This window comes from Anoplopoma fimbria, chromosome 11 (genome assembly GCF_027596085.1).
Source record: "Anoplopoma fimbria isolate UVic2021 breed Golden Eagle Sablefish chromosome 11, Afim_UVic_2022, whole genome shotgun sequence".
Classification (NCBI taxonomy): domain Eukaryota; kingdom Metazoa; phylum Chordata; class Actinopteri; order Perciformes; family Anoplopomatidae; genus Anoplopoma; species Anoplopoma fimbria.
This window is the reverse complement of record NC_072459.1, coordinates 23,201,258-23,339,124: the sequence shown is the minus strand read 5'-3', so window position 1 is coordinate 23,339,124 and position 137,867 is coordinate 23,201,258. Positions and strand designations below refer to the sequence as shown.

Here is a 137,867-nt window from a genome sequence, read left to right as displayed (position 1 = left end):
AGTGGGCTTGTATAGAAAACCTTCATGGGCCAAATAACCTAGAAATGTGTTAAGCTATCATTTGGTCTTTGTAAAAACAGCACAAAACTGATTTTCTGTGACAAAGTAGAAACTCAACAACTTTTCCCCAGGAAGACATTGAGTCTTAAAAAACATGACCACAGCTTTAGTGTTTTTTTCTTATTACAAAAACTGCCTCTCGCATAACCTTCATTTCTTAGTACCTGTGCTGTAAATCAATGGTAAATCCAAGCTGAAGCCTGCAGTGGTAGCTGTTTGTTTTTTACTTTATGTATTAAATGCATTTAAGGGAATGAATAAACTCAATGTAAAATTACTGAACATCATGAGGAGAGGAGGATCTGTATCTTTATATTTATACAATGACACATCCATATCTGTAATTATACTTGAATATGAGGATTAGATTTTCATGTTTTGTTTGTGGTCTGTCTCCATACAGATGTACCCAGCTACGCAGCTGTGGAATAACACCCCTCACCTCCAAGCTGTATCTATTAAAGGAAGATGCAACCAGCTCACCATCCATCCTCAGTGGGGTCTCCCTCTTTTTGCAAAGATTTAATAACCAGTAATGAGGTCGGTAGAGGCAGAGCGTAGGTGGAGGAGACAATACAAACCAGTTTATGGTCACCATGCAGGTAAAACTGGGACTTTCAGTGTAGTTGGTTTCCATAGAAACACAAGTCTCCTGTGGCATTTAGGGGACGGAGAGCAGTGGAGAGAGTCACCAGAGACATTGTGGTGAAAGAGGGGCGAGTATACAGTATTAAGTGCTCTTATAACATGAGTCAGAGAGGGAGGGAGAGAGGGGATGAGTGAAAGGACAGCAATGCAACATCTACATTTGACTTTAGGTAGACTCTAAATAATGGGTCAAGAGGTGACTCTTAGTGGAGACTTTTCTGATTCATATTACGGTGTAAATGTGTAGATGAGGATGAGAGACATCTGCAGTCAAAGACTTGGGTCAAAAAAAGCATTTTCGTAAAGCTTTTATGTTTTGCTCTATCCAATTTATCTACCTAATGCTTTGACCAGGGACACTGAGGGCAAGGGTTAATTAATTACAGAAAGAACTAAAATAATTCTTCGCCTAAGAATTTTTTCACATTTTATGTAATTGTTAGTTGCAGCCCTGTATCTGTGTCTCAGTATGAACTGTACTTGCTTATGTCCTTCCTTTGCAACCATACTGTACATTCATGAGTGCGTACATTTGTGGAAGTATTTCACCGTGTCTCTGCGTCACTAACTCCTCCCTAATCTCATAAATTCACAGATTAATAGTCATAATCTGTATCCCTGAAATAAGAAAGGTGGAGTCACTTCCTTGAGATTTCGTGACTGTTAATCCCAAAAGAGATGAAGACAAAGACACAAAGGTGGGGGGGTGTTAAGATGCAGTGTTCCCCTAAAGCCTCTGATAATCGCCCCTCATGAGACGCACTGTTACATCTGCCACAAAAGTAATTGTACATCCAGTGTGAACACCTGAACGTTATGGTCTGGCAGATATGGCAGCTATAGTGGAGTAGCTGTGCAAAGTGGTCTGAGTCATTTTTCATGATATGCTGGTCATAACTGGTCACTGAAAAGAGCAAATTAGCCCTACTGTCTATGAAAGGTTTGCATGAAATTACCTGATGCAGTCAAAGGCAAATTATGTAACCTTAATATGTTTTTTATTTCTGAATCTGATTGTCAAGATGATTGTTTAAAACTACTTGCAGAATAATCTTGTTATATAAATCCAGTCTATCAATGGAAGCACATGTTTGCACAACATTAATGATGTAATTCACCTTAAGTGAAGGACCTGCTGAGTCCGTCTCTAAAGTGATTCAGGCCTTTGTGTTGGGATACTAGGACTGTGTGTGACTGTTTTGAGTCAGTCAGTCGTTCCACTGAGCAGGTTCACTTTACTCCCTCCTTTTATTCTTTTGTAGAACTAGTTTGTATGATGTGAGCACTAAGCAATACATAACCCTGTTTTTACCTCTGCTCGTCACGAGCCAACCCACAGAGAAGAATGATTCCCACGCTACCATTGCATCCCAGACAACCTCCGTGTTGGCCTCATTTCAGATTTTTCTTTTTTCCCATGTTGTCCAATTTTAATCTTTGCAAAACATATTGTATTTCCAAGTTCATGTGATAGATCAGGTACAATATGTCCAACTGTAAATGATCCACTGAAAGGGAACATCTATGACACTTAAGCAAAGTTAGTGAACATTAACATTTATTTGCATTTATTTAAAGGTGAAAGTCTTTCTTTCTCAAGAGTGTCTGTCTGTATTTGGATCTGAAGAGCTGAATAATCTGACCCTGAATGTTTGTTTACTGGACACACAGACAGAGAAAGGCCGCCACTTTTTCAGCTAATCAGCAGCAGCAGAATAAGTTGTCTGTCGACTGTCTACAGTTGGTCAACCAATATCCTACCTGTTACCTGTAGGTACACAGTGTAGCTGAAGTCTATTTCTGGGGTGAAATGTCTCAGTGTAACAATTTATTTATCTCAACAGTTCATGACGATGTGGTATTCATGAGGTTGGCAGGATAAAAGACAAGATTAGATCGATGGATCATAACGTTCTCCTCAACCATCTTCATTTTAAGTATAACTGATGACTTTATACCATCCCTTGTGATAGACTTATGTACGAGATGTTTTGCCTTTTTTTTGTAAATTTAAGGTTTTGTTTAATGTATTTATTCTTTTTGTATTGATCCAAGCCACTAACTGACTAACATTTGTACTATCTGTGTTCCCTCTCCCCCTTTACTAATTCTTGAGGCCTTTCCTTTCATTTCTCTAGGCTGCAGAAGCAAAGATATCTTTCCAATTTGACTGTAAGATGCAGAAAAACAAAACTGACCTACAAAATTGTCCAAAAGTTTAGGCATCTCTTGGCATGTTACATGTCCAAAATCATTTGTATGAGGTTGATCAACAGGTGTATGCAATTTCCCCAAGGTATGGAGACTTAATGATGGAGAAGAATGACTGTTCACTTGACCCCAGACACACACACACACACACACACACACACACACACACACACACACACACACACACACACACACACACACACACACACACACACACACACACACACACACACACACACGATACAGTAGTTTCCATGATTCTTGAGCGTCAGTCTGTCCAACACAGTGCTTATATGATAACTGTGACAGAGTGTACTGTCTGAAGGTAAAACTAGATATGCCCTTAATGTCTGTCATCTGGGGTGCAAAGTTGTGACAAATAAATACAAAAATAATCCAGAAAGGTATTATTGTGCACTTATTCTGATACTGAAATATGATTTGAACATGAATGACACTCACCCTGCAAGTTAGTTGTTGTGTTCTGTCACTTGGTTGTAATTTGAGTTCCTTGTAATTCACAAAATCCCACTTTCACTGTCCAAGGCAAAAAGCTCTCACATCCTTAGATTCATGTGGTCTGTGAGATTCTCTCTCCTTTCTTCTGTCTTCTTCTCTTTTAGTTTCCTTTTCATCACTTGTTCATTCTTTCATCCGAGTTGTGTCCCTCATTGAATCCGTTGTTGTCCTCCGCTGCCTCCTTCACTGACTATAATCCCGTCTGTGCAGCGCTCTCTGTGTACTCATACACCCTGGGCTGAAAATGCTGTGTCAATCTCCCCTCTGCAGAGCATGGATTTGGAAGGGAGGGAGGGAGGGATGAAGGAGGAGAGAGAAAAAAGAAGAGAAATAGATAAGAGAAAGGCAAAGAGAGCAGAGGAGAGAAGACTACAGGGGGGGCTCTCACTTTGTCTGTGCACTCTCAGGATGTGTAGGTGTTGAATAATGCCTGATGTGCCCATGTAAGCAAGCGGGAGCTCGTTTGAGTCATGATTTCTAGGCTGACTCTCCTCGAGGAACAACAGAGATGATACAGTAACAGGTGAGAGACAAAAGGAATACGGAGGCTTGTGAATAAAGCGGTTGAGTTGCCGTCATTGTTTAAAACTGTGAATCACCACGTACAACTGCATACAATGACTTAGGCCTATAACTGTAAACCAAATCCCTATTACATTTACTCCAACACAGTAAAACATCCACAGATCTGTCAACACACTTAGATGCCACATCAACACACAAGTAAACAAGAAAGAAAAGTGCTGGTTTGAATGGTTAAAGCAGCACAGCAGTTGAATTGCTCTTCAACTTGAAGAGCTGTGGTGTTGCAGTAGGCTATCTCTCACGTACTGTGGTCGGTCCATAATGGATGAAAAGTGGGTCATTCTTTGGTTACTCTATGACTTGCGCAGTGCCAATGTGGCCTGGGACTGAGAAGAATTTCTGGACGGAGAACAACGTTTGAGTATTATATTACGACTACGTGGTTGAAGCAACTTTGAGTCAACCTCATGGTTTCAGCCGTTAAATTGAATGAACTTATTCAACTTTGTGATGGAGAAGGACTGAGTCTGTAGACTATAACTGCATTTGCTGTTTGGCTGGTTGTTGAACATTTTATGCCTTTAGGGACAGCAGAGAGATGAGAGGAAGTGACAGAAAAGATGGGAGTGACATGAGAACAAGGTACTGGGCCATACGCATGCCGAGGGCATTAAGGTTAAGTGACAGCACCTTATCCCACATAGGCCACCTGGACATGCGGTCAACTGTAGATGATGCAAGTGAAATGGAAAATCCTTACCTCAGTACTGTGACAGTACAAGTGACACTATGGGAGTACAATTCCACTTCTTCATTTCAAAATAAAAAACATTCTCAAGTACTTTATCGTCACAGCAGCTCCAGGTTTGTAAAATTATTATTGTATTTGGCTCTGAAAATAAAACATATGAATGTTTTACTTTTCTATTACCAGAGGTTTTAGTGTCACCCCAAAACCCCCTCAACAATCTCAGACTAACTTCTGTTTTTTTCACAGACATACTGCTAAGTAATGTAGATTGACACAGTCTCACGATTCTCAATAGAGAGACCCCAAAATACATTTTCCTGTTCGATTTAGGATTCCTTCATCCAGAATCCACATGACTATTATGAAATATGAATTGAGCAAAGCAGTTTCTATGGAAACCACCCACAGCCCCCCTTTTTGCCCCCTCATTGCTCCCTCCCTCATCTACTCCTTCCTTCCCTATCTAAATTATAGAGTAGAGGGGGTACCTCTTTTCAAAATCTCTCTCTCTAAATAGGGATGTGGGTGTGCATCTGCCCATATGACAAATTCACAGAGGAGGAACGAGGGGGCAGATGGCCACACAGCACTGTAACAGAAAAACATACGGACGGAGGAGCTTCTGAGGGTAACATGTACACTATGGAGGAAATGATTCTTGTTAAAAAAGTCTGTTAGAGTTCTACTGTGGAGGATGACATGAAGAAAAACACAACAGGGACTGTGTGAGTGTGAAATACTGGAAGCTATTCCATTAGAGTTTTAGCATTTCACAAACATAATTGGAGAGAATAAAGCAATAGCAATACTCAAGGACTGCGACCACCAATAGACTCTTAAAAAATCTTGAATCTTAACATGAATGATGGGTTCAGCAGGTTAGGATACGTCAGCCAATATGAACAGTAGACCATGTTGCTGAGCATTTTTCTGAATTATTTATGGAATTTTTTAACACGTAAAGTTGGAAAAAAAAGCAAAAATGCTATGTTAGGATTTTTTATTATCCTGCTACCCATTTAATAAAGGCAATTTGTCATTGTTACATTTATAAAAAAGGTTTTTAATATAAATCAAACTATGTAAAAGTCAAACTGAAATGTTTTAAAGCCTTAAATACAACTTAGATTGTAGAGAATATAAAGGCTTAGAAACTTGTTATAATGCTCAAGCTTTTAAAGGAGACTCCAGGTGATTAAATTGAACTCTGCTTGACCTTAAAAATGATTATACCATATTAATTACCTTTAGCCTCCTTTTTGCAGATAATCACAGTAGTGTCAGCGCTCACAGCTGAGGGGAGCCTCCAGTGTTGATGGTTTTGAAAAGACACTAAATGAATGTGTAACATAACAGTAAAATGAGATGGGCTATGTATGATGGGAGAAAAGAAGGAGGTCGAGGATTGCAGACAGACTTATCATACAATCACTCAGATCAGCATCTGAGGAGGAGATGACCAGGAAGACCGGACTGTGTGGATGTATAAATAGCTACTAATCAGGCCTGGGTGTCAGATTAGTTCCAATAACCTTTTGCTCAGCATGCGCTCATTAAGGTAGCCTGTATGGGTCAGCTATGTCCAGAGGATGTCCTCTACTGTACATTTGTCTGGATTAAATCAACTATAGGAATCTAATAAAGCATCTTTTTATTATTTTGTATGAAATTGTCTGTTTCTTCTTCTTGCCTCCCTCTTAATTGCTCATTCATCGCTCTCAATATCTGATCTGTAGCTTTCACATAATATGAACAGGTCTGCTTGAGAATAATACTCAACTTGAACAACCTGTTGACAAAGAAAGGGACCAGGCTCCGTGCAGGATGCTTCAGGGGTGTATGCAAAAGCTGTGTACTCTCAGTTGGTGCACGGTGCCCCCTCACTTCTCTGCACCACCACGGATGCAGTCTATGTAGGATGGAAGCATTTTCTCTGGTGCCCTGTGCTGATTTTACTCCATCAAACATAAGAGTAGGATGTAGGGGAGCAAGATGTGTGTACGATGCCATAATCCAGCTGCAATTTGTGTATTAAGAGGGAGGACGAAGGAGGCGTTGAAGATGGTGGGATTTGATATGAAGGGAGACACCGAGTTGTTTTAGGTTTTGACTGTGACTCAGATAGCAGAATTAGGAGAAAATGGAGGCAGGTGGAGCGGACGTGCCAGAAGACAGGGAAGACAGAGAGGGTGAAGAGTATTTTAAAACATTGAAAAGCAAGACTACAATGTTACACCCCATCACTGGGTAAAAGAAAGATTTTGAGAGACATTATTCTATTGCATATGACAGGAACTATTATGTTCATTCCAAAGACTCAGCTCAATTTAAATAAGAATAACACAAATAGAAACAGCTCGTCACACAGCTGGAGAAGACTCAAAACACTCTTCCCTGTGTGGGAGGGGATATTCTGGAATTACAATCTGTCACGAATAATTATTCATCATCTACTGTGAAACAAGATTGCTAATCAAATCCACTAATGAATCAGTTTGAATCATTTCAATATGATCAGATTATGACATTTTTGTATGTTATTACACTTAAATACTTATTGTATTCGTATCAGTTCATTACACTTATTGTTTTCGTAGTAATTTGCCTCTGCACTGTACTTTTGCTCTGGTTTATGCTTTAAGATGCTTGTTTAAGAAAGGAGATGCACTGATGACTTCTGGTGACTAGTAGTTCTCTTGAATACCTATGTTGAATACACTTCCTGTAAGTCGCTTTGGATAAAAGCGTCTGCTAAATGACTGTAATGTAATGTAATGTAATGTAATTAAGCGTGTTAACGTCTCAATCTGAAGACAGTAAATATTGGTGTATGGTTCATGAAGACCATCTGCCAGAGTTAAATGAGGAAGCAGGTAAGATAAGGCCATTTATTTCTAAAGCACATTTCACACACCAAGGCAATTAAAAATGTTCCACATAATGTTTTTAAAAATTAAACAGGAAATACAAATAAAACATCGATACACTAATGAAAAGGATAGCAACAACTGAAAAATGAAAGATAAAAAACGCCAAATGGAATAGAAGACAGGTAAAGATATAAGTGCAGAATGGATAATAAGAATGTTTAATCAGAATCAGCTTTATTGGCCATGTATGCATATCCATACAAGGAATTTGACTCTTACTCTCACTGGTACACAGAAACAGACAAATAAACAAAAAACAAGGAGATCCAAGGCAAAAAAAAGGATAAACATTTAAGTATTTTGTACACATGAAAGATATAAAATGCTAAAGTATATATAACGGTTTCAGACATAGGCACAGGAGAAAAGATCTACAGTGTATGAGATAACACTCATTCGCTCTTGGGTTAAACTCATCATCTATACACTATTGCTATCTGATAAAGGCATACATACCTCAAATTCACAATAATATATTTGACTACTTTTAGAACAACTGAATGTTTTATGTTGGTGTTTTATTTTTGTTCTAATCCCGTACAGCCTGCAGCCTGTTGCCATCTGCTGTTGATTCAGGGCTCTACTTCTGGAGGATGGCTCATAAACCAGACAAACTATTTGTTTACATGTTTACAGTCAAGCAACACCGGAAAATGTAAAGTATTTTTTGTAAAGTAAAACGGTATCGTCTTTTCAAATAACGAATTGCCTTATAATTTTCATCATACTTGCTAACATACTCTTTAAAGAGGTAACTTGTATAGTATACAAGTTACCTCTTGAAATGCGTGTGATTGACAGCCTGTCACCCCTGAAAAATACTACTAATGTTTACTACTAATGTTTACTACTAATGTTTACTACTCATGTTTACTACTCATGTTTACTACTAGTGTTTACTACTCATGTTTACATGTTTACTACTAATGTTTACTACTCATGTTTACTACTAATGTTTACTACTCATGTTTACTACTAATGTTTACTACTCATGTTTACTACTAATGTTTACTAATGTTTACTACTACTCATGTTTACATGTTTACTCATGTTTACTACTAATGTTTACTACTCATGTTTACTAATGTTTACTACTAATGTTTACTACTCATGTTTACTACTCATGTTTACTACTAATGTTTACTACTAATGTTTACTACTCATGTTTACTACTAATGTTTACTACTAATGTTTACTACTAATGTTTACTACTCATGTTTCTTTATGAAGTCCAGGTGAACCTGTGTGTTTGGTGTGTGGGGAGCATGTCGCCGTGTTTAAAGAGGACAGTCTGAAATTACGAGACGAAACATAGAGAAATACAAAAACTTCTCACACTGAATGAAAAAAAAGAACTGAAGAACACTAAAATGTGGAAATATAACAAGTGAAATGGGACACTTGATTTTTTTTTTTTTTTTTTTTTTTTTGCACAGTTCTGAAAACATTAAATGTTTAATATAGGCATGTAAAGTCAAAAAGGCTACAAAACTGGGACACTTTTCTTTACACAGTTACACAGTTCAGTGACATGTCTTGTTTATTTTGGCTACAAAGATGATGTGATGTCTTTAGAAAGCTAAGAAAATCCTTGTTTCAATAGTATATGAAACTCAAAATGCCCTTTGTTATTAATGTGACTGAAAATGAGTCAAATGTTTCACATTTTGTTTATCATTTTGGAAATTCTATTTGAATAAATGACATTTTTGAAAGCTAACCTCACCTTTTAATTGCCAAATAATAACATACACTCTTACCAGCGGTCAAAACAATGCCATTTACTGCTTTTTATATAGAAATAAAATGTATATTATGCATAATTGAGTTCGGCATTTTGGCCCAGCCCTCCAAAACATTTTCAGTTGCTCATTTGGCCCCCTGGGGAACATAATTGCCCACCCCTGTTCTATAATATACAGTGTAGTGATTCCCTCATGGTCAGACTGTGTTGGCTATTGTGGGGTTTTACTTTGAAAAACCAGAACCGGAACCGGATGCGTGTGCTTGTTGCTGGCAGCTTGACGCTGGTTCCTGCAGACTGAACTGTCAGCCACGTCGACTCCTCTGAAGCAACTTTCGTCCGAGACTTTACGCGGACACAGCGGAGCTAATGAGTCTGTTTATCTGATATAAGATTAGATAACCAGCCGGACAGACTCAGAGCTTCTGTGCAGCTTTATTATCTCTTTATTATCTCTTTATTATCTCTTTATTATCTCGTCTTGTCTCTGAGCTCGCCGTTGGTTGTTGGGCTGAACATCTCTGCCCAGTCTCTGGAGGACGTGCAGGGCCTGTCAGGAGCTTAACTTAGTTGTTTGTCGGAATATTAAACAACATGAACGTGTTTCGTCTGGCCGGTGACGTGTCACATCTGCTGGCTATCATCATCCTGTTACTGAAGATATGGAAGTCCAAATCCTGTGCTGGTAGGCTGACACACGCACATCCCTGCACTGTCTAACCCAGGGCCTAACTTTAGCAATATGCATGCAGTTTGTACGCTATACGTACATCAGTGATGCACAATGCACGGTTTTCAAATGTTATTGTTGTGATGAGTTCATTGTGGAGGGGTGTGCTTAATGCTGAGTGGTTCTGCAGGAGTGGAAGCGACGTGGCATGTTGACAGAGCAACATGCTGCCTGCTCCACCCTGCATCTTTATAACAAACCAATTCTGCAGGATAAGAAGGATGACATCTTCTTCTCAATATCTGGGAGCTGTCCTGGACCAGGAAGTGAGACAGACCCATTGGACTTGGTTTTAAACAACTTCTCTTTCTCTCTTTCTCTCTGCAGGCATCTCCGGGAAGTCTCAGGTGCTGTTTGCACTTGTCTTCACCACCAGGTACCTTGACTTGTTCACCGTCTTCATCTCTGCTTACAACACGATCATGAAGGTAAGACAGACTGTTTTACACACACACACACACACACACACACACACACACACACACACACACACACACACACACACACACACACACACTGACCATTAAACTGGCTGTTTTACACACATAAATAAAAATACAATGTTTTTACAAAAGATCGTGTGTGGTAACTATGCAAATCCTGCAGCAGGCAGTCTGTCAGACTTAATAACAGTGTTTCACAGTGTTTACATTGACTTTTATGGCCCGATATAAAACCAATATCCGTCTCTGCTCTCAGATGGTGTTCCTGTCTCTGGCCTATGCTACTGTGTACCTGATCTACATGCGCTTCAGGAACACGTATGACTCTGAGAACGACACGTTCCGCGTGGAGTTCCTGTTGGTGCCGGTCATCGGGCTGTCCTTCCTAGAAAACTACGCCTTCACCCCACTGGAGGTATATAAGTCTGTAACTTCAATACATTTGAGTCCAGGTGTAGAAAAGCAGATTGAGAGATTTGTGGGGAGGTTAAATTAGTTTTTTTTATTAATGGGACAAGTCGCCTTGATGATACACTTCTTCTAATCTTTACTTTAAACACCTCAGTTTAAGAGTCAACTCATGTGTCTCCCTCCCACTGATTCCATCCAGATCCTGTGGACCTTCTCCATCTTCCTGGAGTCGGTGGCCATAATGCCGCAGCTCTTCCTGATCACCAAGACGGGCGAGGCCGAGTCCATCACCACCCACTACCTGTTCTTCCTCGGCCTCTACAGAGCCCTCTACATAGCCAACTGGGTGTGGCGTTACCACACCGAGGGCTTCATTGACCAGATCGCCGTGGTGTCCGGCGTCGTGCAGACCATTTTCTACTGCGATTTCTTCTACCTTTACTTCACAAGGGGTGAGAAGACACTATAGCAAAGGACATGATTTAGTATACAAACTACTGGCTGTGGAGACATGATTTCAGACCTGATCTCTTTAGATCAGCTGGATAGAGCTGCAACTAGTATTTTGACTTTTTTTTTACTGAACTCACTAATTTATGAAATATCAAAAATAATGACAAAAGCTCATTATTTCCCAGAGCCCACAATTTATTATCAAAGCCCAAAATACCAAAATAAAAATATTCCTTTGATATAAACATAGGAAAATTAAATAATAATTACATAAATAACAAATGGTATTTTTGGTTTGGTGTTTTTCCTTGATAGATGACAGAGAAAGTTAATTGACAATGAAATGTGCTGTACAACTTATTGATACAGAGTTCATGTGTTAGTCAGACAACTAGGCTCTGTGTTGTGATTACGAGAAGTTATTTGTGTGCTGTTTTTTTTACGTTGTTAATCCTGCTAGTCCAGTTGAGGAGGATAAGTATAATTCTTGGCAGCAGTTAAAGCAAAACATATGAAGTTGGTCAGGAGACTGGGAATAGTGTTCTTTTCATGTTAGCTCACCTGGTAAACAGAGGTGTGGGAAGAGTTTCATTTTGAGCTTTTAAAATCAAACTCCTTTTTTAAGCCTGCTTTGTTCTTCCTCTTTTGTCCTCCGCTGCAGTGCTTCGAGGGAGAGGAAAGATGAGCCTGCCGATGCCCATTTAAACCAGCGTCTGTGCCGTTCAGCCACCGATCCGTGCCCGATGCAGCTCCGCATCTGAGCACAGACCAGCTGTACGTGTTTTTAGCAATGGGACTAATGGTCTGATGTCATTCTGTAGACTCAAATTGTGCGGACTTGATTTTTGGCTGTCATTGATACTTTGTTTTACGAGTCTGTTTGCATACATGCACTGTTGTGGTCAGAAGTTTGGGTCTTATGTTTGTTTGTTTGTTTTTCTTCATAAGATGCAAATGTGACACTAGAAATTCTTCCCTGATGAGCATGTGGAACTTAAATTCAAGCGAGCGAGTAACACTATGGAAACTGTGTATTACTCTTTGGCTCTGGAGACTGTTGAACAATGTTCAATCCACAAAACTGTACTTCAGGTAGATTGTATGTAGCTTCTGTGTTTTCAGAGTTAAAGCTGTAAAAGCTCCCAGAGTTTCATGTCAAAGCTTTCTACACTTCCAGTCACCGCCACGTTTGGCAAACTTGGTCTTTCCTTGTGATTTACAGTAATGACAAATATGTTTGTTTTTTCTTTCAAATTTGTACTGTTCACTCATTAAGACTAGTTCATTTTATTTATATAGCCTATTCACTAATCACACATTTTCATGTAATGGTTCTGTAATGTTAGATACCCCCTGAATAGCTAACTGCATTATAAGCAATCAATTTATTTCCTTATTGCCAAGTATGTCCCTTTTTTGTATTTCCTCTTAATCACTGTCTTTCATATTTCAATGTTTTTCTTAGTGGGAGGAAAAAAAGGGCTAAACATTCTGTCTTAAATGAAACCAAAGATGAAACAGACAACTGCTGCAATGTTTTAGTCAAACAAATGCTGTTGTCTTTCCTGGGTTGGTCCTTTGACCAAACTGCCTTTTTGTGTCAGGGATAGAAAAAAAAAAAAAAAATATATATATATATATATATGGGGGAAATAGCAGTAGAGTGTGTTACACTTCTGTAAAAGAAAAAAAAGTTTTTTACACTTGCAAATGTTTTAGTACAGTAAGTTGAATTGCACACAATTTTTATGACATTATCTTTCATATAACATGTGAATTCTCTCAACTTAAAGGTGTGGCGATGTTCTTTGTTACCATCCACATGGACTGCAACACACCAGGATGTTTACCTTTCTGTAGGGCGCACACACACACACACACACACACACACACACACACACACACACCACACACACACACACACACACACACACACACACACCCTCACACACCCACACACACACACGCATTCTAATTTAACAGTATGGTTTGAAAGTGCTGGTGCATTGCGGTGATGTTAAACAGAGATTGATAACATTAGATGCCCAATGAAAATAAATACAGCTGAGGGACTTTCATACATCATTACCTCTTTATTGAAGACTTTACTGCAATGAGGGATACTTGACTTTGTTCAGTGAGGTGTTTTTAGGAAAGTCTTCCTGTGTTTATATAACACCTTGCTTCCTTCTCTCACAGCTCCTCCCACCGCTTTTGCAGCTGAAGTGATGGAGAGCGGTGACGCTGCAAGAGCCGCCGCCCTCTCCACCACCTTCACCTTCTTCACAACCTTCCCTTTCCCATCGTCGTCTTTCCCCATGATCCCTGCCCCCTCTGCGGCGCCTTTCCCCACTGCAGTCAGCAGCTCGCACCAGAAAAGCCTCTCCACCCTTCTCTTGGCCTCTTCTTCCTCCCTCCTCCTCTGCTCCTCCTCCCTCTGCTCCTCTTTGTTTTGAGCTGCCTTCTGAGGGGACTCCACCTTGTGTCCTCTTTCTCCCAGAATCCTCTCTTGGATCTCCCTGATGGCCCTCTCGGCCTCCTTGAACATCTCATTGCTATAGCAACCGCCTCCATTGTCCGCCACAGTCTTGTCTACCTTCTTCAGGAGTTGTGCGACCTGTTGCGAGCCCTCCGTTGTCTCGTCATCTAAACTGTTATCAAAGACGTGATACCCCCCATGGCAGCTGCTGACAAATTCCGACAGCTCATCGCTCTCCACCAGGAAGTCCTCGATGCGTTTGCCGTGCAGCTGCTCACCCCATGTAAACAGCACCATGGTAAACCTAATGGCTCCAGGTCCAAACGTAGCCTTGATCCACTCTAAGGCGTCCCTCTCCTCCTGGGTGAACCTGCCGGGCTGCAGGGTCACCAAGAAGGCGTGGGGTCCCGGAGAGGACAGGACAACACTATGTCCCACCTCTGTCATGACCTCCTCAGGGGTCAGTTGTGTGTGCAAGAAACCCGGAGTGTCAATCACAGAGATGCTCCGCCCCTGGACTGTCCCGCTCTGTCTCTTGCACTGTGTGGTGACAGAGCAGGGGGAGACACTGACCCAGAAGGCGGATCTGCCCAGGATGGTGTTACCTGAAGAGCTCCTGCCCGTTCCTGTCCTACCCAACAGAACCATCCTCAGGGGTTCAGCCTCTGATGCAGGGAGTGATGCGTCACAGACTGTGGCAAAGAATACAGTTATAGTACATTTATATTATTATCATTTTATTATAATAGAAACATCTGGCATATTTAAAGCAGATATTCTAAAAAAAATACATTATTCTTAGAGGATTTCATACCATATTTGGGCTATTAATTATGCATGTTTATTTTATTTATATAACATATATCATTTTCTAAATGATTGTTATTGTTTTTGTTTAATAGCCTGTGGTGCATAGGCACAGTGCTGCTCTAATCAGTCTCAAAAACAGTCATCGACATACCTTTATGTGACGCAGCATTTTCAGATGACATCCTGACAGCAAACGACAGTAAAGCCTTTGTCGTGGCGGCTTTTTGGTGACCGAAAATACAGGAGACGGATCCGTGTTTAAATCCACTGCGATTGAGAAGTGTCCTTGCTTTTAATTGTCATTTAATTAGCACCAAACCGCAGAGAGCACCGGTGTATCTGCAGTCCAGAGGAGCAGAGATAGACACATATACAGCCCTGATGTGATGAGACACCAGAAAGGAAAGAGACACCAGACAACTGCTATTCAAACGGATCCTTGCCAACACAGCGGCCAACTATACTGATTTCATTGTTGTCATTGTAGTAATCACACAACCAATGAGTTGCACATTGTTATTGATAATGACTTACATAGCAGTTCCTGACTTTGACCACTGGAGGGCAGTGAACACACGCATACTAATATTTTCAGTGAAAACAAAACAATTCATACAAAGTAATTAAAAGAGAAAATAAAATATAATCACACATAAGCCATAGAGGTTGTTCCATCAGAATATAGCTTTTACAGATAACTATTCAACCATTTAAACTATTGAAGCAAGCTCATCAGTGACGCAAGTAATAAGCATGACTTATAAGATAAGATAAGATAAGATAAGATAAGATAAGATAAGATAAGATAAGATAAGATAAGATAAGATAAGATAAGATAAGATAAGATAAGATAAGATAAGATAAGATAAGATAAGATAAGATAAGATAATCCTTTATTAGAGTAAAGTGCACACAAGAGACATAGTAGAAGAAGACAAGCTAAAAAATTAAAAATAAAATAAAACAAGTATTATAAATAAGCAATAAAAAACAGTAGAAAAAACAACAATAACTGAAATAATAATTAGTAATGGGAAAAGGGAACAGTGGCTGTTAATTTTAGAGAGAAAAAAATATAATGTTCTGCTACAATCTCCTAATCAGTGACTATTTGATGTTGGGGAGAGCTGGCACTAAGTTAATTAGAAATGTAATATGTCAAACTCCCTTATCACATACATGTGATTACAAAGTATATCTACTTGGTAAAAAACAACAGTACTCTCCAAAATAGATGTCCCTCCGCTTTTGCTTTATCATTAGGATGAGACGTGATTAATGAGACAATTACAATGAGTTATGATGGTTTTATATGTGGTCATCAAAGTACCAGTAAGAATGAGCTGTCTGGCATTAACAAGTACAACTGGAGAGTGAGAGGATGTCAATCAACACATTCTGGACACGGAAGAAGAGAGCTAATTAGGCAGAACAAGTGAATAAACAGCTGTTGAAGTGCCCACATGCCAGCAGGGCTTTGAAGTGTGGAACTGAAAAGATACAGGCTTTGCATTATTCCCTTTATTTACACAGGAAATAAGAGAAGTTTAGGAAATGAAACAGAAGGCCGAAGCAGCATTTGAATGCAGGAAGTATTTAATAGGATTTTTAACAACAATAGTTTGGGCTGTTTCAACCCACTTAACAGTTTAATACATAATGACCGTTTGTGGTGTATTTATCTTATTCCTACCAAAAATAAAAATAGCCATTTGTGGACTTTTGTTTAAAGGCACTGAGCTGTAAGGAAAAGCTATTCTGTTCTATTAAACTGTACTCTATTCTTGTATTTTCAGTGTGCCTGCTCTGCAGTAAAGACACAAAACATTACTTATTGCCACTCTTTCAAAAACATTTATCAAGACTGCATATTTACTTGGCTGTAGTTCAATAAATACAGATGCAACAGTAAGGCCAAATCTCCTCCAAAGCAAAAAAGAACTGACATGAATGTGTGAATTTGAATGTTGTGCATTTCCCTTAAAAAACTGTAATGTGTATGCTACATAGTAGACAAATAACGGACATTTCTGAGTACTTTTGAAAAACTGTGACTAGGCCTTTGTAGTGAAGGACCATTTGTGAAAAAATCTGAAGAAACAGAAGAAGAAATCATCTTCTACGTCCTTCTCACAACTGTAAGTTGACATCTTGACTTTGGTTTCCTTGCAGCACCTGCATTTTGTCTCTGACTTCTCTTTTTTTGTCTGAATTGCATGTTTTGTCTCATTAGATATCTAGGCTTCAGCTTGAAATGGAAAACTTGTAGGACAGACAGCAGTTAATGTATATTCAACTGGATTATATATCTTGCTACTTTTTTGTTATGCCAAAAGTGCACACCGGTAAACCAAAAAGAAGCGATTCAATTACACATTCAGTATAGCATTCATTTGTAGACTGCACCTCCATTTTAGTGAATTTTGTGCATCTAATGAGTCTGTTTACTCCATCAAGCAGCAATGTTGCTTTATGCTGTAGTGAGTGATGGAGTTTCAAGTCATTAAAACCATTACTGTAGCTTAGTTTTTCTACACAATAAGCTCTAATGGACTTTAGAAAAGACAACTACAGGGCCAAAAATGTGCAAATAACATTAATCGTGTTAGATGAAGTATCTAAATGTCACTGGAATCTTCCTCCACAGCAGTTATTGTTAACTCAGACACAAATTTCCAAGCCAAAAGAAAAACGCACTAGGATCTTCTGTCTGTAAATCAACTGAACTGCAGCCCACTGATTTCCTCTTGAATTGATACAAGGTCAAAGAAGGCTGGTGCTTGAGTTGATATCAGGATGAACTGTCAGCTGGTCTGTCCCACTCCACCTGGTTTCTCAATGGAAAGCTCGCTCCCTTGCTGGGAACCTGCTGAGCCTCTCTATCCCCTGTAGAGCAGCTCAAAGCAGGCGCGTCACCCCCTGTTGCGTCCACTGTGGCATGGGAGGCAGACATGTCTTTATTCTCACAGTGAGTCTCTTTCACACTACTGCTGTTCAGACAATCGGCTGAATTCTCAAAGTCAAAGAAGGTTTTGCTTTCTCCGATCCCTAGTCCAAAGCTCTCTAGCATGTCCAATACTGACGGTGTGGACGGCCCACTTGGAGTCTCCTCCTCAATGAGACTGAGCGTAGGCAAGATGTCCACCAACTCTGCCATCTCCATTGGTCGGATTACCTCAGTGATGCTGGAAGGAAAGTCCTCTTCCCCGCTGTAGGACTCCTGTGTTTCCAAAACTGTGTACCCGACTTCGAACTGTGCAACAGCACCAGGCTCTAGTCCGGACTCGATTAAAGCGCTGGCGCACCCTAATTCTGACTGGCCAAGGCTTGTCAAGTCTACAGTTGATTGGGCAGTGATGTCTACCGGGTATCCTCCCTTCGCCACACCCTCCATTAACAGTGTGGCCTCTTCAGGGACAACCATGATTCCTGATGGAGTGGCGATCTCAGCAGCTACAACGTTTGAAGGAGTCCCACCAACTAAAGACTCTGGAAGGGAAATGGGGAAGAATAAAATGTTAATCTTAATACTTAAGTTACAGCAGCATTCAATCTGAAGCAAGCTACAGAAATTCCTTTTGCAGCTAACACACTAAACTAAAATTGATTAATATTGCAGTTAAAACACGAAACTTAAATGAATCAATATTGTAGCACAACTAAAGACTCTAAACTAAGATGGTGAACATAGCAAACATTAAACAACCTAAACATCAAAATGTTAGTATTATCACTGCGAGCATGTTAGCATGCTGACATTAGCATTTAGCTCAAAGCGCCGCTGTTCCTTTTTGCATTGCTGCAAACTCTTATTGTTGTTATTAAAAGTTTTATCTCACTTGTACAGTCTCTCTTATGCATTATTTTATATTCAGTACACAGTCTCTCCCTGTGATGCAGCATGACATATTTATTAATATTTATATTTATTTATATTTACAAAAATAAGCCTACAATGGGGACCATGTCTTTGAATATGTTGAAACGTGGAAACTGAGTACACATTATGTATGTGTTATGTAACTACAATATTAACCTTGGACTTTATTTCCTTGACTGTCTCAATCCTGAAAGTGGTACTAGAATACAATTTAATACATGCTTATCTTCACACACATCATCATTGTACCTGCAATGGCTCTCTGTGCCTGTATGCGATGGGGCCACGTCAGTCTGGCGGTCAAACTCTCCTCCTCGTCCTCACCATCAGGACATGGCGGAGGGTCTCCTCCCATCACCAGGCCTAGAGGCACCGCCCCGACCCACTGCTTGGACCGAACGCACTGCAGACAGTCCATAATCCAGCGGGCATCCCTCCACACCACTTCCAGACGCTGAAGAAACGGGTAAATAATATGCAAATAAGAAACTGAAACAGTTGAATTAGCTAAAGTACAACTGAAATCAGATTAAGTCATCCCTTTTTATAGTCAGAAATTATGTCTACTAACATTTCCTCCTGGTGATTAAGTGAAATTCTTAAAATATAAGTTTTGGCTGCTAACTTAATCAAAACATTGATGGATCGAGTAAAAGCCTTAATTTACTATTCATTTCCCTCAGATTAATAACAGGAGAAGCGATGTAAAAAGAAAAAGCTTTGAGATAACAGTACTTTGTCCGATCCTGTACTGTATTCTTTCATAAGCCGTCTTTTGTCACTGCTTTCATGATCTTACTTGGGAAAGCTCCGTGATGTGGTTCAGGCGTTCCCGGGCCTCCTGCACCTCCTTGGTGTCCAGCGCCTCCCGCAGAGCCTGCTGGGCTAGATGTGAGTCCAGCTCCAGCCTCACCCAGGCCTGGCAGTACTGGGACAGGAAGTCGCGTTCATAGGTCCAGAAGTGAACTGGTGATGGGCCAGAGTTGAGAGGGAAAACAAATCACTACAGAGAGAAAAAAGCCTAAGAACTCATTAATGCGCTTTATCAAACCTTTAGCATAGGAATTTTCAAAAAAGGGTCAAAAGGAAAGATGGATTTAAATTAGAGATGAAACAAACCCTAAAGTATGGATGAAAAGAGGATCAAAGGACTAATTAGATACATTACATCTTCAAAAGACCAACATTAATTTGGCCCTTTCCATTCAAACTGGCAATGATTTAAGTGCATTTCATGGGTTGTTTTGGGGGGGTAATCTAAAATTCTTTACTTAAGATGAATAGAAGATGAGACAAACGTATTGATCTTGAAAAGATAAAGTGACTTCTGTTTTACAGATTTTGTTTTCATTGTTTAGCCTTACTCCCCTGCCTTGTTATGGGCCCTCTCTCTCTCTCAGCAATTCTTAAAAACACTGTGCTACCTACCCAGCTCAAAGATCTGCAGGGGCATGGTGAGTCCAGGCTCCTTTGTCCCCACCAGAGGCCAGTAGCTGGAGCTGAAGTCCTCACTGGGAGGCAGCAGAAGCAGCATGGACAGCTTGTCTCCAAAATGCAGCAGCTCCCGGGTGTACACGCCGTACTGATACGCCTGTCACAAACACACACAAAGAATGTCTGAATGTTGTAAAAATCTGTTCATGTTGAATTGTACTTCATTATGCTTGCATTTAACCAGAAAGCAATCCAGTGTAATGAGAAAATACTATAAACACAAGCAAACCAAAGTGGTTCATAATAATCTTCTCCTTCTCAACAAATAATACCATAATTCTTTAGAAAATAGAGCTTCAAGGTGGCTCTTTTTAAAGTCCTTTTTACCCTGTAGAGGGGGATGTTGAGCTTTGTCAGGAGGTGTGCGATGGCCGCTCTCAGAGACATGATGAACTCCACCAGCCCGCTGCTCTCCATGGTGCTCTCATCCTCGCCACTCAACAGGTTCGGAGTGCTGCCATTGGCTGTGGTGTAAACGTGACTCTGAAGCCATGCCCACTCCTCTCTGTCACACAATGAGGATGCAGTTCACAAGACATCACTGTAAAAGGCGTAATAAGTAAGTAGGATTGGATAGTTTTGCATGTTATTACTCATTTGCCATTAACTACTCATTGCATTTACTTTATGTTCAGGCAGAGCTTTTTCCAAAGCATTTTCCTACGTTTCTGGATTGATTTTAATACATTGTTGTAAAGTGATTCAGTCACAGATGCCTTGTTGGTGTAGACTTACTGGGAAAGTAAGTCTACACCAACATCCAAGAGATGAGAGTTTGCAGACAAACGGAATCCTTTTTATGCCAGGAACTACCACATTTCAAATTTCTTTCCACAGTAACTCACAGACTGCATTACCTGGAGACGTGGGAGTTATGTCGGACCCGTGTGTGGCAGAGCACATTGGGCAGCCTCTGGGGCACCAGGACCCGGATCTGTTCCACTGAGCTGCACAGTTTCAGGATGCCCACGTACAGACCCGGCTTGGCCCACTGAATGCTGTGCCTGTGGAGGGAAAGTTTCTCCTGGACAACAGAGAGAAGCCGATGTGGGTTTAGGGATTTAAAGAGATGTTAATAGGATGTATAGTTCAGATGCAATTTATTTGGCGTATCAAATTCAGTTTTGGGCTGCTAAATTAATTGCATTGCATTTTTCAGGCTTGAGTGGCACAAGAGCGAAAAACACGGCTCAATGATAAAATCAGGAGCGTCAATGCACTCAAACAGTACGCACTCAGTGCTCATTACATTCTGTTACAAGTAGCCACTGCTCCATGATGTTAGACTTTTTCTGTGTGTCTCTCTTTAACACAAACCCAGGCTCACCTTGAGCTGATCGTAGAGCATGTCCATGGCAGTGGGCTCAGGCAGCAGAGGGGTTCTGCTGCGGTTCTTCTCCAGGCGAGCCAGGGGGATCCAGTGGAGCGGAGGGTCTGGAGGGCTTGAGAATGATAACAAATGGTTAAAATGAAATGCAACAGATTAATTAATATTAGTATAAAAAAGCCATTATGATGCCAACAAGCAATAGAGAGGCTGGATATCCTGAAATGATACTTCTTTATTTGTGCTAAGCGATTCCCGCATGCTGCCTGATTTGGTTATCATCTCCCTTCGGCAAGGGAGATTCTGATTTGGCTGATTGATAGAGCCTATCACACTGATTGAAAATGCGATCAGAGAGATTTTTCATTGGAAATGTTTGGGCTTTATTCAAACAGAAGACAGACGTTAAAGCCTCTTTTGACACTGTGTGTCTGACAGGATTAACAGGATGAAACAAAGGACACTTTCTCACCTGGGAGGGTTTGGGAACTCCTTAAGAGTCACCAGTAAGACGTTGCCCTGTCGGTCTTTCAGAGGTTCGTAGTACACCTGGCCCAGCTGCATTGTTCCCAGAGAATCCTGACGGCAGATAGAGGTTGAGGTGTAAAACAGAAACATGCAGATGAATAAATGTGAGGATGTTGGGGATTAACGCAGTGAAACACACAAGTTCTGGGGGAACAGGTATGCAGCCTGAGATAGGGAACGAGGCACCAGCGAGAGTAGGACAAAGTAGAGGTATTAAGAGGTAATTTAAATAGCAATTAACACATTTTTATGCCTCTTATCGTGCTGTGAGTATGCGGCTTAACTTCCTACCTGCAGCTGGGAAACGGCTCTTAAAATGTTGTGCCTGTTCTGAAGGAGGGATGAGGAAGATGAATGAGCAGAGGAAAGGGCCTGCTGGAGCCAGGGCACTTGTTGCCATGCACAGGACAACTACAAGAAAAAGAATACACATTTTTCAACAGTTCCACAGCCTTCATTCTGAATAATTACATCAGTAGAATTGATCAATGACACAATGAAAAACAATTCCCTGACTACATGTCTATTAACTGTGTTCCAAATGGATTCGTTTACCTTGGCAAACCAAAGAAAGTCGTGTATGATGGAGGTGGAGCAGCACTGGATCTCCACCAGTGGGATTTGATCTTCAGCTGTCACCAGGATGTTTTCTTTGTGGTAGAAAACAGTAGCCAAGTACACGCCCCTAAAAAGAGATCAATGCAAGACAAGACAAATAAAGGTAGGAAACTTTTTTTATCTAAATACATTAATATTACGACGGTGCTGTTATCACTTTCAACCGTAAATGACACTTGACCGCATGGCAACTTATGCAGATGTTTGTGTCATCATTCAAAAAAATGTTTCCTTCAAAACACCACATTTCAAACGATCCTTTGAAAGTTAAACCGCTTTTAAAAAGCCATTCTGGGGTTCCTATTCTTGTAGTTACATCCTTCCCTACTTGCCCTGTTTATTCTCTTGCATCTAATGTAGTGAATCTGTAGTCTACTTAAGACTTGTGCCAGCTGAAGCCTTGATCGGTCACATGCCACTTCCCACTGATGAGTGTTTCGAACATCGCCTCAATTAAGAAGAAAAAAAAAGTTTCACTAATCTTGAGGTTACAGCAGCTTTAATGTAACTACTGTTCTTCTTAATGACCGTAACAGGTAAAAGTTTGGACTTTCTTAGTCTACACTGTAGTGATCATGTCATCTGTTACTCCTCATAACCTCAAGGCCCAGTGGGACAGGTGAAACGAATGGAGTGTTACCTCTGTAGGAGACGAACAAACTTGGTGGCGGACTGGAACAGTTGTTTGATGCTTCGAGACACAGACAGCCGCTTGCTGGGACTCTGGGGCTTAGAGCTCTCTGTGGAGCGGAGCAGAGGAGGATCAGTCAGCACGAGAATCACTTTTTATCTGTCAAAGCACTCACTACGCATGCACAACATATTTGAATGGGTGAGGGTGGTGAGATATCTTCTATAGTGAGAGGAGTTGATGCAGTGCATTCTGCGGATATAAAATGGTGTAGAATAGAAAAAAAATCTTTAAAGTGAGCATATCAGGTCCTTATGAAACATAAAAATAGATGTTCTCAGTGTTCATTATGTTCTCTGACACAAGAGATTAATACAAGTATAACAGAAACCAAGGTCAAACTATCATAGAAGCTGAAAATTAAAGAAATTCTGATTGCAAATCTCAGGTTTGGGAAAACAATACACATGCTGTCATACTGGGAGGAGAAAGCTTTTTAGTAAATGATAAAATAACCACCAAAGGAACAGTGTTTCCCGGGAGATAAAATAAATAGATTATAATAGAAAAATAATGGGAGAAAATTGGGTCTTTGCAACCATTATCACTAAATGTGTATGAATTATCACATGCAAATTGGCCAACAAGGTTAATATGTTTTTTGTTTTCATTTCATTGTGACAAAAAATATAGTGATACAGTGGTGATAAATACAACTATATGCTTGCTTTCCAGCAGCTGCATATGCGATTGCGTCAGTTGTTACATCACCAAAGACCCGGGTGCTACCTATGCAGAATCCTCTGTAATGCGGTTCTTTGGCGTCTTCCAGCAGTTTCCTCACAAGAGCTTCGTGATTTCTGAACTGTGACTTCACGCCGATGCACTCTCTCCAACCTACACAGAAAAAGAGAAAAACAAAACAAGCTTTCAGTTTTCATGCAATTAGGGAAAAATCACTCAAGACATCAAGAACTAATTTGCAGGAGAGTCCTGAGTGCTGCTTTTTCCGATTTTTGTGATTAGGAGAGTGATTGCATGAGAGACCATCTATGTGCCGGGGCTTGTTTCAGTGCGGATTCATCCTGAGCTGCTGACTGCTCCTTGAAAGTTAGATTTGATGTTCAAGTCAAATTGTGTTACCTAAACTACACTGCAACATGTTGAATATCACTATTTTGGTTGTACTCTGACTTATATTTGGATTTGTATGATTATGTTTTCCTTTATTCTCCATTTCAAAAGCATTGTGTCAATTTTAATTTCACAGTATGAAAGGGAAAGTAACAGCGATTAATGCAGCGAGAGAGAGAAAAGGTGGCATGCAAGAGAAATTACGAGGCCAATTCAAACTCAAAGCATAAGTACGAGGCCCATTGACTGGCGCTGACATCTTTAATTCCATGTTTTAATATTTCATTAATCCACCGGCAATGAGTGGAATCCACTTTTTCACATCAAGCTTGATGTCAGCCAAGTAATTTCATTACTGGAGGACAGAGAAGAAAATAATGTAGCCCTTTTCGGAGCAGTGAATCCACCACATTCATCAAAGTTTGCAGTTCAGTATACTCACTGGAGGGGGCAGCGCTGACCGGAGTAGAGCTCTGAGGCGGGCCCCATCCTTTCACATTGTAGCAGCTCACTCTCACAAAGTAATGCGCTCCCTGCATTTGGAGAAGCACCAGACCAGCAAATTATCACCATGCATTAACCTTATAAAATCGTTCATTCCGGAACAAAGGAATCACATACTGCTGTCATTATTAATTCATCTGGTTAAGTAAGGCAGCAGAGTGGGATAAGTGCTCTCTTCTGGGAAGTTGTTCAGCACAGTCCATGACAATTGGGGCTCAATGAACACAGTCTGTGAGTAGGTCGAGAGCTAATGTGTGTGCGTGATTGCATGTCCCTAAACCATTTTCACTGTGAGCTTGCATGTGTGTGCAGAGTACAGAGTCTGACTTACTGTTGTGAGTCCCTTGATGCTGTAGGAAGGGTTCTTGGTCTCTGAGACTTGGGCTGAGCCGAGGATGCGTTTGAAGCTGGCTGAGGTGCTCCATTCCACTGTGAACACAAAACAATCCCACTGACTGATTACTCTCTGGCTTTACTCAAAGCCCCCATAGGGGAGAACTAAGGATTTGAGTGTTTACAGTTTCCAGGAACTTGCTGTACCTGAGCTTAATCTACCCTTGGCTGCAAAGTATGAAACTTATGCAGCTGCGAAGCCAAGTGGCAAAATAAAGAACCCAAGTGAGATCCATAAATACGAGGCTTTTATACCCGTCAGCCTAAATTATGTGTGAGACCTTGATTATGTTTATTAATCCATCCATTCTCTCTTCGTCTATAATAAATTAAAGTCTTGTTATGCACCACCTACCTCTGTAGTGAGTGATGAGCCCCATGTTGTCACCTTCTGGCTCCTTGATTGCCACAAACAGAGAGGATGTGCTGGTCACCAGTATGGACACATGACTGGGGGGCCCGGGGAGCTCTGGTGTAAAACATTTAGACAGACCACTGTTCAAAAAGGATCACTTCTTAGCTCTGAGACTAAATGATACAGAATACAACAACCACAGAGAATAAATATTGTAAGTATGAAATATATTCTGTGCTATTGGAATGTATGTTTTTAATATATCTTTTTAATTTCTTGATTTTAAAAGGAAATAATAACCCTCAAACACATTTGGCTCCTGACATGTGTAGTTACTGTTCATACTGCGCAGCAGAACAGCTAACTCTCAATGGAAAAAACACAGACTAATAAATCATTTTTGTATTTTCAAGAAGAATCTCGTAGTCCTGGCCTTCAACCTAACCAACCAGTGTTGCTATTAAAATATGCAGCTTCTCCCCTTGCAGCTGTGTGTTTCCCCAAGACGCTGAGTCTCCAGCAGCTCTGTGGGAGCTGATCTGTTGCTCAGCCTGCACTCTGACCTGCCTGCCTATGAATAGAGCCAGCGAGCAGAGTGTTTCCCCACAGGAATCAGCAAACTATCACAATATCGCTATAACAACTGTGACCCCGGCAACAACGCAGTTAAACAAGGATTCCTGCAGCATGATGACATCTGATTGTAACACAATTATATTTCACATTTTAGGCATTTAGCTGACACACTTATCCAGAGAGTATCATTGATTTAAGTGCACCAAGAATAAGAGTCCCTGCCTTATTGCCCTTACAATAACACTGTGAACATAAAACGTTCTGGGTTAGAGAACTAAAAGTGCTTGAAAGATAAACGAAATGAGAGCAAAGGAAAAACATTTATACAGAGTCATTTAAGTAGGTTGCATTGCGGACATCATCACATTATTCTAAAAAACATGAGAGTTTGAAGCGATGGAGAGCTAGGAGGGACTTGTGCAGATTGGAAAGAAAAATGGAAAAAATAAACCAAAAGCCTTGGAGGTATTCAGAGTGTGGATTTCTACGCATGTCACCGGCACCAAGGTTTTGATTTTGATACAAGAAGCCATTGGCAGCCAGTGGAGGGGGTGTAGGACATGGGAGAATTTGGAAAAAGGTTGATGCCAAGGCAGTCTGTTGAATTTTTGATAAGTTTAGAGGGGTTGCAGTGACTTTCAAGAGGCCAGTTAGGCATCACAAGACTCCAGACAGGAAATCTGTGAAAACTTAAGCGAGAGGTAGGGTTGAATACCTGATCACTGTGGTGTCGTCAGCTAGAAGTGATGAAGAGTTGGAAATAAAGTAGCTCTACCTTGTTGAGATTCAGTTTGAAGAGGGCAAAACAAAAAGCAAGAATAGCAGTATTTCTAGCTAGAAAGGACTGAAAAGACAAAAAAAAAAAAAAAAAAAAGGGCTGTGACCTAGTTTGTGTCCAAAGTTGTACTTCACGAAATGCCACAAGACCACTGACCTGTGTTCTGGAAGTTCTGTCTCATGCGGCAGTACAGTTGCAGCCTGAGGCTCCAGAGGTGGATTTGTCTGTGGACGTCGGCCTGTGCCTGAGGCCCTGCCCCGGCCTTCTTCAGCAACTCACTCTTCCTCTCCTCCACCCGTTTGCCCGCCAGTGCCACCAGGGCATCCAACTTAACGGCCCACTCTGCTGGTTGGCACACTGAGAGGAAACGCGGTCGACAGAGAGCATTCATATTATTTGCATTGCATTAAACTCATCCACTTCCAACAGAATGTTCATTATATTTCAAAACACAACACTTACAAACAGGGTTATGTCTGGCCCCCGCCTTTGTCAACACATGGAGCAGAGGGGAATTATGGGTAAGGGCAGCCACGTCCAGGGGGACCAGGCCCTGTTCGCTCACCCTGTTCACCCCCTTCTCCCTCTCCCTCTCCCAGTCCTTCTCTTTCTTCTCTCCTCTCTCCCTCGTGCTGCCTCCTCCTCCTCCACCTCCTCCTCCTCCTCCTCCTCCTCCTCCACAGTTGGTGTGGTCTCTGGACAGCAGGCTTTGTACAGCCAAAGTGTCCTCATTTTCCACTGCCTCCCACAGGGTCTGATACTAATGGGGTGCAGGGTGAAGGGCCAACAGCGGGTGGGCGGGTGAGGGAGAGGGACAGAAGAAGAGAGTTCATATCGAGCTAAGGATTTATTTCACGAGACAGAGTGAAGGGGAGTTGCTGCTCAAGGAAAGAGGCAGTAACAGAGGACACATAAATCAAATCATAAATCAGAGCAGCAGTCTCGCCTGGGATAATGTATTCATAGTAACACATAGTCAGCATGTAATGTCAAAATAAGACCTCGTAATCATTCAATAAAGAACCCCCCCCGCCTTCAAAATGACGGCATATAATATCTTACAGCATCCGCAGGCTTGCTCAGGTGCTTGGGTGCGTCCGTTTGCGTGGCAACAGACGATTCTCCACCCCGCAGTCGGACGGACAGGTTTCTATAGATGCGTTTGGGCGAGACAGGGCCAAAAGAGCGCCGGCGCTGGAGTTGGTTGCTCATGGATACTGACATGGCAGGAGAGGAGAGGAGAGGAGAGGGAGAACAGGGAGACGGGAGACCGCTGAAGAGAATGAAGACAGATTAGTTGATGGAGGGTAAGATTAGGACCCCCACCCTAAGAGCCATAGAGGGTGAAGATGTGATGAGTAAAGTGGCATTTGAAACAGAAAAAGAAGAGGGGGATAAAGAGCAGACTATTAGAAACCTGAAAGTCATCAGAAACCTGGAGGAGTTTATGACGGGGAATGAATTAAGAAAACAGAATATACAGTCAGGCTCAAACAGATTCCCTAACAGTTGAAGGGTGAGTATAGGCTGAGCTGAGTAGTGCTGTTGTGTGGGTGGATAAATGGATAAAAAGTTAGAATGCCGGTACACAGTAGATGAGAAATGCCTCGCAGCATTTATCTTTGTCCCTCCTCCTATTCCCCCTTTTGTTCCTCTGTTACTAGCTATTATGTGACACGGGTTTTATTCGCTCTGAATGGAGTCTCTCAGCGCGCAAAGCGACCGACCCATCAATCCAATTAACTGAAGAAAAGCAATCTCGTGTGGAGGAGCCAAAATTCTTTCATCATAATAAATACGAATCTCCTCGTATCATCAGCTTGAAGATAAAAATCCATCATCACCACAGCAGTAATGATGGTTCATTATCAATTCCATCGTGCTTTTCATCGTTACAATCAGTCACTTTTGAGCCTGAAAATCTGTCTTTTTTTTTTCACCAACACTTGGAGCAAATGCAGTCTGGCATAACCCCCCTTCCTCTTCAATCATCACGTCTTTCTTACATTCGTCACTGTCTGTCTTCTCATCTGCTTTCTCTCATCTCTCTATGTAACAGTTTGGCGGGGACTTTCACGTCTGTTCAGTTTACGTCATGCCCCGAGCATGCAAATCTGAAGAGCATCTTTGGAAAAAGGGAGACATTCAAACTCTATCTTCTCTGTCATCTCTCATCACCACTTTCACATCCAAAAGAAAGCCTCAAGTTTCAGGAGTTTTTTCTAGTTTCAAGACAAGTGCTGGTGTGCTGAGTAGTCCACTGTCCTTGTGTGAAAGCCAATACTCCCCTGGTTGGTGCTATCTAAGGACAGAATATGAAGGCTCTGGCCAAGATGACGCCACACCTCTCAGTGACACATTACCACTGTACCTGATACCTCACTGTGAGGCTCAGTGGTGTGCACAGTACCAGCACTGCCTGTATGTGGGGATGCTAGCGTACTGTATTGGTACAGTTTTCCCATCCATCCATCCATTTTCTGTAACCTGCTTATCCAGTTAAGGGAGCCGATCTCAGCTGTCAATGGGCGAAGGCAGGGTTCACCCTGGACAGGTCGCCAGTCTGTCGCAGGGCTGACATATAGAGACAGACAACCACTCACACTCACATTCACACCTACGGGCAATTTAGAGTCTTCAATGAACCTTAGTTGCATGTCTTTGGACTGTGGGAGGAAGCCGGAGAACCCACGCTGACAACATGCAAACTCCACACAGAAGGTTGTCCAGCCCGGAATTGAACCCAGGCCCCTCTTGCTGTGAGGCGACAGTGCTAACCACTACACCACTGTGCAGCTACAGTTACAGTTTCCCCTGTTTGTTTATTTTGTCTTACATCAATTGTGGAAAGTGCTGATGGAACAGTTGAGAGAGGAGATTAGCTTTAGTGTTTGCCTTTGTTTTTTTGAGGCAGCACAAAGATAAGACAAGGCAAAACACCTGGGGATGAAGACAAATGTGTAACTTAAAGCGAACAAAACACACACGCACACACACACTCACACACACACACACACACACACACACTCTCACACACACACACACACACACACACACACACACACACACACACACACACACACACACACACACACACAGACACAATAGATTAATTGTGGCTTTGTTGCATGTCAGTATATCAGGTTGTGGTGATGTTTTTTTTATCTCACAAGCTGAGGGTAAAGTATGCAGGGTATCCGCAAATAGGCTTTCTGTTGTGCATGGAAACATCTGATGACTAATACTTCCAATCCTACAGGAAGTAATGCAGTACATTCATTTGTGCAAATAAACCAAAGAGGACATCAACCTTTAAGGGTGATCATACAGTATCTAACTTTGTTTCCAAAAAATGCATTTAGTGTAGATGAAGTTATGTTTTTGATAGATTATTAAGGGCACACATTGCAACAGGCAAAATTAAGTCATCATTAGAAGCTAGTTACAGATTATGATATTTGAAAATACAACCGTCAGAGCAGTAGGCAATGAATGTTTCAGCACACTAAATGAATGACAGACTGCAGCCTAAATCATCATAAAAAGTTTCTATGCTTTTTTATTAAAGTTTAAACAAATCTATGAAAGACCAAGAAGCGTTTATTAACGAGTTTTTTTTAAATTGTATAATAATTGTTATCCTAGATTCATCCTAAAAGAAGAATACATGCAGATGCTATGGATACAATAGTAGTTACTAGTATACTATACTGGTAAAACATCTTTGTACGAAAAACCCACGTGGAAAAATACCATGAAACATCATAGATCCATATTTAATCATATGGAGCAATGGGGTCAATCAATTTGCAAAAACAGGTTAAAGTAGTTGAATTTTCATTTCTTACCGTAAACTCTCTTTAATTGGTCTTTTCTTCAATGCTGCAACGGTGCTTCTACATTTTTTTTTTTAAAATAAAATAACTGCTTGTTAGTCAGATATAATCCATCGTACCGACCTCAGGAGTTTTCACCTCTGAGGATGTAGCGCACCTGAACGTTACACCAGAGTGAGAGACTGCTGCTTCTCACACACACAGACACACACACACACACACACACACACACACACACACACACACACACACACACACACACACACACACACACACACACACACACACACACACACACACACACGCTTCTTCTTTGTCCCGCCCACTTCCTACTTTATCTCAATCATTTCTCAGAAGCAAACTTATTTTTAAATAACTTAAAAAGTGCTGCCTGTAAGAGTGGCATTTTCAGACTATTTGGGGGCCAGTATGGTTTACATATTTGATATGTCCTTAAAATGCACGATAGGGTATCTAGTCCAATCCAGTCCCTCTAGTTAAGGACTGAGGAAGTAATTGTTGTATTAACAGTGAATGCAGGACTGTCTTTTGTCTGGGCGGTGAAGCACCTTGATGTTAACCAGCAGAACACAGTCCTCCAATATTTTGTCAGTCTCTACTGCAGTTAAATAGACTACAGGATGACCATATAGTGATACAGTAGGAACAGCTCTCAGTGATACCTTCGCTGTGGCTGCTACATGACCTGTAAATGTCGTTGTCACTGGAAACAGTACCATAATGTGAGCACTGAGTGATGGTGTGACAGAGTGTGGGTTGGTGACTGGAAAAAGGTATGGGGCTATATTTAGGGTGGCTCAACACCCCCACTGATGGCTGCTGTGTGTAACTGGGTGTAAATATATTACTGCATGATTGTTTTATACTGATCTTTCTGTATGTGTTTGTGTGTTTGTGTGTGTGGAGGGGTTATACACAGGAAGTGGTTCAAGATATGTCAAGTCAAATGAGAGAAAAGCAAAGGACCCGCAATGATGTGGAAGATGCTTGCATGTTAGAGCTCTACTTATTCTAGGACTAAAGCTGTATCCATTTGTCTCTGCTTTATTGGCCCCCCAAATAATTCTCTATGTGAAAAAGTTGTCAAATAAAGTTGACAGATATGCATCGGCTCCCACCTTAATAGTGAGAAGAACTCTTTGTCTCTTTCTCTGTTGTTTTTTTTCTCTCCCTCAGGGGCCAAAAAGACTCCTGTCCAAGCACAAATGGAGGCTTTGGAAATAAATACTGTATGTTCCACCTGCTTGTTAGAAGTCTGCTACTCTTTTCAGTCAACCAACCGTTGCTTTGACCACTTCCTGCAAACACATATTGCACACTGAGACCCTTTGAGAGATTAGCCAGAGTGCATGAGTGCACACACTTGTGCACACTGTCACACAGAGACATGCTCTCGCTCATGAGGCAATGCTGAGCTGGCTTCACTTTATGTCGTGCACTTCTTTGATGTGCAGTGAACTGTGTTTAAGGAGAAGTAGAGAGCGATTATAAATTGACATGTTCGTAGTGGTTGATAGTCGCCCCCACACTCCCATCATCAGATAGCTGCCGAGAGGCTTTTGTTGTCATGGCGATAACCAAATTGTGGCCTTCACTGCTTAATGATACTGCAAAACAGTCTTATGCATCCCACTATATATCCACAGCATATTATTCAGCAATGACATTCCTTGGAGGATAAATAGTTGCTGATGCATCATTTTGAAGATAGTGTATGCCTCAAATATAAGATATGAGCCTTCCCTTGAACTTCAGAGACTTTTGATACACTCCCACTTTTGATACCACTACTGTATAAACTACGATGGAAGAACAAACCCTTGAGAAGAAACGTGGAACCTAAGTTCAGGCAATTCAGGTAAAAAAAAGAAAAGTGATAACTTGGCAAATGCAGTATTTTGCCACCATAATTATTATCGAGATCACTCCTATCTGAATCACTTAAGTGTGATGTAACTAACGGACAGCCAAGACATTTAACCAATAGGTATATTAATTTGATGAAATATCATAGAATAAATTGAAATACCTACACTGTAGGCGGAATTCCTTATTGCTTGACAATTATGGTGTAATAGCTTGGAATAATGTCCATAGTTGTTCACCAATGGACTGTTTTTATAGAATAACACTGAAATAACAATCAGGAAAGTTGTGTTGTTTTACTCATCCTTCTTTTCACTGAGTTGACCTCAATTCTTGGCATCACAAAAAACAATAAGCAAATGCAGTAGGTAAAAAGATTATTATACACACAGAAATCCTTATACATCTATACAGGCTAATTATTCGATGTTTAACTATTATTTAGTTGACCTTGAATACTTTTTTTACATAATAACATTACCTAATAAAAATGTTATCATTAACTTTGGTGTATTAGTTGCCATTATATTTGTTTTTCTACTTACATTTTAATATATTGTTTAATAAAGTTTTGTAAAATCTGTTCTGCATGTAAATCAATGTCAGAATATCTCACCATGTTATTAACTGCTTATGGTAGACCATTTCTGAAAGATATATTTTCTAAACAAAGATTATTCGGTATTACACTGTTGAGAGTTTAAATGTGTTTCACAGAGCACTTTGTCCCGGTGAGCGTTTCACGGTCAGCAATGTTTTTTTGATTCCGTGAATTCCGAGGTTGACTTGAACGCACCATGAGCACATGACCTGACCGGCGCATAACTCTTTGATTTAATTAATGTTTAGTTTGGTGAATTACATATTTTTTACTTATTTGTTGTGGCAGCGTTGTCAATACTTCAGCTCCATTTTCTTTTTGAAAGTTTTCCTTAAAAATACCTAAGGTTTGTTTTTGATGAGCATGACGAAAGTTGCTAATTTACTAACGCTAGCTTAATGCTATAGTTAGCTTTAATTAGTTAAGCTGTCTAGATAAGATAAGATAAGATGAGATAAGATAAATCCTTTATTTTCCCAGCGGGGACATTTGCAGGCTTACAACAGCGTAGAGTAAAGTGCACACAAGAGACATAGTTAAAAAATGAAAAATAAAAATAAAATAAAACAAGTATTATAAATAAGCAATAAAAAAAAACAGTAGAAAAAACAACAATAACTGAAATATTATATTTACAGACAGAGAAAAAAACAACTATTTCAACTATTTTTAACTTTTTTAACTATTATTGACCTACATGACCACATGACAATAATAACATGCCAATAAAAACCTGTGCAATACATTACACATTACACTGTGCAATAATAGTTAAAAATAGTTAAAATAGTTGTTGTTTTTTTTCTGTCTGTAAATATAATATTTCAGTTATTGTTGTTTTTTCTACTGTTTTTTTATTGCTTATTTATAATACTTGTTTTATTTTATTTTTATTTTTTATTTTTAGCTTGTCTTCTTCTACTATGTCTCTTGTGTGCACTTTACTCTCTGCTGTTGTAAGCCTGCAAATTTCCCCACTGCGGGACTAATAAAGGATTATCTTATCTTATCTTATCTTATTGCACAGTGTAATGTATTGCACAGGTTTTTATTGTCATGTTATTATTGTCATGTGTCATGTGGTCTGCTGGGAGCAGAGCTGGTTGTGCAGCCTGACAGCAGCAGGAAGGAAGGACCTGCAGTACCTCTCCTTCACACAGCCTAGCTGGGATAGCTAGCTTTGTATTCTTCTGCCTGACTTTCAAAATGTGATATGATACACCAAAATATTAATTGTCTGTGTTAACAGGTGGAACGACCAAAATGACAAGCGTGGATATTGTTTTTGACAAGTTCCACTTCCGGCATGACCCAAAATGGAGCGGCCGCCTTGGGCCTGCAGAGGGGGGCGGGATGCTGCTCTGTGTGGCCTGTGTCATTGAAATGATTGACAGTGAAGATATAGGGGTGAAGAGTATTAACTTGTTTTAAACCTTTTTAAAAATGAGGCTTTCCTAGATCAAAATTAATCGTTCCATTATTTGTCTGGATAGTGTTTGTTAAGTTAAAGCTAGGTGTGTGTGTGTGTGTGTGTGTGTGTTATCCGCCAGCAATTCCTGTCTTAGGTACTTTCATTAGTTTTGATCACAAAATATTTACGGAAAATACATTATCCTGTTAATTTCCCTTGATGCAAAGGCTTTATTTAGCCTCCCACGTATTTCTCTCTCTCCCTCTGTTTCTGCTGCAGTCAGTGAGGAAGTCTTTTGCCTTGTCTGGTATCAGTGGGGTGCTGAGGTGTTCTCCGGGGGCCTTGAGAGAGCTGCTCCGACAGGACAACAGCGTGTCTCTGCGTTTTACAGCTTCTCTACTGGGTGAGAAACACTGGATCATCCGGCATTAAGTTAAGATGCGAAGGAAGGACTAGCAAAAATGACTAGTACGCGCTGGGCTTTCATCTCTAACCTGTTCTGTTGTTGCAAGTATTACGCTGATAAGTCATAATGTGGGTTTGAGTTTGGAAGGTAATTTATCAAGAAGCATCAAGATGTAAGTGCGCATGATTATTGCACAGATCCTCCATTTGATATTGACCATCACAAACCAGCACTGGTTGTTCAAGACATCTTGCTGGCTTGAGTTTGCAACTGACCCAGTTGAAACTATCTCAACTGGGTCAGTCCACAGTCGTGCTAGTGTTGCAGTCACATCACTGCTTTTCGCCAAGGTCAGGACTGAACAACCAAGACAATAGATCTTATCTCAATACCTGTGGTATCTTAGTAAGATAAAAACATCTTCAATATGATATAATTCTGTTTAAAAATAGATTCAATAGAGTTGACCAGCTGTTCACTGATTTTCTTTCATGTTATAGACATAATCAGAGTACACACTTGATATCTGCGGATCAAACCCATACATGCACTACTTTAACTGATGATAAACTGAGCAAATCTTTGGACCTTCATTGAGTACCGTGTGTTACATTTTGTTCCCGTTGATATAACTGATGTTCCTCTTTCATGACAGCTAGATCAAATCAATGTGAAATTGGCATGTAATTGCATCGTTAAATTCTTTAAACTACTTGTTTCTGACTGTCTAAATACTGTAAATATTCTCTGCAGACCAAGCTATAAGTAGAGTATTAAACTGCATACCAATGCAAAAATTACATTATTATGATACAATGATTGATGAGAATCTTTTAGTGAGCATGAATTGGTGCAGCAATCATCCATCTATCCTGGCTGTATATAAAGTCATCAATATTATGACAACCGCCGAGTGAAGCCAGTTACCCTCTGAGATCAGGCTTGCATACAAGGCGAGTAGCTTTACTATCCCTGTATTGTGGCAAATACTTGTCTGCCAGGGCCAGTATATTATCCCCACCACAATTAATTAAGTGTTCTATAGGACAGGACTATGAGGATGGCAGGTTGAAAGCACAGGTGTGTTAGTTTATAAAATTCTTACCACCGCAGTGTGTTTTAATGCAACTGATACTGACCTCCCCATTGGATGAATTTCAACAGGTTATTATAGCGTATGACAGTATTATTATGCCATTTGGGCTCTAATCAAATTAGGGCAATGAGATGTTGTGTGGTAAATGGTAAATCGGTAAAGCTACGACCAATATGACAGTAAAAGAGCCATTACGGTCTGCTGAATTGAGTTCTGCTGAAAAGAAACGAGAGCATAATACAATTAAAACATTTCTTTCATTTCATTTGTACCTGCTTGTAGTGTAGCATATACAGATGCAGCCATAACAGTTGTAGCAGTTCTCACACACTTGCTTCATGACATGTTTTTTTTGCTGCTATGCGTTTATAAAGTGTACAGTATGATCAATTAGACCTCAACTCTCAATAACTTGAATCTCCTTGTACTTCGTGTCCTCCATTTTGCAAAGCTCTCATTGCTTAACCTAGTTAATCCTTTGTCATGTATCTAGCCTTCTTTTTCTCATTATATCTTTGTTAGACCTCTTCAAATCGCAATGGGTTTGTGTCATTTCTGTTCTGTCCCTAGGGATGCTTCAGACTGTGGAGGACCAAGCCACTCTGGAAAAGGTTGACCAAGGTGAAGAGATGCCTTTTTTTTTGTTAAGATAATATGTGTGTGTGCTTGTATGCGCCAAAACAGCCTGCTCACAAACATAGACACAGACTTTTTTATGAAGTTGTTCTAACGCAGACAGTCTGAGAGCGCGCACACACACACACACACACACACACACACACACACACACACACACACACACACACACACACACACACACACACACACACACACACACACACAGGCTATGAGTCACTCTTATTTCGAAGACACTTACACAAGAACTCTCTGTGACTGTGATGATGGTCTCTTCCTATTAATAAGGTGATCTTAAGTTGACCTCACTCTGCAGTTCCTCAATGTAACATTTTTCAAGGCTTTGACCTCATTTAATTAATATAATTTTACTGCTTGCTTTGCAGTACCTTTTCTCTTCGTATAAATGATCAGTTCAGGCTGCTGTATGCAGATTTGGTCTTAATGTTGGACTCATAGTGGATGTAGCTGTTTTTAGTGCACAGTCAGATTTGTCTTCCAAAATGCAAAAATCTTTTGTTAAGTGCAAATGACGTTAGAAGATGTCATGTTAGCTTTCTCAAAATGCCTTAGGGGGCCACTTTGCTTTATTGTGTAAGTAGGGTTGCTTAAAATTTGACACTGGTTTTGCTCTTTGCACAGAGAATTTGTGACGAACACATTGTGAACCTCATTTGAGCCCTATAAATAATGCAGTCATAATGTTTGTGTGTGTGTGTGTGAGGAGAAACAAAGTAGGGAAAAGAAACCTCTCTAACATCAGCTAAGCATTCATGTTGATTTAAAGCAGCTAATGTTACAAGAGCTTTTGATTTAGCTGAGAATTATACCTGCATGTCGTCTTCATGACAGATCGGCTCTTCCGCAGGTACCTTGAGAGTCAGTCAAAGAGTAACAAAATCATCATTGATAGAGTCCCTTAAGAGAGGAGCGAATCATGGCAAGGAACAGAATCTGAAGTTAAACATTTTCTGGCTGACAAATTGGACTTTGACCTCAAATCAATTGAGGTTGAATATGTACATCCCAAGGGAAAATGTCACGATCAAGCTAATAATCCAAGGTCAATGGGGATGAAGCTGCTCAGATTCAAAGATAGCATGGGAATTCTAAAAAGAGGAAAAAAAGGTAAAGGCACCTAGATCATGATCAATGAAGATTTTGCAGACATTGTGAGTCAGAAATGATTGTAGCTGAGGCCTTAACTTATGGAATAGGTTGTAAATATATGCTATGATCAACTTATTGATCGTCAATCAAACCCTTCATCTACAATTTGATTTGATAACAAGACCATATTTTATCTTGGTATCTGTGTAACTATTCATTCTGTGTTATTATGAATAAAAAAAAAACATATCAAACATGACATATTGCCAAAAGATCTGCACCGCTTACAATAAGAGTATGACAAGTTCAGTATATGAATTTGGTATCTGCAAAAGTGGTTATCACTTACAATGAACACTTTTGAATTTTCAAAATGCAGTACAGTGGTTAACTTGGACATCAGAGTTTATTTTTAATTGTCTTGATAATGCTAATTAAATTTATTTTATAGAAAGATTTGACCTCTACCTCTCGTCAACTAAACAAGTTCATGATATAACGTTCATGAACCTGATTTTAAATGTTCTAACCTTTTTTTTGCAGGGAACGGATGTATGTAAATATTATGAAGAAAAATATTTTAAAATGTAATGCCAAAGTTTAATGAATGTTTCTCTATGTGTTTTTGTTAACGTTTATGTCGGTGTAAACGCACGCATTTGTGTGCGTTTATGTGTGTCAGTGCTGGTTCAGCTGCTTTTGGAGCTTCAGAGCGAGCTGTCGTACCGCTTTGTTTTGGATGAGATACACAAACAGGTGGGACAAACACATTTACAGACATATAAAGAAACACACCTGCTCCTCTACACGTGCAGCCGCAGAACACGCATCAACATCATGACATATTTAATAGCACTTGACAGAAATCAACAACATATCCTCCAAGGGTAGTCTAGTAAACAAGACTGGGCTTGTATCCCTCTTGCTGCTGGTGTGTCACCTCTGGGGAAAGCCTCATTTGGCAGCCGCAGCTGCAGGTGGATGATGGTGAAGCTGTGTGTACTGAGGATGACGGAGAGTTATAACACCAGGCAGAGGTGCAGACAGGTCTCATCTACGTTGCTAGAATATATTCTGATTTGAACGTTTTAAAGAAAATACTGAAGTCCTGGAAAAAGCACCAGGTTTGTTTTCTCAGTTCAGAAAAACAATGAATTACAGGGATGTGTCTCAGATTAATATGTAAGAGGATCTGGAGTATAAATTGTGGTGTTGTAGTACTTGTAGTTGAATCATTTTCAACATAATGTTAAATAAAAATCATAGATATAATTATGGAAGTATATTTTCTCAAGCATGCTGTGCTGCTGAAATAATACCTATATAAGACATATAGCTGAAATGCTGTAAAGCTTTACATTGTGAATATGTGCCTGTTCCATGTTCCTTTTCCCATTGTTAAATATCTATTGTTAATCATTTTTATTTTGTGTATATATATATATATATTTCCAGCTCAGTGACCAGCTCGGTGTGAAGGGTTTTCTGCCCACCTTCAACTTCTTGGGGAACCTAGTGGAAGCAGTTCCCAACGTGGCCAATAGTCTGGTGACTCAGTATGGTGAGACACTGCAAGAGACACCCAGTCACATCTCACAGTTATATACACTGGCACTGGTGTAAAAACAGCAGTACATTTTCATGTGCATTGTCATTTTGAATGGTTATGACTAGCACTTACGGTCAATACACGTACACCAAAAGCTACTGTTTTGAAACATAACATTGCTTTGCTAGAGGGCAGGTGATAAACAGCTATTTTACTTTGAAATGTTGTCAGCAGTTCAAAGTATTCTGCTTACGTGTCCTAATACTGGACAATAGGGTGATGCATTTTGGTTTGGGTTTTAAAACTGCAAATGAGTTTGGATTAGGTCAGATCTCAGATGGCTCTGCATGCTGTTACGCCTGTTATGTCAATCTTCTCGATACTATCTAAAATAATTGGATTCAAAAATAATGCGACACACTGGGAGAAGGAATATGAAAGAATATTACATTTTTCAGCTTCCCTTGTTCTCTGCAACGAGAAATCCAAAATTCAATCACGGCAGCCTATTTTGACCTTTTCAATTACATCCCCAATGCATAAAAACATTTGTGCTTTGTCCACTTTTGAAATAGTCTTGGGAAAAAGTCACAAACTCGCATTTTTCATATCCTTTTCCTCTGCACTTTCCCAATTCAATCTCTCTAGCCGCTCTGACCTTTTAAATTACGCTCCAGCTGCATTGAGATAACCGCGCCAATGCCAAGCCAGCTCTTGTTGTGAAAACGCTACAAAAGTTACAAATACATGTTCATCCAACCTTTCCCCTTAAATTCCCCATATAAATGGATATATTTATATCTTCATATATATGTAAAGTCCTGCAGTGTAGTGAGGCAGAATCGATTTAACCTCTGCCGCAGTCACCTGTATGATGGCTGTCTACTTCCTGAACCATTATGCCGCTCAGTTTAATGAGCTCATTAATCAACCTCAGGCGTGTGCGTGTTGTTGTATGTTTGTGTCATGCCTGAATGCTTGTTTTTACAGGCAAGAGTGAATGTGAGCAGGCAGGATAGTTATTCTACTACGCAACGTGTGTGTGTCCGCCGTCATGTATTCTAATGAGTTCTACAAGCTCCCCTGAACAGCCTAAGGTAGCGCCCGGTTGTTGTGATGCGGATGCGAGATGTGGGCTGCCTCTATTGATGGTGTGCGGCTGTCTGTGGCCTGTCACTCAACAAGTCTCTGTGGGGCTGTTTGGACTAATGACAACAGCACGGCAATGACAACAGGAGCCCAGAGCACCCGACACATATTTCTCTCTCTCTCTCTCTCTCTCTCTCTCTCTCTCTCACTCCCTGTCCGCCTGTCCATCGAACTGATTAACCCCTGTGTTTCTCTCAGCCCTTTGCTTTTCTCTGCCTGAACCTGTTCTGTATGCTCTCTCTCTCTCTGTTCCCCACTCCCTCGCTCATTTCTGCATTGCTAGTGTCGTCCTCCCTTACCGAGGAGTGGATACAGACAAATGAGTGAGGTGGGAGTGAAGATGAAGCATTAATGAGATAAGGAAAGAAGAAGGCAGGCAAAGATTACATGGAAGATGTGGGGATGAAAGGACAATTGCTGCAGTGTTTCTAACAGGCTGAGATGATCACAGCTCCATAATCCAACAACATAATATCTCTGTTAAGACTACACGTTAATGCAGCATTTTGGCGGATCCATCAGCACTTACTGCTTTCTATGCAGACATTTGAAAGAAAGACATAGAGAAAAATATTTTTGACTTCCAAGGGGTAAATATTTGGATGGACAAAACACAATTACATTTTTTTATTTGGTAAAACACTGGTAGCTGAAAGTCAAAAAACACAGAAAGCTTTAGTTAAGCAGGCTGAAACAACAAGTGCAAAACAACAGAGAATTCTGCAGAAAGCGCATCACAAGAGGATCAGAGAGTGGTAGTTCACAGCGTCACAGTGGGACATCAACACAGTAAAGAAGGCAAACGGAAAAAGAACCTTTCGTTTTACGTGTTAAAGAAAGCAAAAGAAAAGTGTTTTATCTTTTTTGTTTCAGCTTTTTGTACGTCTGTCTCTGTGGTTGGATGTTTGCGTCATAAAATGTGGTGTTCAACATCAAAAAGGGTTTTATTTTCCACCCATTCTTTTACCACTCTTAAATATTGTTCTTGCGTTTCCGTCCTCTGCTTGTGGAGGTCTTATCTCCCTCCTCCCCCCTCTCCCTTCTTCGCTTTCTCCTCTCTTTATGCCTGGCTCTCATCTTGGCCGCCTCATATATTTTGTTTTAATCAAACATGTCTGGTAGCCTGTCCTGCCTCACATGGGTTTTGATCTGCTCTACAGAGCAGCTGGGTTTGGGCTTGGCTCTCCTACTCTGTCATCTCTTTTTTCTCTCTCTTCTACTGTCGCTGACTCTTTGTTCCTCTGTGTCCTTCCAACTCCGTCGCTGCACTGCACTTAAACAACGTTCATCCTCAGTTCTCAAAGTCGTTCTCTTTATTCTCTGAAGCCATTTCTGTCTGTCTCTGTCCGACCTTCTTATATTTTTCTATAATAATTTGATTATACCCACAATAACTAAGAACTTATTAAAGCTGTCATGTAAACGCTAAAGGTTATCTCACTTACATTAAGATGCCTGATTGACAGAGCTTGGTTAATAACTAATTTACCCCCCACTGTACAAGCTCATTCATTCTCGTATGTGATTATAGTGTGTTGCTCTAGGTCTCTAACGTCCTCTGTTACTGTTGGTCAGTCATTTGACCTGATCTGTAAGCTGCCATTTCCTCAATAAGCTATGATATGATTATGGTGTTAGAAAGTCAGCCTTCAGTCTGCGCTGTGTCCCACCGCCATCTCTTTAGTACACACACACATTGTTTTGCAACCCCTGTCTTCTTTCAATATGTCATTTGTGATACTAGTGCAGTCCCCGTTAGTGGTGAGGCTGTTTGGATTGTGTCCCCATTGGGGGCAGGCAAAATACAATTGTTTGGACCCCGTGAGAGTTGCTTGCATCGAGAACCACAGAAGAGTTTGAACCACTGAACAGAGGGCGGTTCGCTTGTTTGTTCAAAGTAAATTTATATTTAACTTGTTGCGTGTCCAAATTGCACCAAAACACTGCACAAATTGCACCATAACACTGCACCCCACAAGCACCCCACCCCCACTCCAACAACCTACAGCACACAGCCCCCACCCCCCAACTTGTCCCTCACAAATAACCAGGTGAGAAAAGAACTGAAGAAGATAAAGGTGAGAAAGGCCACGGGTCCAGACGGCATCAGCTCAAGGCTCCTCAAGTCCTGCACAGACCAGCTGTGCGGGATAGTGGAGATACGGGAGTGTGAGTCAGATCTGGTGTCCTGCAGCACAGGGGCCCCACAAGGAACCGTTCTGGCTCCATTCCTCTTCTCCATCTACACTTCGGACTTCAAACACAACTCTGCTAACTGCCACCTGCAAAAGTTCTCTGATGACTCTGCAATCGTCGGCCTCATCTCTGCCGGTGATGACAGGGAATACAGAGAACTGAACCAGGACTTCATAGGATGGTGCCGGCGGAACCGCCTCCAGATCAACTCTGGTAAAACCAAAGAGCTGGTGGTGGACTTCCGCCGGGGTAAACACTGTCCTCCAAAACCAGTGAACATCCAGGGACAGGACATTGAGATTGTGAAATCTTATAAGTACCTGGGTGTTCACTTGAACAATAAACTGGACTAGACTAATCATAAATTCACTGTATAAAAAGGGTCAGAGCAGACTGTATCTGCTGAGGAGACTGAGGTCCTTTGGCGTGCAGGGAGCACTCCTGAGGACCTTTTTCGACTCTGTGCTGGGATCAGCCATTTTTTATGCAGTGGTCTGCTGGAGCAGCAGCATTTCGACAGCTGACAAGAAGAGACTCAACAAACTTGTCAGGAAGGCCAGCAGTGTGCTGGGGTGTCCACTGGATACGGTGGAGGTGGTGGGAGACAGGAGGGTGATGGCCAAGCTGTCATCCCTGATGGACAACACCTCTCACCCCATGCAGGACGCCCTGGCAGCTCTGTGCAGCTCCTTCACCACCGCTGCTTCACCCCCGGTGTGTGAAGGAGAGGTACCGCAGGTCCTTCCTTCCTGCTGCTGTCAGGTTGCACAACCAGCTCTGCTCCCAGCAGACCACATGACACGTGCAATACAATACACCGTGCAATTATAGCTATAATAGTTTTTCTGTCTGTACATATAATATTTCAGTTATTGTGTTTTTTTTTTTTTTTTTTTTTTTTACTGTTTTTTATTGCTTATTTATAATACTTGTTTTTTATTTCATTTTATTTTTATCTTGTCTTTCTTCTACTATGTCTCTTGTGTGCACTTTACCCTACGCTGCTGTAATCCTGCAAATTTCCCCGCTGCGGGACTAATAAAGGATTATCTTATCGCTCTTATCTTATTTGACACACCACGTCCTTGGGTCCTCAGCAATACACCTGGCAAGTGTGAAAAAGATATGCAAGGACATACAGACAGACAGAGATTTCTTGTATTCTAGTTGGATATTCTTGTTGTAGCCATTGTTGACTATCTCACAGTGATTAGAATGATTTTCATGTTTTATTTAGACATTTGTTTATGTTTACAGAACAATGCATTCGAGTCCTCTATATTTACAAAGCGACTTCCTTTTTTATTATTACTCTTTACACTTAATTTAATCTGGCTATTCAACAGGTGGATTTTTCTCTTTATGATGTTTGTGTTGCAGTAAGTTTTACCTAATGTCATTTCTTTTGTTGTGTCTTGATAGAGGTGGTATCTGTAATTTTATCTCTCTCCATGTCTTGCTTTAGTCCCTCAGTCTCTCTCTATTCCTCTTTTTTCTGACTCTTGTGGATGGCTTTCCTTCCCCACATCTGTCTTATACTCTCCCGCTGGCTTTCTCTCTTACTCTTACTAAGCCTTTCTACCTCCACCTCTCTCTTCTTATCTTTTTCTTTTGAACCATCACTCTCTCCATAACTGTCTTTCTCTTTTCCCATTCTTCAGATTCTGAGTCATTCGTTCTCTTTGTCAGTAAGCCAACCTGTGACTCTCAGAGAAAAGACTCCTGTCCTACCCCTGTGTATTTTTAATCTCCTTTTTTCACTCTTTCTCTCTCTTCAGCCTGCCAATTCACTCTGCTCTCTCCTCAATAGCCTAACGTCAATCCTGTCATCTTCATGGCAACTTTCCCTCTGTGTTGGCTCTCTCATTGTCTGTCATTGCTGAAGAGGTTGTTCAGGTGAAACTCAAAAACAGACTTTGTTTGCAGGGGTTTGCTCCATTTCCATGCAGGTGCCTCCTCTGGGTATCTTTGTCTGCTCCTCGCTTATTTTAAAGGGTAACTTTAGTATTTTTTAAACCTGGACCTTATTTTTCGGACTAAAGGGGACAACAGTTTTTTAATATTGGTCCAGTATTGAGGGAGAATACTGTAGGCACCCACCTTGAAACAGGCTGTAATGTAATCACTCGGGGCAATTCCTCACTGTCAATGTACAACCAGTAAATGGGCTTGTTTTTCCACTGAGCATGTCTTACTACATTATGGAAAAGACTCTTCAGGGAAATACATTTTTCTGAACGTTTTTCTTAACGACTTCTCTTTGAGCGAGACTTTGTTAGACACAATAATAAAAAGTCTGGAAAAGGGAAAGGCAAGAAAACATTTTATCTGTAGACACATAGCAAGATTAAACCAACTTTAATTGATTTGTTCTATTTATATATAAAATATATATTTTATTTTTGTAGTTGCACCATCCCGGTTTTCCCCCACATGATCAGGTATCCTCTTCTTTTACTCTGTGTGTACTCATCTGTCCCCCATCTCTGTCCATCAGTGCCCTTGCTGGAGCACCTGTGCTCTGCCTTGCTTTACCCAGATGAAGCGCTGAAGGCTTCGGTCCTGTATGTGTGGCAAAAACTGTTTGGGACAGCTGGGGGCTCGGCGGCTCAGTCTTTGCCCGTTGCCATCAGGGACAGAGTGTGTATCCTGTTGCTGCAGACGTTGGCCAATGCCAGCTCCCCCCAACTCATCAACAACTGTGTCGGTGAGAAATAAAACATCTGACACTTATTTTATTCAGCTGTCTTGAGCATTGCCAGGATATATTCTATATAAGAATTTTCTGTCTAGAGTTTTGTGACTTTTTCCTTTTTAGAAACTTACTTTTTTCAAAATGAGTGTGTAAAAGCATACAGTACGTCGGGAGCATCTTAATGCCTGGACGGAAAATGATGGCCTCATTTATTTTTCTTCAGCACTAGATAGTCTAAGTGAGACTGAAGTGCTTTCTTCTACAGGTTTGAAGTTGTTCACATCGGTACAGCAGGCTTATCTTAGGCAAGCATTCAAAATACAATTACCGAGCCAAGATAAGGGGAGGATGCTATTAAAAATGGATGGAAATTTGATTTGTGCAAACCAGCAGCTAGTTTGGTGACAGAGTGAGGGAATGGCTATTATGAATTTGTTATCATGTAGGAAACATAATCTCACTCCCAGCTGCTTGGGATATAATTAGGATTGGCACTAATGTGGTGTAGCTTTAAAAGAGGAGTAAAAGGCTTTATAGCATGTGTGGCAACTGTGTTCAGTTTTTTAATGCAAAAAATTGTCACTTTTAAGACATTTTTAAGAACCAACGTGAATTCACGGCTCCTTTCTCATCATAATACATCTCCATTAGTTAGTAGGGATTATTAATAATGAAATAGAGCAGTTTTTTTTATCATAGAGAAGCTAAAAAGACATAAAATAACAAGTGTATCATCATCTTTCTCAGTGAAGATCCAGAATTGACTTCAGGGTGAGACTACATGGAGAAAGAGGAGGGATTATACGGAGATGGAAGAGTGTTGCTATTTTGTTGGAATTTTGAGTTTTAAGGATAATAAGCACTCCAGCGTGTGCAGCGGGTGATAACCAGGATGGAGTTATTTAAAAGGAAAGTCATTATTATTAAAATCTAGAAATATGAAGTTGTTTAATCACCGTATTAACTTGGGAGAGAGGTGGGATCCACTGTGAGCTTGGAATTAAAGTGCAAGGTTGGTTTATTCCAGCTTTCAGAGTAGCTGCAGTTGAGATTTTGCTGTTGTTGTTTGTGTCATTTTTAATAGATTTAATCGTAATAGGCTTACCCTCTCCAGCCCCAGTGAGAACAGCAACATGGAGGAATTAAACAGGATTATTATGATTTTTTATTCAAGGATGTATTATCTACACTGCGTTCAAGACATTTCCATGAAAAGAAATATGCTCTTTATGATCTGTTGTGTTTTTGTTCTCGTACTTTGTGTGGCTGGAAAGGAAAAACAAATCCATGCAGCTGGGCAACATTTAATTGCAAATTTTATAACTATTTATTGCATTGGGTGTTTAGGTTCTGAGTGTGCATGGTTTGAAATTATTCTTATATCCTTTTGTTGATCCTTTTCCCAGGATTTATTTTTGTCATTGCAAACATTGTGCATGTCATCATAAGTGTATCTTGTCCAAAAGCTTGTTATTAACTTGTTAGGATTTGGTTCAGAACACTGAGCTTTGTCATCAGCATCTGTATTGTGTCTTTCATCTCTTAGCCTTGCTGTGGTTGCTGGTGCAGCTGGGCGAGGCAGTGTCAGTTCTGATGAACAGCCCCACCGATCAGATCATGTGCCCTGAGAACCAGAACATCCATGCCGACAACGGCCAGATCCTCAGCCAAAACCAAGAGCAACAGTCCCCCGACAAGTGCCCTCTGCCTCTCATGCTGAAAAAGGTCTCTGTCCAAACATCCTGCTCCCACCCCCAAGACTCACATACTGACACTGACGTTAATCATAACAAGAAATTCTAATCCTGGATTAATGTGCCTTTGAATAGGGGTTCAGGCAGGGTTTACCCTGGACAAATATTTGTGCTTCATGTCTGGGAAATCAATGTGTAGATTACATCTAGTTAGATTTTCTCAGTTGTGACTCACATTAAACCACAGCTCATGACGTTAGCATCTTTTTTGTAGATCTCCATTATGTGTTGAGTTGTTATAAAATCCAACAATTAACTAAATAGTCACCCAATCGAAATTATTTTGTTGTTTTTAGGATATATCCTACCAAATAGATTTACTGTTTTAGATCAAACACAGCTCTATGAATACTACAGAGAACTTGGAAGGCAAAAACTGCTCCAAGTAGACTGCACATGGCAGTGTCACAACTGTCAATTCCTCATTCATTTATTCATTCATGTGCAATATGAATCCAATGTATCCACTGTGCAATATATATAATCTGTGCAATCAGCTGTGCAATATTGACAACCATTCAGTCCGATTATATCATATTTTAGTTTGTTTTTTTACATTTATTTACATATTTATTATGCCCTCACTGTGTGATTACTTTAACTTTAACTATTATACTTGTTTTGATCTTGTTTTTTTTCTTATGTCTCTTGTTTGTTCGTTTGCACTATCCACTTTGCTGCTGTAATTTCCCCATGGTGGGACTAATAAAGGATTATCTCATTTTATCTTAAAATAACCTAAATTAAGAGTATATACAGTGTACTGAGAGTCAGATAGCTGGCAAAATATTGTTCTTTCTATCATCAGCAGCCTGGCAGTGTTGAAGAAACGATAATGTATGTCTGTAAACAATGTGGAACTTCTGCAAACTGTTTTCAATGATTGGTGGATTCTAATAAAGCCAATAAAATGTGTTTTCTAGTTGCTGATGAGTGGTGATGAGACGTTGCAGGCGACCAGTGCGAGGTGTATTGCATCTGTCCTGGTTCATTCTCCCAGTCAGTGCAGTGCTCCCTTCATCAAGGCTGACGTACCTGGTGATACGCACACACAGACACACAAACTCAGTGGCTGGGATATGCTAGCTATGCAAGCTGTTGCCCTCTCTGCTTTGTCTTCTACAAATAATTTGCTCTGCTCTCCTATATGTTCCATTTTGACTCCCTCTCTTTGTCTTTTTTATTATTTCTCTTGCTGTCTCTCTGTATCTCGTTTTCCTGTTGTTTGCCTTTGTTGCTTTCTGCTCTGTTTTTATACCTTTCTCTTCAGCATTGTAGGGGGGTTATTTGTTTTCTGAATATAATGGGGCTTTCAAAAAGAATATAAACATCCTGTTTAGTTTTTAATTTGCTAAATTTGCACGAGATTATTACACCCTGTTTTGGACATGATATGAAGATGCTACAGATGAGTATTGTAGTGAATAGTGTAGAAACATTTTGCCTTTTAGCCCCTCACACATGTTCTCTTTTTCTTTCCATCTCTCTTTTCCCTCATAGAGTTTCTTTTTGACCGTCTGGCCAGCAGTCAAAGTGAGGTGCTGCTGTGGTCTGCCTACAGCTGTTTGGTGTTGCTGACAGAGGACCCACTCTTCTTCTCCCAGTGTCACTCGGTCTATGGTAGGAAAACTTAGACAGCTTGCTGTTCTGTTTAAAACAGTATAACGACAGAACGTCTTAACAGTGTTGCAGAATCTCTATGTGAAAGGGGCCGTTGTAGAGCTTCAATGTTAGGTTGCGTGGTATATCGGTTAACATCTGAAAATATTTGATGATGGATAATTGATGGAAATATAGATCATGTGACAGCTATTCAGAAAGGTCTGAACCATGAATAATTCAACAACTGTTATGATTGAAGATACCTGCGAGTGCTACATAACGTCATATAAACAGACCACGTACAAGCTATGCGCTCCAGATCAGACTTAAGTAGTTATTGCCATCTTCAGATGCTTGTACTTTTATGAACAGAAAAAACACGTATAATTTTGTGATATTTACTCGTAATGATACACAATAAAGCCAACAGCTTGGCGGAAACGTTCAGGCGATCTCCCTCCAGCCAGCTGACATTTTATTTAGGTCAGCTGAAACCTAAATAAAATGGCTTTTCAATTGTTTGAAAAGCCCTTGCAACACAAACTTAATTTACCAGTACACAGGATGTTTGGTGTAACCATTCCTCGTGCTATTAAGTTCCTGCTCTAGCTCAGTATAAACATGAGATCATAACAGCAGATTCTGTGTAGCCTTCAATCGGAAAGATGTTCCACTTCCATTTTTTGTTTGGCATGATTTTGTGTTTATTGGTGTGAGATGATGCTTTGCGCATTTGTTGCATTCATGAGCATGTCACTCTCATTTTAATGCAGTATATCATTGTCTGAAGATGAGACAGATTTTTCTCTGTTGGCCAGGTTGAGTATTTCTTCGTCACAATGAGTTTGTGTGTTTTAGGTATTGAGTCCCTTGTGCGCAGTCTGAAGGAGGCTCTGCAGCTGACCAACCTGGAAGTGCCGAAACAAGGTCTGCTGCTCCTTACTGAGATACTGGAAAGGTGAGACTGTCCGTATTTATAAAAGAATGTATAGGAAAATGAAATGCGTTTATCAATTCAATTAAATGCACTTTGTTAACAACTATCCTTCAATAAAACAAGTATATTAACACTGCAGGCAGGAAATGTAAGCATTAACAACAACAGGGGACTTTTATTGTGAAGAATTTATAGGATTTTATTGTATCCACCGTTAAACAGCCGCTTGTTCCTTTGACAACTAAATATCTTCGATCACTATCCGATCAGGTAGGTCGCATTGAAGCATGGATACACATTTACCAACTCATCTGCATCCAATCATAATAGTTGCATTGAGTGTAACCACAGTCCAACAGAGAACTGTCACATCACAGGAGGGTAGACACAGCTGCAGCTAAAAGAAAAGTTCATTATGCTTCAATTTAAGCATCCCAGTTAGCTGCAGCAGTTTTCCAGGCTGACATTTTTGTCTTAAGGTCCCTTTTCGATTACTTGCAAATGCAAGTATTGGTAAATCCATGTATGTTGAAAGGTCAGTTCAGCTTAACACAAAAAAACTGTTAAGAGTTTATTTACTGAGGTTTTGAGATATCTGCTGCAGAGACCTCTGCCGCACTGAGAAGGATTGAAAAAGGACAGCAGAAACCTTGTCCTGGTTACTCAGGATGATCCACAGAGCTCACAGTAAATAGCTTTCATTGGAAATTATGTTAAACTGAAGAAGCAGATTGTAGTTTATTCATGTATCATCGCTGTATACTATAGCCCACTGAACTCTGTAGAAAGATGTGTTATTGATTTGACATAATTATCATGCAAAGAGATGGAGTTTGATGACTTAAGCATTGCCTGGAATCGATTTCACTTTGTAAAAATGTTGTAATATAATTACACTATGATTATGATTTATGTCGTTCCACTTCTTTCTATTTTCGATTTTGGAGCATTTGAGAATTTCTTACTTTAGAACTGCAATTTTAATGAAGCAATAGCTTTTAGGCTTTTGCATTTTAATATCACCAAAACAACACAACTATGCTCATGATGTTTTACACCACTGCATGTTTATACATAAACTGAACAAACTTCAGCTACATCGACACAGAGCAGCAACCTCCTGTAAAACGTGTTAAATATGGTGCACTGGGAAGTTTAATTATATTTGAATTAAGTGTCGGCCGGCTCGAAGATGAAAATATATCACGAGCCAGTAAAACGCTGTCATATTTCTGCAAGGTTGACATAATTTTAATGGAATGTTCGCCCTGTCACACGGCAATGATACAGAGGATAAGAGATTTCCAATGGCAAGGGAAATTTGTCCTTTACGCTGAGTGGAACAGTAAAACAAGAAGCTGGACCAGAGCTCTTAAAAGCTGAACAAGCTTAAGTGTGTGTGTGTGTGTGTGTGTGTGTGTGTGTGTGTGTGTGTGTGTGTGTGTGTGTGTGTGTGTGTGAGTGTGAGAGAGAGAGAGAGAGAGAGAGAGAGAGACGGCCAGTGCATATCTGTGAGTGAGTGCTTCTACATTTTTGGCTGTTTTTGTGTGTGTTGGTATCCATAGATAAGCGCCAATGTGTGTGTATGTTTGTGTGCACCTGTATGTGCATGCATGTGTTATTTAGGATGTTCTAAGGGACTGCTGTTGTGGCAACAGGGAGCCAGTCCACAGCTGTTGTGGTGCTCCGTCATAGAGCAGAGACACACTCTGGTGATCTTTGTAACGCCAATAGGTCAGCACTATTTGTTTATTATGTGTCCCTGCCCTGAAAGAGAGAAAATAAGTGTCTGTGTGTACAAGAAGTGAGATGGAGGGAGGGCAAGTTCACTGCGACAGTCACTGCTGGTTTTGGCACAGCAAGTCAAAGAATAACAGATAGATACCGCAAAAGAACAGACTATCAGATTTCATCAAAAACCCATAAATGTAGTAAATAGTTTAACTGACTCATTTAGGATCCACACAGTTTCATATAATTTGGTAGTTGCCTCTATAATTGATTATTTGCTTGGACAGTGATTCCTGTAGAATTTATCATAGATGCTATGGCTGCTTGATATTGGAAAAAAACTGACATTGTCATTTTTGTGTCCATTTCCCTGCGTAGTCCAGGAACTGCTCCTCTAGGTTCCAGACTACATTTAATAATTGCACTTATTTATCTGTGAACAGGCAGCCACCAAGCGAGCGTCTCTTCCCCAGTGGTTCAGGTTTTGATGCCGTTTCGGAGGCTGTGTTAGGTGGAGTCTCCTCCTCCTGCCTGCTGGTAGCCACACAGGCTGTAAACGCTGCATCAGCTCTGTTCAGGTATACACAAACACATCCTGTAGATACATAAATGAGTCACACATTGTCAAGGACACTCTGTCTTGAGATTGGCAAACTTATGATTGTTTGTTAGTAAATTTTGTACTTCCAGAAATGTTCTATGTTGGACTTTCAAATAGCTACAGGTCAGTTACTCAGATAGTCACTTACTGTATCAACAAATTAACTTACATATACAGAACACACACTTATAATGTCACAGGTTTATAGTTAATACAAACTGATTTAGAGATGTAAAGGCTTACTTTCTAGATTGACTGATTTCGTTTTAGAGTTTCACTCATACAGACACACTAACCCAGAAATGTATTATGTCCCTCTTTTCTACAGCCTGTGTCTTCCCCTCACCACCTACTTAGAATTCCTTTGTTCTGCTACCACTCTGAATTCTCCAGATTGAACCACCAGTCCAGACCAGTCCAGTACGGGAAGATAGAGGGATTGATTGAGACTATCACTAACAGATTCTCAGAGCTGCCCCCACCCTCTCCTGCTCATCGCCGAAGCTCTGTGAGTTAGTTTTTCTTGATCCACAAATATCAAATAAGGATACACAATTCAAGAACGGGAAGTGAAGAGAAATGTCTGTGCTGTCTGTCTAAGACTTTATCTTGTGGTGATTCTCCAGAGAGCGTTTTTTTGGTTATCACAACTGACATATCGGCTTTTGATACTATCTAGCAACACATCACACAGTACATCTGTGATTGACAGGCTCGATCGAGGGGAATTTCATTCTTCCATGAAGGGCTGAAGGTCTTTTCTGTTGTTTATTTTTGATAGCTGTTACCAATGGCTGCTTTCTGTCTCAGACTGGAGCATTACACATCAGCGACAGTGACAGTAACAGCGACAGTGACACATCTGTCAGCAAGATATGTCTGGTTGGCATGTGTTCATGTCCCAACTTAAAGATTAAATGTATTAATCAATGTATGTAATAAGGGATGCCTATCAATCATTTTTAAATGATTGTATTGGCAATATTAAGCACGAACGCGCAATCCTTTAATTTACACCAGCTGTCACACAGGTGACGTAAATGGAAAGCACAATTTGTGGCAGGACGCGACTAAAATCAGAGATGGTTCAGAGCATCTTTGCCAAAATGTGTGCAGTGTGTAAAGATTTAAAATTGGAAAACAAAAGCAATCCAACAGCCATTTGTAATGGGAAAACAGTGAGTTCACTCTGGTTATTCAGGCAAAGACTTCACCAAGGCAACCAACACTACGGTAATGGAATTAATCTCTTTGAATGACCAGCCCATTGCGTTACAGGGAATACAGGATTTTTGGCGTCTTATGGAGCTTTTGGAGCCCCGGTACACACTGCTCTCTCGACACTACATTTCAGACTCTCCCCTATCAAAGCTTTACAACAATGTTTGTGTCCACCTAAGAGGCCTTTTAACAGATGTGACTGTTATTGGCTTTACCACAGACATTTGGAGTTGTGGTGCTTTGCCCCGTGTCTTTGCTTAGCCTCAATGCACACTGGATTGACTCCGCTTTGGATTTAAAGCATGAGGTATTGCATGCTCGTCACTTTCGCGGGTCTCATACAGCGGGGCAGAAAAAAACTAATAATTGAGGAGATGGACACCTGGGAAAAAGACAACCAAAGGGTGTATGTCATTTTGAGGGGCAGTGTAAGAAAAATGAAAAAAAGCAGTGGATGATATGGGGTTACCAAGCGCTGCACGGTGCAAATGGTCGTACTTGAGGGTCTGCCTTCTCAGCACAGCATCACAGACACAATGGCAAGGAAGATTGTAGGAAACTAAAAGCATTTATCTCAGGCACGTCTGGAACGTATCCAGATTGATATGCTAAGGATACTTTTATTCAAGAGGTAAAGACGATGAAGATAAGGAGGGCTACCAGTGAAATGTCAGAGGCAGAGCCTGTCAGAGAGGCACTACGTCAACACACAGCAAGCAGCAGCCTTGGCAGTGTCTTTATTGAGATCTTAGAAGAGATTGAGACCGGGTCTTTGAGCACCTCATCAGTAGTTGTTCAGGAGCAAACCATCCCAAGGTCAGACATTCCACTACAGTACTGGAGGGCAAGTGCTCCACAATAGCCCTCACTGGTTGCCAGTGTGGACAGTGAGAGACTCTTGAGTGCAGTCCCAAACGTCATTGATGAGAAGAGGAACTGCCTGAACCCTTCTTCTTCTTCTTGAAAAAGAACCTTGGTAGGAATAAGAATATAACTGAAGAAGAGAGAAAAAAAGCTTATGTAGCAGCACCAATAAAAGCACCTTAAGAACTGCCCTTCATTGATAACAAAAGAGCGCCTTGAGATTTTGTTTTTTTGATATTTAGGTTTTACATTGAACACTTTTCAGTGTCATCGAGATTTCTGTTGTTTATTTTTAGTATTATAGTTTTACTATATTGCTGCGTTAAGTGAAATTGTGATTTGTATTTGTTGGGACTGTGAACGTTAAAGCTAAACTATTACACCACTTCAAAGGGGAATTTTATAACAATGCGGCACTAAGTGGAATTGTCATGAGCCATTTAAAAACATTTTAGCTTACTTCGTTTCATTAAGAAAACATTAAGGAACAGCTTGGATGCAGGCATTTTTTCTAATGCATTGCAGAGCTACTCAATTTTTTAATTTATACATCGGATTGATTTTAATAATTTGAATGTACTTGAATTGTGCCCTGTGCAACTGTTTTATCTAGTAACATAGAAATATCAGATTGGCAGATTAAATTACTTGGATCGGGACATCCATACAAAGAAGGATTTCAAGGTGTCTGTTTTAAATACAAAAGTTTTGTTGTTTTAAATAAAAACTTTGGGATTCTCTTGAGAAAATGTGTTTGGATGATGAACCTTCTTTGTGATCTGATATGATTTGATCAAATTTGCTTGTCTAATGCACCACATCTCCCTTTCTTCTCTCATTCTCAAAGAAGACAGACCCCAACAGCCAGGCTTCCAGGTCCGAAGGGTTTCTGCTCCGTGCCCTGGTCTGTTTTCAGGCTGCCTGCAGGTCAGCAAAGTGTCCAGTCACATGTTCAGGGAGTTAAATGGCATAACTGGAACAGTGAAAGTGAACAAACTTGTTTAAAGATTTGCTTTCTCATATGTATTAGGAAAAAATTATCATATGCCAAATTTGTTAGTGTTGAATATGTATGGGACTCATCTGAATTAATATTTTCAGCTAACCAGCAGAATGTTTTAGTTGCAATGTAGATGAGGGACTTTAGTGAAATTCTTGATACCCATGTGTACCAGTATGTCTTGTGTGTTATTTCTGTATGTATGTGAGTGGCTGAGTTTGCATTAATGTGTGTGTGTGTGTGTGTGTGTGTGTGTGTGTGTGTGTGTGTGTGTGTGTGTGTGTGTGTGTGTGTGTGTGTGTGTGTGTGTGTGTGTGTGTGTGTGTGTGTGTGTGTGTGTGTGTGTGTCCAAGGCTGGCTGAGGAGTGTTCATCAGAGCCTGTACTGAAGGAGAACACGTTCACAGCTCCATCTAAACACAGCCATGATCAGGACTCACTGGAGTCTCTTTGTAAATGTCTGCTGCGCTGCTGCGACTCCGTCTGGATACCAACCATCATCGTGAGCTATAAAAACCCAAACACACACACACACACAGATGCACACAACTGATTCACTAACTTTCTCATCTTAACCTTATATATCTCTGCACACACTTGATATTGCAATTTGCCACATCTCTTTTCTAAGATATAGGTGGCATATAGTCCCCCCATGAGTCCCTCTGTATGGCTGTTCCTCTAAATGCAGCCACACAGCCTCGGTTTTCATTCGTTTTGTGTACGCATGGACATTTGAGCCTATCGATCAGTACCTCTGCTATCTGCTAGTAATTGTTTATAATGTTGTGTATTGCTAAAGTTGGTTCTATTCAGGCTAAAAATCGATCAGACAAGAAGAAATTGTTCACAGTTTCTGTTTGGGTAATTTGTCTGTGATTTCCTTTGTATGTGTGTGTGTGTAGAGGATGTGTGAGCATGCAATCAACGCTCAGATTCTGCAGTACTTCTACTCCATCCTATCCTCCATGTTCACCCTGCTTCCATCTTTCATGCTTGTCTTTGCAAATAAGCTTGGTGAGTCCCCAAACACTGAATAATCTTAAATCCACATCACACAGGTGTCCCATGAATCGATTTGATGTGATTTTTAATTAAACATCTCTCTTTTCATAGCTACAGCTGGCTGTGTGTGTTCTGTCCTTTGTGCTGGCGTGTTTTGGATGTGGCAATCTTGATGTTGGTATCTACCATCTTATGATTATTCTGCCTAAAATGGTCAGATTTGACCTGTGCAGTAGCAGTTAATATCCACTCTCCATTATCTGGAAGTTCAGAGTTCCAGTTCCTGTAATATTATACAGATTGCGTATGAGAAATCTCATTGCTGCCTAGCTACAACAGAACTTATATAATGTTGGATAATCATTAGCAGTCATGAAATAAAATACTGACAACAGAGAAATATTATTTTAGTATTATAAAAATATATATATTACATTGATGTTGTAATGTATATACCATAATGTAAGGTATGTTAAAGTTAGTGTAAAATCACTAGATTTGTTCTGACAGGGATATTATAGGAATATTATACAGGATTTGAAATGATAAAGCAAGTGAACGCTTTCATGATTTGTTTTTGTTTTCATACAGTCCGATAGAATTATATAACACATCTCCTGCTGCCTTCATGAAATATATTTGGCATAATCAATGTCAAATTTTAATTATATTTTCCTGCACACTGAATTTGGCAAATAAGCCACTTAATGAAAATAAGACTTTGTAGAATGGACAGTGTTACAATTTAAATTTCTTTGTCTGATGGTTGTCAGTGGTGAATGGAAAATGTAAAGATAAAGTTTTGCTGATCTGTGATGACAAGATACTGTATATGCTATCAGGAACTGAGACGGCTGGTACAGGGTGAGCCCACTGCTCATGTTTTTAAATTAGCCCCACCTTTAATGTCTTGTTATTGCCAACTTCACACATACCGCCTTGCTGGCGACATATAGCACCAGCCCATACTGTGTAAAACTAGAGGCAGGTGAATAAAAAGCCGAAGCTTCAGCTGAAAACCTTGATAGCAGCTTTAATGTAAAAGCGCTACTAACAGTTGATTCTTCTCTCATCAAAGAAGGGACTAATTGCTTTACTGTTGACTTGATGTAATTTCATATCACTGTTGGGGGGAAAGGAAGCAATCTGTCCAAAGCTGGCAGTCGACACGATGAGCCTCAATTATTGACAGGGAACGCGACGCCTCGGGCATCATTTCAAGCCACTGTGGGGCATTAAACAGAAACTTAAGCTTTATATTTACGCTGAGAGCACTTAACAAAGAAGAACTGAAATTTTGTGCTGATATGGCTGAGCAGCACCTTGGCGCAGGTCCACAAGAGAGTGAGTTAGTAGCTGAATGAAATTGGAATTTCCCTCTAATAAGTAAGGGCTACTTTCTCTCACTGCACCACTGACACAGCCAAGACATTAAGTACAGCTTTAAGGTATAGCTTTTTCCCCCCCCTATAATTAAAGTAGGACTGCTGTCTCATTACCTCCAATGTGGCCAAATGATGAGCTCTCCCCCCTGATCCCTCAGAGTATTTTTTATAATATAGTGTGTGTGGTGGTGTAGCTTTAAAACCAATGTTTGATTAAAATGTGATGGTTTGGGGATCGTCATGAACTGAGGCTGAATCATGTGGCTGATTTCTGGCACAGTATTGACAGGTGTCTCCCTACTGAATGACTTTTGTTTTAAAGAAGTGTTATATAAACAGTGTTTTTATTACCATCCTTCTCCCCTCCCTCATCTCTTACTGTCTCATACTTTATTCTGCTCTTCGCCTCCTCTTCCCTCCAGCGTCCTCTGGTTTCTACCGGCTGCCTCTGGAACACAAAGGGCTCCTCTGTGCAGGAAACAGGTAAAGTGTAACAGGATAACCTGAGGACACACATACACACTCACACACCTACACACCAATTAAAAACTGTGTTTGTGTGTGTTTCAAACCATGCTGGCTCATAAAGTTGAGTTCTTATTATCATTCCCTGTTGGTTCACATTGAACTATGAGCTTGATAATTCGACTGAGGCATCCGTCATTTTTGAGTCACTCTTGTATACTTTTTTCCAATAAGCCAGTCTTCTCAGCAGTGCTTCGGTCTCACAGTGGCTACGAAGCCTGCTGTGTGTGTGTGTGTGTGTGTGTGTGTGTGTGTGTGTGTGTGTGTGTGTGTGTGTGTGTGTGTGTGTGTGTGTGTGTGTGTGTGTGTGTGTGTGTGTGTGTGTGTGTGTGTGTGTGTGTTTAGATTGCGTATATGTAAGCGTATGCTTTTGTGTGTGTCAGTGTGGTCACAAACGCTGTTGACTCTCTGGGCTCGAGGCCCCCCTGCTCTGAGCTGTAATGAAACTGAACCATGCCGTGCCTGTGTTTCATATTTGAAAAGGCACATCCTGTCTAGTGTCTCACAGTTCACTCTTCACGGTTTTGACGTGTGGAGGATTGGTGCTCATTTAGTCTCAGGTGCCCTCATTCTGCCCTTATTGCTCCAGTTTTCCTGCTCTCTTTTGACTGTTTTTTTTTACGTATTTTAGTGTATTTTCTGTGATTCTTTATTTTCTCCCTCTTTCCAATTCTTTCAGGCACCCATATCTGAATAGCTCTTGCTGTGGTTTTCTACAGAAACTCAGTATGAGTCTGCTTTTCCAGTCAGACCCTGCTTCTGGCTCCTGTCAGCATGGTATGCAAATACACACACACACACACACACACACAAACTCACACTCACACTCACAGTTTCCAAGCAATGTTGTCTGCTGCCAGTCATCTGAGACAGTTGAAAAAGTTGTTGGTAAAAGATTTGTTTGTTGTGAAAAAAGGTCAGGTGTGGTCAGTTGTCCCAATCATTTATTTTTCTCAGAGTTTTATCTTTTGAAAAGTGCCAATCCCAATGGACTCCTATCAAAACCTACGGAAACACTTTGTCCTGACTGACTGTATGAAATGGATGATATCTTTACTGGTTATAAAACAGACTCAATATAAAATTGATGCCACTGAACTTCTACATAAACAAACGAAACCATCAGAGAGAAGATTGGCTATTTGTATAGAGTTATGGTAAATATGCTTAATGTAAATATGCTTTTCTAAAGGGAGTCTGGCAGCTGCATATCTTTGCAAGATTCTTTATTATTGCCACTCAACAGAGTTGTTGGTAATTGTTTTGGTGTGTCAGTGTGAACTCCCATACCAGACAGTGAGGGATGATGTCAGGATGCTATTTACAACACAAAGCGATGGCGCTGATGGAAGCACTACCACTTTGTCTACAGGCACTGCCAAAATATACGCAAACCGAAAGTTCCTTGTAGTAATATTAATATTTTGGCCTTGAGATTTGTGTATTGCTGGCTTTAAAGTTATTTTGCTCAGAATTTGTCACATGGCTCTGTTAAATAAATGAATCAAGGTGATATTCAACAAACTAAATCAAGCTGACTATGCAACATTTATTAAATAATCCAGACAAAATTGAGAGTTAATGGAGAAAAATTGTTTAGAAACACAGGTACAAAATAATATCACACTAAAAAAGAAAATAAACTTACATTCCGGTTTAAGTTCATATTCTCTGTGTTACGTGCTCTCTCTCTCCCTCTCTCGCCTCCTCATGACATTAAACAAGGTTCTCATCCCTAATAAAGATGCATGTTCTCTTAAATTAAGTCTTAAATAATTCATAATTTAATTAAGGCTTACACATTGAATGCCATTAATAATGATAAGCTCCAGCTAGAATTAAAGGAAGGGACCCAGATGTGTTTACTGTAAACATGTTGAATGTGAGAAATGGCCTTGAATTGAACACTGAACAGTGTTCTTAGTCGCTGTGCGAAATAGCTGATGATATGTCTCTTAAAGGCCAATGGCGTTTGTGACAAAACAGAAAACAACTAAAGGGACATTGCTTCTGATTACGTTAGCCTGAAGTAAATGATATTAAGGAAAGGTAACTTGAGGTTAGTGAAGCTGTAAGTGAGGAAAAACAAATGCTCAACTCCAGTGCTGTTTCCCTTTTAATCCTTTTTACCGTAGACATCCCCTAAAATGAAATATAAGACGTTTTGTTGGAAACTGCCGTTGTTCCCTGGAGACATGATGTGACATTGGGACCTGAGTTGAGTAAAATATTTCTTTGAGGTAATGAGATGTAAGAGTTGTGCGAGCAAGTGTGAAGGTGTGTGTGTGTTAGTATGCGTGCCATGTGTGCATTTGTTTGCGTTTGGGGCTTTGAATAATGGCTTCTGCGGAGCTAGACTCCTGTTTGTTCCCTTTTCCTGGCTGTCATCCTCCCTTTCATCACCCTTATCTGTGTGTTTCATTTTCAGCCTCTTGTTTTGTCTCAGTTTTCTTAATAAAGAGATATAAATGATAGCTAAAATGTTTCACCTCTCCTCTGTCCTCTATTATTATCTGTTGATTAAAACCTGAGGAGGAGGCGGCATGTCACTGCAGCCTGCTCTGTTGGACTGTTAGCTGTCTTACATCCATCTGTTGTTTCCCTTCTCATCTTCTTCATCTGTCCATCTTTTGCTGTGTTCCTCTCTCTCTCTCTCTCTCTCTCTCTCTCTCTCTCTCTCTCTCTCTCTCTCTCTCTCTCTCTCTCTCTCCCAGTCCTCCCTTAGATACATTGGTCTATTCTTCTCTCTGCCTCTCTACTTTCTCCACAGTTCCCTGGAGGTGAGGGCTTCATTGTTGCCTTGTGCCCTTTTCCTCATATTTTCTGTGCTTTCTAAACAATACCATTTATTTCAGACTCTTTCTTTACCGTGGTCCCTCCAGACCGCAGTGCTCTCTGTCTGGGTCTGCAGCCTTGGCCACTTACCACTTCGGTTCCTGTTCGTATTTATCTCTCCTTCTCTTTCTGTATTTCTTCAGCCCCCATTCCCTTCTTCACTTTGTTTTCCTCTCTGGCTGATTGGTAGTCTCCCTCCCTACAGACCTCGCTGTGGCTTTATAGCCTCTGTGTGGTCATGCATCAGTGACCCCTATCCCTGTCTGACATCTCCCTTTTTGTCATTCTTTTCTTTGCTCTGCCCCAGCTCTCTTGCAATTCCCTCATATACTGTATGTGATGTTATTTTTCAAATCTCACTTCTCGATTAAAGGTTAAAATTACTTTTTTCCTCCAGACCTTTAAGAGGCTGCATTGCACAGCACAATTTTCTCTCTTTTCTGTGCCACATTTCAAGGGTCCTGTTTTCCGTTTCCTCGTCTCTTTCTGTGTTGTTCTCTTTCTCCCCTTTATAAGCTGCATCTCATTTTCTTCTCTCGATCTTTCCTTCCCTCAACCCTCTCTCTCTCTCCAGCTCCCTAAAGACCACCCAGAGATGGAGGCAATGTCTCGATGCGGATAGTCCTACTTTTAGAAAAATCTGAATTCCCTGCTGGGCTTTACCCTTCCTTTTGTCTCTTCTGTCTTTTCTCTCTCCATCTACCATTTTATACAGTATTGTTTATTTACATGTATCATTTTCTTTTGCCTCCCATCCCAGTCTTCCAGTCTTCCAAACCTTAAAGAGGTGGAAGCTCTATTTAGCGTTATCTCACACTTTGTCTTCCTCCACCTCTCCCTTGCAGTTGTACTGTTCCTCTTCGTACCACACCACACATTTCAGTCTTCCTACTCTTTAGGGACCTCATTTATGGGGGAAAAAAACCCATCTTTAATTCCATCTTTGCTATATTACATTATAAGGCTTTTCAAAGATTGTTGTAAAAAAAATAAAATTAGAGCATGCATGAAATTGATAGCTTTTTAATGTTAGATATTGGCTCTATGTTTGAAAACAAGATAGATAATTGGAAAAGTGTGAAATCAGAGAAACTCCACTCAGCCTCAGGTCATTTATTCAGAAACAGCTTTGGCTTGTTTTGGTTGTAAACACAAAATGGGTGAGTAATGATGCCTCGTAAACGAGGCCTCAGGGCCTCTCCTGATGTGTTTTACTTTCTGCTGTTCTTGTTTCAAGCATTGCCTGTTAATCCCTTATCCTTTCTATTTCTGTTATTTTTTGTTGCTCATCCCCCAGATGTTGAGGAGGTGGAGAATCTTCTGCTACACAACCTGCCCTCTCTGTGTTGTCGTCTGTCAGACTGGCCCTCTCTGCTGTGTGAGGCGCCGGGCCTCCAGCTGTGTGAATACAAAGGACCAAGGGCCACCCAGTACTGTCTGGTGATAATACTACACCTTGCCCTGCAGCAAGGAGACAGGTAGGTGGCTGCACACAATCTGGACTGGTCACTGGAACAAACAGAACAGCATCAAGAAAAAGAAAACATGAGACAAAAAAAATGAAAACACTCTCACCTCCTTCACTCACATTTCAGACATGCTCAAATCACTCTGGGGATTCATCATTCATCAAGATTTGATTTGATGAGAATAGCATTTGGTTTTGCAAAAACATTCTGCCTATCAGAAAGTAAATCTTTGTTCAATTTAAAACTGAGTGCAAAAAAAATAATCCTGTTTTGAGTTGAAATTGAATAAACCAATAAATAATCCAGCCTCAGTAAAAAGCATTTTGCTTATACAAATTGTAAGCACTTGTGCTTGGTCCAGAGCATTGCTTAGTGTGCTTAGAAAATCAATGTAAAGAGTAAAATGTCACCAAACCTCATACCAGTGCTGCAAACCAACCGGCTGCACCACTTGTCTTTGCTCCCGTCTTGTCTGTGTATAAACTTCTAGGGCTCGAAGATATTGACAGAATCAAATATCAAAACTGAAAATATTTAAGAGATTTCTATAGTTGCTTCAAGAAATATTTGAACCACTTTGCTGAAGAGCAGTTGTTGTGAGCAGAAGAGACAACATGTGAGCTACATCACAGCTTTAGAATAACCAAAATACCAGACGCTGTCTTGTGTGTTATATCAGGCTCATATCAGTATATTACTCAGCTCAATCAGGAAACCAGCAGGTTTTGCGTGCAGCTCTCTCCCTGTTCCAGCGGCACGACCGCGGCCCACTGAGGGTTTTCTTAAGTACATATTTTTGGACCTCAGAGATTCGTCGCCCTCTTTGGAAAGTTTAATCTGTCCTTCTTTGGAGCCTTGGCTTTGCATTACCCCCCCCCCCAGGGAAAGGGGATGAAAACCTCTCTCCATCACTGTGTGGTCTCATCTAGATTAATAGGAGCTGTGGTCAGAGATTTACATAGTGTGGGAGGGCTGAGTGTGTACTCACGGAGAGGATTTGTGAATGCGTGTGCGTGTATGCACGTTGGTATACATTCTATCTCTCTGTGTTTGGTTTGTCTATGTGTGTGTTTTTGTGTGAGAATGGGAAATACCAAGTTTGGGACAGCAGCATGGCCCTGGAGCGCTTGGTCTGCTTTGCACGCAGAGTTTGTGTGTTTGTCCACTTGATTACCCTCACACTGAGCGTGTCTGCAGAGGTGTGTTTGACATTCAAGTATATGTATGTGTTTGTATACATTCGAATGTCAATGTTTGGCCACATATACTTGTAATATTTTAAGTTAATGTCATCATTGTTGTGCATGTGTGCGTGATCCAGACTCCTCCCAGACCAGACGGTGTTCTCCAGTGTGGTGTGGCTGTTGCATTCAGTGCAGGCGCAGGGCAGCTGTGCCCTGCCTCGCTCCGTGCTCCGCTCTGCCCTCTACCTGCTGGCAATGACACAGGACAAGAGCCCCAACCTCGACGGGGTAACTATGATCAGTAGTACAGTAGATAAACAGCACCAAAGTATAGTAAAAGAAAAGTTTAAACTGAATTTTATGCTTTTCAGTACATGTCCATACCTGGTAGAACATTTCAGTGTTATTTACAATATAATATTTAAAACTTGACTCACTGAGGCAGATTACTTTCTGGAGGTAGACTTCTGCACGGTTTAATATGGAAACCATGAATGTGAAGGACTCGCTTTACTCGGAATCAAAGCTTGACAGCTCATATTCATCCTTTGATGCAAAATCCATATTCGGCTGTACATGATTCAGCAGCAATAAATATTAATCAAAGCTCACCCTGTTTTTTAAATGCTACAGGACACATTACGTTTTCTCAAAATAATGTACTTCTATTTAGTTTAAAGTACTTTACATAATACTTAATAGCAGTGTGAGAAATACTTGTTTGACTGGAGACCCTCTGAAAATCTCAACAGCAAAGGTTTTGGTCTCTAGAATATTTTAAAAATGAATTTATCACTTGAAATTGTATATCAGAATTCATTATTCAGATTTAAAACCTTTATTCACATATATCTATAGTGAGTGCGAGAAAATATATTCTACCCTAAATGACACAGCCGGCCAGAGTCGCAACAGGTTGCTTGAAGAGAGCCGGTTCTCACTTCAGGGCATAGTTGTTGCTTGGTTGTTCTGTGAGTGGCCTTATTGTTAACAATATTATCCTTGGTGATGTGTGTGCAAGGTGTGTATAGTACATTGCCTTGGCTTGTGTCCATTAAATCTTTTATATTGCTTATTGAGTCTGTGTTAGACTTCAGCATCACACTGCAGCACTAGGTCAGGTGACCCCCCGATTGCCAAAGGGTATGTATCCCGCTGCTGAACAGTAAATACTATGAACATGTGTAAGCACTAGATTACAGGAGACTTCCTGATGTGACTAAGGGGCTCTGCCTCAATCGAGTTTGAAAAGCAGTGTCATATTTTGGTTGTAAAAAAAAAGAAAAATGTTTTCAAAAGTGCAAACTTTAAATTTGTTTGTCTGCTAATCCCAAAGAAAGGGCTTTATCTTATTCAATCTTTCTTTCCCAACCCACTCAAGGCTCCTTTGAACTGCATCAGCAAGGCACTCTCCTCCTGCCAAAGCTTCCCCTCCCTCTACATTCACCATCCTGCACTCCTCCACTTCATCTGGCACTATCCAGATCTAGCAGAGAAATATGGTCCCCTGGTCCTGGAACTTTGGTTGAACAAGCAAGCTCAGCACGGAGATGCAGAGCAGACCATGGTAAGGGGACAATTGTTTCACTTCTATCTCAGGCTCACATGAATTCTTATCTGACCCGCCCCATGGTTTGTTACACATCTGAGAACCTGCCATTGGAAACTATTTACAAAAGGGCAGACACTTTGAAAAAATACTTAGCATGTGATTTGATGAACCACCTGACAATCAATCTCCTACCGAAAGTGAGTCGGGGGGAAAAGCAAAAACATATTTTCCATTTAGAAAAGCCTTTTTTTTTTCAGTAAAGAAAATTCTCTCCGGTTTAACTGATGCTATGTCTTGTTGAAAATGGCTCTAAAAGTTGCTTTGGTGACTATGGGGGAAAAGAATCGGTCATAATCAGTGTTCACGTTCACTTCTCCCAATGGACCACTGGTGAAACCCAAATGACACAAAAACAGGAAACTGACTCTCAGTGTGCCACTGTTTTTTTCTTTGTCTCTAGTAACATGTATTCATCAATAATTTATAGTATTGATTTAATTTCACTCAGTATTTAAAGCTAGGGTGGGTATTGTATTTTAGAATTAGTTTTTGTTATTTTGTTGAAATTCTCTTTACTTCCAGACAGCAGTCAATAAATCAAATGCTCTGACGAAAAATTAGAAAACAATCCAGCATCTGTGGCTGTCACAGGACTGTAATAAGCCCAGCCGAATAATTTCACACAGGCAGAATTAAATGATTGTTCTGTCTACTTACATGCCTTTCCGTCTGCCTGTGCACTCATTGCATGTCACCAGAGTCCATCACAAGCTGCTATCTTGACAGCCCCTAGTACTAACAATAGCCATGTTTGTTGTTGTTTACGTTCATTGGGATCATTTTGGGAGATTGGTTTAGGAGGGAGGCCTGGAGGGACGGCCTCTCAGTGTTTGCCAACTAGGAAACCTTCTCGCTACATTTATCAACTATTGGAGCTAATGCTGTTAGCTGCTATCATTGGAAAAAAGTTGGCAACACTGGGCTGGGTTTTTCAGATTGGCTAATTTAAAAAAATTGCTTAATCTTGCTGGTTTCTCCCAAATTTACCCATCCAGGCTTTAATTTTACTTAAACAGAGTAACTGTTAGAGTTGCATTAAATAATGTGTTTTTTTAAATTCCCTTTGAACTCTCACTAATAAGAATTGATGAAAAGGTGGTTGGATTTCATTACTTGGTACAGGCAGCCATACTGGAGAAGGGAGAAAGCCATGCAGACGAAGGACAGGATCAGGAGCAAGACACAGAAACTATGGAGCTGCTGCCTCTGATAGAGAAGTACCCATCTGTCATACTGACCCTCCTGGTGAGAACTAGAGACACCAAACAGGAGTATTTAAGTTAGCCACTATGAAGTGACGATAACTTTTAAATGCTGCCTTATGTGCAGCACCGTGAAGCAGTTATAAGGCTTGGGTCTCATAGTTTGTGTAAAACACATATTTGTCTTTAACCTTTATTCAATACCGCTTTACTGTGTTAGGACAATACTGGTACACAAAGATACCAGATTGATGATCCTCAATCAATCTGTCTTAAAGCATATGTCTGTCTCTCTGCCTGTTTGACTCTCTGCATGTATGACTACAGGACATGGTTTGCACCAGGGAGGCTGTCCTGGCAGGGCGAGCCCTGGCAGTGCTGGAAGTTCTTATTCGTGGTCAAAGAGACTATGAAGCTGACTTGTGTGCCAATCTTAGGCCTGCACTGCTGCAGGCATTACAGAGGCTCAGCGTGGAGAACATGGGGCTTGGGCAGGGACACACTGCACAGGGTAAGAGACATAAACACTCAGACTATGTGAGTGTATATATATATATATATATATATATATATATATATATATATATATAAGTAACCTATTGAATCCCAAGAGAAAAGCTTTTTTGAGGTTAAGACCTGTGCAGAGGTCAATGCAAGTTTCCTGTGGTTTAAGTGTTATGAAATGAGATGGACCATAATGGAAGATAAAGTAGTGTTGCAATATAATAATTTGTATTCAGTGCCAAGTTTTTGCTTGGCTTGGTCATATGTACTATACACATTGCTGACAGGTGAAAAATGAGGCTGAGGAGACTGGAAGTACATCTTGCATGTCCACACTATTCCCACTAAAACATGCTGGCGATAAATAAAATATGAGTGACAGTGGGATTGGAAATTGCCACTGAAACATTTTTGAAATAAAACTTTTTGGGTTGAATCCAAAAACGAACTGCCACTCAAAAGATAACTACTGTTTTTTGGCTGGCAAGAAAAACAAATCTAGCAGCCACTTGCATATTTTACCAGCATGTAGCTGGTTTTATTTTCAACCCTGCTACTGAAACTTGGGTTAGTGGCATACAAAAAGCATACATGTAAATTGCATTAGACAAATTAGGAGATTGGTAATGAATGTGCTGAAATGTGAATTTGTGATTGTCTGTTTCACGCTTGCAATTTCTTATTTCATACATTGAAAAGACAATTAAAATGTGTTCATCCTCAACTCCACAAACTTGTCCTAAAGAGGGCGACAAATGATACAGGTAAATTAAATAAAGATATGAAAATAACAATTGCCAGACAAGCTCAGCAGTAAAACATCTATAAAGTAATGTATATGGATTAATTAATAATTAATTAAATGCTCTTTTGCAACATAATGGAAAGCACTTAGTTTAATTATTCTCACATGTTGTATCATTTGAAAGAATATCTATGTTTTATTTATGTTTTTTGGGTCATACTCTGTGCCAAACATTTTCTCTCTGTTGGTTCTAACAACTGTTCAAGTTACAATGAATTAAAAAGACATATTTAAAGGTGGGCTCATTACGGTCACATTAAGAGACAGTCAAATTATGCAAAATGCATACAAAAACTGAACTATTCATTGTCTTACTCAAGGAGACTTTTCAGAGTCATGTTGGATTGAACTTGTAGTTGAGCTAGAGGACAGTTCATTGATCACCAAGTAAGAATGCTTTACACGTTCCATTATACTACTATGGGTCATAGTACCATGGGTCGTTTATAGGCAGCAGACGTGGCATGTGGTGGTGTTATTTCTCTTTTAACACCTTTCTCTTTTGCCAGGCAAACTTGGTTTAGCTGAAGTGTAATCACAAAGTCTCCCTTAGATCTTGGTTGTTTTTTAAAATTGGATTGAAATGGAAAGCAAGTCCCAGAACACTTGTCTCTTTTGATTAATGTTGAAAGGGAAGAACCATTAATCCTCTGTTAAAGAAGAATCCTCCCAGCATCCTTTGTCAGAACAGACGGTGGGAAATGAGAGACTTGTTTATCTAGTGCACTCTCCTGCATGGAGTGCAAATTATTGATTTAGTTTTAACAGACAGTGGTATCTGTTTGCATGAGGTTGCTATCATACATAGGTTTTGTATTCTCATGTATATTTGATAAGAAAACGGTGTCAGCTTTGTTTCAATAGTATTAAGATGCTCTAAATACTGAGAAGTAGTATGTTTATATGTTTTTGGTGTTTAACTATTTTTAAAATGCTGTCTTGTCCAAATAAGGTCCGATTTGAGCAATCCTTAAGGGTTCAATTCCCAGACATCCTGCGCAGTCCACGCATGCATTTCAGTTGCTTTTAGAAGATGTTTCTGCCAGATGTTGTTATTATGTCTGTATACTTGACCAGGTTAATGAGCACAGCTGAAGGGCACCACACCAGGACGTCAGCTGGGGATTTAGAATCTGTTGCTGCGGTTAGCCTCTGCCTGCTTTCTGCTCATCACCAGGCCCTGTGGGGATTACAGACTTATCTGTGCATGTGCTCCAGTTCAGCCCACTGTAATTTGCATTAATGTATACTTTATATTAGCCTCTAATGCAGCGGCATTCCAAGGGGAGACATTTTAATGTGATGCACTACAGCGGTGAAAGACATGCCTGATCTCCCTACTTAGAGTGCTCCTGCTCTACGTCTCCCTTCTTCACGTTCCATCTCTCGCTCTCTTTCTTACTCCCTCAACCCATTCTGGATTCAGACCCAGAATATTGTTATTTAAAATATGCATGGTATTTTGTTGTATTTCTGAGAAAGATGTGCTTACTTTTCTAAGAAGATTCTCTTCTGTCAGTGTTAATGTTAATGTCCTCTCTTTTGACTTAACTGAAAAGTTCTCTGGTAGCATCAGCTTTCAGACTCAGCAATGTCTGCACCACTCCCTCTTCCTCGTCACTCTCACACGCAATTGAACACACTGTTGACTTCCAACTCCTCACTCTTTTTTTTCGGTTTGCCCTCTCTCTCCCTCACAGCACTTTTACATAAGTTTCACTTTTATATAAATATGTAATCTGTCTCTATCTCTCTTTGATCTACTTCACATTTGTGTTTACTGTCTTACTCTGTTACTTTATCTATCTGTTTAGCAGTGAACTCACTCCCTCTGGTGCTGAAGCTGCTTTGTGCGCTGCAGGCCAGTGACCCGCCTTCATCTTCCTCCTACAGTAAGATGGACGGAGTGCACTTCAAGCTGCTCTATCACGGTGAGGTCAAAAGGTGCTGCTGGCAGGTCTTACTGAGTGAAACTCCCCACAGCCCTCACCGTTTAGCATACACAAACACCTATGCATTGTTTACATGTAAGGCACATTGCAGTCAGATGATGTTTGCTACATCACAGGCAGTCACGCACACAGACATTGTCTGTCACACAAAGGCACTCAGGAATGTTATAACAATACACACAATGCATTAAGTTATCTGCCGTCGTGAACACAGACTACTTAAACACCCTTCAGTATGTTCCTCACTTGCACAGGCACTTAACTGCTACATTACAGACACATAACCAAGACATAGATCTCCATTCAACACACAGTCTGTTGTGCTGCCAGGTTTACTTCACCTCCCTCGGCATTCACCTATATTCCTTTCTAAGTCAAGACATCACTCATTTTTTATTTAATATGCTCATCAACAGGGGAGTGATCGCTGCTGATCTGCAAATAAAAATGCTGTTCAGAAATGTACTATTCATGTCTGTCAGTTTATAACTCCAAGCGTATTGTGAATAGAATCACACATGCGTTTCCTTTTTGCCTCGATGTCAACTCAGCCACATCCCTGTGAGACTTGTGTTCTGGCTGCATTAGTCAAACTAATTTTGTGTGGGTAGTTATATTTTGAAGCTCCTCATGACATTGACATTTACGCTGGCGGATCAGATTAATTCAGTCTTTACCGACGAGACGTGACGTGAAAGGCAGTAAATGTTTGTCTTTTTTTATGTCTGTCATATCGTGTCTCAATGTCTCTCGCACATTTGAGAGCACTGCAGATAAAATACTAAGTCAGACTTGAATGTTTGTGTATTTCAGTGAGTAATATAGCAGGGAGGTTGAAGCCTACCGACACAGGGAGCCTGCTACCTGCCCTCAGCTACCTCTACTGCTGCCTGAGTCTGTCCCCAGCACACTGCACTGACAGAGGTTAGACAAACTTTTCTTCTTGTCTCTCTATCTCCTCGTTTGTGTTTTACTCCCCCCCCTCCCTCCTTTTCTCTCTCCCTCTTTACCCTCTACCTAATTCTGTCTCGCTCTCCGTCCCTCTGTTTCAATTTGTGTCGTCTTTTGCCCTGTTTTGACAGAGGTGAGAGGCTGACCTTGACAAGCATGCAGCATTGAGACACAGAGGAAGGAATAAGCATACAAGCTGACACCTGCTGTATATCTTTACATACTGGCACACAGGATACGGCTCAGTCCTGCACATTGTCTTGTTATGATGAAGCCATCAAGTCGGAGAGCTTTTCACACATTTTTGCACTAGATCACGACAAAGAGGGTTGTGTTGTTGCCTTGCTAAACCTGAATATGTGTAACGCATAGACAAAACCACACATGCAAACCGAAACATACGCACACCCACACAGTAACACGGCGAGGGTTCACAGATCTAAAACACACACACATACATAATATCAGAAGGGTGGACACAACCAGTTTATTTTTATTTTTGCACATATTAAACAAATAACAGATTGGGGCTAAATCATTTATTATACAACAAGAGAAAACAAAAAAAAAACCCTCCTGAATCCTACAAAGCCGATGCTAAATTAGAACAAATGAATCAAAATATTAATGAAATAACTCCACTATGGAGTTAATATATATGATGGGATAATTAACAATAAGCTGCTATCAACAGGAGCAATCAAGATAAATTAAACTACCTCTCACCAAAGACATCAATTATTTGAAATGACGTATTGATCGCCATTGATCTTATGACAAGTTAAATAATTAAGAATAAAAAAACTCAGCAGAGGTCAGTAGCAATGAGCTGGTTTGTAGTTAATAAGGTGAGACTAGTGGCCAGAGAGCAAGCTTGCCATTGGGAAGAAAAGCTAATTATGCCCATAGCATTTCTTTACTGCTCCCGCTGTAGGCTACCTACATTCACCTCTTCTTCTTCATCACTAGTGGTGAAGCAACAAGTTACTTCAGCCTCAGCCTAGATGTTCTTTCAACTGATGAACAGTACAGGGGTATTAACACATCCCTCTATCTCAAGGGGAAAAGGAGGAAAGTATAACTTTAAATAATAAGTTATGATAATTTTCTCGTACTTATAATAGACCTGGTTGGCTGCCTATGTACTGCATATGACCCCGATGTTATGCAAATTTCCTCCTAACCCAACAACCCAATTTCCACATTGTATATTAAGTCAAACCAAAAGATGTGCACCAAGCACATGATGTGAAAGTGAGTGGGTGATTGTGTTTGAGCACTTCAACGTGTTTCTGTGTGCTTGTGATTGTGCCTGAATGTGTTTTAAATGTAATGTTTATCAATTATGTTTCACAGAAAAGTGTGTGTGTCAGTTGCCTGGAGCATGTCCCCATGCAGTCATCCAGACCAACTGCTATTCTCTCTCTCACACACACACACACACACACACTGACATACAAGTGCAAATCCCATCAAAGTGTGATGACATAGTGCTTTGTCCTCCCCAGCTGTCTCCGTGCTGCTCTCCAACAGTGGACTGATGGACCAGCTGCAGACAGTCTCCTCCTCCTCCTCCGCTCCATCCCTCTCTCCATCAGCCAGTCCTCCTTCAGCCTTGCTGTGCTGCAGCCATCTACTCCTGTCCTCCCTCATTACCTTGCAGCACTTTCACTCTGCTCAGGTACACACTACAGCTCTGCTCTGCTCTTATCACAACTTCCGTTGAGAACTTAACACGGTCAAGGGCAAGACACAGAACAAACAGCCAAATGGAGCGGCGATTCAGATGTGAACACAGAATACAAAACGCTAATTGGATCTGTTAGATATCCCAGTTAGGATGTGATACAAAACAATGCACTTTCATCTCTGCTCTCTGCTGACACTGCAGAGTTAATAAATTCTAACTTGCAACGATATCTTTTAATTTATTATTCTTCTGATTCTGCCTCCCTCTCTTGTTCTTCCCCTCTCTTTTTCTCCATTATTTAAGGTCCAAAAGAGCATCAGCTGGAGTCTCGACACAGCTGTGCAGCGACTCCTTGTTCAGAAAAGAAACACAGATAATCTCTTGCTGGGTAACGAACTCAGAATTTTATGATTATTTTCTGAAAGACAGACAGTACATAACAAAACAGTTCATCAGCAATACAAGTGTGATGCTTAAAGCAAGTGTGTGTAACGTGAGAGCACTGAAAGGATTTTGTGCTCAGCTCACGTTTTATCTCCCCCCCACCCCCCATTTTCTTTTTGTCCTTCCAGTTTTGTGCATTTTCTTATACTCTTCCCAGCTTCATCCTTTCTGTATTTTTGTGCTACTCAATTTTACAATGTCCCGTGCAATTACAGACACTAGGGGGTTAATAAAACCAGGATGCCTCAATATAGTAGTCAGTAGAGTTCGGCTCAGATTTGGAGATTGTTGATTATTGCAGCATCTGTCCATATACTGTGTAAGCCTCAGGATAGACTCATGAGGTTTACCTCCTTTTGGTTTCCATGTGTCACGGATGTGGTGTGGACCCAAAAGCAGTACGACCAGGAGACAGATAAAGTTCTGGAGCTTTATTTAAAGCTGAGCACACAGCAGACAGACAGGCAGGGTCAGACTCACATTGGGAAACAGGCAGGGGATCAGGCAGACGGAAACCAGAGGAAGCGGAGGCTAAACTCGTGGTCGGGGACAGAAGGCTAAGGTGGCTAACCGAGGCAAAGGCAAGGTAGGGGAATCCGGTGGTCGGGGACAGAAGGCTGAGTCGTTGACCGGGGCACAGGCAAGGCAGGGAAGTCCAGACAGACAGGCAGGGTCGGCAACGGGAAATCAGTCCACGGGAAATTGCTGGAAGGTCTGACATAAATGCAACGAACGATCTGGCAGTGAGTGTGTGAATGAGTGGGGCATTTATACTGCAGGGTGTAGGTGCAGCAGAGTGAGCAGGTGAGAGGGATTGTGCTGATGAGGTGGGTGTGGCAGACAGGTGCACTGCATGAGGCTGATTAGGTGAGTGAGGGAGAGTGTGGTGAGAGAGAGGGGGCTGGGCTGGGCTGAGAGCTGGAAGTGGAACTGGGACTGGGAGTGGCCGGAGTGAACTGAGAGAGAGTGACAGGCTGGTGAACAGAGTGAGCCAATTACATGAGTGAGACAGAGTGACAGGGAGTATGGAACTACTGACAGTATGGAGGAAGAACTGTGACACCATGTCCTCCTCCAGCACAGGTAAAGTGTCTGTTTGTTAATGCTTTATCCTCAGTGGAGTTTACCAAACGCTGGGCATTCATTTCAAACACTTTAATTATATTAAGTGGCCCGCATCTCGCTGCACCACTCGGAGACAGATCATCCCTGCTGCTCCTGTGTCTGTGTCTGTCAGCGGGATAAGTGGCCTGTCAGGGCTGCCATGATGTATCGGCTCCCTCTCTTTCTTTCTCCCTCTCTTCACTCACTCAGCCTCCAACCATCCCTCCCCCTCTCTCTCTCTATCTCTGCGTTGTGTCTCTCCTGCCTCTTCTGCTGCCACTAATTGAGTCCTCCCTCCCTCAGAGAGCTCTAATCTCAGTGTACTTGGCATTAGTGCAATTCAGATGGCGGCCAGCTCTCCGTTTGGATCCCTCTGTGTTTGAGCGATCATTCTGTCCGTGTCTCTCTCTTTATCTCCATCACTACTTTGGTCCGTCAGTCTATCTGACCTTCCTTCAACCCCGTCTCTCACTGCCTCACATGCTCCCTCTCTCTCTGTCACATATTAGTTTAAAAATGGCCCTCAATTCCTTTCAACTGTTAACTGCCTCTCATTTTATTCCCTCTGCTTCTTGCTTTTAACATCTTTTTTTATTTCAAACTTTCACTTCCACTTTGAGTGCTCACTTATTTCGGTTCTACCATCCACCTGTTTCTCTTGGCCCTAACCCTTGCCCTTCACATTTGTTTTTCTTCTCTCATCTTCCTCTTGCTCTCCTGTGTGTTTAGGCATTTCATCTCCTCCCCCGTAGTTTTTCAGCCATTTACCAGCCCTCGTTTCTTCCCCTTCTCTCTCTCACTTTCTCTTTCCAGTCAGCTACCTGAGGTTGCTGCAAGCTCTCCTTGATGCTGACCTGGCATCAGCAGTGGTGCGTCTGAGCACTGGTCCTGGCCTGGTGGGGCCCAGACCTCTGGGGGTTGAAGATGGTGCTTTGTACCCGCTCGGCTCCAGAGGAGCCCAGTGCCTCTCAACTGCTCTCAGTGGACTTCTTTTGCAGGTTGTACTACATTTAACAATTTAAATGTACTTGGGGGTATTGATCTTTGTGTTGGTGTGTGTGTATGTGTGTGCGTGTAGGTACGTGTGAGCACACCTAGGTTTAAAAAAAAAAAAAAAGAGAAGATTATTGGAGACAGGATACACGTTCCATTAAAGGGATTTATATACTTTGTGGTGATTTTATTATATATTTATTTACTATAAAATTTGGGATAAGCATGTTTAATACAGTCAAAGTCACAAAACTTGAGGTGACGCATGAAAAAATGCTTACTGCGAGACAAAAGCCTAAATTCAGCAAGTTCTGAACGCTTTGTTTGGAGTTTTGCCGTGGTGGAAGAAGTACTCAGATCTTTAACCTAAGTAAAAGTGAAAATGCAGAATGGCCTATTTCATATCACTATTAATTATATAATTATTATTATCATGTTGTAAAATGAATGAAGTGAAGTAAAAAGTACAATATTGATTTCCAAAATGTAATTAAGTACAATACTTTAGTAAATGTACTTACTTTCCACAGTTGGAACATTTTCCTGACGAGGTGTTGATGTCCATAAGCAGACCTCCACTCTGTTTGAAACAGAGGATGATAACAGGTGCTGCATGAATGCACCATAACTTAGCTCAGTTGTTCTTGCTGTTAAATCATCTTAAGGGCAATATGTTTTTGTAAATTTAGAGATGAACTTGAGTCTGCTCCAGGGACTGCCTTTGTAACATTTCATTTCTCACATAGTTATTGTTTGTGGAAGCAGAAATAACGGAGAACACCGACTTCATTCTGTCTGGTTATGCTGCCAAAGGTGGAGTGCTGCCAAATATATTGTTTTTCACAGCATTTGCTTAAATTCCATAATATCTTCTTGTCCTTTTAACGATTAAGAATTAACATAAACATTTATGAGTACAGCAGTTTATTTAATGGTGGCTTTATGGACACAGGCACAAAATCATAAAAAAACAAAGGAAAATGAAGACTGATGCTAATGAGGTGCTGGCCCGCAGGTAGAATCAGGGAATGAGAGCTACACACTCATCACTGTAATGCTGTCCTTTCATTCTTAATTATATAAACCAGCACATATTGACTCATTCTGGATCCTAACAAATGCATTATGAATAACATCATGTATAGAGATGTTGGTTTAACGAATTAAAAACAATCAGTGTGCAAATCTGTCCTAATCAGATATACATAACCATGTGCTCACACAGCAGTGGGCTTAAAGGCTGATATGACGATGTCTACCGTCTCTCGCTTTACTTTCACTCCACCTTTCATTCTGCAGCAGAGGTAACATGAAGGTAGTCTTTTAGATCTTAACACCATGGCATTGAAACTGCCTTTCACAAACAAGGTTGTTCAGAAAATGAGATTTCAATTGATTAAGTAGTTAGCATAATGGAGTGGCACGCTCTCCAGAGCAATCCCAGAAAGTTAATAGAGGTAGCCGGTGTATTGACTTTGGTTGTTTATTACGAAAGAGGCTGACTGGTGTCTCACCAGCAGTCGTCTAACAATAAACAGGTGAAGCACTGCTTCTCCTGGGTGGCAGCCGGCTGAGCACAGAGCAAGAACCGAAATGGTCCAAAATATCTGTCATCCAGTGCACTAAATAAGGCGGTAGGTAGACCCTTTATCACAGAGCTTATAAAGAATTGTTCTATTAACTTCTGCTGTGCACAGAACTACTACATATGTTGAGTGTTAACACACGGCTTTGATATCACAGTTGTCTCAACCTAATTCGTTATGATCAAAGCAGTGCTCCAGCACCGCAAGACACAGAGGCACTACTGTACATAAAAATGAAGCACTCAAATGCTCCATCACACAATCAAGTATATTGACTGCTACCTTTACTGCCGGGACTTAACGGCCAACTCTCAACAGTCAAACAATAAAGGATGCATTGTTTCTGTATGACTGACTCTAATAGATTGGGAATCGATGAATCACGAGGCTTGCAGGACTTGTGAGCAGCTCCAGTACGAGTGGTGGTGATGCATTTTTACTGTGTCCATAAAATAGAAGGAAGATTCCTCTTGAATACAGCTCACTTCTGAGACTCATTGTGCATTGAATGGACATGGGTTCAAATTATTTTTAAGACCCGTACATACAGTAGCACCTTAATAATAATTAAGCCTTTATTAGTCCCACAATGGGGAAATTCGGTTCTCTGTATTTGACCCATCCCGGAGGAGCAGTGGGCTGCAATGAAGCGCCCGGGGAGCAATTTTGGGGTTAGGTGTCTTGCTCAAGGACACCTCGGCATGTTGCCTGTAGAGGGGTTCGAACCACTGACCTTGTGGTTGTGGTTGTGGGTCAAGCGCTCTACCTCATGTGCCACAGCCGAAATATTATGAGAAGATTGTGATACAAGTGGGACTGGGCGATATGGAGAAAATAACATTTTTGACCAAATACCTCAATGTTAAGACGGTACTGTAGGTTTGACTATTAGTGCTTTCACAAAATATTTGCAAGATGAGATTTTTGATGAACCCATCAAACCCTTATCATCAATAATGTCTGAACAGCTAGAACAGTATGGTTAGTTAAGAAAGTTACATCACTTTACTGTAATGCAGAATTTATCACCAGGAAAAGACTACCCTTATTCCAACGAAATCTAAAATCTAAGACGATATCTAGTCTGATATTACGATATCAATCATCGATTTATATTGCCCCGCCTTAGATACAAGACGCTGGACAAAAGAGCTTCCTTGGCCACATACATTTCTTCTCCCATTGACTTAGTCTTTGGAAATACAGGGTTGTGCTCAAGATGAAGTATTCCTACACAGTCTCTAACTGTCGAATGTATTTGTTTCGTGCTTGTTTCTAGTGGTGCTGGTCATTTTGACTGACAAGGATGAGCAACTTGAAAAAGGTCGGGAGTGGATGCTGTAGACTTACACCAGTGTTCAGTAATTTAGGGTTTACATTGACAAGTAATTCTTGACTCCACAAATACTCATCAAGATAGACGTGATTTATAGCTAAATGATTTGTTTTGCTACAGTATCGCAGTGGCAGGTCATTAAAACTTTACAGCCTGCAAGTGCGTTAAAACAATCAGCAAGCTGCTGCCCTTGCCGGCGGTGAGAGGTCATCAAAATGATGTCTGAACTAGAGAGAAGGTGTCAGAGTAGTCGAAGGGAGGTAGTGTAGAAGCCTGCAGTGTATTTGAATGGGTAATCAACTAACCTGGAAAACGCTCCAGCTAATGAAGTGTAATGCCACCGGGCTCATTTTGATGCTCATTTGCATGCAAAATGCAACCGTGTTGTGAAACCCAGCTCCTCCAGTACGCTGGCCAATACTGCACCATATGTTTATAATAATGATATAATAAATTACAAACAGTACAGATACCAGCTGTAAAGTTAATTAGTAATGCTTTACTCATGACATGTAAACAAAGACATCAACATATATATTTGCAAAAGAGATATTGGGTTTTTTTGAGTGTGACAATCTTCAGATAGTGTGACATGAAATATGGTAACTATGGGATATTTAGCTGTTGTATTTCTTTTTTTATCCAGTGCCTATGTTGCAGCATTCCACCCTCTGGTTCCACACCAGTGGCATTTCTTCTCTGTGTAAAAGAGTTTAGTGCTGAACTGAGCTTCGGCTCTACGGTTCAGTGCTCTGTGGTCAGCTGTTCAGCTGCTGATAGGAGTTCCCTACTCCCCTCCTCTTTCTTATGTTTCGCTCTCTTATTCCTTATGATGCTCTGGTTTGGTGGCAGGAGCAAACACTGCAGCTTCTCTCCTCTACTTTCTTGACTGCTTTCCTCTTTCTGCTCCCTTTTCTGGCCCTCCTTTCTCTCACTAAGCCTCTCCTTTCATCTTCATCTCCACCTCTGCCCTCTTCCCTCTACCAAATTCACCTCCTTCGATCCTTTATCCCCACCTTTCCTCTCACTTCTCCCTCCGTCTCAAGATTAGGGTGTAACACTCCACTGTCGTCTATATATCCGCCTGGCCTACTTCAGTATTTTTGGACACTACATAGTGCGCACTGCCAGCGCCGCCCCTCTGGGAGAGACATGCATTATTAAAAACCTCACTCAGTCGCTCTCCCCAGTGTTCCCTTGTTCTCCCTTTTGTTTCTAGGTGCATCTCTGTCCACTGCTGAGCACATGTGTTTGTGTCCATTGTGTCTACATCCCAGTCCTGTGTGCTCCTTTGACTTGCAAACACTTTTGAGCTGGAAGATGTTCTTTCATTCTCTTTTTTATTGTTTACTTGGCTTCTCTCTCATGCTTCACCGTGCCGCCTCTCTTTCTCCTCAGAAGCACGAGCTGTTGCTCAGAGCCTCAGTCAACTGTCTAAGCTCCCTGCTGGGCTTCCTCCAGAGGAAGAGTCCCGCTACAGGTACCAGACAGGGAGACAGTTTGGAAATGTAGAAGTTATCTCTGCATGTGCGCATGTGAGAGAGAGATGAAAGAGGATGTATGTGTGCAAGTATTCTCAGGTATTATCTCATATTATCTCTGTCTTCAGCGCTGTAGCAAGCACGTTTGTTTTGTTTTTTACAAGCCTGCTGTGTGTCATTAACCTTAATCCATTTCTTTAGTATTTGCACCAGGAGAATTTAAACTGAATTGATCTGAGTTAGGTATCCTAACTTGTCATTTTTTCTCCCCCTCGTGGTGTGTTTTCTGTGCGTATGTCTGCGTGTTAGCAAAGTACGTGGCGTGTCAGCCATGGAGTCGATTCCTCGTCCACTGCCTGCTCAGCTCAGGAGAGAGCGCCCAGCTCCACCCTGCCACTCTCAGACTCATCACAATTGTGAGAGGTTTTACACACACACACACACATCTCAAATTAAGTGTAATTTATTGGGCACGGTTTTGAGAAGTAATGAATATTTGATATTAATATCATAAAAACTTAATGAAATAATAAAAACATGAAAGTGGTAGAGTATTTGGATCGCATGAGTAATGAGGATGAATATAGTACAGTTTTATGCAGGCTGACATCCTGCAACACATAGACATTTTTGAAATATTACCATATTGTGGGTTGTGAACTGAGGCTCTAAACATTTTTCATTTATTCATTAAACTCAGGGGAGGAACTGCTGGTCAGCTGTACCCCATTGACCCAACACATCTAAATGAGCAGCAATCATTTCTAGGACAATACATCACCAAACAAAAGTAGTTTTTGTGAGGATGTATGTCGATCTCTACACATTTCTCATATTTAGGTCTTTACAAAATTGTAACAAATGAAATAGTCCCTTTGCAGTATGTGTATGCATTCAGTATACTTTCAGTAGCTAGCACAGCATAGGCGTGCTCACGTTAGCCAATGATGTACTGAAATACACAGTTTTTTTATGTAGAAACATAACATTTAAGAAACTTGTATATCTTTCCAACCGCTCCAGGTAATGAGTATCATTATAGAAAAATATTGAAAATCTGATTGCATGTGAGTTTATAGAGCAGAGCCATTAAGTTGTCCAATCCTTGTCAGAGCTAGACAATGATACACTATGATTAGCCAGTCTTCATTTGAGGGCGGAACTTAGCAAAGGGTCAATTGACCTCTACATTGTCCACAATATCAGATCACTTTAAAAGAAAAACATGTTTATTGTTACCTTGATTCTTTATGCTTTCCTCTGTCTCTTTATTTCTACCTCCCTCTTCTAGTTTTCTACTTTTCTCACTCTCCTCACTGTAATTCCCCCATGTATATTAATGACTACATCTGTGCATGATCGTGCACTTGGATGTGTTCATCACTCTGTGCTTGTGGTTCTGCAGCTCCTGCAGCACGGCAGTACTTCAGTGCTGTGGGAGCCTGACCTGCTCCAGGTGACGGAGGCAGTGGAGAAGAGGGGGCGGGAGGTGCTCAGTGAGGAAGCAGCACAGGCCATCAGGCTGCTCCTCTCACAGGTACACACGTACACGCTGACAAACACACAAAGATCAAACAATGGACACTCTCACAGCAATAGACTTGTATCACACTGTTACACATAAATATCTCCATTCCTTGAATAAATGAATCAGAGAATAAATCAAGTTCATACAAGATCAGTATCAGTCGGGTTCAAGCAGGGTTTATAATACTTTTGTTCTTCCCTGCAAATAAAGTTTTCTTTATGCAAATAAAGTACCAGAATTTTGCATAGAAGCACCGCCGTAACAAAGTGCCAATTTACAACAGTAGCCTCAGTGTGGGACTTCATCATACTTCAGCCACACAGCCTGACAGGTAAATGGTTGACAGCGGCTCTAGTTAACATTGCAATTGCAAAGACTAGTGCAAAGTGTAAGCTCAGAGGTAGGTACCATAAGGTTTGACAGGTGGTGTTGCTCAGTTGTGCTTTTTGTCTGGGAAGTGTGGTCTGTAGTCTGAAACTGATGCCTCCTCAAAATCCTGCTGACTTTCTTGCCTGTCAGGCATCTGCCATGGACACATCTCACGCAAGCAGTTTTCCCTCTCCACATCCCTCTTCCACTCTTGTAATTGTGTCATCATAGAAGGTGCTAAATTCCTTATTTAGAGCATTAATATAGTCACAATCAACTACCTGCTAAGTAAAATTATAGCGGAGCAGAGAAGGAAGTCACTGTGTGTGTTGTAATCCGGCCTTCTTTGTGCTTTGTTTATGTAGCCGGTCCAGCTAACATGCACTAACATGCACATGCATGTTAGTGCATATGATTCCCTGTATGAGTGGCCCACTCACACAGGGAGCTAAAATAGCTGATAACGCATTGGCATTGTCGCCAAAGCATAGCATCCGCACTCCGGTTACCCACAAGGTTAACACTGTTAGCTCTCTCTCTCTAGCTGTCGCCATGGTGAGAGCCGTTGAGAAACAACAGATATGCTCTGATTTTGGAACTTAACATCTTTAATGGTCATACTTATGTACACAAAGCAAGGAGTTACTGCTATCTAGAAGTGCTTGTCATTCACATTAACTCAGTAAACCCATCTGTTAGTTGCACATACCCTTTGGTATCCAGAATCATTAGTCATGTCGGCACTAATGACGCGTCATCTGTGTCACAGAAACTAGAGACTGAATTTAAAATCCTCATTTATTGGACCCCCCTTTTGACGCAGGTGACCATTTTAATTGTGTCTGGACCAATCACTGCACCCTGATACCGTTGTGCTCTTGGGATAAGATATATGGTTGGAGAAATAAGAAAACATTAGCTTTAAACTTATATTTGACTCGACTTGAAAGACCAAGACGTAAATGGGAGCCAAACGGCTGGTTAGCATTGAGGCGTTCAAGGAATAAATTGATAACTGCAATCTCACTCAGTGGACATTTTGTTGCTGCGGGCCATTTGTTTGAAGATGATTGCACACTGCCTCAGCCTTTCACTGCTGATGACAGACGTAAAACCTACTACCCACAGATGTTAAAATGAGTTTGTCAATCTAAAGGCCTCTACTGGTTGGTGAATTATTAACCAACCAGGTTATGTTTTTTTAAGGTTAATCGGCGCTATTCTGTAGTTGTTGCACATATCCATCAAAGGTCAATTAAAAAGTTACACTGGAACGTAATGTAGGACGTCATACAAAAAAAATGCAAACAGAAAATATGGATAAATAATTTGGTTTTACTTACATCATGAGGGTGTATGGGGCAGATCAACTAAAGAAAACAACTTTGCTCAAATTAAATTTTTGCTCTGCTCCGTTGCGATGGCAGCATTAAGTAGAGATCAGCATCATTCATCAAATCACTCAGATTATCCCCAGAAGAAACACGGTATTGTATGAACTGGCTTCAGATGCAAGTATTCCCTGTGAAGATCTTGTTTCAGCACAAATTGAACATGATGAACTACGCCCTCGTCGTTACCCTTGTTAGCTTTGCAGCGAGTGCACAAAGCCCATCTGCGTTTGCTTCAAGACTTTATAAAACACAGAAGGAGTAGCAGCCACATCAGATTGCTTTGCTCAAATTTGGCGTCACATATAGGACCAGAAGCACATTTAGTATTCTGAAAGTAGCTCCGAATCAGAGGAGTGACAGAATGATGGCACGAACTGCAGCACCCAGTGCAGCACGTGCCAGAGAATCATAAACTGTGCGAATACATGCGCATCTCTTCTGCTCCAATCTGTCACACATAAACACAAACACACACACACACACACTGAACTTTGTCCTTAAGCTCTGTTGATCTGCCTGTGTACTTAAATCTCAGTTCACGAGGAAGCTCTCTGTGCACATCTGCCAGGGATCTGGTGTCGTATCACTATCTTGCTTCTTCCCGATGAGTTGTGACATAACTGTCAACTGAGTGTGTGTGTCATGGAGGCATGTTTGTGCACACGATATGATACAAGCAATCGTGTGTGCATGCATGCATCATTTGCTTTTGCAGCTTGAGCCCATGGCTATTTCCAGTCCTCCATTCAGACTTGTTAAACATCTGCTTGTGCTTGTCTTCCTGTCTCAACAGTATGTGTATGTCTATATGATCCAGTGGTCAGGGTAAGAGGCTTGGGCTGCATACTAAGTCAGCTTGTCATATAGGGGCTGGTCTTAGGGGAGAGTCCCTTCTCATAATTTCTAATGCTTGCCATCTTCTCATACATGGCCCCCAGACTGGAGGGACTCTGTTATCCAGCACTCTTTCTATCTCTTTCATTCTTGCGTACGCAGAATGACCTTTCACTTGGTTGCCTCTTCTGTTTCTCCCTCTTTCCCTTTGCCTCCTCTCTCCTCTTCTTTTGCTCTCCAAATTGTTCTCACCCCACCAACTCCTCTCCATTCACCTCTATTTCCCCTTTTGCTCTTTTCAGTTACCGGAACAATTCTTTTAAATTTTGCCCTTTCCTTCACCCGCCTGTTCCTCAAAATATCATCCTCTCGAGTCACTGTATAGGAACTGTTGCAGAGAAATAACAGCTTTAACTTTGAGTGCAACATTCACTTGTGTATGGAGATCTCTCTCTCTCTCTCTCTCTCTCTCTGGAAACTTCTTAAAGTTCCAGATTTTTTCTCATTCTCCACTAGTGCAGAGAATGATGATTATGGTAATGATGGCGGAGATGATGATAGTTTGGTGACAATACAAAGGATGTTGGAGGCATATTAACAATACTCAGGCTGCTGTAGCTAACAACAATATTGTGTTAATACGGTTGTAATTCTGCAGTATTGCCTGTGACATCTGACGTTAACAGTTTTGTTTTTGCAGTAGAAGCTTTCTGTCATGCTTACTTATTTAGCACTCTGCAAATCCCAGGTGTGTGTGTGTGAGTCTCCCTCTGAAGAATCTGCCCTTTGTCAGCCTTGCTTATGTATTTTGTTTTCTAAAGGTGCGGTTCAGGGGTTCAGAGCATTAATAAAGTGGCAAGCAACTGTCTGCTATGTAAAGACATAGTGGAGTAATGTCTAGCTGAGCAGAAAATGTATTTGCTCCTCGCCTTGACATAACCGTGCAGGCCGTGGTGCTTTTAGAGCTCGTTCGTTCCCCACTGGTTAGCTCACAGTCGCCGCTCTGCACTGCTCTTATACATTGGTTTCAGCTGATTAGAGTCCTGACCAACTGTGTCATTGCAGAAGCGTAGTAACCACTCTCCCATTCCCCATTAGGTAAACACTGTAAGCTCTTTCAGCACTTTTGCTGTAGTTTACAGTAAAAGCCGTCACCATGTTGAGAGGCAGTCGAAATGCTCCCGTTCTTGTATATCAGTCAGCTAGGATAAAAAGGAACTTTTTCTTATCTGATTCAGACATTCAACTTTCTTTTCCGACTTCAGCTTTTGTCTTCTCATCTCCCTCCTCACTGCCTATTAACCTTCAAGTCCCAATATCGGCATTATGTCCTGTGCTCTTTCTTTTCATTTCTCCATTCTCCTTTATGTTCCTCCCTCATAATGCTGCTTGTCTCCCCTCTCCCTTCTTTAATTGAACAAAATAAAATTCTCCCTCTTGTTTTTGCTCGTTCAGATCCAGAGCAGTGTACTGCAGCCGCCACTCACAGAGGAGCACAAGCAGAGAGTGAAGGCTGTGATGGAGTCCCTCGGCCTACAGATGCCAAGCGAGAGCTGCAGCCCCAATCTGCCCGGCAACATCGTGTATCCCTCACCTGAAGTGAAACACGCATAAACACCTGTGAACACAACACACTCACATGCTGACATGATCACAACAATGTCACACATTCAAACATGCTTCTGTATGTTTCTGACAAGCTGAAACACACTCTTAGCACACCTTGAAAGATACCCACGCTGTACTTTAAATGTAAGAAGAGCATCTTGATTGATTTTCTCTGGCCATTCATTGAATGTCTGTGTTTTGCTTTTCACTCAATCTCTTGGACAGTGTGTTGTACAACACAGGGTTGTTACTGTAGTTCAGTCAGAGTCAGTACTTAAAGGCTCAGTACATCTGTCGTGTTCATTGACTCTCACACGTTCTTCCTTTCACCCACCCACTCACTCAGTCTCTGTCTGTGCAGCTTGATCCAAGCTTTATTGGCTGCTGTCTTACAAAAACAATATTGTCATATCACATTAATTGTAAATAAATAAATGAAGCAATAGCTTGATACAAAAAATATATTTAGGCACTTAAAGTAAACACAATACACACATTTAGGTGAAACCGAATTATGGTGTCTTTTAGTTACTTTCTGCTTCCTCCTTAACTATTGTCCTCAGGCGTGTTGGAGATGTGTCCATCTGTCTGTCTGACTTTACAGGGAAAGCAGGCTGATGTTCCGGCAAACTGAAGTTATTATGGCTGATATTGCTATTCCCTCAAGTTGGCAATTCGTTTTATTGTTCACTTATTGTTCCATACTTTTACTAGATTTACCTAGTGGGTTTTCCGTTCTGCTCATAAAGCAGCTAATGCTCTTGCCTACATTTGACACGTGTCACAGTGAAATAATTAACTGCATGTTATTGAAAGTATTTACAATCTGTGATCAATTAAAGATCAAAAAAACATTTGTTTCTTTGTTATAGGTTTTATAGGATAGAATACCCTTACGCACACTATACCAGTCTCTACTACAATAAACCACCTACTATATAGCCAAGTTTTTTCCATGGATTCTGTAACACAAACGTATTTGACCTAATTGAAATGATTCATGCGATCCACAGAAGTAATTGACCTGATCATAGCAGCGATGATCTTCACCCCACACCTCACACCTCAGGCCTCAGCTCTACTCTTTAATTTACCCAGGCAGGAGGCTTAGTCCCAGTGAGGGTCACAGTTGTAAATGACCCAGGTCTGTAGGGACTTGTTACCCATCAGCACCTTCACAAAGCTGTCAGTTTGTGAGAGTGTGGCACCATGCAGGCCACTGGGTGTGTTTGATGGTGAATGTGAGGTGGACAGTTGTAAAGCTGATGTCCATGGAAGTGTTGAGTGGAAAACAAGAGAGACTTCTACACCAGATTCATCTTAAAACAAATGTGACATTTATTGTAGGATAACAGGAGTATATCGCCCAGCAGTTATACGTGCACGGGCCTAGCAGTACTGAGAAGTTCAGCAACTAAAAGGCGCTTAAACAGAGTGCGCATCATGTTATATAGACTTTTATGAGTTGAATATGATAGGTCCCTAATAAAGGAAGGCGGCTCTTGGTTTAGACTTTCTGAGGGCCTTATCAGTTAGTGAAACTGGGTTTCTTTGATCTGGTTTCTCTGCAGCATGAGCTCATCCTTCTTTAAGTGTCTCTGTTCCTTTTCCATCGTACGGCCAGGCACTAGAACGCCCTGACCGGAGTATTTGACCTTCAAAGAGAACTCATAACATTTACCGCAATGTGCACAGTGATAGTGTGATGTGAGAGCATGAACAAAATATACTGTGCTCGATATTTGTATGTGTGCATTTATACATATGAATGTAATATTTACATGACAGAAGCTTTGGTGATGTCAAAGTGTGGAGAAAATCTTTAAATATACTTCTCTGTAGAGGACCTTTAACTGTAACGGCCACTGATTATCTCTGGATTAAGTTCCAGGAACAAAATAAATGTAATTGTTGGTAAGTAAAACTCTTAATTATTTGGTAGTGGTGAGTCAGTCAGACAGGACAAGTGTTCATCAGCACCTTGAGATTTCTTTGTATTTTAAAGTGTGCTATATAAATAAAATCCATTATTATTATTATTATTATTATTATTATTATTATTATTATTTAATTGAAATCAAATCAAAAACAAGTACTTCTTTAAAATGTACTCAAAATTAAAGCTCTTTTTTTTCCTACAATTTCACAAAAAACATTATCATAAATATGTCTTGCACATCATTAGTATCTAAAAAAAAAAAAAAAAAAAAAAAACACGAGATAAACGCGACGCACAACACGCTCTGGTGGCGTCCCCCTCTAAACCCTCCGTGCGGAAACAACATCCTCCTCCTCGGTGAGCGTCCGCTGGCTGTCATTCGTCCAAGGCGAGCCAGCCGGTGCGATCGTGGCGCTGGAGGACTGGAGCAGCGAGAGCAACGTGTACACGAACCCCTCCACACCCGAGGACCCAGAGGGGCCACACTGAGGATCCAGAGGGGCCACACTGACTGTCCCGTCCAACCAAAGACAGACTAAACGGCACTTCTGTGGTCGCTGATCTCTGCCGTGTGTCGCCGCCGTTTCTCGGTACAACACCGGTGAGTGGCGACTTTGTGTGGCTGTAATGTGCAATGCTTTCATCCGTTGAATCACCTGAACTGATGAATCCAGCTGCGATGACGGGCTGAATCTGTCGAGGAGCGACTTCAAATACTTGTTCAATTCCCGAAAGCGCTCCCCTGGAGGAACCCTTGTATACATGATTGTGATGTAGTGTTGCAGAGCGGATCTAGATCACTAATAGATGGGGTTTTTACGCCACAGTTTGATACTAAACGCGTTATTACTGGATTACAATTAAGTGAATGAACTCGTTATCGCGGGTCAGGTAGGGTTCAATCAATTAAACAATGCTTAATTGATCTTTATCTAGGCTCTGCCATCACCATCACCATGTCCGTGCCTCTGCATGAGTGATAACAGGGAGCAAGAGAGAGAGAGAGAGAGAGAGAGGAGATGATGTGTGTGGCTGTGGAGTAGTGGAGAGCAAGGTAGTTCTCCAATCAGAGGGTCGGTGGTTCGATACCCGGCTCGATGTGTCCTTGGGCAAGACACTTAACCCCAAGTTGCTCCTGAAGGCCATCGGTGTGGACTGGATGATGAATGTTAGTTAGAGTCTGATGGTGGCACCTTGATGGTAGCCTGTCATCAGTGTGTGAATGGGTGAATGATATGTAACATACTACTGACTGTAAGTCGCTTTGGAGAAAAGCGTCTGCTACATGACTGTAATGTAATGTAATGATGTGTCAGTCCTTGAACCTCAAACCTCCCACAGCAGGCTGCAGCCTGAGGGGGATCTGGATCCTCTGCTGCACATCCAGCTGTCTGATAGGCATCTTGCATGCTCCATCCTCTCAGGAGGCTCTTTCCGCCTCAAGGGCTGGTTTTTGCCTCTTGAAGTTAATGTCAGAGTTGGTTGGTTGGTTAACAGTTTGGACCGTTTCCTGCTTTTTATTGAGGATTATTTTCTCCTTCTCTTCTTGTCCTGCGGGATTAGAGAAGAAATTGCAGATATTGCACTGCATCTTACAATATCCGATGCATGTTTTCACACCACAGAGGAATTCAGAGTGGAGCTATATCTTCACCGCTGTGTAGTACGGTTAGACATGCGAGCCTACTTATGTGAAGAAGCTGGAACCAGAGTCTCCCACACAGGAAATACAGCTTCAGCCCCTCTGCCACTGGAGGTTGTATTTGGCAGAGCAGAAGAAGAAGAAAAAAACTCCTCCGGCCAAAAGATTTACGTGGGCTTACACGGCTTCAGCATGAACTACTCTGCCTCCAGATCTACCCCGTGGCGAACACACCTCACCCACCTTGAGTGCCACATTGACAGACCAAATCTGAGCCAGGCCCTCCCACCTCGGACGCTGACCGGCAGTGGGTCATATGGAGGGAAATCCATCCAAAGCACACTTCTCACAGAGCAGCTGTGTAGTATTGCTTGTTCTAAAATGTGTACGTGCTGTTGTACACCTCAAGCAAGAAAGGTGTTATTGCCGTTATGACCACAGGCTGAAATCATGTTATGTTAGTGCGTTTTCTCACGTCTCATTTTCTCCCCCATGCAGCCAAGCATACGAATCAAGGAGCACTTGTGATCTACATTGTACTGTGTCACAGTCAGGTGTAATCTGACCCTAATACGTGGGTGATTTACCGGTAGGGTTCTCCTGTGACTTAGATTTCCTCGAATAATCATCCTGTATAATCAGTGTTTCCTGCTTGCAGTTAATGGATGCATTCAGAGTCTCATCTCTGGGCCGCCCATGCCACATTAGAGATGATTGATCCGCTCCTAATGTCCTTCTTCTTTAACGTCTCAGCACTTTGCCCAATTGCACGGAAAACGTCAGCTATGTGTTGACTGCATTAAACGGTGCTGGTGGCAATAACCTTTTTTTCTAGCCCATAAATATCTGTCAAGAGCCACATGGCTGACTGCATGGAGGCACACGGGACCATCAAATAACTGGACTAGCCGCTGCCACCGGAGAGACGGGGCGCCTTTCTCCTGGGCTGTTATCTAGAAATATGGAGGCTTTCGACCAGCACTTAAGGATATTTAGTGCCGCATTTCTCAGAAAGCTGGGAAACTACCCAAAAGATCTTATCAGAACGCACAAATTGGCCTTAATCGAACATTGTCCTCACTCAGCTGTCTTCGAGAGCACTCGTTTCTGCTGACTCCGTAAGAAAAAGGAAAAAGTATTGTTGTTTTATTTCTAAATAAGAGACCACCACTTCAAACTAAAGAAGTCGCAGTTAGTCGCCTCTATTTCCACTCATTCATTTGAATCATATCTTGAGATCAACTGTCAGATTAGAGTCTTTGGACGGTTGTCATGCCGTCATCGGGGTCTGCTGTAAAAGCAGAGCAGCAGTGAAACAGGAGGAAGTTGTAGTAGGAAATGATCGCTGTCGATCACGTTCCCAGCACTCTGTGGAGGGATGGTGTGTTTGTCTAGGAAGCATATGCTTTCCTCCTCTGATTTATGTGAGGATTCTTAAGGGGGCTCATTCAGTCTCAATTAACATTCATACCCGAGACGTTTGCTCGCTTCCTACTAGTCCTTCAGGCTCAAGCTTCGTCAGGCGTGCACTTGCAAAGATTAATTCTGTCGGTGCAAAATCAAGTTCCCTGGCGCTCATTATCCCCTCGCACGGGCTCTCTATCGTTCACTCTCTCCTGACTGTGGGTCTTTACGTTTTTTACCGCTGTGTCTTTGCAAAGATACCAGCAAATTAAATATTCACCAGGAAAGCTGTTGTTTCCTGCAGGGTCTCGCCTTCACACTCCTCTGGACGCCCCTCCACTTATCTCTTGCCCTCCTCCTGACTCTCCCAGCAGGCTCCTCACCCCCACCCGAGCACCGCAACCCCTCAGCATCCCTCTCGTGGTGTCATTGATGGAAACCTTGCTAAATTATGCATGAATTATGTGAATTATATCTTGTTGCTTTTCATCAACATTGTCTCCCCCTCCCTCCCTCCAGTCCCTACTGTTTTTTCTGCTAATGTTTTCTTAAAAATTGGCTTTCATCAAATTTTCATTAGACGAGGCCCTATTTTTAGCTGTTGTATTTATTTCCTTGCTCTCACACCTCCCTCTCAAATGTAAAAAAAAAAGCATCTGAGGGAGAGAAAGTTGCAACTGGATGATAAATGTTTGGAAGGACCACGGCCTTGAGTGGAGAGACCAGGGGGACGAGGGAGAAGCAGGAGCAGAGAGGGAGTGTGATACAGAGATGGTAAATGTTCCTCTTGGGGATTACGCAAGTGCCAGACATCAGATGTGTCTTTTTAAAAAGGGAACATAAGGAGCCCCTCTTCAAATGACAACTCCCCTCTTTTGCTCCATATTGACCACTTATCCCCAGCATGTCTCTCTCTATATCTCGTATTTCACACAAGTATCACAAGAGGGACTGAGCCATTCTAGCAGCTTCGGAAGAAGAAAAAAATGCCTCATGAATAAGAAAACAATTTTCAGATGAAAGTGAAATCTTGGTATCAAAAGAAAACCTGTTCAGCGTGACACTCACATTCAAAAGAGTTCTGCTTTTGAGATGTACAGTCTAGACTCTGTAGCCTGAAACAAATTGAAATCACAATCTATAAGTGTAACATCATGGCTTGTCATCTTTTTTTTTTTCAGGAGAGTTCCCCTCAGCTGACCATGCAGAGTGTGTGTGCGCTGGTAATGGCGCTCGCCGCTGCCGCCCTCGTCTCGGCGGACTCGGACTCGCACAGACTGAGACATGACTCCAACCTGGACATCTGTATCCTTCTGCGTGTCTGCCTCTGAGTGTGTGTGTGTGTGTATGTGTAATTGTGTCAGTGACTTTCCGTGCCTTTTTTAATGTGACAGATGGGTGCATGAGAAAGCATTTATGTAAATGACGCCCATGTGGAGAACGTGTGTCCTCCTGAGCCACTCTTATCAGACAAGCGGCTGTTTGAGACCAAGAGGAAAGATCAACTGAACGCGCTGAAGAACCTGGTAGAGCTGAACGACATCAACCAGCAGTACAAGATCATAGACATCATGCTCAAAGGACTCTTCAAGGTAGGGTGTGTGTGTGTGTGTGTGTGTGTGTGTGTGTGTGTGTGTGTGGGTGTGTGTGTGTGTGTGTGTGTGTGTGTGTGTGTGTGTGTGTGCTCTCACATCATATGCTCACACAGTCTGTAGGCAGCAGCAAAATCAAGCACAGACAAGGCCACTAGTATATTAAAAAAAAAACACTAACTGCAACAGTTACTTCAAAGACCTGGAGCTCGTGCTCTCAGCAGATTGAAGGGATGACGAGGTTCTTAGAGCGACAGAGAATCAAAGGCTTCACATCCAATGGTAACATTCATCAGCATGCATCCTCGCATTCATTTGAATGTTAATTCAGACTCAGCCGCTCGGAGCTTTGCTTTACAGTACGCCTCCTTCTCTCCCAGAGGACGGTTATCTATGCATCTTTCAAGGACAACCGACGTAGTCAACCTTCAGTGGCTGGAAGACATTGTCAGCATTTCTATACCGCTCTGTGTATGACTGTGTGTGTGTGAGAGAGTAAGTGCTTAACAGTGTTCCTGCTTATTACTCTTCCATATACTATCCCTGATAGACGCTGACTGATCTCAGATGTCTGTTTTTGCACAGTGTGTGTTTTAACCACAATATGAAACGGCGTCTTCGTGTCTAGCAGATTCACTGCCTCCCCTGGTAACGGCAGTAAAAGTGCCGTGTAAAATATGATGGGAATACATTTTCCTTTAAGATCTTAGCTGTATTTCTCCCCTGAATTACAACAGCAGGATGAATACCCAGCTAAAAGTGTAAAGTAAATAAACCTGTCTATTGAGCTGCGTTTTATTTATTTTTATTCCTTAGGTGTTGGAGGACTCGAGACAGATCCTGGTTGCGGCCAACATGCAGCCTGATGACCCTTTCCCAATGGACGATAAGATCAAAGAAGGTCTGATTCCCTTTTTACACCTCAGCTGTTTCATCATTTAATTTTCTTTTCGCTCTTGCTCTACTTATATAAGCCACTTTATTTAGCAGCCTCTCTAGTGTGTCTTTCACACTCTGATTCTGTCTCCAACACCTCTGACTGGTTTGTCACCCGTTTCTTAAAGCTCCACCTCGTGTCACTCTTCCTTTCTTTCATCCTTATCCCCCTTTGGTGCCAATAATATGAGCTTTCACATCTATCTGAATGTCACGAAGATCAGCTTCCCCTATTTTTCAGGCTTATTCAACGCCACCACCTATTTGAGTGTTCACTGAACTAAATCATCCATTGCTTGAGCTGCACTCTTCCCTTTTGTTCTATTGATCAGCATGCTTTGTGTTTTGTTTTTTTAAGCACATGTATACAGCGTCAAAGTATTGCTCTCGCTGTCTCATTTATTTTAATTAACCTACCTGTTTCTCTCTGTTCTTCCACGTCACTTCAGCTTATTCCCACGTGGTTGAGAATACCGCCTTCTTTGGCGACGTGGCGTTGCGCTTTCCCCGTATTGTCCACCACTACTACGACCGCAACACTGACTGGGACGGTCTGCTGCGCTGGGGCCTGAATTTCTGTAACCAGACTGGGGTTTTCACAGGAGGAGCCCACCAACATGTCCTCACCCTTGTAAGACAACACCTACCCTGTTCTTACCTCTTATAACTAACGTTTCCTGTTGATAAGTAGTGACACACTTCTGATGTCTTTTGCAGTAAGGGTGTTAAAAAAAAAGGTTTCTATTGTATCTTTGCATGCAAACTGTAAAACGTTTTTTGACTGGCTGTAAAAATCTGTGAGATCTCCATTATGCATAGCTAAACAGAAAGAGAGTGTTGCTTAGACAACACTACTGAGAATGAGAACTCAGACCCTTTGAACAGGCTAAAAGTAAATGCCTCAAAAATATGAAAATAATCACAATATTGAAGTTGATTCAGTTTAGTTTATTTCTTACAATTTTCTGTCTTTTTGAATCCAGAGCAAAAATGTTGATAATACTTGCTTGTGGATGAAGTCTATATGCAGAACACAATATCAGTGCATGATGATATAAACCAGTGAGAACATGGAAAACAGTTCAATGCTATATAGCGCGCGGTGGAATAAATGTGACGCTGTGATGTAGAGACTGCAGTGCATTCTGCTGTCATGTTGGGTGCACAACACATCCTCAGTGTCAGCTAACACCGCTCTGCCATCACCGCTAAATGTGTCATTTGTCATCATCAAATTTGTCCCCATGGATTGTGGCCTTTTGAAATTTAAAAGAGCAAAGCGGATAAAATGGTATTCTCTGTGTGGGTTAATGAACTAAACTCTTGCAGGATTAATCTGTGACCTTAGCAGTGTGCCAAGAGGATTATAGTGCGGATAAATGCTGAGACTGGAAGCAGCAGCAGTGAAAGCGTGCCTCAGTAACACCACTCTGAGTTTAGTTTGCTTCTGATCCTTGACTGCGGCGATACTCAACTTGCCAGGGGCCAGTTAATGAACAAACATTAATAATATTCATCAGGTCAAAATTAATGTGGTGCTCCGGTTTCCTCCCACCCCCAAAACATGTATATTTGTATGTATGTATGGCACTATTTTTATTTGATAAACAAGCTCTATTAGTCTATTTTAATGATTTTTTTTATGCACTGCTTACTTAAATTGACAGAAAAAAATCCCCATTGTGTATCAATTTATTATCATAGTGAATTAGAAATGGAATCTGCCCTACCCCATGCGATTGTACTTGGAAGAAATATCGATTTTGTCTGCAGCTGCTTTTTAGCTGCAGAGTAAGCGATGTGACCGAGTCTCATTTTCATTCCTTATCTCTCAATCTCTGTTGAAGAATTGATAATGTGCCCTCTCTTCCTCTTTTCCTCTGTCATTTGTCTATTCCGCTCATCTCTCAGATGTCACAGGAGCTGGGAATAACGGAGAAATCTCCAGACTTTATAAACCCGTACCGCACAGAGAGAGACGATGTAAGTATGATTATTATCATTATCTCTTAATGATCCATTAACAGTCCAGCAACCCCCAAAGTTACCGGTAACAAAAGTAACACAGACAGATCTTTACTTTATCATACCGTTTTTTTAATAAAGAGTCACAGACTAACGATATCTCTCACATAGAAATCCATCTCTCTAACCCTGTCTCATCTGCTTCAGGTGCTTCACACTGCCGAGGCTTTCCAGAAGATCTTGAGGGAGGAGGAGAAGAGGAGGAGGAAAGAAGAGAAGAGGAAAGAAATAAGAAAAGGCCCTCGCATCTCCCGCTCCCGTAACGAGCTATAGCGCTGCACCCCGGTGCTGGTGGAGAGCAGAGAACAAGAGGAAGGAGCTTACGCACCATCCACAAGGGGGGGGCTTGACTTGTAGACTCCAGGCAACAGTGAAGGAAATAAAAGCTGTCTTCACTTGTAAAAAGCCAGGTGCTCTGATTAAAACAAGAGAGGAACCCTCAAGGTCACACAAAAAAGTAATGTGTCAGTTTCTGGCTGAATCTAACCTTGTATAGGAGGTAAAGACGTCTCTGGAATAGGAGTTGATAAGGGAAACTCATTTTTGATAACTTGAGGATTACATAAATGTACTTTGGAATATAATTAATTTAAATATAATCTTTAAAAAACTGCAAAACCCCACTGTATTGTGTCTGGTCTAGATTTAATGTGTCTAAAACCCATTTGCTTAGAAATACGTGTTTGCCAAATCTAAATTTGTCCTCATCTCATTCAATTGGGTCTGTTTGTGGTTAAGTTGAGCTTTGATTGATGATGGAATACAGTTTAGTTTTTGTTCCTTGTTCCTTCAACTGAGTTCTGTGGGAATTTCCAAGAGGGATGTTTATAAGTTGGCAGATTTATGTTCTTTATTGCTGCTCAAAGGTTTTAAGGACACATTTGATGTTTTGTTGCCTGAAGGACAGTTTTCTTTAATTTGTTCATTTTCATTTATTTTTGGTTAATTTGATCACCATTAAAGAAATCATCAGTGTATTTGTTTTTTTTTGTTTTTTAAATCTTTTTTACACAAATTTCGTTAGTTGTTTCAGTTTAGTGACCTTTAGTTAATAAACAATATTGTATCCTGTTAGAACTATGTGTCACCCATAATTACAGTATATAAGACCTGCACCTGTTTTGGTGCTATTTTTTGTTGTCTTTTTCTGTTTATCTTTGCTGGAAATCTACATATTTTAATGGTTTAGATTTATGGAATTGAGATTGATGTAATTTTGAAATTGTATTAAGACTGTTATAAAAACTATATGTATATTCAGAGAAAGAATATCGTTGCTGCAGAATGAACAAGCCATTTTGTTATCAAATCTAATGAAATAAAGTGACTCTGATATGTACAAAAAACATCTGTATTTCATATCACTACAGTGTGTGTTTGTGTCACGGGTAGTTGCACAGATCAGCCACCAGGGGGCAGACCGTCACCAAACCGACTGCAAAGAAAGTCCAATGTTTATGTTTGGGAGGTTGAACAGAGCTCAACATGTAGCTTCACTCAGAGGAAAGAACTAAGTTAGAGCTTGAATCAAGGAAAGAAACGACGTGTTTAAACACAACTGAGACCAATAACTTTGACTCTGGTAAGATGACTTTTATCTCACTGTGTCGTGATAGTTGCTGTTTTCGTCATAAATTAGCAACTTGCTAAGGCTAGCTTGTTAACATGGAATTAGCTTTTGGCTGACTATATTTGTTGACATTAGCTAGCTTAATAATACATAGCAGGGGCTACAGCATTGCATTGTGGGATTAAACGTGATCTTTGCTTTTGATGTCTGATCTTAGCTTCAAGGTTTCTTATATAAACATCATACCTAGGTTAGCTACTGTGAGCTAACCTATTCAGTTGAAACGTTTTGTTTGTGTCCAGCACCGTCCTCACAAACACGGAATGTTCCAGTGCTTTTCACACAAAACAAGGCTTGTTTTGTCTCCATGAGCTTGTGTCACTGCAGTTACCCTGTCAATATAAACAGCTATAGTCTCAGTGAGTTACAGACACTTTCTGTTGTGCTGCTTTCCCCACAGGGTATTGGGAAGAGAAAAGGGAGCCAGTGAATATGGAGGGTGAGAAGGAAGAAGAAGACTCTGACACCAGATGGAATGAAGAGCTCAGGCTGGTCCTCATCGGAAAGACCGGATCTGGCAAGAGTGCGTCTGGAAACACCATCCTTGGCCGGAGGCAGTTCCTGTCACAGATCAGTGCCAGCTCTGTCACTCAGATTTGCCAGCTCGGGAGCACTGAGATCTCAGAGGAAGAGGATGCTGAGGAGGAAGGCCGGACTGTCACACAGAGGAGGATGAGGAGAGTCACAGTGGTTGACATGCCGGGGTTCGGAGACACTCACCTGAGTGTGGAGCAGATCCATGCGGAGGTAGCCAAATGTGTGTCTCTCTCTGCCCCTGGGCCACATGCGTTCCTCCTGGTGGTGCCGATAGGACGCTATACGGACAATGAGAACCAGGCTGCCTGCGGGTTGACCAGGATATTTGGGGAGGATGCAGTCCGTCACCACACAGTGGTTCTTTTTACCAGAGGGGATGACCTGGAGGGCATGGGGATTGAGGATTATCTGAGGGAGACTGCACCTGCTGGTCTTATGGCTTTGATTGACAAGTGTGGGGGCAGATACCATGTACTTAACAACAAAGACCCCGGTAACTCAGTGCAGGTTACAGAACTCCTAATGAAGGTGGACAAGATGGCAAAGCAGACTAGACAAGGGTTTTATACCAATGTCATGTTTTTAGAAGCAGAGGCTGCCATCAGGGAGGAGCAGAAAAGGATGTTGATGGAGCGAGGGACAGCAGAGGGGGAAGAACAAGAGGGTAACGATTGCAGCATGGAGGAGGAAGCTAAACTTGCTAAAAGGAGAAAGTGCGACTTGGAGTTTAACAGAGCAGATAGCACAGATAGAGGACCAGAAGGGGTCAGGAGGAGGGAGTTTGAGAGAGGAAATGTAGAGGATTTTAGGGTGGAGAGGTGGAGAGAGGAGAGCAGAGGCAACCCCTTCAGCTTCCTGAGAGACAGAGCTGAACGTTGTAGGGACCAGTTCAGAGGCGGGCACAGGGCTGTGAGCAGGCGCCAGTCCGTCCGCTCATCTCTGCTTCACTTGAGGAGGGAGGCTGCGCTGTCCGCTAAGGTGCTGGAGAGAGTTAAGATCCTGGTGGCTGCTGGAGCCACGGGCATGGTGGTGGGGGCAGTGTTTGGGGTAGCTGCCCCATTAGCAGCTGCGGCAGGCGCATCATTTGTGGGGAACTCGGTTGGCTTTGCTGCGAGTCAGTTTGCTGGGATGTCTGTAGCGGGAGGCACAGGTGCGGGGAAAGCTGTGGGGGCCATAGTGGCGGCAGCCTCAGGGAAAACCGCCCTGGCTCTGGGGGCAGCAACAGGTGGAGTTTTGGGTGGTTCTGTTGGAGCCATTGCTGGTACTGAAGCTGACAGTCCTGGGGAGGGTGCTCTGGATGCCCTGGGGCAGGTTAGTCTCATAGGGGCTTCTGTGGTGGGAGTGGCAGCAGGTGTGGGAGGCACCATGGGAGCTGGGGCTGCTTTAAGCGCAGCTCTGGAGGGAGCAGCTTTCAGCACAGCAGCACTCGGTGGAGCTGAAACTGCATCAGTAGGTGCAGCAGGACTAGCTAATGCCTCTGTAGCTCAGAGCAGTTTAGCCTCAGCAGCAGGGCAGCAGGCAGTGGCCACCGTAGGAAGTGTAGCTGCAGGTACTGGGACTCCTCCGTGTGCTGCAGCCGGAGCAGCTTTAGCTCAGGAGATGGCAGCGAATGTCCCACTGGCTGCTGGTGCTCCCGGTGTTCTGTGTGGCTTAACTGGGCCCAGTGTGACATCAGTGGCCAGCAGGGCTGTGTCAGATCCCTGGGGCACCGTGGCGGTATCGACACGCATCGTGACTGCGGTGGCTGAGATAGGCAAGGCTGCAGCAGGCATTGCCTTGGCTGGTGGTCTGGTAGTGAAGGTGGTGAAGGAAAAAATAAGATGTGGCACAGGAACAACAGAAGCCAGTTACTCAGAGAAGAAGTCGTATGAGGTCTACTGGAACAAATAAATACAGGTTAAGACTGGAGTCATAACACAGGGAATGAGATTATATTCATATTTGTTTCCCTGGTCTTCTGATATAGTACTACACTCAGTAGCAGTGAAAGATATTGCTTTGCCACGGAAATGCAAAGCACCTCAACGATACAATCACAAATGATAATAGACAACAGAGAGCAGATATTGTAATTGCAGTATATTGGTTGGAACGGTTTGAGGGAGGCGAATGAGTTCAGTGACGTTTGCAATGTTGTGTGGGATGACTAATAAAGACAAACACATTTCCAACAAAAATCAATTTTTATGAAGTTATTCATCTCACAGTTGGTTGGTTTTGAACACGACCTAATGTCCTCAAACACATAATAAAAATAAAGAGAAAATTACTTTTGGGAACTGGGCTGCTGAAAATGTCGGTCACACAGTTCAGCAGTGTGAACTCAGTCGAATGAATGATATTATTTAATGAAGGTTTACAATTTGACTTATTTTAATCTTTTACTCTTTCTTAGGAAGAATCACTAAAAATAAGATATTTTGCTGGGTGAAAAAAACAATGTTTTAATGTAATTAAGCTTACTCATTACAGTAATGGGTGTTGTAAATGAACAAAAGGTCTGAAGTATTATATTTATATCCTCAGTGTTTGTACTTGCAGATGACAGTGGGTGGTTGCTTTGCAGTGTTTCACATCCTGTAATATGTACCCAAAATTTGAGTTTTGATCCAACCCTGATTTAAACTTCTGGAAATGTATCAACAGCTCAATGTTTACTTTGGTGAAGTGAATTAAACAAAAAAGTCAACAACTCTACTTCCAGTGAATGCATTGTCCTCATTTCATGTGTTCTGTTGTTCATTTGTTGTTACCTTTTCTGCTGTTACCTCACTTGATTTTAATAGAAAATTACCACAAGAACCTTTTTTGATAATCACTTTTAGGTGCTTGTGCTAGAGTACATTTGTGAAACTTTTTAAATCAGCTATATCATAGAACTGATGGTTGGATTACGTGCACAAATTAATAATTCAACTTTATTTGTATTTCTTTTATTTTTAAGTATTAAGCAGCTAATATACTAATAATTTCACTTTAAGTAAAACTTAAATGAATTACTTTTTGTATTTTAGTGCACAGTTGCTGCTTATTCATAAAAGATCTGACCTGAAGTATATATTTTTTAAGCATTAACGTGGTAAGAATCATTAACTCTGATTGGACACTAAGTGAACTTGTATATTTTTGTTATAGGGTATTGCATTTTTAATAAACACAAAATATACAATCTTCTATTAAGTAAAAGATATTGGGTATTGTATAATAGATGTGTTTATCATTTGCATTAACATGTCTCCAATATGTATTTAACGTTATCTATTGACTAATGTATTTATTAACATTAATTCCAAGGCACTTAGTTTGTCTAACTTGTTGTCATTAAAGACAGGGGGCGCGGTTTATTCAAATGACACAGAAGCTTCTGATGGTTGACGTACTATCAGACCACGGCAAATACGACCTTCTCATTGGCTGATGATGACTGGTCTCATGACAACAACAGCTTGGTATCGACCAATCAGATCCTGCTTTGAGCCACAGAGTCTGTTTGTGAATGACGTAATGAGCGTAAAACAAGATGGCGACGACTTAACCATATATCGGTGTGAACTAGTTTATCGACGCCGTTATCTGCCTCTCTTGGGGCTATTGTGTTGTCTTACGGTTGTGTTGAGCAGTCGATCTTCTCAGTAAGATTACGGGGTTGTGGGCGTTGCTGAACGCCACAGAATAGCCCGCAGGTGTTGTTTCTTTCCCCCCTGAGACCCTCCGGTGACAGCCGGGGAGGCGAGCTGCGAACACACAGGATGGACACCGGAGAGTACATCTCCACCATGGAGAACATGGACCCGACTTTAGCGGAATTAGGGGACGAATTCACCTTGGGAGACATCGATGGTGAGTAGTTGTGTCACTGCTAACACTGTCAAGTGTTGTCTGCTTGTTTCTAAGTCTTCTAAGCGGCCTGTTTCCCCTTCCTGCTGAGGAGCTTTGTTTGTGTTTGTATGAAGGCTGCACAATGTACAAAGTTTAGTCCTCAAAGAAGTCACGACACAGCTCTGTTTGAAAGGAAGTTAAGATGTATTACCCTTACAGGTCCTATTATGTAGTCAATACATGTTGAATGTTGCATTTGTCTGTTGCTGGGGTCAGTAAGATTTATTCAGCACAATAACACTTTGCAAATATCAACCGAATAGTAAATGAGTTAAGTAGGCAGAGTGATGTTTTCCATGAGGCAGAGGTGGTTTCAGCGTGATGTGTCATTCATCAGGAAACTGTCTATGTGGGCAGTGAAGAAGTGAGACACAAGAATGTAACTTGCTCATCAAGCTTCACTGGGATTTCACCATAAGTTAAGGGTCATGAGATGAACCATTTACATTTGTATTATTTAGACTTCTTGACTCCTATGTCAATATTTAAGATGCTTGTAGAATTGAATGAAGAAGACTTTTCCTCAGCATCTTTTCGAAGCTGATTCTGCAGAACCATTGGGCTGAGTTTATGGGACAACATCTCTGTAAAGATCCAGTCTGGGCTCTGTAGACAGGCTTTCAGTGAACAGCATCCCTGATCCAATCTCTCTCTCTCTCTCTCTCTCTCTCTCTCTCTCTCTCTCTCTCTCTCTCTCTCTCTCTCTCTCTTTTATCAAAACAAGTTTCTCCCTTGGGCACATTTTCAAAGGACTGGGCTTTTGGTGAAACGCTTGCCAGTGCAGAGTCACCAGATTTCCATTAGGGTGGAATTTTACTGAATGTCAAATCACCAGACCGCACTGATGGACCGGTGTGGGTGTGGGTGTGTTTGTGTTTGTGATGTCAGACGTGTGAGATGAACTCTGTTTCAAGGTAGAACCCTGTCTTTTTGCCTACTAGTGGACACAGCAGTGGGTTTATAACTCTACTTAATGAGATGATTTAATAAATAGTAATGATACTTACTGCACACAGGCTTATGAAACATTTCAGAACCTATTCCTGCCTTTGGTTTGGGGTATTAATTCTCTTTTCAAAGGGGGCCTTTAGACAGAGTGAGCAGACAACAAACCCTCAGGCACAGTTATGTAATCCCACATAATCATTGCCTGAAAAGACAGGAATGTACAGATTGTGACCGAGAGAGAGAGAAACGACAACTGAGGGTTGACTGATGAATTCACAGGCGAGCTGCAACAAAGACAGCCCACACTTGAGTTATTTTCTTCCCTCTGTCGCTGTCTGGCCACGGCTAATCGATAAGTTCACTTTTCCCGTCAGGCAGAGCAGCCAACTGCAGAATAAATGACTCTAGTAACATTAACCGTAGGCACCCCCTTCCTCTAATAATATACTTTATATTTGTTTGCTTTTATCATATGAATTTAAAGTCGTAACAGCCTCTTTCAAATCTTCAGTGATAGGTCTTATTGCTCTCCCTGTGGTTACTTCAGATGAGCCATGTTCATTGGGTGTAAGCCCCTGTAAGGGCTCATGCAGTTGACCCTATATTCATCTAGAACATTCTTCCTCTCCCAATTATTCTCTTAGCAACAGCAGCTCTGATTATACAACCTATTTTCTCTGCGCCTAGCAGCCTAGGAAACTGTCCCCCTTCGATGGATTTACCCTTTGTGTAAGCTTGTCTGAAGCTCTGGGGGCTCAGAGCTGCTTTGTCCTGTCTGTCATCAACAGTCTGCCCCCCATGGAGGTGCACAAGTGCATGTGCTCGTGTGTCTGCCTATATTCAGTGTGTGTGCATGTCCATGTGACACTGATAGGTAAAAGCTCCTGAGCAGTAAGGCTCAGGAAAGTTTATGGTCTTATAATGTTTCTATCTGAAACTGTGTCCTACACTCAATCAGGGCTGTTAAAAGTAGGATTCTGCATAATTTTAACCTGAACCATTATTGTTGTAGTTTTTGCCATTTAGAATATCCGTGTTCGGAAGTACTTTTACTTTTTATGACCCTCTCGCTAACCTCTCACTGTCAATAGAACTTCCTCTCACAGTCATTAGTACCATTAGAAGAACTACCGCCCTCGGCCAGCTGGTATTTTGTGTCCCTCGATCAAATCATTTTTTATGGTCATGAAATTGTAAAACAACTGAAAGGACATCTGTGTATGCAGATAAGAACACCTTTATTGTGTTATAAACTTCATTGAAATGCAACAAGTGGTGAGGTAACAGAAAGTTGCCTCTGTTGCTCAGAAACATGAGTAAGTTTTATTTCTCCACTGTGTCAACTTTCCAGCTTCATGCATCTATTCTGGTATCCTACCCCTTTAGTGTTTGTGGTCAAATCTATCACAATGACATAGAGAGAGATGACAAAATTATTTTTTTCATTCTCAGCTCTTTGAAAGCATGTGTCAACTGCTCCATGAATGATTTTGTTTAGACAAGGTATTAACATATTTAATGACAGACTGCCACTCCTTGCGTCTAATGAATCATGTCAATATAAGGTCACAAAGTACACTAGTGACTGGAATGAACTTCTACATGTTGAGCAAGGTAAACTCATTGATAATGTTAACTGTAACTTCAAACATCGTTTGGCTGTATGATATCCTGTATCTTAAACTCTCAGTGCTGTTGTTCATCTGTTGTACAACTTCCCATTCAGATTATTAGAAATGGCCGCGTCTGTGAGGGTAATCACTGATTTCATGTCCCTCTTAAAAATATCCATAACCATGTTCTGTTTGGTTGTCTGGTCGTGCTTTGCTGAACAGTAAGACTTAGTTCAAGGCTACAGCCTCTGTTTATTGACTCCTCATTGACCCTGATGGCTGAACCCATCTGCACTACGATCAGTCCTGGCAGCTTCCACCATATGGACCCTGTAGATCTGTCAAACGTCTTGAAGTACCAAAGTCCAGAGGGACTCTGAACAGCATGGTGTTATCCACAGTTATGAACAGGCTTGTGTTCTCTGGTCATCTGCTTTTGTCTCAGAGCTGACAAGACATTAGAGAGACTTTAACACCACATAAAAGAAACAAAGGATCACAGTATAAATAGTTGTATACTGTGATAGTGATACATTTCATTATTTTTTATTTTATTTTGGGGGAATTTAATTTAAAAACGATATACTCTGTATTTTTATTAAAATAAACAGACAAAAATGCTTAGTACTTGATCATAATTGGTGAAAAAATTCCCTCTTTTTATATCAATGAAAGTAGACTAAATATTAAAGGTGGCCTGTGGAGAGTAAATTCACACTAAAACACATCCTGTGTTTGCTTTAGGTCTGAAAAACATATTGAACGCATTTCCTTCCACATAAAACATGTGCACAAACTTTACATTAACAATAATGAGGAAAGGACTTGTTGCAGTTTTGCCAGTGTGGGCCTCATACATTTGCAAATTAGTGTATATTATTATATTGCAGAACCCAAACATTTGCCATCAAGTCTTAAATAAGTGACATAGTTTTTTGCATCTCTACTGTATTTAATAAACCATTTATTTAATTCTATTAGATGGTGTTTAACAACAGGAGCCCAATTGATCATCAATATATTGCCATCCATCCATCAGCTCTCTCAGTGCCGCTGTATTCTTTATCAAACTGCTGCCATTGTCTTTCGGGGCCATCAGTGAGATTACTACAAACCTTTTCAAGGTTATCTGTGTTATCTATCTGTGGCCTTTTGCTTTCAGTACAACGTTTTCACTGGTTCATGGCCAGAACAGTAGCTTCTTTCTGTGTGTGCATACATGTGCCAACTCAAGGCAACGTCAAAGAAATTCTCTGGGCTTTACTAGTCTTATCTGTTAATCGTAAACCACATTCACACATCTGGGCCAGGTCATTGGTGGAACAACCTTACCACCTTATGTCAAGTTTCAATCAAAGAGTAATTTTCAAGGACACTTGGGGAAGCGATATATAGATGATTATCTTCTTGGTACTGTAATATGTGTGTAGCTAAAAACGTAAGCTTAAAGGTAGTCAAGTAATTGTCAGTCATTGGATTTAGCTCCTCTTGCAACATGTTAAAGTGAAATTCATCTATTATTATGAAGTTGTATTTCTTGATATTTAAACATTTTAAATTACAGAATTGTTAAGATGTTGACATATACCTCATACCCTGTATCATATTTTATATCATTGAATAAAAGTCAGAGCTGTCCCACAAGCTTATATTTCATTTCTAAATCCACTCCAGCCGTGTTGTAATGTCAAATCTGTTTCTCCATCTCCTCAGAGATGCTGCAGTTTGTCAGCAACCAGGTGGGGGACTTCCCAGACTTGTTTGAGGATCAGATGAGCTCAGCAGGCTCTGTGCAGAGTGGCGGCGTCAGCATCGCTCCGCGCCCTGCCATCCAGACTCCTCCGACTCCTCAAACCCCCAAGACACCGGCCCCTGCTGTCTACCAGAGCTCCACCGTCAGCCTCGCCGCCCCGCAGACGCTGTCTCCCCTGTCTATGCCCCTCACCCCTCCCCTCACTCCCGTACAGACTCCCTCCCCCACCACCGTCACCACAGTGCAGCAACAGGTGACCCGCAGCCCTCCCCTCCTCCAGCCCCGGCCTCAGGTGGTCCAACCCATCCAGCCTCAGCCCCATCAGACAGCCCAGCCCACCATCCAGGTATCAACTGTCACCACTTTGACATGAGTAATGACTCCCATTTTACTCATTGTTACTACGAGTAATAATGCAACTTATTCTACAAGCGATGAGTTAGTTTTATGAAAAGTTATGTAGCTTAATGAAAGCTGTATTGAAGGTTAAGTTTTGGATCTCTGCGTGGGTCTGAAATATAAGTGCTGCAGTGATGGACGGGTGCTGTAGTTTGGAGTCAGGCTGTTTTCAAGGGGCCTGCCTCCCCTGCTGTGATTTCATTGTCTGTTGTGGAGTCAATTTTGTTTATTTCTTTTATGGTGCCATCCATATAAAAAAGAAAGCTTCTGCTGACAGGAGAAAAATTCATAGTACTGAAGACGGTAAAATATAATATCCAGCTCAGCATCCCTTCAAGTAGCAACGCACATCTCAGCAAAACTGCAGTCAGCCTGACAGAAATAGTTTATTTTCTTGAGTGAAATAACTTTTTCCTAAGACAGTAAATCAAAATAGACTGGTGAACTGTCTTATGTTGCATCAAACTTTAGAGGGAAGAATGCATGTGGAGATAAAACTGGATATATTTGTTCTACTTAAATGCAGATGCACACCCAGGGGATCGCCATGCAGACCCAAAGCTTCCCAGTCCACACCCTGGTTCAGACCCACAGCCAGACGGGCATGCCCATCCAGACCCAAGCGGCCCAGACCGTGATGATTGCCTCCAACGGTGGACAGTCCCGTTTCATTCAGAGCCCCGTCATCTGCCACCAGAGCCCAGGTTCTAGTTTCCAAGGTGACTAAAGAGAGGAATAGGACTGTGTTCTGTTGAATGTTTGAGATATTAGGCTGATTACAGATTGAATTCATCGCACAGTCCATTACACTGTCTCCTAATGGTTACATGTTGTCGTAGAAATATGGTTTCCTCTCAGGATCCGCAGTGTGTTTTGAATTTGACAGACAAATCAACCACCATCTTGTCTCCCATTCCCAGTCCTCCAACCACAGATGCAGAGCATTATGACGTCACAGCTCCAGCCAATGACCATTCAACACCAGCGTCTTCTGACCCCGACCTGTCAGACCATCCAGACCCTCTCTGCAGCGCCCACCACAGTCCACACTATGCAGCAGCAGATGCAGCAAGTCCCTGTGAGTAAGCTCAAAATGTATAGCAGTGTAAAGATGATTAGCTGATAATAAGAGGTGGACAACAAACCAGACCTAACAATCTCACCCTAATTTCTGCAAAAGATAGGTTGTGCACTAATTCCTTTCTTTCTCAATGTTTGATAAATGCAAAGATGAGTAGAGGCCCTGCAGATCTGCGTACCAATGTTTTAATCTTTTAAACTTGTAAACAAACTTAAAAGCCTTGCATTGACCTTTTGGCCGTCTTTCCATCAGCTTCTTGTCCAGCAGCCTCAGATTCTGAAGACCGACTCGCTGGTTCTCACAACATTGAAACCCGACGGCACGCAGGTGCTGTCTACCATGCAGAGCCCCACAGGGATCACCACCTTGACTACGCCCATCCAGAACACATCTCTGCAAGTCCCGGTATTCAGCTAGCCTACATTTTTTTATATCACCATTTGGTTGTTAAGTATGGTCTTTGTTTTGGTTCCAAGACTGACAAATACCGTGCTGCTACTGATTTCCGTCCCTAGACACTGATGAGCGGCAACATCCTGACCACCGTCCCCATGATGATGGGAGGAGGAGACAAACTGCCGATCAAGCAGCTACAGCCAGGCTCCTCTCACTGCACCAACATGGGCAGATCAAGCATGGATCAATGCCAGATGATGGGAGGGGTAATAGGCCCGGGAGGAGTGGTGAAGGAGGGCGAGAGGAGGACGACACACAACATCATCGAGAAGAGGTATCGCTCCTCCATCAACGACAAGATCGTTGAGCTCAGAGACCTAGTCATGGGCAATGATGCGAAGGTTAGTCCACCGGTACGGTAATTTTAAATTAATAAATAAAATCCCTAATTTCACTCATGCACTTGATAGAAGTTGGATCCTTAAATATCCTCCTTCATGTCTTCACAGATGCATAAGTCAGGAGTGCTGAGGAAGGCCATTGACTACATCAGATACCTGCAGCAAACCAACCACAAACTACGGCAGGAGAACTTGGCCCTAAAGATGGGCAACCACAAGAACAGTAAGTGTTTACATCAATGAATGTTGTAAACACTGAATCAGTAGCAACTTGAGATTTCATTGAGTCCCCTTCTCTGTTTCAGAGCCAGTGATTCTGTCTGAAGACGTAGAGCTCAAAGAGGAAATAGTGATGATGTCTCCTCCAGCCTCGGACTCTGGTTCTGGTTCTGGCTCCCCTCCTCAGTTCTCTCCTTACTGTGTGGACTCAGAGCCAGGCAGCCCCTTGCTGGATCACGAGCAGGTAACACACCTTAGTCTTTAGAATAACAGTAGTTAATTATATGGGTTATTCCTTTATGCTAGTACAAGCTTTCCACCAGTGAACAGCTCGAAGGATTTTATGTGAAATTGTTTAGAAGGTGTTATGTTGATTATTTCTTTTTTTATCTACAACTACATTAAGAAATAATTCTGATCATTTAAATTTGAATGTTACAAGAAAGGTTTAAAAAGATTGTTTTGTGAATAATATTGCTCTCACAAACCACTTCTTTTGTGTGTTCTACTACTCTTTCTATAGCTCTTTCTAACTCTCAAATTAAGTTAAATTACTAAAACAGCAAAACCACAACTATGTTCCTATCATTAAATACAATGTTGCAAAAGCATACTTAGGGTTCTTGGTGTTAGTTTCTTAGCTGACATGATTGTGTATTATTATACAGACATTGTATGTATAGCTATTGATTATTGTAAACCTGTTCTCTCTTAACATCTGGCAGATGAAGATTGAGCCGGATTCTCCCTCCTCGGTTGGAGTCATGGATCGCTCTCGACTGCTTCTCTGTGCCCTGACCTTCTTCTGCCTGTCCCTGAACCCGTTGCCATCTTTGTTGGGCTCTGAGGCTTTAGGGAGCCCCAGCTTATCTGCGGGCCACGGGCCGTCTAGAACGCTTGTCTGGTTCCCAACTCACACACAGGACTTTGGTGAGCAGAGAAAGAGTCATGATTGAATTAGTGTCGCAGCAGAATACTTTGTTGTAAAGTATTTTTAAATGCATCACGTTTCTCCTCCTCTGGCCCTCCAGCATCCTGGCTGCGTTGCCTGTTGCCATGGGTGATGGTGTGGGTGTTGAGTGGGGTGGGAGCGGTGTGGGGTTGCGTCAGGGTGCTCTACCTGTGGGAGCCTGTCACACCCCTTCACTCGCCGAAATCTGTGTCATTCTGGAGGCATCGTAAACAAGCCGACCTGCAACTCAACAGGGTGAGTACAGACGAGCCCCGTGATCAGAAGTTCATTAGAAATCTCAAACAAGCAGAGTAAAACAATTTGGAATGCTATTTATAGTTATTTTCCCTTGCATTATATTTTGTGAGGTAGCATTTTCAAATAAAGGAAAACATGATAACACTCCCTTACATTTCATGTGACTGTGTGAATATTGGATCCAGTTTTGGATGTGCTTTGACAGTTATATGTGATGATTTCTCACTAACTGAAGATCCCTTCGCCCAGTTTGATTGGCTTTGATTCTCTCGCTGATGTCTCAGTTTAGCCTGCCTGTTCCCTACAAGAGTTTATTTTTAGCTTTTGTTCAAGTCGCCCCCCTCTTCCCTATCAGTCTTCACTGAATACTGATGAGCTCACTATTCTCCCTCTCTCCTCTCTCCTGCAGGGAGATTACACAGCGGCAATGTCCAGTTTAGAGACCTGCCTGTCCGTCTTGACTCGAGCGCTTCCATCAACCACTCTGGACCTGGTCTTCTCGCTGTCCTGGAATCTGATTCGCTACGTCTTGCATCGTCCGACTCCTCTGGGTTGGCTGGTTCATCAGGTTGGGGGGAAGCACGAGGGGGAGGAGGCTAGGACTAGCGCGAAGGATGCAGCGCTGGTTTACCACCGGCTGAGCCAGCTGCAGCTCACAGGTGAGTGTTGAGAACAAAGTGGGCTGACGCTGTACACAAGCAGGACAAGCACACGAGGGTTAGATAAATGACTCCACAACCGTATTCATTTATTTGCAACAAATTAATATTGGACCTTACTTTTACTTTGACATGCTATCAAGATTCAACCACAATAAGATGGTTTCTGTCCTCTCTCTTTCTCTCTGTAGGAAAGCTGCCTCAGCGAAGCAGCCTTTGGGCTTTGTCAGTGTCTGTGAGCGCTGTCAACCTCAGCCAGAGCGCCCAAGGCAAGATGGCCCCCGCCCAGCTCACCCAGATCTACGTCACCGCAGCAACAGCCCTGCGCACCGTGCTGGGCCACCACCTCTCCTGTCTGCCAGTGAGTCTCTTACATGGTGCATCTTCTGTCTGTAACTATTTAAATGGTACTTACTTTGTTCCCTTTTTCTTTCTTTTTCTATCTCCCAGGGTTACCTGTTGAGTTGCGCAGAGAGCGTGGCCAGCCAATCAGAGACCAAGCCAATCCCTGACTGCCTGCGCTGGCTCTTCACGCCTTTGGGCAGGCAGTTCTTCCTGAGTTGTGATTGGTCGGTGAAGTCGGAGAGCAGCGACGGGGTGTACACTTCTCAGAGAGACCCAAGTATGACATAAATAAATACAGGCCCCAACATACTTTACTTAACTTGTTTTTCTGCCATACTTATGTTCTTTCGCTTTGTCTGTCTAGCTGTCTTTCTGTTTTCAAATTGTATTTTTAATTTTACCAAAATTTTAACAAATTCAAGTCATCATGCTTTTTAGGGTACATTTAGCACCTTTAAAGAAATCTCAATCATATTGCTAGAGGAAATTTCTATAAAAGGAAATATAATTTACTATTTAATTGCATCTTTAATTTAGCGATGATACTAAAAATCTGAAATGGGCCCCTGATAATTATTGAAAATAAATAAATGAATGGATCTCACACTAAATCATTTAGGTTAAATTTGCTGGGTTGGCTTGCACATCTTTGTTGCATTGTGTTGAGCTTTATATACCTTGAGTGAATATTGTGTTTCTTTGTTTATTTGATGTTGGAGAAATAAAACATGCTGAATGCTATGATTTCACTGATCATCTCAATGTTTCTCTCTTGATCTTCCCGTAGCTGACCCCATTGCCCAGCTGCACCGCTGTTTCTGCAGGAAGCTTTTGGAGAGAGCCGTTCACACTCTCATCCAGCCGCAGAACGACTCTGAAGCAGGCAAACGCAGCAGCGGCTCCGGGTAAGTCAGGAGCACCAGCCATGGTTTTACCAGTTTGATGTGAATTAATGACTCACTCACCCCGGATCTGTTCTTTTTCTCTGATCTGTCTCTCTTTCAGGGAGTTCTCCAGTGCCCTAGAGTTCCTCCAGTTGTTGAACAGCTGTACAGAGGACTCTCCGTCTCCTCCTCCTCCCTTCTCGACTCCTCCCAATCACACCACCACTCCAGGTATGAGCTGCATGAGGAGAACAACCCTGTCCAATCACGATAAAGCATGAATCACATCTGATGGTGTATGCGTGGGGGGGGGGAGTGATTTCTGTTTTTCATTACTGCATATTAACCAGATAGCCATCAGAGTTATAACTGTCAGCATGAATGGATTTTCTGTGCCACACACAGACGGACATTTTGGCTTTGGGGATTAACTTTTTATTGGATTATCACAGATAACACTTGCGGTCATTGATTTGTGGTAATAAATGACCAATGGACATGAACACATTGACAATCTGTTGAGAGGATGTTAATTAGCAACAGCATTAATTGATTGTTTTCAGACAGAGACACTCTGAACACAAAGCATTTTATGTAATCACACACATACAGCTTTGGGGGGCCTTAACCATCACGTTATCTCTCATTCGACAAAAGCTTGACGAGAAAATGTTTTTCACAGCCACACGAAAAAAGTCCATTCAGGGTATTCGACTCAATCTAGTTTTTCCCTATTGTTTTTATTTCTACATAATCTCCCTCTGTTCTTCCTGCCAGTGGGAGACCCAGTGAGTCGTTGGTGGGCTTTGGTCCTGAAGGCTGCTGTGCATTGGCTGCAGGGCGATGATGTCGCTGTGAGGTCACTGTTGGCAGAAGCAGAGCGGATGCCGAGGGCTCTGCACACCCTTGAGTGAGTGAAGTAAAAAACTTGTTTTAGCCAGTCTAGATATATCAAAAAACAAGCTCCAACTCGACAATACAGAAACCAGAGTAAACGTATTTCTTTCTTCCTTCAAGTTTAAATTTAAACTGTTGAATTGTTGAATGATGGTTACAGAGACAATTAAACCTTCATCTCTGTTGTAAAGGAACCACACTAACCGTCCTCACTGTCCTTTTCTTGCCTCTTGTTTTCAGCCACCCTCTTCCCAAGGCTGTGCTGCTGCTTTGCAAGGCAGTTCAGATGAGTCTGGCCCCTCTGAAGGGGGAGGGGGCCATATCCTACCTGTCCCACTGCGACAGAGCCAGTGGCTACCTGCGCTCCAGCATCTCGGTGCCCCTCGCCCAGACTGGGAACTGGCTGAACAAGGTAATGCACAAAGGATCCCTCGCAGCAGTTTTATTTTCTTAATTCCTTTTTTCCTTATCTGCTCTGTGTTTGTGGTTAGAGCACTTTTTATGTAATCTCCTCTGCTGTCTTGCACACACACACACACACACACACACACACACACACACACACACACACACACACACACACACACACACACACACACACACACACACACACACACACGTATGGACACCAAAAACCTGTCTAACGCTGATGCAAACACACACACTGCATGCTCGGTTGGGGACAGGCTGACGTGGGGCGGTGTGTGAGTGTGTGGGGCAGTGCGGGTGGCAGGAGGTGGCTGTGGTGCATTGTAGTTGCATTGCATGATCCTTGAAGCCGAGTGCAATGTGCCTGCAGTGCAGTACAGAGGCCTCCCCAATCTGCACGCACCCGCCACACACCCCACCGCTTCACATTAGGCAGCAGAGAGCATCACGTTGTTACCTTTTCATTTCAAGCATGCCTGTTGGGGTGAGAAGAACCGGTGATGATGGCGGTTGTTTGACGGTGGTGGGTTGTGGTTGTTATGCGGTGTTTTCATCACAACTGAAATGCATCCCTTAAAAGCATGAGTCAACCATAAACAATAAATCGCAAATATTTAATCTATAATCTATAAATCACTTTATATAATCACTGTTTCTATTTAAGTCATGCATGTAATGTAGATGAACCAAGCAGCACTTTGACCTTTTTCTTCCTTCGCTTCCAAGGGGGTTGAGCTCCTGATCTGTGACCTTTTGCTGACCTTGAGGACCAGTTTGTGGCAGCGGGGAGGCAGCAGTAATGGAGAACCTGGCCCGGCCCCTGGATCCCAGTTGGCTGGTTTCCAGAGGGACCTGAGCGCGCTCAGAAAGCTCACACAGTGCTACAGACAGGCGCAACACAAGGTACATCCCTGGATAGATCAAGTCAGATATGTTCAGGAATCGGCAAGAGATTACTGTCTGCAGAGTTTAGAACTGTGTCCATTATATTTTATATATCATATATGGTGTCGTAATCTGCAAGAATCAAGTGCAGGATGAGTAGAGAAACAACACTGAAGCCTGAGTTCTTACAAACTGACAACACAACAAGAGTCGGGGAATTCTTCTGACCTTGAACAAACTCCATTTCCTGCAGAAATTTGGCAAGATTAACGAGTAGATTAATGTATTTGATTAATTTATTGCTCATGTAGCTCTTTAAATCTGGAAAATGTGGACAAATGCCAAAACCAAGATATTACATCAGTAATTAAATTAGCTTTCACTACATGGCTTTCAGCCAGAGAAACAAATGAACTAATATATAATGATATAACATTAACAAGCAGGCATCTCTCCAAAGTAATAAAACCCACAATGTGTTGTTGGCATGTCAAGTTAACAAAAACTCTGCGCCGTACTGATAGTAAGCCCAGAAATCAGCTGGGACCTGCTAATCTTGTTAGGGATAATATTTCATTTACTGTATCAGTGTTAGAAATCAAGTTCTCTCCGCATATCTGCCAGCTGCAGAAATCTCACAGCGGTTTAATATATCATCAATCATACTTGTAAGATTTACCGGAGAAGTCATTACTGTAGCCGGCGGGTGTTTAACAACTACTGCTCTCACAGTGTTTGGTGATCATTTGTTCTGTCTTGACTTGTGCGAGACTCTAAGAATCACATGAACTGCATCATTTCGTGAATTTCTGTTGTGAGACCGCTCACTGAGACATATGCGCTGACTCACGGAGCTGTGAGGCGCTTTACAAAAAAGACAAAAGGTTTGTTGTAGATACCCCTGGTAGTCGGCTCTATGTGGGGTGAACCCATGTGGTCCTTCTCCAAAATCACTCAAACACCTGTAAATACTTGAAGATGACAATCATGGCAGCTCTGATGTGTGTGTTTGTTTTTTTGTATTCTGCAGGTGTTTCTCCATGAGACCACAGTGAGGCTGATGGCTGGAGCCAGTCCAACAAGGACACACCAGCTGCTGGAGCACAACCTCCGACGTAGGACACACAACTCCTACACAACCGGTAAGGGAGACTCAAAGTCTTTCTGACTCATTGGTTTAAGTACGGACATCATCGTCATGGTTACAGAATTGTATTCAAACTCAGAGTGGAAGTTCACCTTGACCGCCGGAGCAGGATCAGTGGCCATTCTTAATCTTAACTATTAATGGTGAAATTACTCTAAACCAGTCCCAGAGGGCAACACGACCCTGTATTCACACACGTTTTCACACACATGTATACACACACATGTATACACACACATGTATACACACACATTCACGCCAGAAGGCAATGGATCCTAACCTGCTCTTTTCTTCTTCTCTTCCTCCCCCCTGCTGCCGTCAGAAGGTGAGTGCGGCGTCCTGGGTGAGAGGGAGAGGGCTCATGCCATCCTGCTGGCCTGCCGCCACCTGCCCATGCCCCTGCTAACCCCGCCAGGGCACCGCGCCCGCCTGCTGGCCGAGGCCAAGCGCACCCTGGAGCGGGTGGGAGACCGTCGGTCCCTGCAGGACTGTCAGCAGATCCTGCTGCGCCTCAGCGGGGGAACGACCATCGCTGCCTCCTGAAAAAACAAACACACACACACACACACACACACACACACACACACACACACACACACACACACACACACACACACACACACACACACACACACACACACACACACACAATGCTAAAACAAACAAACAAACACCCACACACATTGGGGCTACTCACAATACAACAAGCTCTGTAATTTGCTTTCATACATACAAAGATATAAACCGGGCTTCTCATCCACCAACAACATGTAAGACTTTCCTGTCACACTTTTCTCACACACAGACAGTAGATTTGAACTGTCACGCCGCTCAACATTTGCTCCTCTTTGATGCTTAGTTTCATTGTTGCAGCACAATCATGCCACCTTCTGGTCATTAATGGTACCATGCTGGCTTACTGCCTTGTTTTTAACAACGCTACACAAAAAAGGAAAATCAGGTTAAATAGGTCCCAAAGGGAAAAGGGACCATTATCTAATAGCTGTTTAAATTAATGCAATGCAGCAGCGCATTGATTAGGATACCGAACTGTACAATCATTATTGGCACACGGCAATGTGAGTGCAGCAATAACCGTAATGTCTCATTGAGCTTGCGCGCTTCAATTAAGGCAGTCGGAAGTTTTTGAGAGTAGACAGCCGAGGTCTGTCGAGCTTGGCTTTGCTGGAGGATGCAGACAGATAGATTAGCTCGCTTTTAACCACACAGCTCTGAGTAGTGTCTCTTCTTATCTACCTCATACACTGTGCAATGCCAGCATTGTACTGTGGAGCAAAATAGGATACTGAAGCACCACGTCAGTTATCCTGAGTATGAAACAAGTGACCATATGAAGTGATGCTTCAATCCAGTGCAGCTTCTTTCTAATAAAAATCTTGCTGAGCTGCTTTATTTAGAGTTAAGGATGCAGCAGTACAGTGCTTTAGGTATTTGACTTGCTGCTGCAGAAACTGCAAGAATGATAGAAAGCTGCTGCTTGACATGCTTCGTACTGTCAAACAAGAAACAGGGAAAAAGAACAGGATTAGCGGACCCACACTCACACAGACGCTTCTACATATTATTACATATTAAATGAATTGCATTCAAACTCACAATGTGATTGTATATAAGTTGTACATATGCAGACAAACAGAAGTAGATTAAACAGGAAGTCCTTACTTCTGCTTGAGAGGTCACACATATTGAAGAAAGAGCTGTATCATTACAAAGTCTTAATGGTTTCCTGTCAGAAGCTCTCGACACGAGAGCAAAGTCAGCCTCCTCACCTTTAAAGTGACACTCCAACCAAAAATCTTCTTACTATCAAACTCTCACCTGCTGCGGGCTTGCAAGGTGGCCTCAAAGCAGAAAAAAACCATCCAAACATCCACAGAAGTGCCTGCTAACCATCCTTGTAAGCAGCCTTTCGAGCTCACAGGCAGTGAGTGTCAGATACACTAGATGTTGGCTGGCGTATCACTTGAGGTTATATCTGAGGGGATAAAAGTGAAGAATTGTTTTTTCTTGGAAGTGATGTCCACCTGTGATGTAAAGCTCTCAAGCAAAGCGGCCTTGATGTAATGTAAAGAATTATTTTATTATGTTTCATCACATGTGAAATGATGGAGGAGTTGTATCTTTGTGAGATCTTTGTCCAATTTGCTTTTTATTTGTAACTGTTGACTTACACACGAGCAGGCACTTCTGTCATTCCTGTTTCTGTGCTCTGGTTTTCTTATTTAAAGGTTATGTAATATTAAGATAAATGCTTTATCGACGCCTATGTCATTGTTATTGTTTTATATAGATAAAAGCAGCCTGGGATCAGAAAGAGAATCTCTAATAGAAAGATTTTTTTTATTGAAAGTCCGCATTTAAACAATTAGCTTGACATTTTAGACTGTCTTTCTTTGGCGTTTTTAAAATACATGCAAACACACATGAATGCTATGAGAACTCTGTCTTCCAGGTCAACCCAAGGTGTAAGTTAGCAACCTAAAGAGTCATGAATATACTTTTATCAGTGTAGATTATCTTCACTTACTGGTAAAAGTGTGCAAAGAGGAAAGCAGTGCTCGCACAGCGATCGGAAGGCTAGAATTTCTGCTATCATTCTAATTATGTTACAATAGGTTTTTTTTGTCTTTCCCCTTTAGGTGTTTTATTGTCTGACTTTCTTTGTTTCATTTTGATGTTTGTTTTGTAATAAAACAACACATGACAGTGTTTGGTGTGTATGTGATCTTTCAGTGTTAAAAGTACCAGGCTGGACTTGGATGTGTAAGATGGGAAGCACAAATGCAAACAGTGAAACAGAAGAAATGAGAGAGCATGTTTCATCTAAACATGGGTGTTGACTTTGTGTTAATGCCAGTGTATTTCTGATAACGATGGCTCTGTGAAGTTTCTAAGTGTCTTCTTTCACACGCTCTCTTTGTGTGATCAGCACTGGACACCTCGGTGTAAATGAAACACTCCACAGTGGTGGCATTCCTGGATACATAACAAGTCCCTGCCACTGGTAGCTGTCAGATGAGACAGGACAGTGGACAAGTACCTAATTAGAAAATAGCAAATGCATGGACGTCATCAAATCATGATTAACACAATTACAGACCGTGTTACCTAATTTGAAGTTGCTTTCTATTCATTTTCATTCACGTCTCTATAAGATAAGGTGACCTGACATCAAATACATTATTCTATGAACAGAATATGCAGTTTAAAAAGCAGCAACAATAGCACCCCTGTAAACAATGGTATTCATTTTATTAAATATATTCGATTACAACTATTGTACCGTCTAAACCAACAAAATCATTATTGTGTCCTGTATGTTTGTGGCATGCGGAACCGGTCAGGCTTTTATCCACGTGTTTCTAGTCGGACATAGTTCAGTGACGTGCGCCTCGATATCAGAAGACGGAAGTAGTGTACGGTAAACTCACGTGTACGACATGAAAAATAACAAAAAGCACAACAATGTGGCCAAAAAGGGTAAATTTAAGCCCGGGTCCAAGAAAAGAGAAAACAAATGCATTGTGACGTTTGACGACAAAGACAGACAGTAAGTGTTTCTACTGATAACAGTGGTTTAAGTTGCATATGTTAGCTAGCATCTTAGCATTAGCCGCTACTGAGGTTAGCACTCCAGGTTGGCATTAGCTTTCTCCCAAGTATTTGTATTACTTTGAAAAGCATTGCAACTCTATCCATGATTTTGATGTGTAACATTTTAATGACAAAATAAAACCAAGCAAGTGCGTTTATTTTAAATTATCACCAGGTTTAAGTGTCTGTACATTATAGCTTTTCCAAAACTTAACAATAATTCTAGGTGAAAGGAAGCTCAGTAATGTGGTTAGTAACATTATTCGACAAGCCTAAACAGTTAAACAGAAATATTCACTATTGAAGTATTATGGTGTTCTAAGCATTCACATTATTTTCCTTATGAGTTTATTTAGTTACAGTAGAATACATTTCAAAACCCCCACAGACTAAGATGTTAATATGAATTGTAAATACGTTTTCATCATAAGAAAATGCACCAAGCCACGTTTGATTCTATTAAAATAGCTGTTTTATGTATCCTTCATGCTACACAAATACATGCCGGAAGAGAATTAGATGGTGCTTGGTATCTAAAGCTTTTCCCTCTTCTGCCTGGCAGGGACTATTTAACGGGTTTCCATAAACGAAAGGTGGAAAGGAGGAAAGTAGCAGTGGCAGAAATTCGAAAGAAAATCAAGGAAGAGCAGATTAGAGTCCGAGAAGAAGTAAGTGGAAAGTAAAAGAGCGCAGACTTTACATCTGTTTTGGTGTGAGCCTGTAAGGAAAGAATGCACTGATGAAATGTCTGGCCATCTGCTTTCAGAGGCATAAGGAATACGTGAGGTTGCTGAAGGAGAGGACAGATGCTCTTGGTGAGTTAAATCAAAAGTCTATCACTGATCGTTGTAACTGATTAGTTACACTTGAGAATCTGTGCTGATTGTTGTAGTTCTTTCTTCACTTGATACCATCTCTCAGAGGAGGCTGAAGATGATCTGGAAGATGTGATAACCGGTACAACGGAGTCTGTGCAGTATGATCACCCCAACCACACCGTCACCGTGACAACCATTAGTGAACTTGATCTTACAGGGGCTCACCTGCTTGGACCCGTAGCAAATCCAACGGTAAATCCTCGATTCAGCTTAAGAGCCATCAGGCTAACTTTTGCCGGTTTTACTGCTTATACCTCTCTAAGGTGGCTCTGAAAGTAACTGATACTTCAATTATTGAGGAAGAAGGATACTGATGTCAATAAAACTTCATTAACAAAGACGGTCTTTTCTTTCAAGGTTGATGGGGAGTGCAAGGATGAAGAAAAGGGGAAAGAAGAAGAAGAGGTGGTGGAAACAAAAACGATGCCTAGAAAAGCTGGGAATCCAATCATGAACAAAAAGTAAGCTGTTCATCATGCAGGTCTCTTCTTACGAGAATCAATAGGTGTTGCAAGTTTTTTCTGTGACAACTTGAATACTAAAGATATTTTGGCTTTTGGTCAGACATCACCTTGGTTTCTGACGTCATTAACAGGTTAAATGGTTGATCAATCATCATCATCTGATTGTTGCTAAATGTGCTATACACCCCAAGAATACAGTGGTGACATATGAGCGGTCTTCAGATGTTTCTTCAATTTGTCTGCCTGTCTTCCTGCAGCCACCCTCACTCCAGCTGCATTTCTTTTTGTCTCTCCCCCGCTGCTACAGGATCCGCTCCCTAAACAAGTCGCTCAGCACTGTCACCTGCAAGAAGAGGAAAGGCAAGCAGGAAGGCAAAGGTGGACGAGGCCGTCAGACAGACAAGACTAAGAGCGTCTCAGAGGGTAAAAGTAGAGCCGGGAGGACCACCAAGTGGCAGAGACGTCGACAGACGGGGAAAAAGGTGCATCATCGGGTGTGAAAGACTGTGTGGGGAAAATCTAATGGAACTGTGAAACAGAACGCCACATGCCAACAGATTGGAGTATTTACGCTCCTGTGTTTGAGCTGGACCTGTATATGCTTAGAAGAGTGTAAAAATGAACACAAGCTGATGTGGACGCTCTGTCTGCACCGTGTTGGACCGACTTAAATGACTGCTCTCAATATTTCCAGTGTACCTGCCTCTTGAAAACTTGTGCTCAAACTGTTTTTGTAGTGTTTATTTCTTTATCGTATACAAACTGAACTGTATTTACCTACATTTTCATTAAATAAACGATCATACTTGCTAAGAAGTGACCTTGTCTGAAAAGCTGTCTGTGTGCTCCGTGTGGAATTTTTTTTCATGCTATTGTTTAATAGGAAAGCTGACGCTGTAGTCAACATCCTCTCTAGAACATCAGGAAATCAACCCTTCGCTCTGTGTTTCCTCACAGCTCAGTATCACCTTTGTGTGTATGTGTGAGTGTGAGTGAGAGAGATCTAAAGGAGAACCAGCCACTGTCTATTACAGCGTACTCCTTATTCGAGAACCTTACACCACACAGCCAGTGGTTTGAACGTATGTTAAACCTACACCTCACCAGTGTTTATTTATTTACGTTAACCCGAGCCAGTGTGTGCCAGCTGTCACCAGCATGAGCGTTTCATTTCGCTTTCTAAAGCCCATGATATTTAATACAACTGCTCCATAGAGGGACCGGCAGGCCACTGGCTCCATGTTGGCTCCAGGTCAGCGTGTGCTTCAGGGTCTCCGCTGCGTTAACTGAGAACCACCATGGCCGTCACGGTTGCTTCAGTTTCACTCATTGTCAGAGTAGCCAATCGGATGGATTTGAGGGTTTGTCAGCTCGGGCGGATGGAGAGCATGGGGGAAGAGGAGGCATGTGCCTGATGGGGGTCTGATGGGCAGATTATCCTTGGACTCCTAATGTCATACTCAAAGTGGAGCTGACAGTGGCCTCTCATTTCAGGTAATGCTCATCAATTCTAATATTTAAATAAGAAGTTACTTATTTCATTGTCCTACTTTATACTGTCTTAATTGGTCAATTCAATTTATTTGTATGGAGGCTGTGCTGCCTGGTAATGAAGGTAGATTACAGTGCATGTGCCTAGTGGTTGGTAGTAATGCTTCTCTGTAGGGAGCTCTGACAGTGTCTGGTTGGGTTGTGTTTCACTGTCTCTAGTGTGATTAGTCATGACCAACCGAAACACTTCTGCTTTAGATATGACATGAACCATGAAGTAAAAGATCCTCTTTAGTATTCACTCACAGCTGCTGCTCTGTGTTTACACACAACTCTGTAATGTAACAGCCAGGCTCAACAGCATACAGGTTTTATTCACAAAACTGTAATAGTCTTTTTTCCCCTTGTTATTTCATGTCACACTGTTTTTGTAAAGGTTGCTCAGAAAATATAGATTTTTTATATTTTATTTCTTATTGCATCAGCACATCACACTGCTATACTTTTTAAAGTGATGTAATAGGTGCAACACATTTCTAATGGTTAAGTCACCACAGAAGTCTTTAATTTATACTCATAGTTGCTACTATTTGTTTTATATCATTATGATATTGCTCCTTGACCCCTTTGCTGTTGTTTCCCAAGTTTTCTCCAAGGGATGCGATGATTGGGCAGGTTCCCCCTCCGGACTCACCATGCCCCTCTCCGGCGATGAGCCCATCTGCCCCAAGTTCCAGCCCAACATCTTCGACCCCTCCCGCTGCCACGACTGCCTGCGCCAGAAGCACCTGCACTCCGGCACGGGGGAGAGTGCAGAGACAGTGCCTAAGCAGAAATCCACAGCAGAGACTGGAATCGGGGTTAAAACTGGGGTAATTATTGGGATCGGATCAGGCAAAGGAGTGCTGTTAACACCAATCCCATCGCAGGCAGAGGAAAGAGACACCAGCAGCAAGGTAAGAGAGAAGAGAGGGCCGGAGAGGAAGAGGGAGGGATATGAACGAGGTAACAGGGGTAAAGGTGGGAACAGGAGTAGAATATGTGCTGAGTGATGGGATTAGCTGGACCTGAAGAAAGGTGATAGCATTAGAAGTCACAAGTGAAGTAGCAAGACATTGTATGGTAAGTCAAGGAGAAAGAATAAAGTACTATTGTATGGCTTCACTCAGATATAACCGTCTTGCAGATCAGAAATAATGCACAAAGTTTCATGATATCATTTAGAAATATCTGTTAAACAACAGTAATTCTTTGGGTTTGTAGAGAAATCAAGTGCCTTCTATTTTAACACGGACCACATATAAACACAGTTCATGAGATCATGTTGTTTTTGAGTAAAGATCAAGAAAAGTTCAGAGAGCAGAGAATAAGAGACACTGACGAGGAGCAGGGTGGAAGCAGTGGCTCCTATTATAAATTAACGAAGCTGGATCACTTACTGCCTTCTTGGGAATCACGTGTAATATTAGACAGAGAAAGAAGGGCAAGTTTCTGCACAGCATTAAAAAAAAACATGACAAATCTACTTTTTTCAGTTTATCCTGCTCCCATGTCACAACCGCTGTTATCTGCTTACAGTAATGTATTTGAGCAAACAGTGGATTATGAGTTGTACCAGTTTAGCTCCAATGTAACAGCCCACATGTAGTATCCTGGAGGTTTGAAGGGATGGATGCCAGTTTTTGACATTTACAGACAGTGAAGTCACAGTTTTAGATCCTTTTTAAGACATTTTAAGTCTTAGGGGCTTTATGGCAAGAAAAAAAGCCATGAAGTATTAATGAGGAAAGCCACGAGCCAGGTCGAGTTACAGAGGTGTAACCCTAATCGAACAGCAGACTGAACATGTGAGTGTGTGTCAGAGAGGACAGAGGGGACCGACACTGTTCAGCTAACCCTCTACTCAAGGAGATGGAGCCGGACAGACAGATCCAGGAGAGCGACATCATTGCCTCTTCCTCCGTCACTCAAAGAGAGATGGAGTTTGCTGAGGCCTTGTGATTGGCCCTTGTCCTACATTGTCATCCTATCAGGAGGACTCTGACGGTCTGTCGGTGGTTAGCAGTTACTGTGATGTCAACGGAGGCCGTCTGGGTTATGGGGAGAGCTCTTTCTGCATCCTGAGCCCCGACTGTGAGCTTTATATCTGTGACGGAGACGACGACGACAGCACCGACAGGTAGGACAGTGATAAAAGGTCATTTAGGAGAGCTAGAAGGCAAGACTATAGACTTTAATGTATAATGTTCCATGTTTTCTGCCCTTAAACATTCATGTTGCGTGATGCAATCTATGAAATTCATGTCATACTGATTGAATTGTTCTCTCTCTTCCTTATTTTGCCTCGTACTTTTCCCCCCTCCTCTCAACCTCTCATCTTTCCACCTCTACTCTCGTCATCCTTCTCCCATCTCCTCTGCCACCTAGCTGTCGTGACCACAGTGACTACCAAGAGTTCAGCGGCTCCGTCAGTGCGGAGGACGAGTACCTGCCGATCCGTCGGCGTTCGACCAAGCTCGCCATGACCCGGCTCGACCCTCCACCCCATCGGCCCGGCCCTCGGGACTGGATGGACGAGGCTCGGAGCAGAGACAATGTCAGGGGTCAATCAGGTACGTGAAAGCTGACCTGGTATGTTGTGACGTTTGTCAACTGCTTCATTGATTCCTTGGCTGATGGGATACATTGGATAGATTTGGAAAAGGTACATACATGACATAGTAGTAGCATTGTAAGGAGAAATGTACAACCTGACCTCTTATTTAAACACATGTAGTTCTAAGTTCTGTGCACCAGCAGACCGAGCCTTTAGTAAACCTATGACTTACAGCACTTGACCAATCCATATCCTGTTACAGCCAAAGGTGTTCTTTACTTGGCAATACTGTTTGATGTCACCAGCTGAGGTGTCCCAGAGCAATTATCAGAAATACAATATCACTCAGTTTGTGTCAGGAAACCTCTGGTAGTAGCTCAGTGGTTGATCTTTGATGATCTCTTATTTCTCTTACCCCTCCTTCGTTCTATTTCTGTCACACTGTGCAACTTCTCTTTTCTTGCAGGGTTGAAAGAAGACCGACAAAAGCGTGAAAGCGGGTACTTTTCCTTGGGGAGGGCAGCGGGTGTCGGCTCACTCCGTGACAACGGCCCACCTGCTCCTTACCGCCATTTTGAGAGAGGACATCCTATCTTCAGCAGCAGAGGTATAGAGCCCAAAGACACCATCCCCTTCAGAAACCCTAATCTTGGCGTGGCCTCTGAAAGGCAAACGGCGGATGATCTAAATGATGACTTCTCTTCAGAAATCCCGCCTCCTGACCCCTATGAAATTGCCGTTGAGGTTGAGGCACAGGTCGGCCCCCGCTCTCCGAGTCCTACTCCTTTTAAGATAGCAGAGTCGCTGGGCTCAACAGGGCGAAAAGGTCTCAGCAATTCATATGGTCGAGGAAACCCTTCGTCTAACGTCTCTAGCTACCATCAGTCAGGACGCTTTGAGTCCTCAAGGCAAGGCTCAGCTCTGCCATCTCGTTCCTCTTCTCCCTCACGTGGAAACTTACCGTTCAGACGCAGTGAGTCCACCGCTTCCCTTAGCAGGCGTAACTTCGATGGTGGAGGGTTGTCTCAAGGGACAGAGCCAGCATCCAGGAACTCCTTGCAAGGCACACAGGGGCGACGTGTTGAGTCAGGAACTCTTCCAAGAAACTTTAAATCATTTGCTGGCTCGGTCAAATCCCAGACCGCCACGGTTTCTGATTTTAGAAGTGCCTTGAGGAGAACTGAGGTAAGTGGGTCTTTGAGTGGTCGAGGTTGTGAGAGCACAAGCTTGTCACCCTCAAGGAGGGACTACAACCCTTCAGGCCAAATGTCTCTCCGCAAAACTGAAAACACCAGCAGTTCATCACATGGACGTCGGAGCGACACTCGTACTCCGTCTCCTTCCATGAGAACTTCTGACAGTACGCGTGACAGTCACAGATACTCACCACCAAGGAGAAGTTACAGCTCTTTTAGCCAGTCCCCCCCTAAATCTGAATCAATTCCGTCTCTTGGCGGACGTAGTCACTACGGACGCTGTGGCTCCCCCATAAGAGAAGGCTATGATATCGAAAGCCAGGCTCTGCTACGTTACCCAACAGCTAAGAATGGACTGAATGACCAAGAACATGAAAGCGCTACCGTGACTGCATCCCGACGAGGCTATGAGACAAGTCCATCTGTGCTCCGCAAGACCGAATCAAGCGCTGTCGTTGGCAGTAGAGGTCGTGACAGCCGTTGTTCCTCTCCTGGAAGGAGAGGCTACGAAACTCCTACTCAGAGTCAGCTTAGGAAAACAGACACCAGAGGTTCTTCACTCAGCCGTGGTCGTGAGAGTCGCACCTCCTCCCCTTCGAAGAGAAGCTATGAAGCTCCTTCTCAGTCCCTGTTGCGCAAGTCTGATGCAAACAGTTCTGTCAGAAGTCGTGAAAGCCAAAGTCTGATGCCCTCAAAGAAAAGCTATGATGCTCCTGACCAGCGTGCACTGAGGAAAGCAGAAACTAGCTCCTCCCTTAACAGCAAGAATCACAACAGCCACAATTCCTCTCCTGCTAAAAAAGGTAACAGTGACCTGCCAGGCTACTCAATCCTCAGACAGGCCACTTACGGAGAATCTGGCCAATCCTGTCAGAAAAAAACCACTTACCATGACTCAAAATCTGACTCCAATCGCTCACCGCGCTCCTGGCGGGAGTCGACCCACTCCCTCCGCAGCTCCTCGTTATCTCGTGCTGCTTCACCCTCCAGACAGACCACGAATGGCAGGAGAACGGCCTTTGTCACCTTGGAAACACCCAGAAGTCCCGGCAGCATCAGGTCTGGGGCTGGTAGACACGGTCATGTGGATCGTTGCCCCTCCCCTAATGAAACACCCAGGAGCCCCGGCAGCATCAGATCTGGGGCCGGTAGACACGGCCATGTGGATCGTTGCCCCTCCCCTAATGAAACACCCAGGAGCCCCGGCAGCATCAGGTCTGGGGCAGTCGGTGCCCCTCCCCTAAGACACGGCCATGTCTGGGGCCGGTAGACACGGCCATGTGGATCGTTGCCCCTCCCATAATGAAACACCCAGGAGCCCCGGCAGCATCAGGTCTGGGGTCGGTAGACACAGTCATGGAGATCGATGCCCCTACCCTCACGAAAAGAGGCCCTCCCACCGCACACGGAGCCCTTCTCCTTCACCTCAGATTCAACTGAGGAAGCACACCTCCTCCCAGAGCTCCATGGAGTCCTCGGAGTCCGGTCAACTGTCGGTGGGGTCCACAGGACGGGACAGGGAGGAGTATGCCATGTTGGCCGACGTGCCGAAGGTCAAAATGATCCATCAGAGAGAAGGGCCGAGCCACACGGTGCCGCCTCAGAACCAGCAGCCTTCTCGGAGACAGGAGCTCTTTAAACCCGCCAGGTCAGACTCACATTTCACCACAGAGAACGTAGGAGTGGCCTTGGCAACATATTTAAACCATATGCATGTTAGTTAACATTACATTGGGCCTAATGCAGCAACATTTCAACAACTCTTAAATTTATCTTAGTTTCTTGTTAGGAGAAAAAATAAGAGAAGATAACCATCCAAATGTGCTCTTACCATGTGTGCTGAAGGAGAAATCCCACTAGATCATAAATCGGAGGCACGTGGTCGATTTTTCATTATCAGCATAGGTAACTCCCAGTGAACACTATAAAAGGGCAGATGTTGTGCAAATACTCTGGCACATGCCCAAGTATTAGAAAAAATGCCACCAAAAATGGCTGTAAGAAGAAGAAAAATACAAGGAACAGAAAATTTGACGAAGATATGTTTTTATGTCGCTTCCTGCATGAGGCCCATTGTGTTACATGTATTTTTGTGGAATTTAATGGTGCAGATCACAATCTCCTGTGATGTTAACCTAGATGACTCCATCAGATTGAAACATTTGACCAAATCAGACACACTGGTTTGTTTGTTATGTTTCAGCCACTCCCTGAGCAAGCATCCCTCCAGAGAGTGGGAGGATACGGGGGACACTGAGAGGGACTGGCACTACGGTGGCAGTGGGTATCTATCTCGAGCTCACTCCACCACCTCATTGCAGGTAGGCTGGTTGGGGCAAAGGGGAGTTTTATTAAAGGATGAAAAAAGCTGAGTTTGTATCTGTTTGATTTAGCTGTCTTAAACCATGTTCTATAAGAGTAACCTCTTGATCAAACCACACATTACTGGGGGAATAGTACATTTAGCAAAACTGGCAACACACTAACTTTGAGTCTTATTGGGTTCCTTAAAATGTCATAAGCAGAGAGAGAGTTGCAACAGTATAGAGTGTTGAGCTTTACAGCCCCACAGTGCACAAAACCCTGCACATTATAATCCGTTGCAGTGGAATTGCAGCCCTGCGGTATTCACCTTCATAATATGTTAATGCTTAACCACATCTTCCACATACCATACCATACACCACATCTGTGGATGTGAAACTCCAGAGGCTCCTATGTTTGTTCAGTCGGACATTGATTATCTTCATAACTACAAGCTGTTCCTCCCCAGAGGTCTGGCAGTCCCACAGCAGATGAGGGCAGTCCTTGGAAAGGTAACCACCACAGATCCGAACAAATGCAGGTATGTGATACGGCCGGTGTGTTTACAGTAAATATTTGTGCTCCTTCTGTGTGTATGTGGAAACAGACTCTCTCCCACTGTGCCGTAGGCTGAAGTTACAGTTCATTTTCCTGTCACTAATATTTGTAATGAACAGAATAAACCTGTTGCATACGTGGTTCAATGCAAATGTATTGGCCTTCTGTCATGTTTCAATATGTGTTATCTCTTTGTTACATATTTACTAGACATGCTGGCAGCTTGTCCAGTGTTCACTCAGATCCTGTCTATAACTGTAAAGATTTTATGTCCTTGGCACCTTAATCTGCAGTGTATCTGCAGTGTATATACTCTCTATGTCATAACCACTGGCTGCTGTGTGTCCATAGACTTCACCTATACCCTGCAGGCATTTCATAAGACTGACTGAGCTTTGTCAATTGTGGTCTGCTGGGGCATGTGTTGAAATTCCTGAACTGAAACCAATAGCTACCAATAGAGGATTTTTTGGGGAGAGAGGAGTGCCACTTTGTTTGAAAGCACAAAAGAGATTTTAAGTCAGTAAATTAGTTCTGTGTGTTTTGGAGAGTTTTGGATTGTCAAAGTTTTAGAGAAGTTTGGTCCCGAGAAGAGGGAAGGAGTGAGCCCTCATATCAAACAGTCAGCTTTACAGGGTTTCTTCTTACGATAACCTTGTGTGGGTGCAACTAGCCGAAGATATATATATATTTATATATATATTACTCCGGACACAACCCTTCAGCCCCTGGAGGTCCCCGGACACCGGTTTTTAGAGGCTTGTTTTCTCAAACGATCTTTGCGGATCCGCCCAGGAAGTGGTAGATTGAGAGAGAGAGAGAGGGAGGGAGAGAGACACAGAGACACACAGAGAGAGAGAAGTCTAACCTTAGCTGCCCACGACTTGGGAGAAAAGTTGGGGAATTATTACTTCTAAGCTCAGTTTCTCCGTGTTTTCTCGGGTGGACGTCCTTCCCTCCAGGCAGCAGAGAGCCTCTTTCATTGGGTTAACGTGGGTATGAATGGCGGGGTTTCATCAGAGTGAGCGTTCCTGTCCGTGAGGTTCAGCCGGACTGAAGGTCCACTTTGGGGCAAGAAGGAGATTTATAATTTATTTGCTTTGACGGTGTTTCCCTTCTTTCTCTCTCTCCTCTGGATCCTGTGGTCATGACGGTGAGTTGCATCTTTAGAGCTGTTCTGTGTTTCCTGTCACTCCTTCCTGAATGTGTTCTTATATATTATATCTCACACTGGCTACAATGTTGCGTTCACAGCGAAGAGACATCCACGTGTCTCACTGTGCTCTCAGTTTGATTTAATGGACGTGTATGGTTAGCATTTGTTTGCACGTTAAAGCTGACACATGTAGTGTGTGTGTGTGAGTTTATGTATATGTAAATATATGTACATTTCTGTCTAAAGAAGTGATGCTGTTCTCCATGTGTGGTGTGGTTTGATCTGTTTACCCTGTTGTTGTTGTTGTTGTTTACAGTAGTAGGAAGTGTCATTATTATTATTATATTCCTTTATTGATCCCCATGGGGAAACACAGACAATGTTGCAGCAGCTCAACTACAATACACTACACAGACAATAAATACACATATTATACTATACAACTACACAGACAATAAATACACATACTATACAACTACACAGACAATAAATACACATACTATACAACTACACAGACAATAAATACAGACAATAAATACTATACAACTACACAGACAATAAATACACATACTATACAACTACACAGACAATAAATACACATACTATACAACTACACAGACAATAAATACACATACTATACAACTACACAGACAATAAATACATATACACAGACAATAAATACACATACTATACAACTACACAGACAATAAATACACAGACAATAAATACACATACTATACAACTACACAGACAATAAATACACATACTATACAACTACACAGACAATAAATACACATACTATACAACTACACAGACAATAATACACATACTATACAACTACACAGACAATAAATACACATACTATACAACTACACAGACAATAAATACACATACTATACAATAAAATAAAAATAGAATAAAATAAGAATACAAATAAAAAATGTACAGTATATCCACATGGGGGGTCTGGTCAGCCAGTAGCTTGTACTGTGTGTGTCAGTTTTTACAGCCAGCTGTGACATATGTCCCTTGTTTGCACACAGACAATGCAATTGCATTTTTTTGTTTTTTTTAAATTCAGAGTTCAGAGAGGTAATCTGTTTAAACTGAACAGACACAAGACAAGAGGAGAAGCATAAAGTCTGTTTTAGGCTTAAATGACAAGGCTCACCAGACAATACTCCTCTATAGTGACGGGAGACGGGAAGAATGGACTTTGTCTCAAACTGTCATCAGTGTTTGACCCTCTTCCCTCTGTCGCTGATCTGAGAGCACACGACAAGGACAGGCACTGTGGCATTATCTGATGCTGTCCTATGTACTGACTAGATGACATGAATTCATGATGAAGTCTGACACAGCATAGTTGTTTGAGTGGGGATCATATAAGATGCAACAATAAAAAGCTTCCTTTTTTTTTTTTATAGCTGGCACCTGATGATCCAACCAATATTTGTGTGTATAATTTGTCTATTTATGTGTTTATGGATACGCACAATAATGAAAAAGTCTCAAGTGATTTAAGCTATTGCCACATCATTCATTAATAATGAAGGGATATTGAACTTGAATGCTAACTTCTTATCATGGTGTTGATAATTTACATGGTCTATTGAAAGTCACCAGACTTTAAAATGCGTTAGATTAAAAAAGATTAGTAGCATAGATGAACTGGTTTAGGAAAAACTGGGTGGTACTGTGGCCTAGGAGAACACAACAGACGCCAGGAAGGGAGTATAAATACAGAAAAGGGGTGGTTAGAGATGACAGAACAGACAGAGAAATTATTTTAGAGTGCAAACAGAGAGGGAGCTGAGCATAACAATGCAGCAAAGGGATAAAATGAACAATGAGTAGCTGCAGTGGAGAGAAAAAAAAAAGGGATGGGAATGAGATGCCAGTCGCCGAGAGATGAGATGACGAATGGGGAAAGAGATTTACACGTACGGAATGTAAATGCTAGCGAAAGAGAGAGATAAGCAAAGTGAGGAATGTACGGTGGAAAGAATTCCCTAATCTTAATCTGTGATCACCAGGTCTTGAGGTACCTAACGCATGTTTTCCTCTTCCTGTCATCACGTCAAACGAAAAAAGACAGGCCTGTTCCTGGAATTATTGTAGAGCAGCTAGAGCTTGTTTTAATACTCCTCTTTCTGCTTCCACCCAGCTGGAGCAAGAAACATGCAAACTATGTCCTAGTGTGCAACAATGTTGAGTTATGAGCAGCAAAGTTACTGTACTTGTGTTCCCACTGCAGATTTCATGAGTTTCCAGATCTTTCCTGTCATCACTAATGATATGCGGCTCCAGTTCATAAGCTTTCTGTCTGTCTCTTGTCTTCAGATATTTCTGTCCACATCCTTTAAACACTTACTGGTTTTTTTCTAGTCATTTCCCCTCTCATATGTGTCTTTTTTTGCAACCATTACCTTTTTCATGTATCTGGTATTGTGCATTTCAACAGAGCAGCACCCCGTGACGTAAACATTATGTTGTTGAGATTCTATATTAACAATAAAAGTCTTTGTTGTATGATTACAGTGCATATAATATTATCAAGTGCTAAAGAATCAATCATTTAGTGATCTGAATGTATTCATGTGTTCCAAAAACTTTTATTGAAAATAATATAAAGAAGCATATAGCCACCAGTTCCAGTTTCAACATTCATGGGGAAAAAAGCACAATAGAAACTGGTTTACTTTCTTTGTGGCAAAGTAAGTCCGCAGCATTGTATCTGTTGTCTTCTTGTACATTGAAAGAATAAACCAGTAGCAGTTTGGTAGCTGCTAATTGTATAGAGATATAATTATATTGATTATGCCACACCCTTCCGTCTAGCTTGAAGTGGTGTTTGTCCTGTTGTGGTTTAATTTTTTTCTGTTCTCTTTCACTTTCTCTGTTTCCTTCCTGCACATTTTGTATTTGTAACATTTCTGCCAAGCATTCAGATGAAGGTCAGTGACTGTGTGTACTCTTTGCCCCGTAGCCTGACCTCCTGAACTTCAAGAAGGGATGGATGTCCAAACTGGACGAGAGTGGCGAGGTAAGGTTCAGAAGCCATGTCTTCCTCTCCCTCCATCTTCACCTCCCTCTTCCTTTCTTCCCCTCGTTTCTAATGAGAAAGGTTTTGCGTAAGGTGATGGCGGTAGATCATCCCTGTTATCACAGCATTGGCTTGGTAGCTTGAGGCACAGCAGGTGTCTCCTCTCTTTGAATGGTATGCTTGATTTAATGAGCTTCTCTCTTCACACATCCCATAATGCTGTTTAATATGATGCCTTCCGGTTGTCATGCTTACTCAGACCAGGACTACTCTAAACATCAAGTGGTTTAGCTCGTGTTACCGTGTCAGATAATGTCATTGTTTTGTTTTGGCGGTTGTCACATTTGAACCTAAGAGCTGCTGATCTCAGGTCAGTCTTGTATTAATTGAGATCTGCTTTGTTTCTTTAGTGGAAGAAGCATTGGTTTGTTTTGACCGATGCTGGACTGAAGTACTACAGAGACTCGAGTGCAGAGGAGGTATATGTTTTTTTCAAATAGACATGTATGACATTTTGTAACAATCGTAATAATGGTATTCATACAAAACTTGGATGAGTACCACACACATGACCAAACTCATTGTATTATTTGTCTCTGTGTTTTCTGTATAGAAAGATGACTTGGACGGAGAGATCGACCTAAAATCCTGTGTGAAGGTGTGTGAGTTTGATGTGGAGAAGAACTATGGGTTTCAAGTACAGGTGAGTGTCTCTGCTACGGGTCAGTAGGTCATAGGCTGTGTGTGTGACTGATTCTATTCTTTCTGTTCTTCACTTCTTGTCCTCCTTATCAACCCTAACCACACCCACCGCTCTCAGTTTCTGCTGCGTTTTCTTGATATTCTGATATCATGACTCACATCTCTGTCAGTATCAAATCCACCATTCTCTCTGTAACTCTCTCTCTTTCCCATCTCATCCCAGTTCTGCCCCATCTTTGTGTCTTCTTAACCTGTTTTTCTCTTTTGTTCTGCAGACGCGGGAGGCTGCGCACACATTGTCTGCAATGACAGCGGGGATCAGGCGGAACTGGATAGAGGTTTTAAAGAAGTGCATCCGGCCCAGCAGCTCTCCAGACCTCACGCAGTAATTGCTTTTGAATTGTTAAATATTAATATACCCAACTTTAGGAGTGGAGATAGTTAAGGTAAACATTATTATTTGCCTAAAATTTTAAGTTAAATCAATTCAAATTTAGCTAAAATTAAGAAATATATCATTTCATACCTGGCAATTGTAGGTTACAAAGCAGTCAGTTGTGACCTCTCATTGGTCGTGTTAGTTTATTGACAGACAATGAACTTATTACATTTTTTATAATTGATTGATTTCAATCACTTATATGTAACATTATCTTTTCCTACCTTAATGAATTCAAATAGTTTTCCCTGTTTCATCTGATTTTATATTTTTGTTCTGGGTTATTTGGCTCTTGGTCAGACTTCTACAAATACACTTATCACATTTTTTTTTTTAATTGAATACCCACAGATACTGTGTTTGATTGAAAGTTGGCAAATTAAATTTAGCAAAGTATACTTGTTCTGCTTTACAGCTTCCTTTTATTGTAGTATATTGTTTGGTGTAATCATGGAGACTTAGTGACGGGTGCGTCTATGTAGAGCAAAGAGATGTTTTTCACCCAAAGTAGCTCCTCCTCTCTTTACTTTAACTACGGGAAGGTTGACATGTGGTAGCTTGTGAGGGGAATTTGTCACTATTTTTGACATTTAAAAATGGTAATTAAGATTTTAATCTTTTAATTGTAGCTTGTAACTCCATGCCCTAAAAAGTAGCATCAATGCATGTTTTATGCTTCAATTCTCCAAGTTTTATTATCCTCCTATTAATTTTGGATTGTTGCCTCAGCATTCCTGTATTTAATTCTTGCTGCAGCTCAGCCTTGACTAAATACAGTCAGATAAGAGGCTCTGTTACTCACTTGCACCTGCAACTTTGAGCTTCAGTCACTGTATACTTTGCCTGTAAAAGATGAATCAGCGTTTCATGAGTTACGGAGAACACCAATGTGTTCTGTTTTCATAGTGACTCACCCCCAACTTGAGTGTTCATGTTGACGCTTTGTATGCTGCTGATCTAATTATGTTATCAGCCTGAACTGAATTTGTGATAACTTACCTATTTATTTGACTAGAATATGAGTTAAGAGGTGATCAGATAGGAGAAGAAGTAATAATGCCCTTGGTTTATAATTCATGTATTTGTCTCTAATCCTCTCTAGATTACCTGATGGCAGCAGTGACAAGGAAAACTCCCATTCTCGCTTTCTGTCATCCTCCCGTCGCCCGTCATCACGTCACGCCGACGTTGTACAGCCAGAAGTTTCGACCTCCGCTCCCCCGGCTCATCGTAGGTTCGACTACGTGGAGCTGTCCCCGGTTCCTGCCTCGTCCAGCCCTCTGCCGGCCAGTCAGAGAGAAGCAGCAGAGGGGCAGGGGCGGGAGCACAGCCAGTGGCAGGAGGAGAGGAACACAAGCAGCCAGTGGGAGGCCGTTCTGTCCAGGAAGGGCACCGGCATGGGATCGAACCAGAGGCCGCGCACAGAGGATGATATTGAGAGAAAGTGGGCGGAGTTTGAACGCTTGCCGTTAAAGGAGATGAGCTCCTTACCACCGATGGGATCGCGGTCCTCCAGCCAGTCAGCCAATGAGGCGCTGCAGAGGGAGGTAGTGCGTGGAGTTGATTTTCCAATTTGCAAATTTGATAAAATGCAAATTAACTCATCTGTCCGGATGAAGTTAACATTTCCTCTTTCTGCCTTTTAACCCTATTTTTCTGACCTGCTCTTCAGCCGTGTTTTCCATCTAAAATATGCAGTGGTTAATTAAAGGTAAAGATCTATGATACGGATACATTGATGGGAAACGCTGCTGAAACTCCTGTCTGTTCTGTCTCTGTGTGCTGTGATGTGCTTCTTTGGTTTGAATCTGTTTGCAGTCTCTCTACACATGATGCGCAGACAGCTGCAACACAAGGCTGGGCGGAGCTAAACGCTGATGTCTCATCATACTATTAATTTACTTTATAAACAGAAGCTGTCAAATTCCTGCTAAAGAGAAGCCTATATGGATTTATTCTTGAAATACACTATTATTACATTATACTGAAAGCTGAAGGCTTCCTTTGTGTTAAAGCTTCAACTGTAGCTTGAATCTAATCAGGATTTGAAAGGTCAGCAGTGATCGGGGTCAAAGTTTGAATATTTGAACTTTGAGCGCCAACAACTTTAAAATCCAAGAGGTGCTCAATGCCCAAGATACCCTGAGAAAACATAAAAACTTAAGCTGATGCACAGCAGTTCTGCCAGTGATCATGTGTAGATTGTGTGTTGGCAGTGGGACTGAATGCATTATTCCTACTGTTGGTTAAGAACAGTTTGGCCATCGCAGTTCATGAATTTCACTGCCAATGCCCCCCTCATTTACATATGCTAATCACATGATATTAAATTGATAGGCTTCTGTCCCCCACCCCCGCCGCTCAGTGGGCTTTACCTCCATCTTCGTCTTTTTTTCTCAGGTGGCGTCACTGAGGCAGCAGCTGGAGCTACTAAAGGGAGGGGGAGGGAAAATGGGAGGAAGTGTGAGGGGTGGCTGTGGCCACGAGGCCCCCTGCGGCCGCAGCCTGGTGGCCATGGAGCGGGCCCATCGACAGGCGATGGAGGAGCTGCAGAGGCAGCACGACCGCCAGCTAAAGGAACTGGAGACGGCGAAGGACAGGCTGCTGCTGGAGGAGACCCGGGACACCGCACGAGGTCAGCAGAGCAGACAGGCTAGAGAGGAGTATCAAGACCAAATTTGTAAAGGCAGCTTTTAATGTGTTTAATATGAAAAAGAAAAGTAGTCAGAACTGGTTAAATAGAGTTCACCGTTTCATCTTAAATGGGAACACAAGCAAATACATCTGTAGCGGCATCATTCCACCTCCCTATCGGAATTGTATAAATATAATTTAATCATTAGTGTTTTTTTGAGTGCAGGTTAAGCCTGTACACGTTTTTTTCCTGAGCTTCCCTAATCAGAAAAATCCTTCATGTGCCGTTGAAGCCACCTGGACGTCAGATACAAGTTGTGTCACGCTATTATGTTTGTGTTTCAGTAATGGAGGCTTTAAAGAAGAGGCACAAGGACGAGCTGGAGAGAGAGGTGGAGAGAGTCAGAAGGCTCAGCAGCGGGGGGCTAGATTCACAGACTTTGCGAGTCCAACAACAGTAAGTTACTTTAAACCTGTTCTATGCCAGCCTGGTAGAGATGTACACCCAGAGACTTGCACCCAGATGATAAAGCGAACTGTCTAGTAACACAACCAACCCGGTTAATGTCTGTCATCATGACACAGATTTATTTTTTTTCTAAAAATATAAAGTTTGTAAACCAAACACCCCTGCCTTGTGTCAGCTTTTACTTCATGTTGCATTAAAAACACATTCTTGGTTGCAGCCTGGCTCTCAGTCTCAGTCAGTTCAGGCCAACACTGGTCATTTATGTGAATAGCTCTCTTGTGCTTTTAAGTGGGAGTTAGCTGCCCACAAAAGGTTTTTTCTGTGAACTAAAAGGTAGAATTTGCAGACTCCACAACAATCCAGGGTTCCCTGTCTACACCAGGCCATTGGCACAGCGGACAGTGGGTCCTGTTAGGCACTTAAGGAATGTAGAAGAATTTGGTCATGGATTAGTTTTCCTTTGTAAGCTTCACAAGGCCTTTGACACGGCGCTGTCTCAGTGGCTGCTACTGGAACCGGCATTTTAGGGCTTATCTGAGCTGCTTACTCTGCATTTTTATTTTTCCTCTTTGCATGCTCTTCCTTATTTTTGTGGTTACTGGTCATGACCAGTAAATATGTTTTAAAACCACAGTAGGAAATACTTTGGTCATGAAAATGGAAGAAAAAAAACAGCCTTGTACTTTTTCACATCATGTTGCTCTTATTCAATTTAATCAATTCCATATAATTATATTATACTTTACTTTTAAAGGTATTCAGTAAGAGCAGAGAAGAAAAAATTGGTTGTGCATGACTTTTAAGATTGTTTGTTTTTTCTTTATAATTTATGCTGCTCTCACAGCAAAAAGAAAGCAGGTAATGTGCAAACATTCTGCAGCATGGCAGTTTTTATTTCCTATTTCTGCAATGCACTCACATCTATGCATTTCTGCAGGGCAGAAACTCAGGCCTTGCAGAGAGAGCTGGCCGGGCTTTCTGAGCGCTATTCTCAGAAGTGTCTGGAGCTGAACCGAGCAGAGCAGGACAGCGCCGAGAGAGAGAGGGAGATCAGCCGCAAGGAGAGAGATATGGAGCAGCTGAGGAAAGAGAACCAGGTGAGTTATCAGCTGATTACCTAGTGATGGAGCAATCGTTTCATGTTAAAGTCAGAACTATCTCAAATGAAAGATGCTTCTCTGTTGTGTTTGTCATGAATCGTCATTCATAAATACAAAATATTTTCTTCCGCAGGACTTAAAAGCCCGTTTGGCGGTGGAGATCAGTCGTACACGATCCTCCATCACACATCAGAGCTCAGAGGGAAACAAAGACAGGACTCTCTGTGAACTAGAGGTAACCACACGTATAAACGGAAAGTACATGATGAGGGTATTTTTAACTTCCTGAACTGACAGCAACGAGCACCAGATGTGCACAAGTGTGAAAATATCACCCACTGCTTTGGGAGGAGTCGGCTTAAGAAAGCAGCTTGCTCTCTGACTGCCTCAAATGAATCTAAGAAGATTTCACTTCTACTATGTCAGATATGGATAAAAGGAAATGTGTTGTTACACAAAAAAAGCCCATTGCTTTTTTCAAATGTAATAGTTTAGTTGGGGTGTGTGGGCAAAAGTCTCAGCAGTAAATCCTGCAAAACCTGGACAAAGTAAACCAGAAGGGACGAGAGCAAGTTAAGAAACTCTCCAACCTCTCTGTTTCATCAGCTTAAAGTCATAGATGAAGTAATACTGGAGGTTGCATCATGTAGACATGTCAAGCATGACCTACAGTGTTTGTGTCACCGTAAGAAGGTTCCTCAAATGTTCAGAATAACACTTAAAAGCACTGCACTATTAAGTTATGTTAAACGTATATTAGTTAAATGTTTGTTCAAGAAAACTTGATCAGAGAGACACTGGTGACTTTTGGAGGAGCATCAGTCTCAGAAACAATCCACCCTGCTCTCCAAACAAATGATACTGAATTGTCACCAAAAACCTAAAGGACCAAAAATGTAGCATTTCATTTATACTCTTTCTGGTTACCAAATTAGTGTTGCAGTTTTTAGAATACAAACGGAATGTCACAATAAACAGTTATTGGCCGAAAGCCCATGTTATGTACTTTATAAATTACAGAGAACGCCACGGTGTTTATCATAAATCAGCCAGAAAACAATTCCTTTTTTCCTTCTTGGACTCAAGTGATAATTATAATGATTTATGGAATTTAAAACAAAATGTTTTGTTTGTGTTTTGTTTTTTTCATCCTTTCTTTTTTTTCGTCAGCAAATGAGACCGCACTATGTTGTTTTGTTGTTTTTCTGCCAGGTTCTCCTCAGGGTGAAAGAAAACGAGATCGAGTACTTACACAAGGAGATCAGCTGTCTAAGGAACGAGCTGCAGTTTCTTAACACGGTACTCCGTCTGTGTGTGTGTGTGTGTGTTTGTCTGTTTGTTTGTACAAATTTATGTATTA

General features: G+C 41.8%; 9 protein-coding genes across 14 annotated transcripts in view; 7 read left to right on the top strand and 2 right to left on the bottom strand.

Annotated features, from left to right (window-relative positions):
- Positions 1-9,680: 9,680 nt before the first annotated feature.
- Positions 9,681-13,323, top strand: kdelr3 (KDEL endoplasmic reticulum protein retention receptor 3). Its single transcript, XM_054608225.1, has 5 exons — positions 9,681-10,073; positions 10,446-10,546; positions 10,818-10,976; positions 11,172-11,424; positions 12,087-13,323. Exons 1-5 carry the CDS (start codon positions 9,983-9,985, stop codon positions 12,128-12,130), a joined length of 648 nt encoding a protein of 215 aa, XP_054464200.1. The 5' UTR covers positions 9,681-9,982; the 3' UTR covers positions 12,131-13,323.
- A 236-nt stretch (positions 13,324-13,559) lies between these two features.
- On the bottom strand, positions 13,560-14,896 carry LOC129099104 (GTPase IMAP family member 7-like). The gene is made up of 2 exons (XM_054608272.1): positions 14,866-14,896; positions 13,560-14,596 (listed from the first exon to the last, which is right to left on the bottom strand). The coding sequence occupies exons 1-2, from the start codon at positions 14,894-14,896 to the stop codon at positions 13,560-13,562; spliced, it is 1,068 nt and encodes a 355-aa protein (XP_054464247.1).
- A 1,392-nt stretch (positions 14,897-16,288) lies between these two features.
- LOC129099049 (ankyrin repeat and fibronectin type-III domain-containing protein 1-like) lies at positions 16,289-28,193 on the bottom strand. The gene is made up of 18 exons (XM_054608212.1): positions 27,995-28,193; positions 27,395-27,692; positions 27,089-27,289; positions 25,579-25,692; positions 25,162-25,259; positions 24,769-24,859; positions 23,982-24,089; positions 23,202-23,301; positions 22,499-22,628; positions 22,235-22,354; positions 21,888-21,994; positions 21,416-21,530; positions 20,946-21,112; positions 20,416-20,593; positions 20,023-20,185; positions 19,394-19,560; positions 18,844-19,048; positions 16,289-18,203 (listed from the first exon to the last, which is right to left on the bottom strand). Exons 1-18 carry the CDS (start codon positions 28,154-28,156, stop codon positions 17,506-17,508), a joined length of 3,222 nt encoding a protein of 1,073 aa, XP_054464187.1. The 5' UTR covers positions 28,157-28,193; the 3' UTR covers positions 16,289-17,505.
- Positions 28,194-34,519: 6,326 nt separating this feature from the next.
- Positions 34,520-85,932, top strand: LOC129098946 (meiosis inhibitor protein 1). The gene is made up of 32 exons (XM_054608088.1): positions 34,520-34,663; positions 34,947-35,070; positions 36,740-36,790; positions 38,598-38,671; positions 39,371-39,476; positions 45,307-45,516; positions 47,051-47,229; positions 48,182-48,296; positions 48,759-48,878; positions 49,719-49,818; positions 51,972-52,106; positions 52,523-52,637; positions 55,062-55,141; positions 55,568-55,715; positions 56,119-56,230; positions 58,026-58,086; positions 58,808-58,905; positions 62,261-62,441; positions 63,754-63,904; positions 64,998-65,183; positions 66,351-66,473; positions 66,758-66,941; positions 69,554-69,670; positions 70,505-70,615; positions 72,151-72,323; positions 72,636-72,720; positions 74,694-74,878; positions 79,194-79,275; positions 79,586-79,692; positions 80,682-80,813; positions 84,857-84,984; positions 85,573-85,932. Exons 1-32 carry the CDS (start codon positions 34,520-34,522, stop codon positions 85,625-85,627), a joined length of 3,972 nt encoding a protein of 1,323 aa, XP_054464063.1. The 3' UTR covers positions 85,628-85,932.
- A 1,314-nt stretch (positions 85,933-87,246) lies between these two features.
- On the top strand, positions 87,247-95,875 carry LOC129098738 (coiled-coil domain-containing protein 134-like). 2 transcript variants are annotated; one of them, XM_054607831.1, is made up of 7 exons: positions 87,247-87,549; positions 91,191-91,299; positions 91,465-91,586; positions 92,403-92,487; positions 92,972-93,153; positions 94,434-94,505; positions 94,695-95,875. In XM_054607831.1, exons 2-7 carry the CDS (start codon positions 91,197-91,199, stop codon positions 94,818-94,820), a joined length of 690 nt encoding a protein of 229 aa, XP_054463806.1. In that variant the 5' UTR covers positions 87,247-87,549; positions 91,191-91,196; the 3' UTR covers positions 94,821-95,875. The 2 variants fall into 2 exon arrangements, with proteins under 2 accessions (XP_054463806.1, XP_054463805.1); XM_054607830.1 differs by having other exon boundaries at positions 91,176-91,299.
- A 109-nt stretch (positions 95,876-95,984) lies between these two features.
- LOC129098737 (uncharacterized) lies at positions 95,985-99,396 on the top strand. The gene is made up of 2 exons (XM_054607829.1): positions 95,985-96,129; positions 96,578-99,396. The coding sequence occupies exon 2, from the start codon at positions 96,610-96,612 to the stop codon at positions 98,602-98,604; it is 1,995 nt and encodes a 664-aa protein (XP_054463804.1). The 5' UTR covers positions 95,985-96,129; positions 96,578-96,609; the 3' UTR covers positions 98,605-99,396.
- An 804-nt stretch (positions 99,397-100,200) lies between these two features.
- On the top strand, positions 100,201-116,589 carry srebf2 (sterol regulatory element binding transcription factor 2). 4 transcript variants are annotated; one of them, XM_054607143.1, is made up of 20 exons: positions 100,201-100,554; positions 104,868-105,253; positions 105,833-106,025; positions 106,227-106,384; positions 106,640-106,792; positions 106,903-107,184; positions 107,293-107,407; positions 107,490-107,647; positions 108,129-108,333; positions 108,435-108,610; positions 109,023-109,272; positions 109,464-109,633; positions 109,723-109,894; positions 110,405-110,522; positions 110,623-110,732; positions 111,279-111,411; positions 111,639-111,810; positions 112,554-112,730; positions 113,743-113,854; positions 114,185-116,589. In XM_054607143.1, exons 1-20 carry the CDS (start codon positions 100,464-100,466, stop codon positions 114,400-114,402), a joined length of 3,549 nt encoding a protein of 1,182 aa, XP_054463118.1. In that variant the 5' UTR covers positions 100,201-100,463; the 3' UTR covers positions 114,403-116,589. The 4 variants fall into 4 exon arrangements, with proteins under 4 accessions (XP_054463118.1, XP_054463117.1, XP_054463116.1 ...); XM_054607142.1 differs by having other exon boundaries at positions 114,182-116,589; XM_054607141.1 differs by having other exon boundaries at positions 106,903-107,196.
- A 654-nt stretch (positions 116,590-117,243) lies between these two features.
- On the top strand, positions 117,244-119,645 carry nol12 (nucleolar protein 12). Its single transcript, XM_054607889.1, has 6 exons — positions 117,244-117,430; positions 118,037-118,142; positions 118,241-118,289; positions 118,396-118,544; positions 118,710-118,813; positions 119,124-119,645. Exons 1-6 carry the CDS (start codon positions 117,321-117,323, stop codon positions 119,314-119,316), a joined length of 711 nt encoding a protein of 236 aa, XP_054463864.1. The 5' UTR covers positions 117,244-117,320; the 3' UTR covers positions 119,317-119,645.
- A 6,753-nt stretch (positions 119,646-126,398) lies between these two features.
- triobpb (TRIO and F-actin binding protein b) overlaps positions 126,399-137,867 on the top strand; it is a 13,201-nt gene continuing 1,732 nt past the window's right edge. The window contains exons 1-12 of one of the 2 annotated variants that reach the window (XM_054608177.1): positions 126,399-126,420; positions 126,873-126,944; positions 131,107-131,163; positions 131,574-131,642; positions 131,777-131,866; positions 132,141-132,250; positions 133,407-133,851; positions 134,705-134,939; positions 135,284-135,395; positions 136,345-136,504; positions 136,641-136,742; positions 137,720-137,806. In XM_054608177.1, the coding sequence (XP_054464152.1) occupies positions 126,939-126,944; positions 131,107-131,163; positions 131,574-131,642; positions 131,777-131,866; positions 132,141-132,250; positions 133,407-133,851; positions 134,705-134,939; positions 135,284-135,395; positions 136,345-136,504; positions 136,641-136,742; positions 137,720-137,806 (1,473 nt within the window). In that variant the 5' untranslated portion in view covers positions 126,399-126,420; positions 126,873-126,938. Of the gene's footprint in view, positions 126,421-126,872; positions 126,945-127,756; positions 128,115-131,106; positions 131,164-131,573; positions 131,643-131,776; positions 131,867-132,140; positions 132,251-133,406; positions 133,852-134,704; positions 134,940-135,283; positions 135,396-136,344; positions 136,505-136,640; positions 136,743-137,719; positions 137,807-137,867 lie in introns of those variants that run through there. The other variant, XM_054608176.1, reaches the window with a different exon arrangement.

Bases quoted from the DNA above. Each gene is read 5' to 3' on its own strand.
- LOC129099049 (XM_054608212.1), bottom strand. From the start codon at position 28,156: ATGTCAGTATCCATGAGCAACCAACTCCAGCGCCGGCGCTCTTTTGGC. The intron at 21,113-21,415 runs GTGAGCCTGGGT...TCTGTTGTCCAG, and splicing joins TGCTCTACGATCAGCTCAAG to GAGAAACTTTCCCTCCACAG. The intron at 19,561-20,022 runs GTAGGTAGCACA...GCCCATCACCAG, and splicing joins CCTGCAGATCTTTGAGCTGG to TTCACTTCTGGACCTATGAA.
- kdelr3 (XM_054608225.1), top strand. From the start codon at position 9,983: ATGAACGTGTTTCGTCTGGCCGGTGACGTGTCACATCTGCTGGCTATC. The intron at 10,977-11,171 runs GTATATAAGTCT...GATTCCATCCAG, and splicing joins ACGCCTTCACCCCACTGGAG to ATCCTGTGGACCTTCTCCAT. The intron at 11,425-12,086 runs GTGAGAAGACAC...CCTCCGCTGCAG, and splicing joins CTACCTTTACTTCACAAGGG to TGCTTCGAGGGAGAGGAAAG.
- LOC129099104 (XM_054608272.1), bottom strand. From the start codon at position 14,896: ATGTCATCTGAAAATGCTGCGTCACATAAAG. The intron at 14,597-14,865 runs GTATGTCGATGA...TCTTTGCCACAG, and splicing joins AAATGCTGCGTCACATAAAG to TCTGTGACGCATCACTCCCT.
- LOC129098738 (XM_054607831.1), top strand. From the start codon at position 91,197: ATGCAGAGTGTGTGTGCGCTGGTAATGGCGCTCGCCGCTGCCGCCCTC. The intron at 91,300-91,464 runs GTATCCTTCTGC...CACTCTTATCAG, and splicing joins TGACTCCAACCTGGACATCT to ACAAGCGGCTGTTTGAGACC. The intron at 91,587-92,402 runs GTAGGGTGTGTG...TTTATTCCTTAG, and splicing joins TGCTCAAAGGACTCTTCAAG to GTGTTGGAGGACTCGAGACA.
- nol12 (XM_054607889.1), top strand. From the start codon at position 117,321: ATGAAAAATAACAAAAAGCACAACAATGTGGCCAAAAAGGGTAAATTT. The intron at 118,545-118,709 runs GTAAATCCTCGA...TTTTCTTTCAAG, and splicing joins GACCCGTAGCAAATCCAACG to GTTGATGGGGAGTGCAAGGA. The intron at 118,814-119,123 runs GTAAGCTGTTCA...CCGCTGCTACAG, and splicing joins AATCCAATCATGAACAAAAA to GATCCGCTCCCTAAACAAGT.
- LOC129098946 (XM_054608088.1), top strand. From the start codon at position 34,520: ATGACAAGCGTGGATATTGTTTTTGACAAGTTCCACTTCCGGCATGAC. The intron at 48,879-49,718 runs GTAGGAAAACTT...TGTGTGTTTTAG, and splicing joins CCAGTGTCACTCGGTCTATG to GTATTGAGTCCCTTGTGCGC. The intron at 74,879-79,193 runs GTTGTACTACAT...CTTTCTCCTCAG, and splicing joins TCAGTGGACTTCTTTTGCAG to AAGCACGAGCTGTTGCTCAG.
- srebf2 (XM_054607140.1), top strand. From the start codon at position 100,464: ATGGACACCGGAGAGTACATCTCCACCATGGAGAACATGGACCCGACT. The intron at 107,197-107,292 runs GTACGGTAATTT...ATGTCTTCACAG, and splicing joins ATGCGAAGGTTAGTCCACCG to ATGCATAAGTCAGGAGTGCT. The intron at 107,408-107,489 runs GTAAGTGTTTAC...TCTCTGTTTCAG, and splicing joins GATGGGCAACCACAAGAACA to AGCCAGTGATTCTGTCTGAA.
- LOC129098737 (XM_054607829.1), top strand. From the start codon at position 96,610: ATGGAGGGTGAGAAGGAAGAAGAAGACTCTGACACCAGATGGAATGAA.